The following is a 127,767-nucleotide window of genomic DNA, read 5'->3' as shown; positions in this document are numbered from 1 at the left end:
AGAGACAGATAAAACCAGAAGGTGCTAAGTGAGGTGCAATAAATTGGATCATCTATAAAATTTTAAATGTGTATACTCATTGAGTAATTCTATTTTTAGGAATTCATTCTGCCATTATAGTTGTACATATACAAGGATAGTCTTTGCAACACTGTTTGTAACAAAAGACTGAAAATACCCTCAAAGTCTATCATTAGGGGTTGGGTTAAATAAATGGTGGTTTAATTGTTAGGAAAAGAAGACAGCCACAAAGCACTCTGCAGGAAGATGGGCGAATGGACAGGCTGGTGCTGAGCAGTGTGTGCCAGTGGCCTTTTACGTTGCCTGGGATGCACACTGGGGCAGATGCTAAGATCAATATTGGGTTAAAACTGAGGCCAAAGCCAGATAGCACCATCTCAAAACAAAACATCTGGGATTCAGGAATTAATCTGAAATCTCACCCCAAAGAATGTAATTATTCTTATAATTTTGCTATTAAAATTATATTAATACTAATTAAATCAAATAATTAATATTACATAAATTTTAAATTTGACATTACAGTACAGGAAAAGTAATTGCTTGGCATAGTCAGCTGCAGTTTTGTGGTGCTAAGTAGATGCCCACTTCACGGAGAACAGTAGAGAAGCCAGACATTTTTTTGGATATCACATTTTCCTGGACTTTTTTCTTTTCTCCATTCCTTTTATGTTATTTATTATGTCTAAATTAAAGGTGATTTATCATGGAAATTATACATGATTTGGTAATTTTTTTCTGCCTACCTATGAAATGTTGAAGTAGAAAAACTGACATTCTTTTCTAGAAATCCATTTTCATAAGACGTGAATTCCCAAACAATTTATTCTTGAAAGACTCATAACCTAAATGAAATTAAATACCAAAATTAAACATAATGGTTAAAGGTTATTTTGTTTAACATAATGAATGATAGACACCAAGCCAATTGGCAAATATTAGAATTATGACTTAATCAAATCTCTATTATTCTGCTCTGTATTTTTTTTTTTTAATTTTTGGCTGTGCTGGGTCTTCCTTGGGGCGCATGGGCTCTTCGTTGCGGTGCGTGGGTTTCTCTAGCTGCAGTGGCTCTCAGGCTCAGTAGTTGCAGAGCTCAGGCTTAGCTGCCCTACAGCACGTGGGACCTTAGTTCCCCGACCAGGGCTCGAACCTGCGTTCCCTGCATTGGAAGGTGGCCTCTTAACCACTGGACCACCAGGGAAGTCCCTGCCCTGTATTATTTTAAATTAACTTTTTTTTTTTTTTTTTTTTTTTTGCGGTACGCGGGCCTCTCACTGTTGTGGCCTCTCCCGTTGCGGAGCACAGGCTCCGGACGCGCAGGCTCAGCGGCCATGGCTCACGGGCCCAGCCGCTCCACGGCATGTGGGATCTTCCCGGACCGGGGCACGAACCCGTGTCCCCTGCATCGGCAGGCGGACTCCCAACCACTGCGCCACCAGGGAAGCCCTTAAATTAACATTTATTAGTTCACAAAGACTGTAATGTTTTCCTAAAGTTATCTAGCTAACGTTCTCTCAGTATTCTTTTTAACTCTGAGTCTTGTTCCCTATTTATTTGCTATTTTAAAGGGTTTAATTGTGTTTGAACATAAAATTAGCAGCTTTCACAATCATTGTTTATTATTGGGGCATTTGACTCTTACAGTACTAAATATGCATATATATAGTTCAACTGACTAACTGTATTTTAACATATGAAGCATAAAGAGATTTTTCACTTCAAGATTCATCTAGACATTTATAGTGAGTGTTATCTACTAACAATAAATCTAAATAGCGTGCCCTGTGCATGTCACCAGAGTTGATGAGCTGATTGAAATACCGGTAACCTATGTAACCATGGCTGTAGCTCAGGTACAAGCTCGAGGGTGCTCTAAATGATGAAGTACACGTTCAGCTATTTCTGTTACCGAACGAAGTCTGTGTGCCTGATGCACAGTGAGGGCAAACAACACCAAAACGTTGGAGTCTGGAGCAGACAAAGGTTTCTGGCAGGGCCATGCAAGGAGATGGGTGACTCATGCCTTAAAAACCCAGAACTCCACCGAAGGCTTTCAGCAAAGCCCTTTTATAGGAAAGGTGAGGGAGGGGCGTGGTTAGTTGTTGCAAACTTCTTGGTGTCAGATCCTTTGTCCTTGAGGTCAGGTCACGATGTTCCTGTAAACCTCCACCAAAACAAATGTTATTCTCTGTTCCGACGAGAAAGGGCAAGGTCCCAAGGCTCAACCTTCACCCTCCGAGGTCCAGGTCCTGGCTAAGAAGACGGGGTCCCTGCGGGGGCCGGCTACCCTGCCCAGGAGCATTCATCCAGCACCCAGGCTGGGTCCTCCCACCAGTGCCCAGGCCCGGCCGAAGAGGCAGATCTCAGCTGGTGGCGCCCTCAGGGCCAGGTCCCCAGACCCTGCCCAGCCATCACCACGGAGGACACCGGGCGCCCAGGACCCAGCCGGCCCTCAGGCTTTTCATTTACACTGGAGAGAATCATTTGTGTAGGATCAGAAGGAGTACATGTTGTGGCGAATACCAATCAGGCGAATTCACAGCTCACAGTCGCCCTTCTTTGAGAGCAGCCCACCACAGAGACGGACCTGAAGAAACGACGGGTGACATCCTTGCAGCCTAACCCTGACCTCTGGCCGCCTCCTAGGGGTAGACAACCGGTCTCAGCGTATCAATTTTTGAAACTTGAACGGAAAGACTGAAGCTGGTTGAAGCTGTTACCTTAATGGCAGTGTCCATATACTCCAGTTGCTGAGGCCTCCATGGACTGCGACCCATGGAGACTGTCACCGCTATCAGGTTGCAGAGCTGGGTCCTGGGCCCGGCCAGTGGTCGGCCATGGCGAAGGCTCTGGTGCTCTGTGGGACACAGCCCTCAGCCTGTCCCTGGGCCCCCCAGCTCACCCACCGGCCCCGAGGCCAGGGGACCTAGAAGGCCCCAGGGAGAAGGCCGGGATCCGTCTCTCACCGCACTCTGCCAGGAGAGCCCTGCGAGGCTGACTGCCGGCAGAGCCTGACCTCTAACTACTGCGCTAAGGTCTCACCCTAATGGGCGTGCACTCCACCCGTTACAGTTGAACTTCCAAAAGCAGAGGCTGAAGGCCAATTCACAGATTTTGGGCTGAATAGCAAGGTCAAAGCCAAACTTCGGTGACACACAAATACACATCATATGCATGTGTATCCACTGTCCACCTCTATCCACCTCAATGAAGGGGAACTTGGGGCCCAGGAATCAAAAATGGGAGACTCTGAGGAAGACATTTCCCCAGGTTCCTGTGTGAGGACAGCGGGTTCAGGGTGCCTGGTGTCCCCTGAAGATGACCCAGCCCTGAGTAGCACAGCCGACTCTGAGACAAGTTAGAGGTGGCAGAGACAGGGCCAGAGTAACACTGGAGCACTTGGCTAGCACCAAAGAGGAAAAAGCACCACATACAAGAATTTTTCCCAAAGCTCTAGGAATCATAGAAGTTGGTAGAGACTCTGGGCCCAACCCTGTCATGACATAGGCCAGAAAACTGAAATCCAGAGAGGGAAGAGATTTGCTGAGGTCACACAGCTGGTGAGCAGTAAAGCTAGAGACTGAGCCATCCTCCCACACAATGAATAGGAAGAATGGCTACTGGAGGAAGATTGCTTGTCCAGCTGTCAAAGCAAGTTTGGTCAATATCCTCTCTCTCCAGACGATAGGCGCTAAATCAAACTAAAATTTAACTTTGAATATAGAGGCTTGAATTGTGCCGTGTGACTTTGGAACCAGGACTTGGAATCCAGCCTCTAGTCGGGGAAGCCCAGATCCTCACCCAGGTGTACTGCCTCCTGTCAAGGCCACCTGCCTGACCATGTGGGGAGATGATCTCTTTCATTGTTAATGGGTTCCTAGCCATCGATGCTTGAGGGTCATATTTGACCTGCTCAAGGACTGGGCTGTGAGACAAGGACCCTGTACTCTGGGTCCCAATAACTGTCCACCACATGGCCAGTGTCTGCCACCAGAGAGAGGAGCCCAGTTTTTGTTTCTTGTCCAAATCTCACCTGTCCTGACAGGTAGAGGGGACCCAGCTCTATTTCCTCCTCCCAGAGAAATGAACCTCTCAACACACACTCTGTTCTTTTTCTCCCTCTAAGGCACCCCTTCCTCTGGAGTGCATAAGGCTGTATGCTCCCCTAAGTCAAGTCCCAAACCAATAGATCCCCAGCCTGGATCCTGTCTTTGTTTAGAGTAACCGACACTATGCAGCATATGCAGAAGGAGAGAACTGTGTCCCCTAAAGCCTGCATCCCTGAGATTCATGGTGGTGACAGTGAGAAAACTCATTACTTCAGTTTCATTCAAGCAAAATCCGTATAGTTTCCTTTAAAAAAAAAAAACAAAAAACCAGTAGTTCTATGTGAAAAATTCAAATATCTATGTATCAAAACGGGCATAGGATCAATTAAGGAAATATTTAAATCTTTTTTTTTTACCAAAGGTTAATATCTTTTTACCAAAGGTTAATATCTTCTACAAAGCAACAGGGAAAAGATGACCACCTAAGAGAAAAGGTACAAAATATCCTTCTTAAAAATAAGAAATGCAAATGGCAAATGGCCAGTATGTAAATGGAGGGAAATGGTCACTCAGTAAATATTTTAAAAAGTTAAACAATTACGCTTTAAAAAATTATCAAGTTGATAACAAGCAGTTGGACTGCCTGGGTTGAACCGTCACTGACTAGCTGTGTGACTTTAGGCAAGTTATTTAAATTTATTAAACCTCAGTTTCCTCATCTGTAAAGTGGGCATGGCAATAGTACTTTCCTCTCAGGATTGTTGTGAGAACTGAATAAGATAAATGACCAGCACTTGGTATGGTGCTTGGAGGTGACAGCACTTATCAGAGTTAGCTACTAGCATTAGAAATAATGCAATGAGAATGTGCTGCTGGTGGCTGTGTACTCCCATCAGCAAGAGATTTGGCCACAGAGGTTAAGGGCAATCGCTTCTGGGAATTTATCCTAAGGACATAGAGATATGGATAAGAAGGTCCATAATAGTGTTCTTTGGTAAAGAAAAATTTGAAACAAATCATAGTGGTTTAAATAAATTATGATTAATTCATGTGAAGGACTGATACTTTTATGTAACAGATGGTGTGTGTGTGCATGCACACACATGCGGTGTGTGTTTTGCCATGACACACATGGGTTTCCACTCCACTGATGCCATTCCAGTCAAAAGTGGCTGGGCATGACCCGGGAATTCTTCATGACTGCTTGCTACAGACCTGACCAGTGCCTGACATATATGAGTGGCCCCTGTGAAGCAGGCACCCTGGGCCCTAGAACACTCTTGAACTTCATTGGCTCTACCAGGTTCAAGGGAATCCAAAACCCCAAGATCTAACACAGGCCCCTACAGGCTCTGGATTCATGGGGTGAACAGAAACTCAGTGAGGAATCCCCAAACTGCAGAAATACTCATTATGTCCCCTGAGCTCTCACTGACTGGGCTCCACCTTGGACTGAGGACACAGCTATTGCAGTTGAGCCAGTAAGCATAAGGGAGTCCAAGACACGAGGTCCAGGAGTGCTCCTTTCTTCCTCCTCCTCCCCTCCCCAAGATCCTCTACTTCCTCTTCCACCGGGATCTCACACTTTACAGCCTGACCTACAAATAGATTTTGCTGCAAATCCTGTAATTGATCCAGCCAATTAAGTCAGGAAATTCCTCTCTAAACTTAACATGTCCATCAGTCTCATCCAAAATGGTGGCACGGATGTGGTGGACTGAGGCTTTGAGGCTATTTTGATTTAATCCAGCCAAAACTACAGAGGGTTTCCCCCACCTCACAGATTTACTCATTTCTCAGTCAATTCTGGTTTTATTAAACTCAGCAATGTAAGCACCTCATAAAATAATCTTCATCAATACTCCCCTGCTGGACTCACACATTTCCACTGTGGAAGTGTTGCCGATTAGAGCTGCTAAGGCAATGGGCAGAAATCTCCTGTTGTATTGCCTTTGGTGTACTTGTGTCCCTACTTGTGAATCTGTGATTATCCCTCTTTTCCAACAAGGGTTTAGGGCAACGTGTGTATGTGGAGATTTACTCACAAATGGAAAGTTATCCTCTATTAAAGTCAAACTCTACTGGGGTCATCTCCCCCACCCTGAGAAGACCATCTATCACCCCAGTGCATTGCTCTAATTGACCAGACCGGGCCAAGAGGAGCCCACACACATATGCACGAAGACGGTTACATTTGGAGACTGGATATCATCTTTAATAATGCCACAGCCCAACATCCTTTTTGTTGCTGCGGCAGATTGTGATCGTGTGTGTACATGTGTGCGTTCCTGAACAGATGAGGGCCCAGCAGAGACTCCCACGCGGGTCTCAGCCAACAGCTCTGTTGAGCAGCAACTGGAAAGCCGTCTCCACTGGCCTCCCGCCTCCCTTCCTCCTGGGTCACTTTTCGTGCACTCTGATTGAAAGGCCGAGGAATGTGCCAGCCCAGATTAAAGGACTTCTCAGCACAGATCAGTCTCCAGCCCCCGCTCCTCACTGCCTCTGACCAGACGGATGTCGCTGGGTAAAGCACAGACTGCTAGGCAAAGGTGGACAACCTGCTCCAGCCTTGGTCCCCATGTCACACTGGGGCAGCACCACAATGACCCAGCCCTGGGCAGACAATCCAGAACTACTGGGGTCATTTGACTAGTTTCTTTCAGAGATAATCAGGACGTAGCCCAGGCCCTTCCTGGGGCCAGCCAAAGAGGGGCAGACTCAGCCCCTGATAGCTACACGGGCTGTCATTTCCAACCCAAACCTAAAAGCCTGCCCTCCTGCCATCTCCACTCTCCAATTCCCTCACACGCCTAGTAGGTCCACAGCCCAGACATGGCAGGGGAGATCAGCATGACGGTGGGTTCCAAGGAGGCCATGAGAGGCCCGGGCTGAGCTGGAACTGCAGCCGTGTGCCAGCCTGAAGCCAGCCCTCTCCCCCATGGTCACCGCCAGCCAGAGCTCTTTGAAGCCAGGTGGGACCCCACAAGGCAAGGCAGCAAGTTCTTGGCCTAGTGCAGAGGGAGAAAACCAAACTGGCTCCACCGTCCCACCTCCACCTGCTCTGTGCCTTAGGAAGGCAAGGAGCCCAAGTCCCCAGGACAGTGGTATCAGCTGTTGGGGAAGCACCGTTGTCCAGGTGAGGCCTCAGGCCGGAAGCTGTGTTTGTTCAGTGGACTCGGGTAGTAGGTGGTCGTGTACACATTGGTCTGCTGCAATGGGTAGAAGTTGGCTCTGTCATCGGGGATCAGGTTATTCTTATTCAGGGTCTGTGGGAGAAGGAAAGAACAAGAGAGGAAGGGGTGAAGGGAGAGACGGGGAAAGAGGACAGGCCAGAGCAAGGAAATCAGGAGCCAGTCAATGAGAGAACGTCTGGCTGCTGACACAGTGTTCTGCTCACCATGTCACTGTTCTCTCCTGAGTGCCCAGCCTAGTTATGTCCAGCGTAGGGCCAGGACCACTGCACCCTTCACCCTGCCCTCTGCTTCTCCGAGAGGACTCCCACCTTGAATTCCATGGGTGTGTACTTCTCATTCTTGGGGGCACCCCCGCCCTTGTAATGCAGGTGGTTGGGGGTGGCGGGATGGACGAGCGTGGACTCCTGGGACTGGTGCCGGCAGTGCTGGCAGTACAGGTACACCGCCAAGGTCAGCAGCCCAGAGCCCACGAAGCAGGAGATGCCTGTGGCCACCAGGTGGAGGAGACTGAACTCTGGGAGAGGGAAGAGACAAGAGGTAAGGAAAGGGCCACTGTGAAGACCCCCAACTGCCCCCCAATAGGAGGCTCTGAGACATAAAGGGAAGGGCTTTGAAGCCAGAGTCATCAGAAACAGGAAGGCTGTGTGGCCTGTCACCAGGGGCCTGTCTCACAGGACCACCTGTGGCTTGGGTCGGAGGAGGCAGCCAGTGGTGTGGAGTTGGGTGACTCTTCTTGAATACAGACTTGACCACCACTTCTTAGCTGAGGGGCATGGATGGAATTGCCCAGACTCTCCTACACGTGGTCTAAAGCAGTGCGGGACCTCAACAAGGTTTGTGGGTCTGGAGCGAGAAGTGGAGAGACTCCAGGTTTCAGAGTAGGTGGGTCTCCTCCTTGGGGTGGGGGGGGGTGCGTGGATCATCATGAGGTGGGGCAGGTTCCTTTTACCTCCACAGCCAGTGGCCTCATCCACACTGGAGGCAGGCAGGATCACTGCAGGAAGACAAGCAGAGTGGGTGTAAGAGGCAGGGAGCAGAGGACGTGAGTCCCTCCAGGGCGGTGTGTGTTGGTGTGTGTCTCGGAGGACCCCTGGGTCAGCGCCGACCTGTGGGACTGCACCTGGAGACCTTCATTTCCCTTGGTCTCCCCCCAGGCCCCACCTCTGAGAAAGGTAGGCCTTTCCGTCAAATGAGGACGTGCAAAGGCCCAAAGTGTGCGAACCTCCCACCCCGGCATTTCATCCTGCACCCCGCAGGATGCTTCAGAAGGGGAAGGAAGCTGGGGCTCAGGGCAGGAAGGGTTGGTGTGAAGGTGCTGGCTCCGAGACCTACCGGGCATCTCCCTGGAGGGGCAGGGGCGGCTCTGGCTGCTGTTTCCAGCACAAGTGCTGGGCCCGGGGACCAGCTCCTCGCAGTACCGGCCACGGCTTTGGACTCCATCCTCCGTGCATGCACTCCACTCAGACCATGGCGACCAGCCTTCTGTGTGTTGTGGGTTGGGATGAGGTTAACCACCCAGACCCCCTTAGTGGGGATGCGCAGGCTCCACATTGCTCCCCAGGCCCTGCCAGATGCACTCCGTACCTGGGCAGGCCTGTGTGGCACACAGCGCCTCCTCCGTGTGCAGCCCGAGACAGATGTCCTCGCCCGGAGAGGGGGCGGGGCTGCTGCAGGAACGGGTGCGTTGATAGTGGCCGCCACCGCAGGAGGCTGAGCATGGGGACCAAGAGGTCCAGCAGGACCAGGCACCCCGCACTGCAAGGCGATGGGGTGGGTGAAAAGGGGCTGCAGGTGCAGGCATGGCCGAAGACAGTCTTCTACCCCAACCCAGGCTAGGCCGCTCAGGGCCACACTGCCCTCAACATCCGCCCTGCCCCAGCCCTACGGTCCACTGTTAGGGAGTCCCCCTCCCCTCAGGGGTGGCAGGAGAAATGCAGGCTGCAGAGGGGACACCAAAAACCAACTTCGCCTCAAATCAAGCTCCTTGTCTAGCTAACCCATTAAAGGAGAGAAAACAGCGACACGGAGGGTGAGGAAATGCCCTGGTCCCTGCGAGTAGCTGCCGTGTCCATGTTCAGGGCAGAAAATTGCTCTGGGGGCCCTGTACAGAGTTGGCAGGGAGGAGAGGTCTCCAAGCAGGAGTTAGTTGTAGCCTGGGGAGGCCTGCGAGTCTCCCCGATGGGGGTTCCCTGGGCGAGGGGTTCCCTGGGCCAAGATTCCTTAGTGGAGGGTTACCTGGACAAGCTTGGGGGTTGCAGTCCTGGTACTCGGCAGCATCACCCACGCACGGCAGGCCCCCGTTGCGGGGCTCCGGGTTTGTGCATGTTCTCTTGCGGACGCGGAAGCCCAGCTCACAGTCTCGGGAGCAGGAGGTCCACGGGCCCCAGGCGGCCCAGCCCCCGCTCACCGTGTGCGGGGAGGTGCCCCCGCTGCGCAGGAGCTCCTCCACCAAGGCTGGGGGGATACAGGGGGGCTGGCCTCAGCCACAGAGGGCTCCCACGGCAGCCCAAAGGCCTCCCGCCTTCTTCCAAACCGCACATCCCCTCCCTGCCCCCTCCTCCCCCAGCTCTCACTCCCGGCCCCGCCCCATCGCTCTGGGCCTGGGAGGGAGGGTGGCGGGTGGGGAGACGCAGGGCTGTACCGTCCGTGTCGCAGGCTCCAGAGCCGTCGGCGGGGCAGGTTCGGGTCTCCGTCCTCCTCCGGCCAAACTGCAGCCCGTGGGGGTCGGCCAGCGGCGCGCGGCACGTGAAGCGGAAGCGCTGCTCCTGCCGCGCCCCGCCCTGGGTCACGTTCACCGGTAGCCAGGGCGTCCACGGCGTGTTGCGCCGCACTTCGGGGCAGCCTTCATGGTTGCAAGTCTTGAACTCCTTCGGGAGGAGGACTGGTGCTGTTGCACAGCCTCGCAGCCCCAGGCCTGTCCCGCGCTCCGCCCCCCCCCCCCCGCCCCTTCTCTGCACTCCCCTTGGCTCGAGGTCCAGGCATCCCGCGCCCGCCCCCGGCCCGGCCCTCACCACGCCGCAGCCCGGGCAGGAGTTGCCGTTCTCACAGGCCCGACGCCGCGATTGCACACCGCTCCCACAGTGGCTGCTGCACTTGCTCCAGGAGCCCCAGGATGCCCAGAAGATGGGCACCGGGCAAGGCGTGTTTTCGTTACAGAACCTGACGGGGAGAGGGGGAGGAGTCGTTACTCTAGGGAACGGGCACCCCTTTCCCTATGAGAGGTCACTGAGATTGCGAGACTGGGAAAACGAGGGTCCACTGGACCACCTGGAGAATCCAGGCCACCTTCTAGGGGGCCCGGGAAGTCGGCGACCTCGGGGCTGGCTTGTCGCAGAAACCAATAGCCACGCCCTAGCTCACCGCTCCTCCCGGCTCTTGCCCACGCAGATGCGGCCCCCGTGGCGTGGAGCAGGGTTGCTGCAACTTCGCTGGCGGACCTGGAATCCAATCCCACAGGAGGTGCTGCATAGGGCCCACGATGACCACGGTGTCCACGCCCCGTTCCTGGTGGGGCCGGAGGGGATAGAGACAAATGACCCTCTGAGCTCTAGCTTCTCAGATCTAATCACATCTGCACAGATGGATTTTGTATTGTTGTCAGGAAGTGCGATTGACAGGAGATAGTTCCTAACCAGGCCTTCTCAGGAATGACTTATTCATTCATTTGTTCACTCCTCAAACATGCATTGAGAGCCTTCTTCCATATATCAGGCTGTGCTTAGGGTTAGAGCACAAAGATATACCCACATGGCCTCTACTCGCAGGGGAAAAGGACATATTCTCTAGAGAAGGCCTTTGCCATCTGCAACCTTTGTTTCAGCCTTGTTGGTTGGCAGACCCTGGTATTCAAACCCATGCTCTCTCCCCTGTTCTACTACTGCACATGCTTTGCTCCAACCTCAAGACACCACCCACTCTTGTCTCCTTTGCCCCTAATTTTCAAATTTTGGCACTACCAATTACTGGCTGTTTAAGGCTGGGCAAATTACCGAAACCTTCAGTGCCTCATCATACTCTTATCTTTAAAGTAAGGATAATGACTGTATTCCTACCCCATGAGGTTGTGATGGTTAAGTTAATAAATGTAGTGTATATAAAATTATTTTAAGAGTGTCAAGAATTATGGGTTATTTATTTTAATCACTTTAGGGAGTCCTCAGGTAGTAGGCAATGTGCAAGCTCTCTCTCTCTCTCTTTCTCTCTCTCTCTAAATATATATATATAATATGATCTCATTTAACCCTCCCAACAACCTTCAGGGTGGGCACTGTAGCCCTCATTTAGAGAAGCTCAGAGTGGTTAGGTAGCTACCACCATCCCATGCTGTCCCTCCTGTTTGGGACTGCAAGGCTTGTTGAGGATATGATCTGGCTAGGGATAACTCCCATGCCTCTTTGTATGAAGAGCACCGCAAGGCAGAAAGTTCTCTCCCACTGGAGTGGAAACTCTCCCAGGGCTCATGTTTCCTGCCTCAGACATCAGCCACCTGTCCAGTGCCCTGCACAGCCCTGAAGTGTTTTCTGTCCCTTAGTGCAAACAGCTGGCTGGGGATGCCCCGTTCCCTCCATCCCCCCTCCCCCATTCCAAGGCCACCGCCAGCAAGTCCTGCGTCCTCACATACCTGGAGCAGTTGGCAACGTGGATGGCTGGCCCCAGGCAGTCACAGCCCCCACAGCGGGGTCGGGGGGAGTCACAGGCCCGGGCCCGACACAGGCAAGAACCTGAGTTGTCCCCATCTAAGTGCTCACACGGTTGCCATGGTGACCATGGGCCGAAGCCCCCATCCCGAGTCACATTTCGCACCTGAAGACACACACCAGGAGCAGGACCCTGTCACACAAGGCAGGGGCAGGGAAGGTACAAGGTCCCAGGGCTGTGGGGACACTGATGGAGAGTCAGGGCCTGAATTCGGGGGAAGAGATCCCTGGTGGGGGGTACAAAAGGGTTCTCACAGGACATGCTGTGATGTTCTGGGTCCAGAGGCTCATGTTGGAGCTGTCCTCAAGCGTGCTGCAACGTTGCTGCTTCCCGTCCCAGCCGCAGTACGGGTCCCGTGCCCCCAGGCATGCCCTGCCAGACAGAGGTCCAGAGACTCAAGCCCAAGAATACACCTGGACACTCTCCTCTGGGCACTTCTTTCATTCAGTTGTCCTCCACAATAATAACGAAGTTCACTGAGTACTTACTGTGTGCCAGGCATCATTTTAAGCACTTTAGAAGCATGAATTAACTCAATACAACAACTCAATGCAGAAGGTACTCTTATTATCTTCATGTTACATGGAGGAAACCCAGAGCCGACCATGGACTCACACTATGGTGCTCCAGAACCCACACACTTAGCCAAGAGATTACTGCCTTCCCTGAGTCTGGGTGCCCCACAGTCCTCATCTAGGGCCACAGGTGAAGATGTGGTGAACAGAAATCCAAAGAGGTAGTTCCTCCCTGCTAGACACTATGATTATAGTGATGGAAAGGCCCTTACAGATGATCTGGCCCAGTGGTTCTCAACCCTGGCTGCACGTTAGAATCACTAAAGGAGCTTTTTAAAACAAATTTCCTTCATTAAAAAAATATAGTAGTTATTTATTTATTTGGCTGCACCGGGTCTTAGTTGCGGTGTGAGAGATCTCTGTTGCGGAATGCGGGCTCTTAGTTGAGGCATGTGGGATCTAGTTCCCTGTCCAGGGATCGAACCCAGGCCCTCTGCATTGGGAGCGCAGTCTTAACCACTGGACCACCAGGGAAGTCCCTAAAGGATCTTTTTTAAAAATACTGATACATGGGCCCACCCCAGACAAGAATTTCTGGGTGGGTGGGCTGGGGATTTAAAAGCTTGAGGGGGGGGCTTCCCTGGTGGCACAGTGGCTGAGAGTCCGCCTGCCGATGCAGGGGACGCGGGTTCGTGCCCCGGTCCGGGAAGATCCCACATGCCGCAGAGCGGCTGGGCCCGTGAGCCATGGCCGCTGAGCCTGCGCGTCCGGAGCCTGTGCTCCGCAATGGGAGAGGCCACAACAGTGAGAGGCCCGCGTACCGCAAAAAACAAAAATGCTTGAGGGTGATTCTAATGGGAGCAAGACTGAGAATCGCTGGAATCCATAAAACAACCTTTTCATTGTACAACGGAAGAAACAGTCACAGAGAAGGGAACAGGCGTTTCCCCAGGATCACGCAAACTGTACGTGGCAGAGCTGAGGCGAGAACCTAGACCTCCCCACCACACTCTTCCCCTCATGCACCTGCTTCCCAGCTGGAGGCTGTGTCTTACTTCACACACTGAGTGAACGTGAACCCGTGCCTCAAAACACAGGTGCAGGGTCAGGGGACACCTGGGCATAGTCCAGGGTCACCTGGGCATCCACACGTTTGTGCTGCTCAGTGGCAGGGCCCAGAGTCCAATGCACTGGCATCATAAGAATGAGCTCAGGCTGGCATGAGCCAGGGGTCACATCCCAGGTCCCCATTATTCCTAGGCAGGTCTATCTCAAATGAGCCCGGAGAGGTAACGGTTCACACGCTGATGCATGTCCCAAAGCCCCCACTTCTCATAACCCAGGCTCCTCTCTTCCCTTTTCACTTCTGACTTAGTCATTGTATCCTCTACAGTTTTTAACAACAACAACAAGAGTTAAATCTCTACTGGTAAGACTCCAAGGAGGGGAAAAACAATATGGGAATTGTGGAATCGGGATGTGCTGTCCATTGCTAAGTAAACAGGATATCAGATTCTGGAGCCTGAAGGAAGTTCCCTCCAATACCCAGAGAGCCCACTGCCAACCTCAGGGGATTCGCTGGGTCCCTTCTGCCTCCTTTCGCCAATTTCCACCCTCTCTGGCCAGGTCTGGCTGCTCTACAGCAGTGGGCCTGCTGCAGAGGGTCTAGGAGAGCACTGAGAGTGAGAGTGAGGCAGTAATTGGAGGTTAGAAAGCAGAAGAAGTTTGGGGTTAAGGAGGTGCTGGATGACAAAGAGGGTGGGGGAGCCCATGCGATGACATGAGTCTGCAGAGGGATTTTCCTTTGGACAAAGGGGCTAAGGCTGCCCAGGGCTAAAGGGATACACAAAGGAGTCAAGGGGCTGCCCCTTTTGGTGTCTTCAGGATAGAATCTTTCTTTTCTCTTGAAACTTCAGGCAAAGTCACCTGTCAGGTGAGTTCTTTATTTTCAGTGAGTTCAATAGACCAAAGAGAAAAGAGCTTATACAGAGACCTTATAAGGAAGAGGGTGGGGCTTCCCTGGTGGCTCAGTGGTTGAGAGTCTGCCTGCCAATGCAGGGGACGTGGGTTCGAGCCCTGGTCTGGGAAGATCCCACATGCTGCGGAGCAACTAAGCCCGTGCGCTACAACTACTGAGCCTGCACTCTAGAGCCCGTGAGCCACAACTACTGAGCCCATGTGCCACAACTACTGAAGCCTGCATGTGTACAGCCCGTGCTCCGCAACAAGACAAGCCACCGCAATGAGAAGCCTGCGCACCGCAGTGAAGAGTAGCCCCCGCTCATGACCTCCGATAAAGGAGGTGATGCATGGGGTTTCAGTGAGTGACAGCCTCTCTGGACCCCAGTAAACATACCCTGGCCCACCTGGGAATCCAGAACACTCATCTGTTTCTCAAGACTATGTTTCCATTTTATTCTCTCAAGGACAATTTGTGTGAATTATACAACGTACGGGTGCTCGTATTTTCATTTGGGATCAATGGTTTGATTTAGCTGTGTTTCGCCAGCAAATACATCAAACTAGACATCATAGTACTGAATACAATACATGTGCAAAAGTAGTCTCAGCATCCTGTGGTTTTGAGGTTCTGCTTACTGGCTGACATTTGGGTCAAATTTGCTGCTAGCAGATTCAGCCAATCAGAACTCAGTAAAGCCCACTCCTGAGTGTATTTCCTTCAGTTCTCAGAAATGGGCATCAAACTCTAGAAGCATTGATATGGCACTTTATAAGCAACATAGATTAAATAGCTTAAAAAAAAACTAGCCATGACGAGTGATTAATAATAATAATAATACATACATATATACGATTCTATCCATCAAAAACAAATGTCTGCCAGTAGGGAGAATGGATGAGAGCAGATAATTTGAATTGATCTACACAAGATAAAAACAGAAGATTCTGGAGGAATGCAATTTGCCTCATGCTACTTCTTTCATCTAGGGCCTAACCAGTTCTAGAACAGTTGTTCCCAGTCTTGACAACAAATTAGAATCTCCTGGGGATCTTTTAAAAGGCTTAAGCAAATGAAACAAAAATCCCTCCTATTTCCAGGCCTTCTGGACTGGATTAAGCCCAGGCACCAGAGTCTTTGAAACACTCCTCAGGTGATTGCAATGAACAGCATTAGAACTGCTGTTCCAGGGCCACTTTTGTCAGGGTTCTCAAGCCAAGAGATGAAGTGCCTTGTCTTTCCAATCCATGACAGGATAAGAAAAGAGTGAAGAAAAACACAGAGTAGATGCTGGCCCCAGCCCCTCACTCAGGATCCCTTGCCCTCAGCCTCTCCTGCTCACAATTCTCCCAGAGAAGAAAGAGGAGACCAGATTCTCCATGGACACGCCTGCCCTGCCCTGCCCCATCCTGGCCGCCTGAGGGGACCTGCGAGACCCCCCTGGCACCAGCGCCTGAGCTCTTTTCTTCTCCACATTTGCTGCTTTTGGCCAAAGGCCACTCCAGAGCTTCGAGAGCAGAGAATATTCTTAAGAAAATTAAAGCTCCAAGCACAGGAGAGTGAAAGTGTCTCTGACTATAGGAGTGGGTGGCAGTTTAGAGTTCCTTTCATAAAAGCAGCCATCAGACCAATAATATATCATCATGTCTTTTTTACTGCAGTGTCTCAAGCAGCCATTACAAAAGGCAACAGGTTCATTTCATGGGCTCTAAAGCAGGACAGAGATGGATGGTGAAATGTGCAAGCAGGCGGATTCCAGCACTGCATAGCAAGGGTTTCACAATGGGAGCTGTCCAGGGTGGAGCTTGGGAGCAAGTGGCCATTACTTAAGATGGTAGTGGAACGGGGCCCAGAACCCCTGCCAGGGAGGGAGGTTGGGATAAGCTGGCAATAAGGGGCCCCTCCCTCCAGGGCAGCATGAAAGGCGTGCTGGAAGGAGGAAGGAGGCAGTTCTCCATGCATAAAACACCTGCTTTGTAGAGCCAGTCAGCCATTCACTCGCTCTGCTTGTCCTCCTGTGAGCACCAGTCTCTCTGGCCAGGCCAGGGTCCTGGTCGTGCCCCATGGGGCTGAGGTTTGCCTGAGTGAAAGGAGGGTGCTGGAGACAAGCCCCTGGATTCTGGACAGAGGAGGGGGCCTGAAGGGGCCTCTGCTTAACCACCCTCAGCTTCCTGCCAGCTTTGGAAGGAATGAGGATAGACGCAGGAAAGGTCTCTCATGGGACACAGTAAAACCCCGTGACAAACTGCCTCACAACAGCATACATTCTGATATAGTGTGATGGGCAGTTGGCTCCCAGACTCCCGGAGCGCACAGCTTGCTGGCAGCACGGGCTTACTCTGGTCATTTTAGAACTTTGCAGTAATGAGACCGCACATTTTAGATCCACCTATAGCTTTATGGCAGGGTTTCCACTGTACATATCAAGGCCTCTTATCCCAAACTCAGGAAACCAAAAGTATCAGATGCCGCGCTGACTTCTGTCTACCTTGCTGTTCCACCTGGCCACATTTCGCGAACTCCCTGTCCCGTCTGCAGCACCACGTGAATGGGGAAACGTCTGGCATTGTCCCTCCTCTCGTTCCACTGCAGACCCCATCACGTCATATCTGGCCTAGAGCCACAGCAGCTCACGCTGGCCAACCATCTGCCCCGAGACAATGCTGCTCGCCACTGTCTGATTGATCTTTGTAAGACACCTATTCACACTGCCCATCACACCACTCCCCCGTTCAAAGACCACTTCAGTGCCTCCAGTCACAGGATTCAAGTCAAAATCCTCCCTTGGCATTCTCAGCTGGCCTCAATCCACTTTCCAGTCCCATTCCCCACTCCTCTCCTGCACCAGCCTGCTCTCAGGCCAAGCAATCAATCAACTGCAGGATCAGTCATGTGTAGCAGGCCACTTTGTGGCTGGGGCTGGGCATGGTCCCCTGGTGGAGCATAAAAAATACTGGGACATTGGACTTGCCTTCAAGGATTTACAACCTCTTAAAGAACACGGTACATGTGAAAAGTTTAATAACGACACAGCAGTTAAAGAAGCACATAAGAGAGAAATGCCATGCTTCATTGCCAAGCAGTGCTGTCTGTATTCAGCATCACAAATCCCGAGACTCCAGAGAGCCCAGGAGACTGGAGGGCCCCTAAATGCATTTGCGGAGATAAAAAAGGAATAAGGACACTAGCTACCAATGATGACTCGCTGGACTAGGCACTTCGTGAGCATTATTCCCGATCCTTACAGCTCCTCTGCCAAAAGTAAATACCATCTGCTTCATCACATTTCCCCCTATTTTCCCCAGGAGAAAGCCACAGCTCAAAAGGTTAAGTAAGTAACTTGCTCAATATCATATAGCTGGCAGATGACGAAGCTGAGATGGGGTCCCAGGTACATCCAATTCCACCACGCAAGTCCCTCCCATTATACCCCATTGTCTCCCCACATGTCAGATTCAGGCCAAGGTCTCTCTCCCCAGCCAGACTTCTAGAACCCTGAGGGAAGTGAGAGTGTTCCAGACCTATTTCATCTGCCTCCCTCTTCTCACACCGACAGCCCCGTGAAGTGCTCTGAGCGTGGGAAGGCTTCGCAAATGTTCGGTGCTCTGCTGATGGAGCCCTGTGCTGGGGCTGAGGGAAGCTTGGGTATCTGCCCACTGTGCTCGCCTCCCCCCCACTCCCTGCTGTCACACCACGACCTTCTAGCCTCCTCCCTGGCCCTCCAGGCCTCTGCTCAGATCCCAGCACACTCCGCCGGGGCTGGAAAACAACCCTTGGCAGCCTGGACGCCATTTGTCTCCCAAATCTTGAGGACAGATGGGCATAGCCAGGAGGTCCCTGTGTTGCAAAGGCCACAGAAGCCCACATGGCTGTGGCTATGCCAGCTAAAGGCCATTTTTGAATTATCTCCAAAATGAACAGGTGCAGCTCAGGGTAGCCTCACGTGCTTAGGAGTCTGAGATACATGTGCATTTGGCTTTGGAATAGGCTTTTGTTTCCCCCTTAAACGTCAATGTCATTATTGCCAAATTTGTGAATCCACCTGAAGCTAAGGTATGGAGAACTGATTGCAGAAGCTGTTGGGAAGACAACGTCCCATCTCCACATGTTTCCTCACCTCCAACCCACCCATGCCAGGCCTTTCTGCCTCTTCTAAGTGGGGAAGTTACAGAAGCAAACTTGGGGCTGACTCAAAGTATCATCTCCTATCTGCCCTCACATCTGCATAGCAAGTGCTGTGATTTCAAAGATAAAGACCACTCTCTGAACTGAAGGGACTGAGAGTAAATCACGTGGTCTAGAGATGGCCACCAGGCCCTAACTGTGGGCTTGACAACAGGGATAACGACAGCCACCACCGTTTGCTCAACACATATATTCCCCAGGTGAGTGATAAGTGGTTTCGGCAGATTATCCCACTTATCCTTCACAAAAACCCTGCAGAGATTTTATGAGGAGGAAACCAAGGTTCAGAGAGGTTAAATGACTTGTCCAAAGGCACACAACTGGAGATTGCGCCAGGAATGCCATCCCAGGACGACCTGACTCCAAAGCTCCACCTCTTAAGCGCCAGCTCCCAGTGCGATCGGCAGGCATCTGCGTCTGGAAGCGCACCCGCCCGGCCGCCTTCCCGCGGCGCCCGCTTACCCCTGACTGCGGTAGGCGGCACATCTCTCCAGCGGCACCCGCAGCACGCCGTCACTCAAGCCCACGAAGAGTGCGCGGGAGCTGTGCAGGATGCGCAGGCTGCGCAGCGGCTCCCGGCGCCCGGGGGGAAGCACGTGCAGCTCCTCCAGGTAGCAGCCGCGGAGGCTGCGGCTCGTCGTGGACAGCGCCTTCAGGATGGTGCCGGACTCTGGAGGGGCCAGATCGGGGTGGCCTTAAAGGCCCCGGAACCTCGCGGCCCAGACCCTGCCGCTCAACCTCCTCCCACCCCGAGCGCCGGCCGGGCGGGGCGGCCTCACCCGTGCCGATGTAGAGCACGTGGTAGAGCGTATCCTTGGCCTGCACAAGGTCCACCACGAGGTGTGAGAAGCGCACGCTGTCCTGGGTGACACAGGGCTCGGGTGTCACCGGCTGCACGGCCTCGCTCATCAGGAACAGGCGCTGTGCGTCCTGCAGGCTTCGTTCCGTCAGGTTCTCGTTGGGGCCCACCTCGGGCAGGGTGCCGCACTGCGGCAGGGAACCGGGTCACGCATGGCCAGCCGCCGGGCTGCCGCGGTCCCGTATCCCTCCTTCCTCGCAACCCAGACTCTGATTCTCCAATCCCTTCTCCCCGCCCCCCAAAATCCCCCACTAAGTGCCCTGCACCCTCTTCCAGGAAGATGTCTCATCTTTGGGAACTAAGGGAAAATGAGGCAGGGAAGACAGGATGAGGGACCTACCAGGGATGGAGAAGAGGACAAGGAAGATGAAAGGGGGGCTGGATTATCTAGAAACGGATCATATGAGTGTGGATAACAAGTGTCCTGTTATTTCATGCTGTCGCTGTAGGTGCCCCTCCCCCATGTTGGGCCAAGCCCTGCCTTCCTTCTCCCATGTCCCTATCAGCTCAAGGTTCTTATGCCTTCTAAACCAAAGCTGGAAGGCAACTTCCATTTATTGAGCACCTACTACATTCTACAGACCACCTCAGGTGCATATCAACCCTCCAACGTATCTATGAGGTCGATGGTATTATCCCCATGTGCCAGACAAGGGTAAAGAGGCTCAAGGAGGTTGAGTGACTTGCCCAAGGTGACACAGAGAGGGCTAGATCTGGGTCAGGACTGTACTACTGAAAAGCCTGAGGTCTTACCCTGCTCCATTCTGCCTCCTGGTCAGGAAGTTGGATGGATATGCAAATCAACCATCTGCGTTTTCTCTGTCCCATGGCTACTTCCCCTTCTCCACACTGGGGATGCTCACACCACCCATGGCTGGGCTCTGACCAATCCTGGCACTCAGAGATCCTCCAGGCATTAGTACCCATACTGGGTAGACTGCAAGCAAACTCCAGCTAAAAATCCTTGAATTCTGGCCAGATAGCTTGTGATTGCTCTCCTGGTTCCCTACACTGAGTAGAGCCGATGTCCCCCCTCCCTGCCTCTCTGGAGGTGAGGGGTCATATTTAGAGATGGCTCAGAGCAGGCTCCCTTGTTCTGCATCCCACCCACTCTCCCTTTCTTGCTCCACAGTCTTGAGGTTACCACCCTCTTAGGGAACCATCGCAGATCCCACAGATGGGCATAGATCAGCAAGGACACATTTGGTGGTTGCACTAAGTAGTTGGGAATCAGCTTGCAGTTGGTAGTCTGGGGGAGGGTGGTATGTGAGGAGAGGGAAATGGGAGGAGAAGCTGTACCTGGAAATTGGGGATGGGGTTGGTGATGGGGAGCCAGGCAGCCCTGGGGTTCTCCTGGTAGCGAAACGGGCCATTGAAAGCCTGAGAGATGGCACTGAGGTTGAAGGCGCAGACAGCAGATGCGGCAATGCTGTTTCTGAAAGGCAAGAGATGGAGGCATGCTGCCTTCCCTGGAGGCCTTGGCACCTTCCCCTTAAATCCCATGGCCAGCTGTCAAATCACAGCATGGCACAGCTCCAAGGCTTACTAGGCACCTATGATGACTCTGGTTCCTTCCGCACCACAGGGGTATCACAGAAGGAGGAAACATGGTTTTCACACCGTGGAAAGCCTCCGGTAAAGAAAGACCCACTGATGAGAAGCACCGGTAGATCCTTCTGTGCTACCTCCTCATCCCCTTCGTTTATTCAGTGGGAGGGTCAAATAAAGTCAATGGTTTTCAAACATTTTAGTCCCTGGCTCACTGTAAGAAATATATTCTATATTACAGCTCAGTAGGACACACACATACATATTTGCAATGAATTTTCATGAAGCAATGTGTACCCTTACTAAATACATTATACTCTGATATTTTTATTCCGATCGATTCTGCTTTATTTATTTTATTTTAAAAAAAGAGGGCTTCTCTGGTGGCGCAGTGGTTGAGAGTCCGCCTGCCGATGCAGGGGACACGGGCTTGTGCCCCAGTCCGGGAGGATCCCACATGCCACGGAGTGGCTGGGCCCGTGAGCCATGGCCGCTGAGCCTGCGCGTCTGGAACCTGTGCTCCGCAACGGGAGGGGCCACAACAGTGAGAGGCCCGCGTACCGCAAAAAAAAAAAAAAAAAAAAAGAAAACGCAACAACAACTTCGTTGCCAAACCAGTAATCTATGCTGCAGCCCACCACCCGCAGCCAGATGACCTCTCAGATCCCTTTCAGTCATGGATTCAGACGTTTCTATGAGTCTGATGTGGGCAGTTTGGAGAGAGGATACCACTGCACCAAGTGTTTCCAGGGCTGTTCTCTGCACTCAGTCCCTCTCCCAAATGTGTGCATTTCGCTCCCCTCTGCCTGGTCGCAGTCCCCACTGTCTCCTCCAGGATGCTGCACTGTCCCTGCAGCCCGTCCAGTCTCCTCCGATCCATTATCCACACAGCAGCCGGAGTGAGTGTTACAAAATGCACATCTGAGCTAGTCCCTGTCCTCCTTCAAACCCTCCAATAACATCTCCTTACTCTTAGGATAAAGATCAAAACCCTTAAAGCAGTCTACAAGGCCCTTCCAGGCATAATCCTCCCATGCCCACCCCTCGGCTGACTCTCCCGTCTTCACCTGCCAGGTTCCTGCCACACGGGTCTCCTCTCAGTTCCTCCAACATTTTTTCCCACCCCAAGCTTTGCACATGTTGTTCTCTCGGGCTGCAACGCTCCTCTCCCCTAGCTACAGGATAATTCCCAGTCATCCTGTAGATGTCACTTTCTACAGGAAGCCTTCCCTGATCATCGACCCTCCACACTGATCACAGCTTCTCTGCACACTGCCCTCTGTAGGATTTATTACAGTTAAAACTGGCCCTTCTCGAGAATGTAAGGTCCTTATGGGCAGAGTCAGGGCTGCTCTTGCCCACTGGTGTGTCCCCCATCCCCCTGACCTCCACCATGACAAGAACCTGGGGCATGGTGAAGGTGCACAATATATAAACAATTTGCAGTCTACACTAATGCTATTTTCCCTTGATGCGTCTGCAGTGACTCCTGCCCTGTGCTCACGGCTGCCCACCTTCTGCTGCTGACAGCGGGCTGGTCACTAAGTCCCCGCTGTCAGCTCATGGCCTGTGTGGGCTGTGCTGCATGTCTGTCCCCTGGCTTGGATGGCTTCTCTGCTCCAGCTTCCCGGCTTTACTCTCCTCCCTGTCCATCCCCTTAGACTATCCTTCCTGTAGCTAACCTGGCCCTCATCCAGTGCCTGCTATCTGGGGCCCTAGGTAAGCAAACTCCACTCTATGCTTCATATGTTTCTGTCCTTACAAAGAACCCAGCACAGCATCCTGTACAACAAATGTGCTTCTTGGTCTCTGCCGCCCATTCAGCATTCTCTATAAAAAAATCACCTGAATGGGTCAGCCTTTAAACAGAAGAGGCTGTGGAAGGAGGGTCTCATGATCTCCATGAGGGTTACCCTTCCTCACACTTAGGAAACAAAAGGGGCTCTAATTCCCAGCCTGGGTTTTCCAGGGCAGTCGGGATTGCCAGAAGACTCTGATCGATTTAGCAGGATCATGGAGTCCTGAGGTTGGAAGGGTGAAGAGTCCCCTCTGAGCCTCCCCGACGGGAAGCTGCTGGACCCTCCTGAGGCTGCCATCCCCTCACTGAAGGCAGCCTATTTCGCTTTCATCACCAGCAAGTTCTTCCTTCCCGGAGCCAAAATCCAGCTCCTTTTACTTTCTTCATATCTGGCCTAGGCCTGCCCATCACAGCAACCCAGAACAAGGGCTCACCTCTCAGGAGGCAGCGAGTCACAAAATCCTCAGAGGACCCAGTGCAGAAGGCACAGCAATCCCCATTTTACAGAAAGAGAAACAAGGGCTCAGAGACGGACCTGCCCAAAGCCATCAGGCTTCGAAGCAGTTCAGAGTGCATTCCTGACATCCGGGGTGGGGGGAGGGCAGGGACTCACACATTAGTGGTGAAGACCCCGTAGATGAGGTCCTGCTCCGGCAGGTGGAAGGCACTCTGCAGCTCGTTGTAGTAGAAGGGGACCTCACCCGGGCGGGAGCAGTTGAGCCGGGCCTTCATGAACGTGGTCCAAGTGTCCTCCAGCAGGAACCGGCCCCCCATGTCATTCTTGCACACGCGGGCCACCCGAGAGTACACGGTGCGTCCACAGTCATGCTCCACCGCGTTCTCCCGCAGCAAGAAGTACGCGAACAGCCCGATATCATAGGCTGCTACAAAGTTTGGCTCTGGGGGCAGAAGAGGAGCAAGGGGTGGGTCAGGCCAGGAGGAAGGAAGGGGCAGAGTTGGGAGTACTCGACTACTTCCATTTCCTCCGATGGGCATCCTGACAACCCCCCACCAGCTTGGTGACCTGGGGGCTCTAACCCTGTTCCCACCTCCAACGCAAAGTGCAGTTATAATAATAGTTAACATGGATGACTGAGCGCTCACTGTGTACCAGACACTGTTATAAGTACTTTATATGGATTAACCCGTTTGGTCCTCTTAACAAGCTATGAGGTATATACTATGATCGTCCCCATATTACAGATGAGACCATTGTGGCACAGAGAGGTCAAGTACTTGCTCAAGGCCACACAGCTCGTTAGTGGAGAAGCAGGGATTCAACTCCAAGGGGCAAGAAACTCAAATCACCCTCCTCCGATCTCTTCTTTCCCATAACCTTTCCTCCTCATCAATTCCTAACTCTTTCTCTCCCTTCGTAGCCTGCCCTCTATCTGCTCTGGGTCCTCAGGACATCTGTGATTTCATCCACAGTCCCTCTCCAACATGCTGTGGTCCTTGGGTGACCATCTGCCCCACTTTGGTTGGGCAGGAAGGAAACTGATGGGGGTCAGGGTGGGTTGGCTGGCTTAGGACCAGGGGAGCCCCCCGGGGCTGGATCTCCTTACCATTGAGCCACTTGGAGTTATACTGGGCGGTACGAAGCGGTGGCCTGCTGCCCAGGCTGCGGTAGATGGCGGGGTCCCGACCTGAGAAGTCGATGACCGTGGCTGCGTAGAGCTCCCCCTGGGAGGAGATGACGGCTGTGGAGTTGTGGCGCGGGTCGTAGGGGCAGCGGGCCACACCGTTGATCTTCTCCACGGTCCGGCTGAGGTTCCCCACCTGGGGATAATGGGGAGATGATGTGCTTTTCCCCGAGACCCTGGGGCTGCCTGTTCTTTCCCCGCCAGAGTTTTGTTTCCTCCTGGGTCCCTGGTCTCTCTAGGCCTCTGCTTCCCTCCCCCTCCCCCTCACTGCCCACCCCACAGTCCCTCTGAGGGAGCAGCCATCATGGAGGGGAAGGTGTGCCAAGAGTCAGGGCAATTGCCATAACTGCCTCACCTCTAAGGTGAGGTTGAATTTTGATGAACAACGAATAATTTTTTAGTGTAAGGATGCCCCCAATCTTGCCTGGGACATACTGATACTAACATACTGTTTGTTTTTTACCTGAAATTCAAATCGAACTGGGCATCCTTTTCGTTTCGGTTTTTGTGTTGAACTGACAGCCCCATTCCCAGGCTGTGTGCCTGAGTGAGGGAACCTCTTGGTGTCCCCCTCTGTCTGCCGGACGCTGCACAGCCCTCACCTGTCTGCTGGAGCACACTGGCGAAAAGGCATTTGTCCCACACATGAACACTTTCCGGCCAGTGACAATCAGGACTCGCACGTAGTTCTGACACTCCTCCTGAAGCAACAAAGGGGAAGTAATAGAGGGACGAGCTCTCCAGCTGCAGAGCTGGGTGTCTTTCCGTCACGCCACTGCACCGCAAATATTCGAAAGCACTCTGCTCCAGATCCACCGCACTCTGAAGCTGAGGTTGCATCTGTGGATGTCTCCCCTCCCCCCACCTCCCTCCCGGGCCAGCTCCCTGCCTCACCACCCACTCAGATGCTCAGCCTGCATCCTCGCCTGCACCAGGAGCCCCTGGCTCCTCCAGGCTGGGCCTCTCATGCAGGTGGCCTCGTGCCCACATGGTGCCCCTCCATCCCTACAACCACAAGCCTCCCGCCGGCTCTAAGCCAGGCCCCTGGCTGCCAAGGCCACGTACCTCGGTCTTCCCTTTGCTTTGGCAGGAGCGGCGCGTGTCCTCGTTGGAGGCCCACTCTGTGGCCTGTGGGAGGAGCACACAGACATCACACGGCTGTGCCCCTCACAGCCAGAGCAGGCAGCAGCCGTGGCTGGAGAGGACAGAGAGCTGGGAAAGGGCCAGCCACGGCCTGCAGGGTAAGGTTCCTCTCACAACATCCACGTGGATCCGGCAGGGCTGCCGGACTCCTTACCCCTAGACAACCCCTCAGCCCAAAACCCTCTACACCTGCTCGGGTCGGGGAAGCCTGGAGTAAAAACCGCCTTAGCCCACATCGTCCCCACGCGGCTCTGGCCTGGGACCTCCCCACCCCTTCCTTCCCCAGGTTAGCCAAGGAACTTTGAGTGGCCAAGGACCTTCATTCCCACCCCAGGCCCTGAGTGGGAGATCGGAATTGTGCCTCCAGTATGTGCCAGATGTCCCTCGAATGAATGGGAGGCAGGGAGGGAGGAAAGGCTAGATCGGCCAATCTTAGATACAGGAGATCGATTTCACCTGCCCACTCCAACGCTGCAAAGTTCTGCGTGACTTGCCGCTGGTATGTGGTAGAGCAGAGATTGGAACCCACATCCCTGGTTCAAAGGCTACATGTTTTTTTCCTCTTCATCCCACTGTCTCAAGGACCTAGGACTTCCCCTTTCTTACTTGCTACCCTCGCCCCACCTCTGTACAGGCTGCTTCCTTGTTTCCCTGTAGTATCACTCATGCTCTATCGTGGGGTCATGTTTTGGGGACACAGCTTCCACTCAGGGACTCAAAGGACATTGCATGTTCTCCAGTGCCCAGGGCTTTAGGAGAGGGCTGTCCCCACCAGAAAACGCTGCTCCCCTTCATCTGTTCTGCCTATACTCTCTGAGAGCCCTCCCAGTCACCGAAGAGCAGCTGGAGGGAGAAGTGCTACCCTTCACGTCCAGGCAGTGTCCGCCCTGGAGTGTGGCTCATCATATACTTCTGGGTCACATGTATAAACATGAACTGCCCACCTGTCCTGGGAGAGGGAGCCCTGAGCAAGCAGCTCCTCGATCCAAATGGGCAAACAAAAAAAAAAGAAAAAGAAAAAGAAAGAAAAACAACCCACCTGCTTTTAATTTCTAACAAAGCTCCTTCTAGGCGTGCAGTCACTGCCTGCCGAGCTCCAGGACCCAGGATGTGGGAGGGGAAGAGGTGCTGGGAGCTGGAGCGGCTGGGCTGCTCTCTGCAGTCCAGGCTGCAGCTCACCCACAGCCCCAGGGCGCCTGCCTGGTGGGGCAGTGGGAGGGCTGACTTCTGCAGACCCTGGATTTGGGAGCTGGGTGGTGAGTTTGGTCATGCCTCCATCAGATCGATGACCAGGCTGGGCTCATCCTGCCATGCCAGGCCTGGAGCTCAGGTCTCTGCTCCCAGAACTTGGAGAAGGGCAAATGACCCTTGGCATCTGGCCACAGAGCCATGGGCTTCTGGCCAGGAACAATGGAGCCATTGTCATACTCAACACCACATCAGCTCCAAGACTGAGCCTGATGTGAGAAGAAAGAGGGATATGAACAAGCAAACTCAGGGCCTCTGGGGGCAGAAAAGGGCAATGACCCACATATACTGCCGATGTCCAGGCCTAAAGCTCTGGACAGTGGGTGGCTGCAGGGCGACTGTGTGGACAAAGGGCCCTTGGGGTCCCTGAGCACCGGGGCACTTTAAAGGGGTCAGCCTTATTTCTAAGGGGGTGGGAAACCCATTGTGAGGGTTGGGGCTCATGGGGGACAACTGTGTACAATCAAAAGGTGTAGACAAAGTCACATGGAGCTGAGCACCAGGACAGGCACTTGACACACCTCTCTCTTCATTTTACAGGTGAGGAAAATGAAGCTCAGAGAAGTTGAGCAATTTTCCCAAGGTCACAAAGCGAGTAAGCAACAAACCCAAGATGCAAACGCAGACAGCTGACATTAGAGCTAAGCTCTCTCTGTTACATCCTGCAGCCTCTCACAGTGAGTAGATTTCTCAAACCAAAAGTTAGAACATATGGCCTGAAAAGAATATGTATATTTATAATGACAACAGCACAGAACAGGCTTGAGTCATTTTATTTATTTTTATTTTAAAAAATATTTTTATCAAAATAATGATGCGCAGAGTTGAAAAAGTTAAATAGTATGAAAAAGTAATTTAAGAAGCCCCTAGCAACCGACTCTTCCCACACCCCAACCCCATTTCCCAAGGAAAATACTTTAGACTCCTTTAGCTATTTTTCTGTATGTGTTTTTTTAAAAATCCAATTTCTCAAAAATATGTGTCATGGGCTTCCCTGGTGGTGCAGTGGTTGAGAGTCCGCCTGCCGATGCAGGGGACATGGGTTCGTGCCCCGGTCCGGGAAGATCCCACATGCCGCGGAGCGGCTGGGCCCGTGAGCCATGGCCGCTGAGCCTGCGCGTCCGGAGCCTGTGCTCCGCAACAGGAGAGGCCACAACAGTGAGAGGCCCGCGTACCGCAAAATAAAAATATATATGTGTGTCAATCTCAGACTTCATCTTCTGACTTCCTGTTACGGAGGTGAAGATTTTTTTCCACTTACCCACCCCCATTTCTCCCCACCCCAAAGCACACATACATTTCCCCTCTCCCTGTCCTCCCATTATAATTATGTAATATTAATTATTTAATATTTTAATATAATTATTTAATACTTTAAAATCAACACTGGTATTTACTTTATTGTGAATGTGTGAAAATTGTTCACTGCTACCAACTAGAACCCCAGAGTTCACTGAATGTAAGACACCATCTATCGTAATAGGAACCATGAAGAAAGAAAACATACTGCCGAACTCCTTTATTACTTATATTTTTAAAGTAAGTTTATTGGAAGTGCTCTTATTTAGATATATATTTAATCAGATATTAATCTTGTGCACACAAAAAAGAAAAATGTAAGCAAAATTAATTAAACATTCTTAAACCTTCTCTGAATTCAGAGTTCATCTCTTCTGAATCACTTTTCTATTGTCATCAGTGCTCATTTTCTGTTGTTTTGTTTGTTTGCTTGTTTTAGACTATCGTTTTTTGAACCACCCAGGAAGCCAGTGATGCAGCAATTCTTCAAGAGTATTCCTCTCTGGTTTCCAGAATTTTCTTCCAATCATGGCCCCCATTCTGCAGGTTGGATGCTGGCACCTTCTTGATCTTACCAGCAGGTGTCCACAGAAGGTTTTCTGACCAACCAGGACTCCTAGTTCCTCCTCATATGATTCTAAAATGGTTTGTGGGCTGAGATATCAATGGGTGGCTGTTGCTGGGTGAGAACACCAGGAATAATGACCAAGTTCACACCTTCACAGGTAGAGACAACTCCATCAGGACTGTGGTCTGGCCAATGGTGACTGTAAGATGCCTTTGACAGAAAGACATGGCCTGACTTCAGACTCAGTAAAATGTGAAAACATATGCCTCTGAGAATCAATGAAATATACCTGTTCTGATGAGGTATCCTTTCTTGACCAACTTTTTGTTTTTCCTGGACTGAATAATTGTCTTGATTTTCTTCATTGGCTTGTTTTACAACATACCTATCACTGATTTTTCCCTAATGCCCAACAGTCCCTCTCAATATCATCTGCTAACTGTACACACAAATGGTTCAGATAACCTATTAATTCCCATTCTCTTCCTCCTGCCAGCCTCCAGCCTCCTGCCCCAGTGTGACCTGGTTGCTCTTGAGGTCTCCTGTTTGGCTGTTAACCTGGGACTTACCTCCACTCCTCTCCTGTTTGCTGAATCCTGTGTTTCCCCTTTCTTGAATTACTTGCTTATTTTGGTAGAACACATCTCCAGTATCTTCCTATGAAAAGGAACATGGTAGATCAATTTTTAAAAATTCTTGCATGTCTGATTCATTCTATCTTCATACTTGATTGATCATTTTGGTATAGAATTCTAAGTTGAAAATAATTTTCACTCAGAATTGTAAAGGCATTTATTCCTCCATTGTCTTCTAGATTCCAGTGTTGCTACTGAGAAGTCTGGTGTAATTCTTATTCCCAATCTTTTGTAGTGATCGTTTTCTTTTCCTTTTTCTCTTTAGAAAAAAAAGCTAAAAGCTTTTAGAATCACCTTTGATAACAGTATCCTGAAATTCACAGTGATGTGCCTTAGTGCAGGGTCTCTTTTGGGAACTCAGTCAGCCCTTTCAATGTGAAGACTCATCCTCTATTTTGGCAAATTTTCTTATGTTATTTCATCCATAATTTCTTCCTCATTTTTTTCTCTGTTCTCTTTTTTGTAACTCTTATTAATCCAATCCACTGTTGGCCCTTGTGCATTGATCCTCTAGTTTTCTGTTATTTCTCATTTTTTCTCTGTTTTTCATTTCTTTTTTTTTGTCGTTCTAATTTCTGAGAGATATTTCTTCAACTTTATCTTCTAATCCTTCCATTCAATTTTTATTTCCCCAATCACTTTTTAAATTTTCATTTTTAATTTAATGTTTTATAAACAAAATGTATTCTTATATCTCAGAAGATTCTAATTAGTTTTTAAAATTAATTTACAAAGTGTTTTCTTGTATGTCTTGCATTGTCCCTGTTTCTTACAGCTTCCTTCATTCTGTTTGCTTGTTTGTTTTGATCTTTCCCTTTCCCTGTAGAGGCTTTCCTCAAATGTCTGGTGATTTTTGGCTATTGATATTTTAAAATAAATCATTAACCATTTCCCACTGAAAGGAGCCAAGATTTCTTGGAGTAACGACTAATTCTAGGTCTGGGGCAGGAAATGTACAAGGTGAGCCTAGATATCTCCTCACACCAAATAGTAAGGAAGCAAAGACCACTAGGGTCATAGTGTCACAGGGCCAGGAGCCAATTTGAAGAGGCCCCCTACTGGCGAAAGATGGGATAGTCGTGAGAGATAAATGTAATAGGTTGCAACACCCACAATGTTTAAAGCCATGAGTCTGTAATAATAATAAAATTAAATTAACTGATCATCATTGACAGATACTTCCAAGCCAGTTCATTATTTGAAAACTGGTGAATAAAGACAGAGTATCAAATATTTATCCTGCCTTTTCTATATGACTGTATCATTGGCTAATCAAATAGGAGATGAGGAGAAGTTTCTCCTTGTAGAAGTAGTCTGGCTAATATACTGTAATACCTAAAGAATTAATGGATCTGGGAAACAATCATCAATGGCTGCTAACATTAAAAAAAAAAAACAGAGAAAATTGGATACTATGTACCACCTAAAAAAGTACACAATAACACCTCTGAAGTAATCTTGCCAGAATCTAAACTAAATAAAGTCTTTAAATCTAACAATCAATTCACAGATGATACAGGGAACAGAGGAATACATTAAATTGTACCATTTGGATTACAATCAGCAAAGTCAGGATTGTGGGAAACACTATAGAACAAATGACCAGTTTTCTTCAATAAATAAATTGCACAAAGAGAGAAAAAGAAATATTGTTCTAGCCCCGTACCCCATCAGTGCGATTTCACCTTTCCTGGAATCTCCAAATTTGGAGGCTCACCAGTTGGGTCTTTAAAGAAAGGGTCTTAAAGCAGGAGGCATAACCCTCCCAGACTTCAGACAATACTACAAAGCTACAGTAATCAAAACAACGTGGCATTGGCACAAAAACAGACAGATGGATAAGTGGAACAGAATAGAGAGCCCAGAAAAAACCCCACACCGTAGGGTCAATTAATCTTTGACAAAGGAGGCAAGAATATAAAATGGGAAAAAAGTCTCTTCAGGAAGTCGTGCTGGGGAAGTTGGACAGCTGCATGCAAATCAATGAAGTTAGAAGACACCCTTACACCATGCACAAAAATAAACCAAAACAGCTTAAAGACTTAAACATAAGATATGACACCATAAAACTCCTAGAAGAGAGCACAGGCAAAACATTCTCTGACATAAACTGTACCAATGTTTTCTTAGGTCAGTCTCCAAAGGCAATAGAAGTAAAAACAAAAATAAACAAATGGGACCTACTCAAACTTACAAGTTTTTGCACAGCAAAGGAAACCACAAACAAAATGAAAAGACAACCTACGAACTGGGAGAAAATATTTGCAAATGATGCGACCAACGAGGGCTTAACTTCCAAAATATGCAAACAGCTCATGCAACTCAACAACAAAAAAACCCAAACAACCCAATCGAAAAATGGGCAGAAGACCTAAATAGACATTTCTCCAAAGAAGACATACAGATGGCCAATAGGCACATCAAAAGATGCTCAGTATTGCTAATTATTAGAGAAATGCAAATCAAAACTACAACAAGGTACCAGGTCACACCTGTCAGAATGTCCATCATTAAAAAGTTTATAAATAACAAACGCTGGAGAGGGTGTGGAGAACTGGGAACACTCTTACACTGTTGGTGGGAATGTAAACTGGTGCAGCAGCTATGGAAAAAGTATGGAGGTTCCTCAAAAAAACTAAAACTAGAGTTGCCACATGATCCAGCAATTCCACTCCTGGGTGTATACCCAGACAAAAGTATAATTCAAGAAGATACATGCACCCCTATGTTCACAGCAGCACTGTTTACAATAGCCAAGACATGGAAACAACCTAAATGTCCATCAACAGATGAATGAATAAAGAAGATGTGGCATATATAGACAATGGAACGTTACTCAGCCATCAAAAAGAATGAAATAATGCCATTTGCAGCAACATGGATGAACCTAGAGATTAGCATAATGAACAAAGTAAGTCAGAAAGAGAAAGACAAATATGATATCACTTATATGTGGAATCTAAAATACGGCACAAATGAACATATCTACAATACAGAACGACTCACAGACATAGAGAATAGAGTTGTGGTTGCCAAGGCAGGGGAGGGGAGGGAAAGAATGGGAGTTTGGGATTAGCAGAGACAAATTATTATATACAGGATGGATAAACAACAAGGTCCTACTGTATAGCACAGGGGACTATATTCAATATCCTGTGACAAAACAAAATGGAAAGGACTATGAAAAAGTATATATATATATATATATATATATGTATAACTGAGTCACTTTGCTGCACAGAAGAAATTAGCACAACTTTGCAAATCAACTACACTTCAATAAAAATTTTTTTTAATGAAAAAAAATGGTCTTAATCTCCCTTTATTGGGGGAGGGGGAAATGGAGGAAGGGATTACTGTGTGGGATGGGACAGGAGATTTGGGTTCTGACCTCTCAATTTAGATAATTTCAACCATTTCCCCCTTTTAGCCTTGTACCTCATCCTCACATTCCACAATATCCAACACCCCAATTTCTGAGGCCTTCTGGGGAGTCATCATGCTTCTCTGGCATATCTCCCTCTGTAAACTGTTCTGCTCTACTAAATTGGTTATGATTTGCTCCATCCATTTTCCACCTTCCTAGAATACATTTAATCTCTTCTCTACTGACATCTCTTTTGTTCTCTCTGTCATTGCAGATCTGTACCTTTTAAAATTTCTCACTGTCCTTTTAGTGAATTTTGTGAAGGAGTGGAGATAAGATGTGTATGATCAATCGGCCATGCAGAACGCCTTAAACTAGGACTGTCCCAGAAATTCCAGGATGGCAAAATCTCTAGCAAAGAGAAACTGCATGGTTTTCTGGTATGGGGAGAGCAGTTGAGACAGCCAGGAATTGGATAATCTCCTTACAGACTCAGCAGCACCCCTGGACACCAGAGACGATGGCTGAACATTAAAACAGCTGAGCATTAAGTCCACCGCTCATCAGAGTTTAGATTTCAAAAAACTATGGAGCTGCCAGCTTAGTTTGGACAATGTGGAGACAACTAGAAAAGAGCTCAGGATCAGCCTCACCATCTGCCCAGGTGCAAACAAAGCCCCATGTGCATCCTGATGCATATGTGCAGAACAGTCCCCATGTCTGCACATGCAGGACACGTGGCAGCCCAAGATCATACATCCATTGCAATTAGGCCTCCAGCCATGTCATCCTCTGGAACTGCTGTGGCACAGGTGGCTCATGAGCTCCTGATTGACCAATCCAGGTAAGCTTATCACTCAGCATCCCCCTGACACTGTCGACCACTCGCCACCTTTTCTTTCCCACTCCAGTTTATTAAGTTACAGTGATAAATGACAATCACTGGTGAGCTGATTTGGTTTCCCCTCCCCTTCTGCAAGCACGGGTGTGCGCGTGCGCGGGCACACACACACACACACACACACACACACACACACACACACACACACAGGCACACACACACCCTGCCCCCTCTGCCGCTACCTGCATCTCTCCTCCCTTGCTGCTTAGAGACTTGGAAGGAAGCTGGGTTTTTCTATTTTCCTTAAGGCAGAGTAGTTTTCACAAATTATTTAACAGGGGTTAGGTACTTAGAAGTCCTTTTAATGGACATTGGTTTGCATAAACTGTTTACATTTAGATTTTTCTTTAAGGGATGTTAATTATTTAAACTATCAATAAAGCACTGAGGTTTACGTTTGGTTAAATCATACACTGGGGCCACGTGGGAGGATCAGTTGTCTGTAATGGAGATTTATAACTGCGTGTGTGCACCAGGCAGGACGGAGAGTAAAGGAAGCTGGGCTGGGGAGCAGGGAGGCCTTGACCCTGTCTCCTCTTTTCAGCAAAGGGGTGCAGCTCATTTTTAGCACTTAGTTGCTGTGAGCCAATTGTGATAGCAGATGCTGTGGACTGAAAGCTTATAAACAGGAACCCAAAGCCCCAGACAGGGCAATGGAGGAGTGCTCAATGAAGTCCAGCTTTCATGGTCAAAAGGCAGGGCTTTCTCATCAGAGTACAAACCAGGAGACCAGAGGCTGAGGTCGGCCTCCTGCCTGGTCGAGGGGATGCTGGACAGCCCGCTCTAACTTCTCTCTCGTTCCCTCCTCTTTGTGGCTAGGTGGTTCCCCCTATGGTGGGGAGGTGGGGATGTGAACATGAATTGTATTTATTTATCTCCTTAGCTCTGTTGCAAAGAATCCAATCGGAACTCCTGGAGTCAGGCCCTAAGAGACACCCTGGGAAGGTGGTAAAACCAATTCCTGGTGCAGCTGTGGCTGGTCTGCAGAAAAGCCTTCAGAAAAGCCCCAGAGGCCCAGCTCCTGCCTCAATCATGAGTGATAGGGCTGGCAGAAGGTACCTTCCCATGGCTGAGACCAGATCCACGCGGAGCAGAATGAACCAAACGCCAGGCCTCAGCTTCAAGCCGGAGGGTCCTAACATCTGGTAAGGGACGGGACCCAGGACCTGCAGGTCAACTGTCAAGGACAACTGGGGAAGCCGAACCAGTTGGGCAGCATCTACAAAAAAGGCCTTAACATCCTAGAGCAGTGGTTCCTATATCTGGCTGCACAAAGGAATCACCTGGGAGCCTTTAAAAATCCCAGTGCCCGGCTGTACCCTAGAACAGAACCTCTTGGGCATCAGTGCTTTGTGAAGCTCCTCTGGTGATTCTAGCGGGCAACCGAGGGAGAACCAGTGTCTAGAGTCAGGCTAGCTCCAGTCCCATCCTGATTTATGCTACCCAGCTCTGCAAGCCAGAAACCTAGGTGGTACCACTGTAGTCCAAGCCTTCGCTAAGCCCTCCAGGGCTGCCAGCTTCCCAACTCTAGGGGTCACCTTCACGCAGAAGACAATGTGCCTGGTGCTCTGTGGAGCCGCGTGATGCTATGATTCTGCCACCTGGAGATCATTTCCTTTCTTCTCTCCACCCCCACTCTGCTGCCTTAATTCAATAGTCCCCATCAATCACCGGGATTATTGCCGTTTCTCCTAACGAGCTCCTCTGCTAATGCATTCTCTGCATTGGGCTGGGTGATCTGAACACCAGATCTGTTCATGCCACTTCTCGGCTTATACCTCTTTGCCTTCAAAATAAAATATGGACCCCTCTGCTCAGCCATGAAGACCCTCTGTGATGTAGCCTCTCTCTCTTCCTGGGCCTCATCTCCTACCTTTATCCCACTCCCACCCCACGATCCTGCCACACTGGCCCCCTCAGTGCTCCATGCTATTTCACACCTTGTCTCCTCCTTAGCTGCCTGGCCAACCCCCATCCTTCAAACTGCTGCCCAAGGGCAGCTCTCTGGGAAGACTTTTCAGACCCTGCGGAGTCTGGGGGTTCCTCATGCCTCTGGGCACCTGGCACCTGGCATGCATCCCTTCTTACATGCTTCCCACAGCACTGCCGTTATTTCTGTGCATCTGTCTCTCTTTCCCCACTTTGGCCACTTTACTGTTCCAGAAGACTTTCATTTGCTGACCATGGGAACTTAATAAAAAGCCAACTTTCTCCTGAGCATAAGGCAGGACCTTTGGATCCACTTCCTCCCACCCACTTTGGACCATCTGTGCACTGGCTGCCCCCAGGCCCTGACCTGCAGGGTTTGGCATCTTGGCTTCATTTCCCATGGAAGTCACTTGGAAACTAGGCTCTGGCTGGGCTGCTTGTGACCACCCAAGCTGGCAGGACATGGGATGCTGCCTCTGGGAATTTACTCCACCTTGCTCCAGCCCAGGCCCCAGGAACATGTCCCATCCAGGAAAGGGAATCATTTATGAACTCTTATGTGCTTGCTCCTTCAGGCAAGGGACAGAGCCTGATTCACCTTGGGATCTCAAATGCCTAGTACCATGCCTGGGACAGGACCCAGCATATAGTAGGTATTCCATAAATGTTTGTTAATGTTTATTAATGTTTATTAAAAATGGATGAATGGAATTTCTTTTCAATTTCCCCTAGTTCTTCCTGGCTCCTCCTTTCGGATGGTCACACCTTTTCTGCTCCCTGTGGAGCACCTCCTCTGTGGCAACCAGCTGCAATGGCCCCTGGGGATCTAGACCCAGGTGCAGCTAGAAGAAACTAGACCAGAGTGTCACACTAGCTCACCAAGGAGGTCTCCCCTTCCCCAACTGCCCTTTGTAGTGAAACACGATACCAAATAGCCCAGGCCCTGACTAACTCCTTGTACCATTCTCTAATTAGGTTCTGTGTGTCACTCATCATCTTTTCCTGGCTGTGCTGTGAGCCCTAGCCGCCAGAGACTCTGCTCGTCTTATAGCCCCTCTTCCCCCAGCTCACTTTTTTTTTTTTTTTGCGGTACGCGGGCCTCTCACTGTTGTGGCCTCTCCCGTTGCGGAGCACAGGCTCCGGACGCGCAGGCTCAGCGGCCACGGCTCACGGGCCCAGCCGCTCCGCGGCATGTGGGATCTTCCTGGACCGGGGCACGAACCCGTGTCCCCTGCATCGGCAGGCGGACTCTCAACCACTGCGCCACCAGGGAAGCCCCCAGCTCACTTTTGATACACAGCAAGTGCTCAAGGAACACTTGATCGCTGGAGACCAGCAAGCGTCCCCTGGACGCAGGAACTGAGGCCCTCCCCTCATTGACAAAGAGATGGCCTTCCTTTCTCTAGAACGTCTAGCCTCTGCAGAGGTGATACGGCATCTGTTTCTCAATCTGGGATAGATGTTCTGGATCCAGGAGTCCCATCAAAGTGCCTCCCAAAGCACTCAGGGAATGACGCTGGGGGAGTCCTTCCTGGCAGCAGATAACAAATCAGTCGCAGCTCAGTGAAAACGCTGAGCTACAAGGGGATCACTCAGGCCAGGCTAAGAAAGGAACCAGGGCCACCCTTTCCCTCGAGGCCCAAACCCAGAGACCCTCCTGTGGATTTAGCAGCTGGACTTAGCATGACCAGCCGTTCCAGTTTGCCCAGTACTGTACTGGTTCTAGTGAAAGTCCTGCGTCCTGGGACCCCTCAGTCTAGGCAAACAGGCACCTAGCTCCTGTCCTCACAACGCAGGAGCCCCGCGTGTGCCCCCGTGTTTCTGTGGCCACGCCCCCACTTCCAAATATCTTCCCAGCCATTACCCCCACTGCCAGTGTGAGTCCACAGCCAGTGAAAAGAACACAGGGCTCCTGTTTTCAACCCTGGGGGTTGAATTCTGAATCTCACTCCTTGTGCTGCCCTGGCCCCAGCCCCCAAATACCAGGGAAATTACAGGGAAGGGAAGCAAATGTACCTGAAGGAGGGAGACATTGGCAAGGCTGAGTCTGAAGAGGTAGTTCCTGTGAAAACAGAAACAGAGATGGTAAGTCAGGCTGGTTCTGCAGGTAGGTCTCCAGGAACAGCTTCCTGGCTCCTGCCTCCTGGGGTGCCAGGACTGGGTGCCGACTGCAGACGGCTGACAGTGGGCCGACCCCAGGGAGAGCTTCACCTCCATTCGCTCATTTAATTTGCACTGCCACGCCGGGAGTAGAGAGAAAACTCCATTTTACAGAAGAGGAAACAGTTTGGGTAAATGGCCCAAATCATAGAGATAGTAAGTGCAGGATGTGGGATTGAAACCCAGACGCATCTGCTCCCAGAGCCCACGCTGTCTCTGTTCCCCGCCATCCCAGCAGGCCCAGGGCACAGCCTCCCACATCCCCTTCCCAACCATGGAACCTGTTTCTGTTCAACATAAAGCCTCATGGAGCTCTTGTGGGGACACAGGCAGGTCATCTTCCTCCTTCCCTCGGCCACCTCCCTGGCCCAGCCTGTCTCCTCTTGCCCAAACTGCCCCTCTGCCACTTCATGCTTCCTCTCCTCCACATCGCCACCTGCACGGGGCTGCCAGATTCATCCTCCTCAAACACTGCTTTCATCATATCAGCCTGCTGCTCGAAAACCTTAAATAAGGAAACTTATATCCACACAAAAACCTGCACACGGATGTTTATAACAGCTTTATTCATAATTGCCAGAACTTGGAAGCAACCAAAATGTCCTTCAGTAGTTGCGTGGGTAAACTGTGGTGCATCAAGACAATGGAATATTATTCAGTGTTAAAAAGAAATGAGCTATCAAGCCATGGAAAGACGTAGGGAAGCTTAAATACATATTACTAAGTGAAAAAAGCCAATTTGGAAAGGTTATATGCTGTATGATTTCATTATATGATATTCCGGGAAAAGGCAGAACTATGGAGACATTAAAACGATCAGCGGTTGCCAGGGGGTGGGGTGGCGGCGGGGATGAACAGGCAGAGCACAGGGGACTTTTAGGGCAGTGAAACTACTAGGTATGTTACCCTAATGATGAGTACATGATAGTATACATTTGTCCAGACCCACAGAATGTACACCACCAAGAGTGAACCTTAAGGTAAACGCTGGGCTTTGGGTGATGATGATGTGTCAGTGTAGGTTCATCAGTTGTAACAAATGCACCTGCGGTGGAGGCTACTGGTGGTGAGGGAAGCTGGGCCTGCGTGGGGCGGGGGTGTCTATGGGAACTCTCTGTACCTTCCTGTCAAGTTTGCTGCCAACCTAAAACTGCTCTAAAAAAAAAAAGTCTTAATTAAAAAAAAAAAAGTATAGCTTATACTCCATTTAAAGTTATTATAAAATATTGGCTTTATTTCCCTGTGCTGTACAGTTTATTCTTGTGGCTTATTTATTCTATAGATAATAGTTTCTCTTAATCCCCGACTCCTATCTCTCCCCCCTCCTTTCCTCTCCCCACTGGTAACCAGTAGTTTGTCCTCTATATCTGTGAGTCTGTTTCTGTTTTGCTATATGAATTCGTTTGTTTTATTTTTTAGATTCCACATATAAATGACAACATTTGGTGTTTGTCTTTCTCTGTCTTATTTCAAAGGCATCAGGAGTCTAAAAACTACATATGTAAAGCTGGTGGACTCTGAATCAGGTGGAAGGATGGCATTAATGTCAGCTTCCTGACTGCAGTGTTGTATTATGGTTATGCAAGATGTTACCACTGTGTGGGGGGGAATGGGGTGAAGGATATAAGGATGCGATCTCTGTATTATTTCTTACAACTGCACGTAAATCTACCATTATCTCAACATAAAAAGTAAAACAATGATTCTCTTTGCTTGGAAAATAAGGTCCACACTCTTGTATACTTGCATATGTAGAGATTACTTTTGAGAGGACATGCAAACTCACCACAGGGCACGCCTCCAGTGAGGGGTCCTGCTTGGTGTATAGTGGGCTGGCCCTGCTTTTCACTTTTGTACCTTCTGAATGTTATACCATAACACATATCACTGATGCAAAGTAATAAGTTAATTTCAAAATTAAAAAAATAAAATGCATTCAGCCCAGCTTCTTAATAGCCCTGTGATGTTGGCAGCATCACATAACCCAGACTTTACGGATGAGGAAACTGAGGCTCACAGGTCAAGATTACCCAGGACAAGAATGCAGCTCATCTGGTCCAGAGCTCCGTCCTCGACTTGCCTCCTTTTCACGTGGCAAATGAAGGGGCGGGGCCACTCAGGAAAGCCCAGAAATCAAGGATGGTCAGCTACACAGTGGAGCCTGGAGGCATCCAACCCAGTGACCATCCTCCCTCACCCCAGACCTGCTGAATCAGAACCCCTGGGGCGGAGAGCTTCTGAAAAACAGCAGTGCAGTTGGAGGTGGTAACGTGGGTTGGCAGAAAAAACTCTAGCCCTGAGGTTAGGGGACCTGGGTTCTCGTCCCCAGACTCTGTTGTCATCTTGTTTACGTGGTCTTGGGAAGGTCACCTTCCCCACTCCAGCCTCTGCTTCCTCATGTTGAAATCGAGGACAGTTGGATTAGGCCAGTGATTCTGAAACTCCAGTGTTCATCAGGCTTACCTGGAGCGCTTGTTAAAACACAGGTTGCTGGGCCCCACCTCCAGAGTTTCTGACTCATCAGGTCTGGGGTAGGGCCCAAGAATTCGATTTCTAACAAGTTTCCCAATGCTGCTGATGCTTCTGGTCCCACTGGAACAGACCATCTCTAAGCTCCCTTCCCTACCAGAGCTGAAGGTCTATGATTTTGAGGACTCTCTCCTCCTACTCTGCTCTGTAAAGTCTCTACAAGTCCTCCCTAGAGTGTATTACCCCTTGCATACCAGATCGGGGCAGTGGGGCTAACTGATATCAGGCAACAGGGAGGTGAGGTCCTTCATAAAAGAAGCACATGGCCCATGTCCCATGTCCCAGGTGCAGGCAGCCAGCCAGCCAGCAGGGGGCTCCTGGGCACCTTCTCTGCATGGGGAGGACACCAGCTAGGTAGGTCCTGGCAGGATGGCAGGGACAGGGGCTGGGAGGTTCCAGCAGGCATTCCTGCCCTTGATAACTGCCAGACCCTGAGGAATGTGTCTTGCTGAGATCTGGAGGTCACTTCCTTCCCACCTCCCCGCACCCACCCATCCACTGCTTCCTTTTCTGGGGGACTGACATTCAGACACAGAGAGGGCCTGGTAGGGCGGAATAGGAGCCCAGGGTGAGGGTCTGCCCACAGAGGGTCATGCCAAATGATATTCCCTCCACTCAATTCGCTTAGAATTGATCCCCCAGTCCTGGCCCCAACCCTCCTGTACCTCATTACCTGGCTCCCACGATGAGCTGGTTTCTGGAAGGATCCAGAGCGAGCTGGGAGAAATCTTGGGCTCCAGGGTAGGTGAAGTTAGAGACCCATGGCTTCAGATCTGGGGGAGGGAGAAGCAGCCATTCGGTTACTGTTGGCCCAGGGGCTCCCAGCTGCACCAGCATCGGACCCAAGAACGGAAGGGCTGCAGTGAGGCAGAGGCACCCCGGAGATCTGGGTTCTGCCTGCCCACCTCTGTGAGCAGCCGGCTGGGGGACAGGGAGTGCGGGTGGCGTCACTGCTCCTGCTTTGTTCCCTAGCTCAGAGAAGGGCTCCACCCACCCCCTAGCTGCACAAAGGGACACCTGTAATCATCCTTGACCCCCCGAGACCCTCACCAGCCACGCCAAACATACTGGCAAATCCTGTCCGTTCTCTGAAATCCATCCATCTCGCCCTCTGCACCCTACTCCCTAGCCAAGCCACCATCATCTCTTGCCTGGACTGGTGCCAACAGCATCCTAACTGGCATGGCTTCCACTCTTGCCCCTCCAGCCCATTTCCCACAAGACAACAACGTGATCTCTCTAAAATGCAAATCTGGTTATGTCACTCTCTAGCTTAGAACTCTTTAATAGCTCCCAGTTTCCTCCAGGAAAAGTCCCAACTCCTTTGGGTTCTGGTCCACTGTCCTCCCAAGTAGAATGAATGCCTGGCACATTAGTGATCTAGTGATCCACTGAAAGAATGAAGCTTCTGCTTATACATTCCCCCTTAAACCCTCCACTCCAGCCACACTCAACCAGAACACAGTGCACATCTCCAGGTCTATCCCACAAGAGCCTGCAAACCGTTGCAATTCTATTCTTCCTCAGTGGAACTGTTCCTGTTTGTCCCCGTCCCCACCCCACCTCCTCCAAGAAGCCTTCCTTGACTCCCCCACACAAGGTGACGGGCTCCCATAGACCTCTTCTTGACTGCCATCAAAGCTCCTATCTCACTGGGTGTCTAATCTGGTAGTTTGCCCTGAGGGACAAGGAAAATCTTGCTTCTGGGAGCTCTAGCCTCCTCCCAGCAGCTGGAAGTATTTGAATGAATGTATGAATAATCGTCAACTCCCTTTTGTACAAGAAGCCTCAGGTTTTCAGACAAGACTCCACAGAGGTGGAAGGAATGGAGGGTGGGTGGGCAGTGCCCATCTCTGTCTCCAAGAAGAATCTTCCCAGCCAAGGCCAAAGTCTTTCATGGGGACCAGGTGGGCAGAGGAGACCTCGAAGCCCTCTGGATGGATGGGGCAGTGGTCTGGAGAGGGTACACCTGGGGAACAGTGCCCAGCTGACTTTCCCTCCAAATGGAGAACCACTTCCCCCATCTTGGCTCACAGCCCCTTAATAGCTCTCCTTCAGCTCCTTCTTCATGGATGTGAGGGAACTGACCAGTAAAGAGAGAAAGCTGTGGGGCAGAGGAACTTTCACGCCGATAGGGTAAAGATGAGGGGAATGTGAGGAGGCCCTGAGATTTCTTCCTCACAGTGTATTAGTAACTGGCTCCCAGAAGGCCCAGAGTAGTGTGTGTGTGTGTGCGTGCGTGTGTGTGCGCATGCACGTGCGTGCGTGCGTGCGTGCGTGTGTGCGTGTGTAATCCAAGGGAAATAAATCAGTGCTCATTATCCCTCCACTACAGAGTAAAAGCAGCGCTTCATTTCTGCATGGCAGGCAAACACTTAATCGCTCCCTGGAGAACGGAAGGTTTTGTGAGTTGGATGTTTTCAGAAAACTGTGATATGGACGATTAAAAAAAAGAAGAAAGAAAAACTGCAGCAAAATGAAGCAAATCCTTTGTGTCTGCCTCTGCCCTCAGCAGGTGACTATAGGTTGGCAAGAACCATCACGAAGTTGCAATGGCATTTGGGTGATCCCAGTATAAGGAGTGGATGTGGAGTCGGGTAGGCCGGGTTTTTAGCTGACCTCAGGGCTGCTCTCAGAAATCCTGATAGGATATCATGCTACCTTAGAGACTAAGCCAAGGGTCCTCCTTCTCCGGGAAGCCTTTCTGGATTATAACCTCTCCATCCTGATCTTATTTTGTTCCATATTCTCTCCACCCTTCGTGTTCCATTCATACTGCATGTTTTTGTCACTCTGAATGTGCTCATCTGTTTTCCGGGTGGGGTGTGTGTGTGTGTGTGTGTGTGTGTGTGTGAGGGGTTGCCATCCCCAGCATACTGGGTGTTCTTCAATAGTAGCAACTGGCTTGCACTTTAATCCCCTTCTTCCATTCTGACAGGGGTATTCCAGATGTGGGCAGCTGAACAGGGGAAGACGTGGCATGACTGGTCTGCAGCAAACCAGGAGAAACTCCATCTGGAGATGGCTCAGCTCAGCCTTCATTCCAACCCTTTCTTGGGGAGAAGGGAGAGGAAGAGGAAACAGGGCAGGAGACAGGAAGACAGTGGGAGGTGCGGGTGGAGGAGGGGGGCGGTCCCTTCCAGTTTCTGTCCCTCTTCCTTACCCCGAAGTGACTGACAAGGGCAAGGGGGAAGGGGCAAGGGGGGAGATGCAGTGGGCACAGCGTGGTGATCCTGGGGGAGCTGTCTTTGGAAGGGAGCCAGCTTCCTCTTATTACACAGGCAAACAGGACCAGAGGGAAGGCTGTTGTTAAAACACCGAGCACGTTCTGAGCTCCATGTGCAGTGAACGCTTTGGACAGTGACTTTAAGAGAAAAATGACATTCTCCATGACGTGCCTGTGATTTTAATTATAGTCAATTCAATTACCCACTTTGTGGATTAACCACTGCCAGTGTGAACTCCATACTGGCTTCTCCCCGCCACCTCGACAGACCAAGCTGTGGCAAAAGGAATAACGTGCAGGCCGGAGAGAAACACAGGTGGATCCCCTTAAAAGAAACCCATAGGAGAAAATTTAACCTTACAAAACAGAAAACCGTCTGTCAGATTCTGCAATTGGCAGCTCCTCTGGGGTATTTAGGGGTTATTCACAGATCAGCCAGGTGTCAGGGGAGAGGGAAACTCACAGCTACAGGGTTAGAAGCCTACTCAACTGTCAGAAGTAAAATGTAACATCTGGAAGCTGGGGGCTGGTGCGGGGCTGGGTTATGGCAGCTTCTCTGGAACACAGCATCACCCAGAACATAGTCACCCAACGTGAATGGAGTCTCTAGTGTGTGCCCAGCAGAACTAAAGGATGCGGGGAGACAAGAGGACCAGCCCTCATCCAGGACTAACTGCACTGGGGGACCAAAGGGAGCGACATTTAAGGAACAACAGGGACATGAGTACTCAAAGGAAACTTCTTCACCTCTGAGGCCCCGCAGCGTCCAGCTCCGTGCCTGGAGTCAGGTATTGGGTCAGGGGCCCAAGAAAAATTTGGCCAATAGACAGGAAAACCCAAAGCCAACAGAAAGAGGCAACGGGTGAATTTTGGGGAGGCCAGGAGGCCTGAGGAGGAAAAACAGAGATGACGCCCGTCTCCAGGGCTGTCAGTCTAGGACGGACCATCTCTGCTCACCTGGGGCTCAGGGGATTTCTTAGTCACTCTGTGTCAACTGCCTATGTCACTCTGGGCCTCATTCCTTCCTTCTGAAAGGGGGCGGGGTGGGAAGTCAGTTTCATTCAAGTAATTTACAGCTGAAGATCAGAAATGGTGTCAAGGAAGCCAGGCTTTCAAGGAACACATCCTCCACCTCTCCACCCTCCTCCCATCACCAGCCAGTTTGTTCCAGTACAGATCAGCCTGGCTGGGTGACAGGGATTTCCCTGCTCTCCTTCCATTGTCCATGGCCCCAGGATCAGCCAGGCCAACCGTGCCCCAGCAAAGCCCCTGAGAAGAAAGGGCTCATTAGGAGCTGCCACAGGCGGCCCCCGCATGAGGACACACTCAGGATTCTGCTCCTTGGTCCCTCCCTGCAGTGACAGCCTCCAGAAGCCATCAGAAGTCGGAGGGTGTGCGTGCGTTTTGTAGGTTTAAGGACATTACTAATTTGCTCTAATCCACTTAAGCCTTCGAAGCCTCAGATCCCAGCTCAAACAAGACAGCACGGAGAAGACAGCTGGAAACCCTCCTCCCGGAGACAGGAGCCAGCCCACAGCTGGGAATCCCACACATCTGAAACGCCTCCAGCCTCCCCACCTCGCTGCCCCAACTCCTATCCATACTGCCTTCCCCACCCGCCGAATCCCATGCCCGCCTCGGTCTTATGGATTCATTTCTCCACTCTGGTTTCCATCTTGCCTCTCTCAGCTGGCTGTGTGGAATCACAGAGGATGGGCTGCCGCGAATCTGACGGTGGACGCACCTGGTCCCTTTGCGGCGGGGAATGGGAAGAGCCCGGGATGGAGTCAGGAGGCAGACATGGAGATCTGGCTCTGACAGGTCGCTCCAACCGTTTACACCTCAGCCCTCCCCATTTGTAAACAGAGGTGACAGCCCTTGCCCTGCCTCGCTGCCAGTGTTATTGTGAAGAGGAAATAGGATGGGTGTTTATCACTTAAGAACATGGGGACCCCTGAGACCACATCTGCAGATCCCAGTGTGAGCTCCATCATGGAGGTGACGGATCCTGAAGTGTCGATGTGGTCCTAACACCCCCAGTGACCACCAAACCGGCTAACAGCTTGAGGGAGAACGTGCAGGATGCGCCAGGATGTGTGTTTTGTTACGATTTTAGATGATCATCAAATGTATATACTAATTTTAGAAACTTATTGAGAACTTACGGACCCCTCAGAATATGTCCAGTGACTCACAAACTCCAGTCTGGGAAAGACTATGATAAGACACTCTCATGCCCTTCCTTGACAGAAGGAGTTATTTGTCATCAAGGCCCCTTTCCCTGGGGACTCCCAAGGCGCCAAAGACAGGCATCCCTGCAGCCATCTTAGAGCACCGGGAACATTTCCAGAGATCTCTAGGCACTTCCTAATGAGCGAGTCAGCTTCATTCTTTCCCAGGGTAGCCAAGAAATAGAGCTTGTGCTTCCAGAAGAGCTGGAAGCACAAGATGACCAACCAACCCTTGGCTACAGCACCCTGGGCATCTATAACCTCATTCTCCGGCAAAGGAATTCCAGAGAAAGACCACCTCCTCCCCCAGGGAAAAATGGATGAAGGGCCTGAACAAATTGTCTGGAGACTAAAATCAGAGCCCTCGAGCCCATGGCTGCCCATCCTTCTTACATCTATCCCCAGAGGAAGAGTCTCCCGTACCCTACAAGAAATGACTTCCAACAGCCAAAGAGACACTAAGTCCTTCAGGACACAGTCATTGCAAAAAAGGACCGAGAGGGAAGTGGCTCTCACCTGCAAAGGCCACGATGGGGTGTTCCCTCAGGGAGCACAGCTGCTGCTCACTGCTGGGTTCACTGGCGACATCCTGGGAGCTGGCGAGGTGCACCACCAGCAGTGTGAGGCTGGGCGGCAGCAGGGTGATAGCCAGGGGTCCCGGGAACACCATGGTGGGCCCCTCTGTACTCCCAGCTCCTGGAGGCAGGCTGGGGGGAGACCTGAAATGCAAACACTCACTCTCACCACACACTCCCTCGACAGCACCCACCTCTCCCGATCTCCTCCGTGCCTGTCGGTAGCCCCATGGGATCTGTTTGTTTGTCTGCTTAAATAAATTTAATTTTTTTTTACAATACTTAAGAGTTTGCTCTGCTCTAGTAATGTAAAATTATAGATCATACCTTGAAAGCTAATTTCCCTTGTAATGGTATTCTGGACAAAACTGACAAATTATAGAGCTTTTTCTATTATGATCCCAAATGGCTTAAAATTTATTTTAATGATAAAGGTGGTATCTTAGGGATTTTAATAAATGGAGTTAGGACAAGTGGGTAGTCATTTGTAAAAAGATAAATTTAGATCCATAACTCACACCAACTAGGAAAAATTCCACTGGATGAAAGGTTTAAATGTTAAGGATAAAACCAGAAAAATACTAGAAGAAAATGTGGGCAGAATTCTTCATAACCTTGGAGTGGAGAACCACAACTCCAAATCCAGAAGCTATTAAAGAAAAGATTGACAAATTTAACTACATAAAGCCCACAAACTTCTGCATGCTCCCTCTCTCCCCAAAACAAACATCAAGCAAAATCAAACGGCAAATGACAAGAAAGGGAAAAAGATTTGCAGTTCACGTCAGAGACAAGGGGCTAATATTCCTAATATACAAAGAATTCCTGAGAATTAAGAGGAGAAAGACCAACAGTCCAGTAGAAAAATGGCAAAGAGTATAAATACAAACAGGACTTAAAAATATGAACGACGCTATTCTCACTCATAATAAGAGCAACAGAAATGAAAACTTGGATTGAGATATCGTTGTTCACCTGTCAGTTTAGCACATATCCAAGTGAGATGACAGCTCTTGGTGAGGCAGTGGAAAAAGGGGCGCTCTCATATACTGCTGGTGGGTGGGCAAAACTGTACAACCCGATGGAGAAGGATTTGGCAACATCTGGCAAAACAACAGAGGCGTCTACCCTTTGACCTAATTCCTGGGAGTAAAGCGGTCGCCCGATCCACAAGCTGTGACCAGTCTGAGATAACATAAATGAATTTGGAGAGTGGTTTTTAAAACCTTTATCGTAATTTGACAGAGCAAATTTTTATTTATTTATTTTTTTTTGCGGTACGTGGGCCTCTCACTGTTGTGGCTTCTCCCGTTGCGGAGCACAGGCTCCGGACGCGCAAGGCTCAGCGGTCATGGCTCACGGGCCCAGCTGCTCCGCGGCATGTGGGATCTTCCCAGACCCGGGCACGAACCCGTGTCCCCTGCATCAGCAGGCGGACTCTCAACCACTGTGCCACCAGGGAAACCCGACAGAGCAATTTTTATGTCTATTGGATGTAATAACAAAATATGTGGACTCGTATTTTGCCTAGATTTTTTTTTTCAATTCACTCCTCAAGGAATTTGCTTCTATTGAATCTTACATAAGTATCCATCTGCGACAGATTGTAAATTGAAAGGGAAAACCTGCTCCTTCACCACAGTTAGTTAAGAAACAAAAATAGACTATAAGCGCACCTGCACACAGGCAAAGTGACTTATGCACAAGATTATTCCTTGTGGTATTTTTTGAAATAACAAAAGACAGGAAACAACCAAATATCCAGCAACTGGAGACTGCTTAAATAAGCCACGCTATGTCTTTGGAAGGGAATATGATGCAGCTCCAGAAAAGAATGGGGGTTTGCACCAGATCTTGCTATGGAGGAATCTCCAGGTATATTAAGTGAAAAAAGAAAGGTGCAAAACAGTGTAATAGCACCTTTTATGTAAAAAAAGAGAGTAGAGGACTTCCTTGGTGGCGCAGTGGTTAAGAATCCGCCTGCCAATGCAGGGGACATGGGTTCAAGCCCTGGTCCGGGAAGATCTCACATGTCGCAGAGCAACTAAGTCTGTAGGCCACAACTACTGAGCCTGTGCTCTAGAGCCCATGAGCCACAACTGCTGAGCCCGTGTGCCCAGAGCCCGTGCTCCGCAATAAGAGAAGCCCCCGCTCACCGCAACTAGAGAAAAACCCGTGCGCAGCAACGAAGACCCAACGCAGCCAAAAATAAAAATAAATAAGTAATAGATAAATTTCTTAAAAAAGAGGGTAGAAATAAGAATATATATTTATATTTGCTATATTAGCATTACGATACAATGGAAAAATAAACCAAAACTAATTCTTTAAAAAATGGTTACTTAAAAGTAGCAAAATGGTGATCCAGTCTTCTCAATATATACCTTTTTATTTTATTTTCATTTTTGAATATTAAATATGTTTAATACCTATTCAATAAAAATTTTAAAACCTTTTAAAAATTAGTGTTGGTTCCCTGAAACTTCTAATATGGAGCTGCCCAACAGTTCCTCTGGAGCCTGACCCAGACCCTCTGAATCAGTTCCCACCTCTTTCCTTCCCGGGGCCATCCAATGTGTCACCAAGCCCTGTTGATCCCACATCCCTCACATGTCCTTAACCCACTCAGTGACCTCTTTGATGTCACTTTCATTATTTGTGAAGTGAAAGGTTGAACTAGATCAGGGATTCCCCTTTGGAATAGGAGCAAATCAGAATCACTTCCACTGGGGGCGGAGTCCTGGGGCCAGCAGGTAAGTGATCCCAAAGGTGATTGTGATGAGCCTCCCCAAGCCCTAGAGGCCCCTGGGTTTCCTTCATGCTCTTTTTGCTCCTAACCCCTCCTCTCTCTTCCCTCCCTACTGCCACTACTTACTCAAGGTCTGGAAAGCTACAGCAGGATGATTTTCTTCTCAAGTTTCCTCACTTGTGTGTGCAATGGTATTAAAACCTATTACTGCATTGCTGCAAGGCTTCCAGAAGTACCCCAGTGACTACACCGTCCATGCACCCTTACCCTACCGCATCTTGCACCCCACGGGTCATTAGTCCCCAGAGTACCTCTTTCATTCCTTCATTCTCAGGTTCAATTCTGTCCCTCCCCAGGAGAGCCTGGCCATCTCTCTGAGCAGAGACCCTCTGGGAGGGAGGTTTGGCTCAAACTTATTCCCTGAAGCGATGTTTCACACACTTGCTCACTAGAACTTATTCCTCAGCGCTAAGCTGGGTCCTCCCTGCTGCAAAGGGCTTGGCACTGCTGTCCTGTCCTGGGTGCCCATCATCTCCTTTCCTTGACTCTGATTCCTGGCCTTGGGGGAGTGTGGAATCAATATGCAAGGCCAACCCTCTGGAGCCAGTCAACCTGAGTTTAAATCCCAGCCTTCTTCTTACCAGTTGTGCGACTCTAGGAAAAAATACTTAACCTCTCCCTGCCTTAGTTTCCTCGAATTGGGAGTGAGCATAACAATATCAACTTCCTCAGCAGTTGTAAAAGTTAAGGGAGTTACAGGTGGCTATATCTGCGGGTTCTGCCTCTAACCAACCATGTATCGAAAATATTTGGGGGAAAAAAATTCCAGAAAGTTCCAAAAAGCAAAACTTGAACTTGCCATGCTCCCAGCAACTATTTACATAGCATTTGCATTGCATTAGGTATTATAAGTAATCTAGAGATGATTTAAAGTATATGAGAGGATGTGCATAGGTTATATGCAGATACTACACCATTTTATATAAGGTAGTTTTGGTATGGGGGCGCTGTTTCTGGAACCAATCCCCCATGGATACTGGAGTGTATTACCTTTTTTTGTTTTTTTTAAACATCTTTATTGGAGTATAATTGCTTTACAATGGTGTGTTAGTTTCTGCTGTATAACAAAGTGAATCAGCTATACACATACATATATCCCCACATCTCCTCCCTCTTGCGTCTCCCTCCCTACCTTTTAAAGGCCTAGAACAGTGCCCGGCAGAGAGTGAGCATCAATTAGAGCTATTCTGGTGCCCTGAAGGAAGAGAAGGGGAGGGGGGAAACACGGGACTGGGGAAATCCCCTTGCGCCCTTGCGGTGGATGCCTTTTATTCTTTCCTCCACTCTCCCTCCCCCTCCCTGTTCTGTGTCTGGACTGCATCGGGGGCCTCCTTCCCTCTGGTCAATGGGGGAAACTGGCAGAAGATGGGGAGGGGGAGGGAGGGAGGGAGGGAGGAAGGAGGCAGCAGAGTGGGCCGCTGCATCCCTCCACAGAAGGTCAGAGCTCATTCCTGCAGCTTCTCGGCCTCCAGGTTTCCACAATCGCTCCCCACTTCCTCCCTTCAGGGTGGGGGTGTACTGCCCCCTGGTTATCAGCCCGAGGGTATTGCACAGTGAGCCTTCCCATATGGTTCCCCAAACCCTTCCCACACCTCTGTCAACAGTTCCTTTATTAAACTGGCCTCACATTTCCCAGTTTGCGTGTGCCATCTGTTTCCTATGGGGACCCTGACTGATATTAACACCTAATTGTCAATGTTCAATGCATATGCAAGCATACTCTTTTTAGACCTTAGCTGGGGCTTTTCTTCCTTTGGCCTCTCAGGACATGGAAGGCGGTAAGGCAGCTGCCCTCCCCCCATTATTCCCAACCCTCCCCCTGCCCTACGCTTCTTTCCCAGGCCTCCCTGCCACTCCCAGAGTCCCCAGGTCTGGCCCTCTGCGTGGCCAGATTCTGAGTCCCCCCCCCAGGCCTGAATTAGGAGCACATCCTAGGCCCCTTCCTCTCCCCCAGACCCCAGGCCTAAAAATACCTAATTTCCGCAGCAGAAGTTCTGCTCACATTACGGTTTTCATGTAAATATGTCCTCCAAGTCCCTCCTGAATCAATAATTGCTAGATTAATATCACTCTGTCCACCTGGCCCCAGCACAGCACATCTGCTGCTTGAGGAGAAGGGAAGGGTACACGGCACAGGAATGAGGGCGGGAAGGACTGAGGGCAGAACCTGGATTCCCATCTCCGCTGCTCAGGCGAGGGAGGAGAAAAGAGGGAGAGAGAGCCCGAGCAGTCGATGGACATGGAAGCGGCTCGCAGACCACAGTCACCCAGCGACAGGCAGACTCTGATCAGGGAGCAGACAGGAAGAGTCTTTGTTCCGGTGAGGGTTCTGATTCTGATGCGGGGTGGCGGACGTGTTGACTTCGCAATGCCACAGGGGCCGTGCCCAGCCTATTTGACCACCACCTTCAAGGACCTCCTCTGCCCTTGGCAAAGAAGCCGGGAGATCCTAAGAGGGGTACAGAGGAGGGACAGAAGGAACCGGGTGGCAAGGGATGGGGCGGGAGCATGGGGTGCAGATGGCCAGGGCTCCGTGAACCAGGGCCTGGAGATGCCAGCAGAGCAGGGGCTGCCATAGTGAAAAAAGGAGGCAGTTAACCTCTACATCACTGAGAGGGTTACAGGGTCTGCCCTCTTGAACCCTTTCTAGATCCTTGGGGTGGGGCCTGACTTCCCAACTCCCGAGAATTCCCCATCTTTGGAAATGATCTACGCCCCCATCCACACGTTAAAGGGGTGGACCCTCAGCAGCCTTACACACCTTATCCCGGCCCCCCCACCATAGCTGCCTGCACCCAGGGAAGTCACGTGGTCAAAACAGACCAATCAGATGCTCTCCCTGGCCATTTGGGTGTATGCTTCCCACCCCCAACCCCAGGGTCAAGTCAGTCTTTTCAGAGGAACCTGGAACACTAATGGCCCCATGGGGGCGCTGTCTTCCACCTGTCCTGTGGGCTGAGGAGAGGAGCAGAAGTCAGAGACCAGTGGCAGGAGAGAGCAGTCTCCCTGGGACGCTGCCAGCCTTCTAGTTCCCAGTTCTAGCCCTTTCCTGAGGTCTGACTACCTTCTACTTCCGTGAGCCACCCGCTCCCAGATCCTTGTAATCAAAGTCCCTGTTTTTGCCTAAGCTTGTTGGAGTTGTGTCAGACCAGGAGTCGCCTACACACTATTGCCTCTTGGGTGTCCATTCTTGCCCTCCTTCCTAAAGGCGCCTGTGCATCACTGGGGGTGAGGTGGGGGCAGCTTGCCCTGCTCAGGGCCTGTCCTGGCCTTCAGACCAGTGGCCAGTGGGATGCGCAAGGAAGTCGCTTGGGGCCTGCGGGGACGTATCTGAGAAGGCTCCTTCCCCGCCTGGCCTGAAGATAGGACAGCCTTGCATCTTTAGGTGACCTCTAGCCACGTGATAAGGATCGTGGTGCAGAAAGACAGGTGGAACCTGGGCTGTTGATGACAGAATCAGCTCTGCTCTGCCTACCGCCAGGAGTCTTTCTCATGTTTGACCATCACACTTCTGTGTCTGTTCCTTGTTTGTAAAATGGGGAGAATAATAATACCTCCCTCACAGAGTTGCTGCAAACATTGAATGAGTTATTTTGTCTAGTAGGCTTAGATCAGCACGTGCCACAAAGCAGATGCTGTATAAGGGTTGGCTATTATTATTATTATTGCATAATTCACTCCTAATTTAAGCCCTTTTCTTCAGGCCTCAGATATCATTAGCCAAGCACGATTCCTATTCCACAGTTTGGTTTCTCATACCTACAACCAACACGCCTAAGACAAACAGAAATGTCTATTTCTATTGTTTTTCTAGTCTGACATGAAAATAATCACAGCATTTCTCCACTAGCAGTGCATAGCGGAGGTCATCCCACCTTCTTGAGGCTAGTAGAGTACCACGGCAAGTCTGGAGCTTGGCAGGCTGCAGGACCTGAGTGCAAATCTTAGTTCTGTCGCCTGTAAAATACGGCTAATATGTCCTTGCCTTGGATAGAATGATTGTCACGCTCCCAGAACTAAGTCTAGCACAGAGTAGGTCTTTTATGAAATCCATTTGTATGAAAGTTTCATGTACATAAAACATTCAACTAGTCACTTAAATGTCTTCCCAGGTTCACCCATGCATTTGTTAATACAATACTTTACGGAGCATTTGCTGAATACCTACTATGTGCAGGTTCCTATATAGATAAAGGATGTGAGGGAGGTGGAACGTCACAGGATAAAAGTTTGGCCCCTACCTTCAAGGAGCTTACGGTTCACTAGAGGAGCAGAGACAGTTGCCCATGGCACGAGAAGTCACTAGGCAGAGCCAGTGACCTGGACCTGGGGTCTGGATGGTAAGGGGTCACTGGAAGCCTGTACTTCACCCTGTCTCCAAGCGCTTGGCACTGGCACTGGGGCGGGGTGCTCTAGGAGAGGGGGAGGGAGAGCAGCACAAGCCGACTGTTGCTATTTTCGGAAACCCTCAGTGACAAGGAAAGCATTTTCCCAAAGCCTTGGCCAGAGCTTCTGTTGCCTTCTCTCCCGCTGCTGCCCCAATTCCCTGTGGTCCTCAATATGGGGTCACTGTAATGGTGCCTGGAGCCGTGTGAATGTGTGTGTATGTGTGTGTGCGTGTGTGAGAGAGAGAGAATGCACACCCACGCGGACCGCCCCTTGAGACTCCTCGCCTTCTATGGGACTTGTCGAGGGCTCATTTTCCCAGCTCAGATAGTGGGAGGAGGATTAGCTGCAACTGTGGGAGGGGATGAAATTGCTGACAGAGAGTGAAGCAGAGAGAGAAAGAAGGGCAGAGGGCCAGGTCTGGGGCTGTTGGAAGGCCCACAGTCCTAGAGGGACCTTTGCTCCTGTCTGGCTCTCTGGGGCGAAGGAGGAGGGAGACAGGGGTGGAGAGAGAGAGAGAGAGAGAGAGAGAGAGAGAGAGAGAGAGAGAGAGAGAGAGAGAGAGTGTGTGTGTGTGTGTGTGTGTGTGTGTGTGTGTGATGTATAACCGGGCCCTCCCTGCTTGCCAGAGCCCACTGCCCACACCTGCCTCTGGCAGGAGACGCTGAAAGGCCGCACTGAGGACCATCGGGTCATCCGCCATTCCATTCAGTTTAAGGATGAACGAGGGGGTGTCCCAGTTCTCCTGCAGGTTATGGTCCCACAAGAGATTGAAGCATGAGGAGAGGATGAGCAGGAAGCAGATTCCAAGGTGCCCTGGGAAAGGGAAGTGAGAGGATGCCAGTGGGATGGAGGTCTATATCCTCATGTAGAAGGCAGAACTCAAATAGGGCCTTGAGGGAAGAAGAGGAGCTCGCCCAGCCGTCGGGGCAAAGCGCATTCCAGACTGTCGGAATGGTAAGTGCACAGGCAGAGACTTGGCCCTTGTCCATCCTCGCATAATCTAGCGAGGCTGGGGAAATGGGCAGCAGGAGATGAGTCTGCAAAGGAAGACCAAGGCAAAATCATGGAGACTTTAGCATGAACCTGAAGCATCAGGAGGTTTTCTTCTGCTGAAAAGGAGGACATGTCGATGGTTTGGGGCAGGGGAAGGATGTGGCTGGATCTGTGCTTTGGAAAGTTAGGGGGCAGCGGGCAGCGGGTGGGATGGGTTAGAGCAGGCCACCTGTCTGCAGGACAACTCTGAGAAGTGGAATTAGGTGCACTCAGAGCACAGGTGGATCTCAGCCCCCACTGGCACCCAGTGGAGAATACAACAGCCCAACTGCAGTGGGTGGCCCTGCATAGAAGCCGGGAGGGTCTGGACGACCAGGTAGGAGGGACATGGGTCACAGAGCTGAACCAAGGCAGCAGTGGAGACCACTCAAATTACTGCTGCAAGGGGGTTGTCTCCAGAGCAGCCAGGGCTCTCTTTTCATTTGACTGATAAAAAAAAGGTATAATGAGAAAGGAAAAGACAACCTATGACCTCGAATAAACGTGGCTGCTGCCTGTTGAGGTTGTGCCAGGCACTGTGCTAAGCTCTTTCCCTGCAAGATCTCACAGCAGTTTGGCAAGAAAGCTGAGAGGTGCCAAGAGATCACCATTCTCAGCTGCTGAGAGGAAACAGAGGTGAGCAAAACTGAGGAGCATGCCCAAGCTCCCAGCACCAGGTGATAACAGAGTGGGGATTTGAATCCGGGACTGTGTGCTGCAGAAGCCCACTTCTCGGCCACTCCACACACCGCCCTCCCACGAGGAGGACTGGCCCCAGCCCTCCTGGCACCTGCCGAGCCCTGGCTGCGTACACTCTCTAAGCAGCCTTTGGAGTTTCATTTGGTTTCCTGAGTCGGCTTCCAGACCAGGGAGAGCGCTTTCCGGCGATTAAGCCGACTTCCGGCCGCAAATCAGTCTCCTGTGAGTTTGGCTGTGGAGGCCAGTTTTTCCAGGTCCTGAGCGGCTCTGGAGAAAGACATTCCAGAGGTTGGACGGTCAGGGCAGGGTCCAGAGCCCCACACCCAGGGCACTGACAGTTGCTTGGCAGCCCTGGGCTCCAGCCTAGACTGGACAGCCAGGGGCCAGGGTGGGTGGGAGAGAGTGAGATGCTCCTTTCCGTCCCCACCTCAGCTCAGCCCTCGAGCCCTTGGGGACCCTCAGGGAAGGGGGCTCAGCTGGTTCTCCTTCCCGGGCCCCTCCCTCCTTGCTTCGATTCAAAGTCTCCACTTGGCTGCCTGCCTGGGAAAGGAGAAAAAGAGAAGGAAAAGAAAAGAAGAGGAAATAGGGGGAACCAAGAGCAGGAAAGAATGCAATCTGCCTGCGGTCTGGTGGGGAGGGAAAGGTGTGGGGAGGGGGGCGCTCCTCCCTCCCCCTCCCCCTCCCCCTGCCCAGGACCAGGAATGCCATCTTCCCACCCACCCATCACTCACCACTTGGGGGGCAAAGCTTAGCCAAGCTCAGCACAAAGATAAAATTGAGACGCAGATTCCTTCCCATTGCTCTGAATAGAGCAGATTGGATACGGATTTCTCTCTTTTCTTCCCATCTAGACCATCTGGTCGACGGGGCCCCAGAGAAGGTTGGGACCAGGTGGGGGAGGGGCAGAGGCTCGGAAAGACTTCCCAGCACTTTCCAGCTCTGGAACCTGAGGGTGAGGGTATGGGATGCCACCCCCACCCCTACCCCCTTTCCCAGGGGCAAGTTCATTCCCTGTCTTTGCACTCTGCTGTCCGGGCTGGGCCGGGCTAGGCTGGCGTCTCCTCTCCTTGGTCTATTCCTAGCAAACTCCAAGTCATGCATCTGTCCCATCAGTGTTTGGCATGCTTCCTGCAGTCCCACCTGCATCCCCCTAACTGCAAGTAAACCTATGGGGAAGATAAAAGGAAAAGTGTGATCACAGAAAGTTTAATAGGAAGGGCTCTTAAAGATCATTTGGTTCAACCCTGTATTTTATAGATGAGGAAAGTGAAGCTTGAGATTGGGCAGGGAGCTGGTGGGAAAACCAAGACTAAATAATAACAACAAAGACCATGTTATTATGTATCAGGCAGTGCTCTATGCTCTTTATATTATGCCATTTAATCCACACAATAATCCTATGGAGCAGGTACTATTCTCATCCCCATTTCATGGGGAAACTGAGGCGCAGACCAGCTAAGTAACTCACATAAGGTCAAACAGGTAGAAGTCAGACCCAAACCCAGGCAGCCGAGCTCCAGAGCCTGCCCCTTGCACAGTCTCAGTGTACCACACAGGAAAATGGCATTATTGGACAAAGCCTTGTGAGCAGAGTCCAGGCCTGGAGGGCTTCTTGCCGGAGCTCAGGCTGCTCCGGCAAGCATCTGCAGATGGGGAAAGCTTAAAAGTGCAGTCCACAGCCATTCTGCATTTATCATCAGTCTGGACTTGCTCCTATGAACAGAGTATGTCAACACGAGGTCAGGACTGAAAACAAGAATAGAGAGGGAATATTTACATCACTTTGCCCAACAAGCAAGTGTGAACCTCGTGAGGGCAACTCTGTAGGGGACGGCATGTGGGTGGAGGAGGGCGGACCAGACACAGGAGGAGAGAACCTGCCATTCAGGGACACGCCACGGATTGGAACCAGGACCCTGCCTCACGGTTGCAGCGCAGCTTAAATGAAATAAGGTGAGCAGCATATTTGGTTCATACCTTGTCGGACAAATACTGTGAACGGTGGTGGCGGTGCTCACCCTAAGGTGGTATGTCCATGAGTAGGAATTTTTTTCTGTTTTCCAAACATTCTGTAATATTTAATTGTTTTGGCAAGGAGAAGGAAACAAAGGAGACTTGCCTACTTTAATTGCTGGAATTAAATGCTAAGTATGTTGCCAAACGCAAATCAAGCTTATCTATTCATTAGAGCAGCCTCCTTTTTCTCCTCCCCGTGGGCAAGCTCCCCATGGAAATATTTTGCTATCAGATAGGCAGTTTCTGTATAAAATGACAACTGCATTTGAAAACATTCCTACAGCTCAAAAACAGCCCACGAATCCAGCTAAAGGCCTGGGCTTCCTTGGGGTTTCAATGACAGATCCGCTTGCTCAAAAGAAACCTTTCTGGGGAGGGTCCATTTCTATTCACTCACCAGAGCATGGTTCTCAACACCTGGAGAGGCAGTTCTAGAACCCAAAGAACCCCTACAGGAAAGTGTGGTGCTGATGGTCACCCACAGCGTGAGTGTTCCTAATCCCACTGACTTTAAAATGGTTAAAATAGGTTGGTGGGACTGTAAAACGGTGCAGCTGCCATGGAAAACAGCATGGCAGTGCCTCAAGAAAAATATAAATAGAATTACCATGTGATCCAGCGATTTCACTTCTGGGTACAGGCATACGTCATCGTATTGCGCTTTGCTTTGTTGTGCCTATCGCAGATACTGTTTTGGTTTTGCTTGTTTGTTTGTTTGAACAAATTGAAGGTTTGTGGCAACCCTACCTTGAACGAAGCTATCCGTGCCATTTTCCAACAGCATTTGCTCACTTCATTTCCTCTGCTCTCTGTCACATTTTGGTAATTCTTGCAATATTTCAAACTTTTGCATTATTATTATATTTGTTATGGTGACCTGTGATCAGTGCCCTCTGAGGTTACTATTGTCATTGTTTTGGCTTTTTTTTTTTTTTTTTTTTTTTTTCCGCTTGTGCGGCTTGTGGGCTGTTAGTTTCACACCAGGGACTGAACCCAGGCCCCGGCAGTGAAAGCGCTGAGTCCTAACCACTGGATCACCAGGGAACTTCCTGTTTTGGCTTTTTCTTTTTTTCTTTTTTTTTTTTTTTTGTGGTACGCGGGCCTCTCACTGTTGTGGCCCCTCCCGTTGTGGAGCACAGGCTCCAGACGCACAGGCTCAGCGGCCATGGCTCACGGGCCCAGCCACTCGCGGCATGTGGGATCCTCCCGGACCGGGGCCCGAACCTGTGTCCCCTGCATCAGCAGGCGGACTCTCAACCACTGCGCCACCAGGGAAGCCCTGTTTTGGCATTTTTTAGCAATAAAGTATTTTAAATCAAGGTATGTACCATTTTGTAGACATAATGCTGTTGCACACAATAGACTACAGTATAGTGTAAACGTAACTCTCATACCCACTGTGAAACCAAAAAATTCGTGTGACTTGCTTTATCGCAATATTCACTTAATTCCTGTGACCTGGAACTGAACCCACAACATCTCCAAGCTATGCCTGTATATACCCCCAAAAATTGAAAGCAGGGACTCGAAAAGATATTTGTACACCCACGTTCATAACAGCATTACTCTCAACAGCCAAAAGGGGAAGCAACCCAAGTGTCTATCAAAAGATGAATGAATAAACAAAATGTGGTATAAACATACAATGGAATATTATTCAGCCTTACAAAGGAAGAAACCTTTATACACGCTACAACATGACAAACCTGGAAGACATTATGGTGAATGACATAAGCCAGACACAAAAGGACAAATATTGTATGATTCTACTCACATGAAGGGTAGACAGATTCACAGAGACAGAAAGTAGAATGATGGTTGCCAGGGGGCTGGGGAGAGAGGAGAGTGGAGAGCTGCTGTTTACTGGGTACAGGGTTTCAGTTTGCAGGATGAAAAGAGTTCTGCAGATAGGTGACGGTTGAACAACAATGTAAATGTTCATACTACTACTGAACTGTACACAAAAATGGTTAAGATGGTAAGTTTTATGTTGTGTGTATGCTACCACAATTTTTTAAAAAAGAGCTCCTAAGATCCACGGGATTGAGGACCAGGAGATCCCAGGGGGTGTGTGGCTGACCCCCCAGCCCCACCCCAGAGGATCGGGTCTTCTCCCACTCTCCCTGCAGTGTGGCGTCCACTGCCAGACCCTCACTCCCCCGCAGGGCGTGCTTGCCACGGATCAGTGAGTGAAGTGAGCCCCCTACTGTCCATCGCACCTTGGCTACCTGGCTGGGGCATCACGCAGCCCAGTCCTAGGTGTGGGCAACAGGAGTTAGATGCAGACCCAGGACTAGCTGAAACCACAGGGGGCAATTCTGGGTGAGTCCCTGGATATCCAGTGAACAAGGCAAAAGAGACAGGTTAGGTGTGAGGCCTGACGTCCAGGCGAACCGTGCACTGGCCGCTGTCTTCATTTCCTGTTCCTGCTGTAACCAATTACCATGGACCTGGTGGCTTCAAAGAACACACATTTATTCTCTTCCAGTCTGTAGGTTAGAAGTCTGCCATGGGTCTCACTGGACTGAAATCACAGTGTAGGCAGAGCTGCATTCCTTTCTGGAGGCTCTAGGGGAGGATCCATTTCCTTGCTTTTTCCAGCTTCTAGAGGCCGCCCACATTCCATCTTCAGAGCCAGCGAAACTGCCTCTCTCTAACCCTTCTTTGGTAGTTACACGGCCCTCTATCACAGCTGGGAAAGCTTCTCTACTTTTAAGGACCCTTGTGATCACAATGGGACAACCTGGATACTCCAGGATGCTCTCCCATCTCAAGGTCCTTAACTGAATCACAGCTGCAAAGCCCTTTTGCTACATAAGGTAACATTCACAGGTTCCAGGGATAAGGACAGGGATGTCTTGGGTGGGCCATTATTCTGCCTCCTACACCCACCGTACGTACTCCCACCCAGTCATTCAAACGCAGCAAAGATTTCTGGCATCTGGAGACTCATCTGTGCCTGAATTTCTAAAGAAGGAAGAGAAGTAGCAGGTAAAAGGTCACCATTAAGTCACCGCCACAGTCTTGGGGAGGAAGAAAGAGGCTACTGCTGAGGGGACGGCCAGGGAGCTCAGAGGCTGAGGGGGTGGGGAGAGAGGACCAGAGATGGGAGATGACGGCGCAGGGAAGGGGAGCAGTGTGTCCCCTGGGAAAGAAGGAGGTCACAAAATGCAGAGGGAACACCGCGGGGAAAGACCTTACAGGTGAACTGCACCCCAGACAAAGAAATTCATGAACACTGGCACAAAAGTTTTACCAAAGGGTGATTATTATTCACTTCCCAAAAGGATTTTCTAAAGCATTCTTCAAGTAATGAGTTCCACTGTGTTCTTAAAATAGGATTTACACCCAATTTTTCAGTAACACATAAAGGGATGCTTGTAAATCTATGGAAATGAAGTGAAACCAGTAACATCTGCTGCCTTCTGTGCTGGTGGCGTCTGAGGGAGCAGGAAGGAACTGCCGGTGGGAGGGACAGGCTCAGACTCCAGCCTCCACTTAATCCTCAGGCAACCTTCCCTCATTTCACACATGCACGACCCAAGGGTAGAGGTGAGGGAAGGAAAGCCACAGGTCAGGCTCTCTGACTCCAGAGCCTGGTTCCTTCTGCCTTTCCTTAGAGGGATTTTTTTGGAGCAGTGGAGCTGTGTGTCTGTGTCAGCAGCAGAAGCTACATCCTTCCTACGTGCACACAACCTGCTTCCCCATTTCTGGGATGATACTGAAATTTCCAGTTAGGGAAAAAGCCTTTCATTCTAGAGTTATTAGACAGAAGGCTCCAAATGGCCTGAAAGGGGTGAAACTGCCATGATGTAAATGGCTGATTTCCTGTCTCTTTAGGGAGTCAGCAAACACGCCACACCAGCAGGAACAAGGGCTTTGGCCATAGAGCCTGCTGGAAACACTCCTTGGGCTGCACAGCAGATAATATAGATGACAGTGCCATAAAAATCTTGGACCCTGGGCTTCCCTGGTGGCGCGGTGGTTGAGAGTCCGCCTGCCGATGCAGGGGACACGGGTTCGTGCTCCGGTCCAGGAAGATCCCACATGCCACAGAGCGGCTGGGCCCGTGAGCCATGGCCGCTGAGCCTGTGTGTCCGGAGCCTGTGCTCCGCAACAGGAGAGGCCACAACAGTGAGAGGCCCGTGTACTGCAAAAAAAAAAAAAAATCTTGGACCCTGTACCTACTTTTCTGTCATGACACTGTCCAGGTTCCCTGAAACCTCTCACTTGGCCGTAACTCTCATTTCTAGTTCTTTCTCCCAGATCTGTGATTCTCCAAGGCTCTCCTCTCAATCCCCTCTTCTCTCACTCTGACTGCTCTGGGAGGTCCCTGCTCCTTCCTCTCCAGGGTTTCCACTTCCACCCCAGCTCCATCACCTCCACCTCGCCAGCCCTACTCTTCTGGACTCCAGACCACAAGGCCATCTCCACCTCAGTGGCACCCAGACATTTCTACTGCAGCCTGCCCGAAATGAAACTGTCACCTTTCTCCCTTAACCTGCTCCTCCCACATCCCCCATTTCTGTCAATGGGACCTCCCCCAGCCCCACCCCCTACTCCTCAGGTATCCTGACTCACATCTCAGCATTCCCAGATCCCCTCTCCCTCATCTCCCATGTCCAACCCATTGTCAAGTCCTAGCACTTGTACTTCAACACTGGATCCCAAACCCAGGGATGGCGGGCAACACATGAGCTAAGTGCACGGGGCGGGGTGGGGGTTGTGGGGGGAGGGACAGGGGCAGGGGAGGTGGGACAGGACATCCCCATCTGGACAGGACAGCTGGGACTCAGCTCTCCTCTTCTCCAGACTGTTGCCTTCCCAGGACAGGGGCCCAGATCCACCCATTTGTAAAGAAAGTCTGTGCTTCTGGATTTCTGTGAAATTCCTTTATTTTTAAGTGCAAGCAATTACTTGCATTTTCGGAAATCCCGATGTGTGCCAAACAAAATTTGTCTGTCTGTGACCTCAGGGCTCTTTCCCCTTCAGTCTCTCTCCCGCTCTTCCTTCTCTCCGTCCCCAGTGCCAGTATGCCAACATGTCCTCACTACCTCCCGGCCAAGGGGACCACCTCCTCAAGGTCTCCCTGGGCCATTTTCTTCCATCTTCCCTCTGCTGATCTCAGGCCCCATTGAACCAATGTTGGGCTTTTCAGCCTTAGGGTCAGGCCCTCCAGAGGCGGGGAGAATGGTGAGGGTGAAAGAGACAGAGAAGAGGAGGCTGATGCCACTCAGGGTGACAGAGCCATTAATTAACAAAGTTAAACATCTGGTGTTTAATTAACACCTTCCCTCCTCTTTCATCCTCCCTCCCGTCTTCCTTTTCCAGGGACTCCCTGGTGGGTGAAACTGAAGCAGAAACCGGGAGGGCAGACTTGGGAAATGGGATGGGTGGTCCTGGCTGGAGGCAGGGCAGGGAAGGGGAGGGGAGTGATGGTCCCCATGCGCTGAAGGGGAAGAGGACAGGCTGGGAAGAAGCAGCTTTGTGCTTCATCAGGAGTCACTCCGATTCATCCAGAAGTCTCTTTTTTTCTTTATTTTCTTAAATTTATTTATCTATTTTTGGCTGCTTTGGGTCTTTGTTGCTGCGTGTGGGCTTTCTCTAGTTGCATTGAGCGGCGGCTACTCTTCGTTGCAGTGCGTGGGCTTCTCATTGCGGTGGCTTCTCCTGTTGCGGAGCGCAGGCTCTATCTAGGCGCGTGGGCTTCAGTAGTGGTGGCATGCGGGCTCTAGAGCGCAGGCTCAGTAGTTGTGGTGCACGGGCTTAGTTGCTCCGCAGCATGTGGGATCTTCCTGGACCAGGGCTAGAACCCGTGTCCCCTGCATTAGCAGGTGGATTCTTAACCACTGTGCCACCAGGGAAGCCCCATCCAGAAATTTCTTGAGCAGAAGCTCAGTGCCTAGGATTGCACAAGGAAGTCCACAGCTCTCCTGCTGCAACACTGCTGGTTGCCTCCCTGATATTCATTCCCCCATCGCCCTCGGTAACGAACCCCATGTTGCACAGAGTGGCAACGTTCCCAGTGCCAGGTGAGATGCTTCCCAACCTCTCCTGCAGTTAGGGGGGGCCATGTGCATAGTTCTGGCCAATGAGAACTAAGCAGGCAACTACAGATTCTGGAAAAGTGCTGCTTTCTTTACAAGAGACTAGACTCAGCTGTCTCTAACCCCTTCCTTCCTGCCATGCAGGAAAATGCGATGTCCTGAGCTATAGCAGCCATTTCAATACTATGAGAGACAGACCAGGAGGACAAAAGGCTCCCCTGATGCTGCTGAGCCAGTGAGCGAAGACCAGCAGCTGCTGCCACCTCCAAACCTCTTGTTAAGTGATTAAATAAGTCCTTATGTCTAAAGTTATTTTAAGCAGTGTTTTCTGTTTCTTGCAGCCAAAAACATTCCTAAGTGATACACTCCCTCCTGCAGAACCTCTGCTTTCCGGAGAATTAGAGTTGAGTGAAGTCAAGAGCAGACACTGGTGCTCAGAGCATTTGCCAGCCTGAACTGCCCAGGACCTGGGATGAGGGACTGGACAATTGACAGCAGTGTGGGCCATGTCTGCGTTAGACTGTGAGCTCCGAGGGGAGCCCTCTCATCACCGCCTCCCCAGAGCCAAGCACAGAGCTTGCCATGCAGTGGGAGCTCAGCTGACATGTGTTTGTGAATGAATACATAAATGGATGGATGTGCCACTTCCTGGCACAGGTGTCCCAGTGACAACCAGCTGGCAGGAAGGGACTGTCTAGCAGCTAGCTTGAATCTAACTGATTCAAGACCCATCCTTCTCCGAAAGCCAGCCTGGAATCCCTCTCCCCTTCAGAAGCTCCCCCATACCCTGTTCCTACTATGCCCACCTACCGTCTTATTTGGCGATAGATCAAACCTCCCCATTTGTTACATATTTGGCTCCTAGATTAGACTGAAAGCCTCTTAGGCAGACGCCGCAACCCTTTTAAAGCCCCCACAAAATACCAGTGTCTTGAACACAGAAGATTGTTGATAAATATTTTCATTTGAGGTTGATGCTTTGGAAGGGTGCTAAGACGTTGATGATTTAAAGAGTTGTTCAGAAAAGAGTTCCCCTAAAAGGAATAGTTCCCTGATATCTGTAGTACACCTGAAATTTTACTATTAGAAATGGATGACTTTGACTAGCTAAGTCACCATAAAGTAAAACACTTAACCACCTTAGCAGCAGTTTGTATAATGGGAATAATAATAACAAAACGGGTTCTTAGTGCCCTCATGAGAATCCAATTAACATGAAAATTCATTTTAAGAATTCTTATTAAAATAAGCATTTAATAGTCAAGGAAGAATTACCCCAGCAATTAATCACTTTTATTAAAATAAATTTATTTATTTTATTTATTTATTTTTGGCCGTGTTGGGGCTTCGTTGCTGCACGCAGGCTTTCTCTAGTTGCGGCGAGCGGGGGCTACTCTTTGTTGCGGTGCGTGGGCTTCTCATTGCGGTGGCTTCTCTTTGTTGCAGAGAACAGGCTCTAGGTACTCGGGCTTCAGTAGTTGTGGCACATGGGCTCAGTAGTTGTGGCGCATGAGCTTAGTTGCTCTGCTGCATGTGGGATCTTCCTGGAGCAGGGCTCGAACCCGTGTCCCCTGCATTGGCAGGCGGATTCTTAACCGCTGCGCCACCAGGGAAGTCCCTATGAGGAATTTCTTGAGTTTAATTAATGTGATGTTTCATGGAGAGAAAGAGGAGAGGACAAATGTGGGAGTGGAAGAGCTCTGTAGCAGGTGCTGTTGGTGCCCTGCCAGACCCCCATTTCTGGTCCAGCGTACCCATTCCCCAACTCCTAGCAAACTCCTCCAGAGGCCAGCGCTTAGCCTAGGACAGTCTCCTCACGGAGACAAGCCTGGGAGACTAGTGGGCAATCACTGGCTGATGTAGGAGTATAAAAGCCCAGCCCCGTCTCCGTGTAGCAACTTCTGTGGTGCAACTCTCACTTCAGGGCTCCCAGTCGGATCAGGCAGTCTTCCTCAATAGCGCATTTTCCCCTGGCTTTGTCCTCTGCTCTGTCCTGCTTCCCTCACGCCCTCTCAGATGCTTCACAAACACACTCCTAGCCAACCACTTACATGAGAATCTCACTCAGGCTCTGCTTCTAGGGAACCTGCCCGAAGACAAGCCCTTAGGAGGCCTTCGCACAGCAAGGCCGACAAGGAGGTAGGGGAAGAAGTGAACCAGGGTCAGGACCAAACTGCACATTTGTTTGGCCCAGGGCTCTGCCCCTTCACCATGTATGCAAAGCACAGTATGGGCCGGGCCAGCCCTCAACCCCCTCCAGGGCTGGAGCCTTGAGCAGAGCTGCCATCTGCACCTTCATTGCCCCATGCTCTCCTGATCTCCAAGGCCCCACGACGTTTTCCTGGAAAGCTGTAAATCCAAAAATCAACTGGTCTCCACATCACCAGATATCAGGATGGGTCCCCAGGCACGTTTAGCCGCATAGACTCACACAGGATTAGCATAGAAAGGGCCTTGGGAGACAATGTAACTCCCCTTCATACTTTAATCTGGATTATACGTCTGCATCCGTGTTCTCCCCTCTCATTATAATTGTGATAATTATGGTCTGCTTTATTTATCCTGCTCTAAACCGTTTACACAGCTGGACAGATTTAGAAATGCACGGATGCTAATCCCCCTCCCTTGGCCCTTTTCTCAGGGCTTATCTCCCCAGAAGCAATGAACCTGAGTTAGAAGGGATGGTGGTCCTGGGGGTGACTTGCAGTGCAGTGGGGTGGGTGTTGAAAGGGCCCAGGTGCTCTGCCTCTTAGCTTGGAGCCGGGGAAGGTGGCTGTCTGCATCCCAACCTCCCCTCCAACACAACTGGAAATACCAAGTTTTGTAAGAGAGGGCAGAGGGAAATCAGGTAAATTTGGAGCTTCCTGAGGTTAGTAATGCCTCGTGAGGACCTCTGAGGTCATCCTGTCCGTTCCCCCAGGCTCCAGGTAGGACAGCTCCTGCCCACGGCGGGGCAGCTGGATTTGGGGATGGGAGGGGTCACTTCACATCAACCGCATCTCTTACTGACCGCATCAGTGTCTGGCACTCATCAGTGTCAGGACATTGTCTTTTCTGCACCAGGAACCAATGCTTATCAAGGGCCCTAATAAATGCCAAGGGCCTCAAGAATTGGTGGAGGACACTTTCTGTCTCTTTGGGGACAGATAATTCCATGGTCTTCTGCTCACTGGTTAATACTTACATCTGAATCCATTTTCCTCACCAATGACCCGCAACCTGCCAAATCCCAGATACCAGATCTTCTGGTGATAATACCTGATTTCTGCTCTCTAATAATTATAATTATATCTAAGCTGTATTGTTTTCTTTATTCTATGACAGTGTGCTAATTGTTTTACAAATGTTATCTTATTTGATCCTCACCATATGCCTATAAAATAGGCTTTATTAAATAGACCTTTCACCAAAGAAGATATACAGATTGCCAACAGACACATGAAAGAATGCTCAACATCATTAATCATTAGAGAAATGCAAATCAAAACTACAGTGAGATACCATCTCACATCGGTCAGAATGGCCATCATCAAAAAATCTACAAACAGTAAATGCTGGAGAGGGTGTGGAGAAAAGGGAACCCTCTTGCACTGTTGGTGGGAATGTAAATTGATACAGCCACTATGGAGAACAGTATGGAGGTTCCTTAAAAAACTAAAAATAGAACTACCATACGACCTAGCAATCTCACTACTGGGCATATACCCTGAGAAAACCATAATTCAAAGTCATGTACCAAAATGTTCATTGCAGCTCTATTTACAATAGCCAGGACGTGGAAGCAACCGAAGTGTCCATCAACAGATGAATGGATAAAGAAGATGTGGCACATACATACAATGGAATATTACTCAGCCATAAAAAGGAACGAAACTGAGTTATTTGTAGTGAGGTGGATGGACCTAGAGTCTGTCATACAGCGTGAAGTCAGAAAGAGAAAAACAAATACTGTATGCTAACACATATATATGGAATCTAAAAAAAAAAAGTCATGAAGAACCTAGGGGCAAGACAGGAATAAAGATGCAGACCTACTAGAGAATGGACTTGAGGACACGGGGAGGGGGAAGGGTAAGCTGGGACAAAGTGGGAGAGTGGCATGTACATATATACGCTACCAAACGTAAAATAGATAGCTAATGGGAAGCAGCCACATAGCACAGGGAGATCAGCTTGGTGCTTTGTGACCACCTAGAGGGGTGGTAGGGAGGGTGGGAGGGAGGGAGATGCAAGAGGGAAGAGATATGAGAACATATGTATATGTATAACTGATTCACTTTGTTATAAAGCAGAAACTAACACACCATTGTAAAGCAATTATACTCCAGTAAAGATGTTAAAAAAAAAAAAAGAAGAAGAAGACTTTATTGTCTTTTGACAGGTGAGAAAGCTGAGAGGTTGGGTTGCTTGCCCAGGGTCACAGGATCTGGCCTCAGGTCCATTCAAGGCTAAAGCCCATGTGCTTAGCCAGCCTGCTTCCCATCTCCTTACAGGGCTACTGGAGAGTCAATTCCCTCAGGAAGGAAGGAGGGGGGCTTGGTGCTCTGTCCAGCTGTGGAGGTGCAGAGCTGGGAAGCTTGCCGGGCCTTCTCCTCACCTCTGTCCCCAAGGCTGCACCCAGCTCAGCTCCTCTCCCACTGCCCAGAGCTTCTTCCCTACATCCCATCCCGTGCTGGGTTCTGGATCCATTTTCTTTAGCTCTCCTGGCTGGGAATGCCTGCTGCTGTCAGGGCAATTGATCATTATTTTCTGTTCCAACACCTCTGCAGTGAGAGCTCCCATCTTGCTCCACCCCCAGACATCACAGCCCCTGGGTCCTCGCAGCCCTCCCGGAGTCCACCCGTATTTACACTTGTGGGGTAAGCAAAGGCCTCCGTGGCCTCCTGAGCTGCTTACTGCTGCAGGACCTGGTGCCACTGGCCCCTTCCGCTCCTCCACGTTAGCCATCCCTTTCCAGTCACTGCTCATCAGCCGGCCAACTGCGGAGGTGGCAGAGAGCAGCGAGGCAGATAATCCAAGGTAGCAGGGAATGTAAAAAATCATCTCTCTTTGGCTGTGGAGGGTATTTTTGGACCTACAGTTAAATGTGGGTGTGTGTGATGTGCTGGGAATTCACAACACTTCAAACCAAATCCTGAAGTGAAATCAGCAGAACCTGACTGCTGGGTTTAGGAATTAGAAAATCATCTACCCTGTTCCTATTTCCTGCTGGGCTGGGTAGCTCAGTGTCTCAGCTGACGTTCAGGATCAGCTGAAGCGGAGCTGCTGACTCTCTGGAAGACAGACCCACACCGTCCCCTGACCTGGAGCCGAGCTGCAAACTTGGATGCCGCTAGGGGCTGGGCAGCCACGTGAGTGAGGCCAGCTTGGGTAACACGGGAGGGCGTGGCCAAGTGAGGACTGGACCCCTCAGAAGGGCACGGCCACTCCTCAGGGCAGCTGCTGCTCGTCTCCAGCTGATGACAGGAGCCCAACAAAACACATCTGTGAAAGCATTTGGCCCACTGACAACCGGTTTGCAATCTCTAGCCCCATGGTCTCACACTTTAGCATGCATCAGAATCTCCTGGGGGGGCTTGTTAAAGTCGATTGCTGGGACTCGTGCCCCGAGTTTCTGATTTGGTAGTTCTGAGGCGGAGCCCAAGAATTTGCATTTCTAACAAGTTCCTGGGTGATGCGAGTCCAGGACCACACCGTGGGAATAACTGTTCTAGCCTAGTAGTTATATAACAGGGGAATCTTACCCTTCCTTACCTTTAATATTTAATATCCCTCCTGTGTGAACTCAACAGGTAACCATGTCCTTAAGAAGCTGAAAGTCAGATGTACACTGAGGAAGGATGGGCACATGTTTATGAAATGTCAACTATGCCTCAGAAGCGTTCTTCAACGATACCTTATTGAATCACTGCAGCATTCCTGCAAGGGAAGTGTTACTGCCCCACTTCCCTGCTGAGGATCTAAGGCATAGAGATGTTCATGACTTGCCCAAGGCACACAGCTAGTAAGTGACAGTTCTGGGACTAAGCCTAACTCCAGTGCCCATGCTTTTGCCAAGCCATCCAACTCCACAGAGAAACAAGTCCCCTCTTCAGAACACGCCTTCTTTCTGGGGGTGGAGCAGAATAGCCTCCTCTTTGGGGGTCCTCTAAGTCTGTCCACTGGGGCAACTCTCACAGGAAGGGTTGGAACAAGAGGCAGAAGACACTATAGGCATCCTCTGCCTCCTTCTAAAGGGAAGGATCAACAAAGACCTGCCCAGTGGCTATGATTCCCAGAAGACAGGATGGGCCAACTCTGGGGCAGCAGTGGCCCTAGGAATGCCGTGCCTGAGGAAGCCACTCTTCAACAAAGCACCTTAGTCCTTGGCAATACAGCAGAGCAAGATGGGGCAAGTGTCTGGTTAATGTCTGTAAACTCCTAAGGAAAGGACCTTTATCTGTTTTGCTCAGCCTATATCCCTAGCTTCTAACACATCACCTGATGTGTAGTTGACACTGAATTATTTGTTGAATGGGAGAATGACTGAATGGTGGAACAAAGGGTAGGGAATCTTTGCTCTTAGCCAAAGGGACTTTGGATAATGTGCCCACTCATGGCTGAAAGTCTAGACACTCATAAAGCAGCCAGCCTTGAAAAAGAAGATGTGGCAGGTGACAATTCTGCTCCAAGTAATGGACTGGAAATGTTTTCCAAATCCAGTGTGGGCTGAGAAGCAAAGACATTAAGAGGTCCGCCAAGAGCTGACAAGAATAATGTCATGTTCACCTTTGGATCCCCAGCCCCTATGCGTGTTAAATGAATGAGTGAGAGTCTCCCATGCTGAATGCCCCAATGGGGACAGTTCACACAGTGCTGCAAGAGGGTGGCATGCCTCTGCGGAGGAAGCTTCCCCGAGGCTTTCGGGAAGGCAAATAGGGTGGGGCGAGAAGGGCGTGGACTTGAGTGGAAAGGCCTGGCTCTCCCTGAACTAGTCAACAGTCACCGCCAGCGCCAGCGGGAGCAGTGCCTGGCACTGTGCTCTTAATCACCAGGCCATTGCCTCCCTTCTCTTTAAAAGAGGGATAACAATAACAATGACAAACACAACAATAGCACCAATAACAACTACTTCATAGACTTGTGGTAAAGATGAAAAACTTGTTGACCGTATGAATTCACTGAGGGTCAGGCCAGGTCTGGGTCACTTCCCAATCTGCATAGGTTTGAGAAGAGTCCCTCCCCCCTCCAGGCAGAAAGTTCTTCTACTATCTAACTTGCCTTCCTCTTACAGCAACTTCAACCATCTTACTCTGCTGTCCATGGTGACAGGGGCTAGGATGGCAGTTGGTGGGACCTTTCTACAATACTGGTTCTCCAGCACTCCCAGAAAACCAGCAGTAGCAGCCTGGCCGGAGTCATGCATTAATATCGTGTGTGCGCTGACTTAACGTATGATTTGTGCAAATCAATGCAACTCTAAACTACATGGTAACATATGGGTTCGTTGCCCAGTGTGCAGCATGCCAGCCCTTTTCCATGCCATCCAGCACACTCCTGATCAATCCCCTCATTGTGTGCACAAAACTCAGCCTGGGCCAGTCATCCCCAGAACTGGAATCAAAGAAAAGTTGTTCTTGGACTATACACTATTTGGCATTATCTGTGCTATGGTTTGACTTTATTCAGCTCTTCGTTTAATCCACTAGTTCCAGATGATCCCATTGATGCTCTTGGGCAAATAGGTCCAGCACTGGGGAGAGAGGAGTCAGTGAGAGTGGTTGGGATGCTGGGCTGGGTGCAGTTGAGATGTCTCAGCAGAAAGGAGAGTGTTAGGGATCACGCATATTCCCTTCCCTGGATGGGCTCTTGCCGTTCCTCACAACCAGGACCCCATCAGATCCCCTGTAGATTCTGCAGGCAGGTTGCCATTGCTTCCATTTAACAGATGAGAATTTGGAGGCCCTGAGAGGGGCCACAGATCCAAAGGTTCAGAGTGGGAAGTTGACCCAGATCTGCCCTCCCCACTGCATCCAGCTCCTGGACGCAGCAGCCTTTCCCCCAAGTCAAGCACTGATGCCTCACACTGGCTTCGAGCAACTTGGGGCTGGGAGCCTGAAATTAAGAGAGCCCCTACCGACCGATGACAGGTAATTCAGAGTGTCTACATACATTGTTTCAGAAATCTGGGAGCTAGAAGGGACTGAATCCCAAGGTCCCCAGAAAAACCACTCTTAACACCCTCTTTGGGGAGTGAGTGGCATTGTGACTAGGGCAGGAACAAGAAGCGATGGCTACTCACTCCAGTCTGGGTCCCTGGCCTCCCTGACTCCAGCCTGTGTTCAGGTTACATTTTGTCCTTCTCTCCCCTCCCACCCCCGGCTTCCCAGTCAGGGATGCCAAGCGGGCCTGGGCCTCCAGACCCCTGAGAGAGCCAGCCAATGAGCTTCCAAGTCCAGGGTGCATGAGCTGGTCCCGCTCAGCTTCTGAGATGCAGCCAGCTGAGGACAGGACCCCAAACCTCTGTGCTGCAAGTGTGTCTCCTCCCCTACCCCAAAGTGAGGAGGGAAGAGAAGGCCGGCTATAGAAGGTGCTGGAGTCTGCCCCTTTCTCCTTGTAGAGAGGAAGAATGAAAAGGAGTTGGGAGTGGTGGAGGGAGAAGGAGGGAGGGGTGAACAAGGACAGGGACTAGAAGAGAACAAGGAAAACTGAACAGTTCATCTGCTAAGGAGCTTTTTTTCCTTTTGGTTTATGTTATTGCTCTTATTATGGTGTTTGGGCAACAAATAAAACAGTGAAGGGATAAGAGGCTAGAGTCTGTGTCGGAGTCCTGTGATGCTGCAGACTTGGTGGGCTGCAGATTCCCAGGGTGGGCAGACAGCTTGGAGTCCAGTGTGGGGATGGAGGCAAGGAGGCAGGGAGTGATCCCAGGATTCCTCAGGTCCCCTCTAGGGTGTCCTACTGGTAGCCTGAGAGTTTTCATCAACAGGCTCAGTGTCTGGTGATCTGGGTCCTGCCAGCTCAGATTCCTGAACTTCCAAAACATAATTGTGTCCCACCTCCTCTGGATAAGGTCAGGGGCTATCTGGGAGACAACTGTCATTCCCCAAGCACACTACATCAGCGCCCAGATCCACCCGGCAGCAAACGTTGGCTGAGGGAAGCCGGGAGAAAGGGCTCGGGCACACCATCCCCCTCCTGTTCGCCACACATGCCTCGTGCTGCAGCCCACGGAGGGAGAAGGCCCACAGGCGGTTGAGTGATGGGGCGGGTCAGCTGCCACAGAGACCAGGGTCCCGCAGCCCCACTGTCCAGCTCCAGCAAGAAGCCTTTCTGGGAACTGCCCCCCACCGCGCCTTGCCAGCCAAGCCCCATCTCTCCTGCACAGACCCCTGAAAGATGGGTCTGAATAAAGACAAGGCCTGAGGCTGCATCCCCACCACTGCCCCAAACACACCCTCAACCTGCAAGTGTGCATGCGCTGACCTGTGCACACGCACACCCGCTCAGAGGCCTGAGGTTCAGCTTCATTCCCATGCGGCTTCTCCTGCAGGTGCAATAACGGAGCCTCACTACTGCCTCAGCCCTTGGCACCTACGAAGCAGGTGACTGGTCCTTCTAGTTTGGGGGTGGGGGTGTAGGGCATGTGCTCGGGGACCTTTTAGGTGCACAGGCCGTGGGGCCTGGTGAGGGGCAGAACAGAGCTTTCGCCTTGGGCCAGCGGATGAGAGGAGAGGAGGGGGTTCTTTAAGAGAAGTACAGTGAGCTCTTTCTGACCCAGTATGAAAGCAGCCCTTCTTAGAGACAGAAAGATGGTCAAGCTCTGACAAAGCCCTTCTGGTGCTTAATGAATGTCTCTCTTTAAACCTGGTCATTGGTGCCAAAGCCCCTTAAGCTCCACATTCATGGAGCCCAGTTATAATAAGAATAACAGCTCACAGGCTTACTATTTGCAGGCATTTTTCTATAAGGACTTTATTACTCACTCTGCAGGTCTTGCCCCTCCCAAACCCCCATCTCCCTTTCCATCATGGAACTGCCTGGGCATAGACTGGCCATGGTCGGGGCCAGTTGGAGGAGCATCTGAAATGCAGGAATTTGGGGGAGGTGCCTGGAAGTATCCTCTGCTCAGGCCCAAGGACAGCAGGGACATAGAAGGGACCAGGAAGCAATGCCATTTTTCTCCTGGAAGCTTCAGTCAAGTGGCTGCAGGTGTGGTCTGCAGGCAGCTGTAGCAGCAGAGCACTGGTCGGGGAGGGACAGAGCGTGGGTGCTGGGAGGGGGCAGGGGTAGGGGGTGTGGAGGGAGGCACAGCTGAGGCCCTGCCTGCCAGGAAAGCAGCCTCTGCCGGCCGGTGGGGAAGGAAAGTGGTGAATGCTCCCTTGTCCAGCCGCTCCTCTCCTGGCTCAGACCTCAGCCCAGCAGGGGAAGCGCCGGGAACACCGATGCCTACCCGAAGAGGTGGGGACCAAAGCAGGGACCTGCTGGCCTCCTCCTCCAGGCCACCCTCCCTCCCTTTGTGTGCGCACTCACACAAAACGCACAGCCCTGCGTTCACGTCCCAACCTGGGCATCCCTTAACCTCTCCAGTCAGTTTCCTCATCTGTAAGACCACGCAGGGCAGTGTGAAGATTAAAAAGATAATGTTTGCAAAAGCACACGGCACCGGCTGGCACCTAGAAAGCACTCGATAAGTGTCTGCCATTACTTTATCATCATTATTAGTGCTGTGATTATGTGCACCCTCAACATTGCTCACTCCAGATGCTCACAATAGCCTCCCAAGTACGCTCCCTGTATCTTTCATCTCTCCTCTCCAATCCAGCCCACACAGAGCTGCCGGAACAACAGTGAACAGCGATGATTTGGTCCCATTATTCTGCTGCTAATAAGCCTCCACCAGCTCCCCACTGCCTACATGATCAAAACCAAATGCTCTTTCCATCTGGCACGAACTACCCTTCCTGGCTCCTCTCTGGCCATTTCCTCTCCATCCCCACCTCCTCAGCTCATCCCCAAACGAGCTATCCCTCATGCACTTGCCCACCCCTGCGCCTGTGCTTCTACGATTCCCTCCACACAGAACGCCTTCTCCTCCAATGAAAACCTCCCATCCTTCAAGGCTCACACAAATACACACTCTCCCACGAAGCCTATTCTGACCCTGGCACAGCTAACGAACGGCTTCCTCTGCTGACAGACGTGGCACATGGTTTATACTACTCTCAGCACTTACCCACCCTGTGTTTGGCTGTGTGTGCGAGGGAAGTGCTTCTAAAAGTGTGGTCCCTGGAGCAGCAACATCTGCACCCCCTGGAAACTTGTCAGAAATGCAAATTCTCATGTCCCAGCCTAGACCTACTGGATTAGAAAGTCTGGGGAGGAGGCCCAGTAACCCAGACTCTGATGAACTCTCAGTTGGGGAACCATTGGTGTAGGGTACCCATACCCTACAGGTGGTGGCTGGTACACAGAGAGAGGTGATGGGTTAGATCAGATCACCTGGGTAGCTTTGAAAAGATACTGCTGCCTGCAGAGATCCTGATTTAATTGGTCTGGGGTGGGACCTATGTATCCATGGTTTTTGCCTCCCAAACTTTTATAAGTATTTTCAAATATATAAAGCAGTTAAAAGATTGTACAGTGAACACCTGTATACCCACCACCTAGATTCCATCACTAACATTTTGCTGTATTTGCTTTCTCACATACCTATCCATCATCCCTCTATCCATGCATTCATCCATTCTATTTTTTGATACATTTCAAAGTTGGAGACATCCTACACATCATCCAAATACATGTAAGTGATTCAAAAGCCCTCCAGGTGTTTCCACTGTGCAGCCAGGGCTGCTCTGACCTCGGCTGGCAACCTCTGCCAGCCTCCTAGCCTCAGCTGCCACTGTGAGATGAAGATGATGATGGGTCATGATGATGCCTGCTCTGCCTCCCCATCTTTGCAGGATAGAAAGAGATCACACCTGAGAAAGCCCTTTGCAAAGGGCTTTGTAATTAACAGGAAACAACTGCTGACTCCAGGCTGGAAAGAGCTGTCATGGGTTGTCAAATAAAATACAGGATGTCCAGTGAAATTTGAATTGCAGATAAATGACAAAGAACTTCTTTTAGTATAAGTATGTCCCAAATATTGCCTGAGATATACTTATGCTAACATATGTTTCATTGCTTACCTGAATTTTAAATTTCACTGGCATCCTGTATTTTTTTTTTTCTTTTTTTTTTTTTTGCGGTACGCGGGCCTCTCACTGCTGTGGCCTCTCCCGCTGTGGAGCACAGGCTCTCGACGCACCGACTCAGCAGCCATGGCTCACGGGCCCAGCCACTCCGCAGCAGGTGGGATCTTCCCGGACCGGGGCACGAACCCGTGTCCCCTGCATCGGCAGGCGGACTCGCAACCACTGCGCCACCAGGGAAGCCCAGGGAATCCTCTATTTTTACTCACTAAGTCTGGCAACAGGAGCTAAACCCTGTCCTGTGGAGGGTAGCAGGGTTGGGACCCTCCACCCAGAGCAGAGTCAGGTCTAGGCAATGGCACCTACTGCTCTGCCCAGTCAGCCTCTCTGGGCCTTGGAGCATGTGACTGCAGAGCCAGGGCTGGTGGGCAGGGCCAGGCAGGGGTCTGCTCTAAGCTGTCATCTGCCCACATGTGACTGTGGTAGCCAGAGCCTTGCATACAGCAAACCAGTGTATTAGCCAGGATTCTCTAGACAAACAGAAGTAGTAGGATCTATACCGTTGGCTATCTGTATCTATATGTATAAAGAGGGAGGAAGAGAGAGAGGTTGATTGATTGATTTTAAGGAATTGGCTTATGTGATTATAGAGGCTGGCAGGTCCAAAATCTGCAGGGTGGGCTGGCAGGCTAAAGGCTCAGGGAAAAGCAGATGCTGCAGTTCAAATCTGAAGGCCATCTCCTGGCAGAAGTCCCTCTTGCTCGAGGGGAGGCCAGTCTTTGTTCTATTCAGGCCTTCAACTGATTGGAGCCCATTCACGTGATAGAGGGCAATCTGCTTTATTCAAAGTCCACCAAATTAACAGTTTTAAATTAAAACTGGATGTTTCATCCAAAAACATCCTCACAGAAAAATCCAGAATAATGTCTGACCAAATATCTGGGCACTGTGGCCCAGTCAAGTTGACACAAAATTAACCATCATAGTCAGCAAGTCTCAAACATTAGGGCACAAAAGTATCACTTGGGGGAAACTCATTAAAATGCAGATCCCCAGGCTCCACCCAGAGATTCTGATGCATTAGGTCTGCCACAGCGCCCAGGAGGCAGCATTTTAACCATCATTCCAGATGGTTCCAATCCAAAAGCTCCATGGGCCCACCTTGGGAAGAACTGCAGTTGGACTCAATAAATATATGCCAACTACAGGAATGCTGAAGGCGATAGTGTGGGTGGGAAGGCGTCCAAGCCCGGGCTGGGCCACCCCTGCAAGACTGTCCTGGGGGCTCTGGTGCGGGTGCAGTGATGGCAGATGAGGAGTCCGTCAGCTAGTGCTGTCCCTGAAGGGAATCCACAGCAGTGTCTGCAGACAGACACGGCAGACGTAGGGCAACACTTGTGCCTATACCAGCCCTGGCGCTAACCCAAAAGGCAAACCCCTGAACCTCTCCTGAGCCCACTCGGACCCTGAAGTGCCCCTCTCTCTCCCATGTGAGTGGAGCTGGTGGACGTGCTCAGCCTCTCACAAGCCGATGAGGTCATGGCTCAGGAATCTGTGTGCAGTCGGTTGCCCCTGAAAAGAACCGCTCACTCAGCTGGGGAAAGGAGCAGCTGAATGTTCACAGGCCCGCGGGGGAGGCAAGGCACGGGCTGCGGGGGACCCACAGCATCCCAGACACCAGCGAGTTAGCACCCTTCCTTTCCTGCAGAAAGAGGAAAATCGATCCAGGACAGAAGCTTATATGACATAGCTTGTTTGTTAATGGACTCCCATAGACCATGGGTCAAAGTTATGTCCTTGAAAACCTTAAGAGCTAAATGGTACCAGCCTGGGAGCGGAGGGAGTTAGGCAGAAAGAGAAACTCAGTGGTTGATTAGGCTTATTTCCCAGCCCTGGCATCTCCCCGTAACATAGGGTTAGCAGGATGGAGGCCTCCGCCAGGTGGCCCAGAGTGAAGCTCTGCAGGGGTAGATTGGAAGGATGGGGCTTCCTGCTGGAGGACTTATTAATCCTCAGTACTGTGCACGTGCCTGATGCAGAGAATGTATGTGTTCCATAAATGCACGTTTAACTCAACTGGGCACAGGGCAGGAGAGGAGGCTGATGGCTATTCCTTCTTCCAGACCCTTGCCCCCTGACACTGTGTCCTGCAGCTCTGGGCTGCTCTGTTTCAGCCACATCAGTGATCACAAGGCTACCGTGCTCCCTTCACTCCTGTCATCCTGACCAGGTCCTGCTGACCTTCTTCAGCCAGCCCTGCAATTGACTGCACAGTGGCTGGCTGGGGGTTCAGAGGGAGATGTGGGATACAAAGAACATCTTGAAAAGAAAGGCTGAAGGACGGGGACTCTGCAGCCTGGGAAAAGAACAAGAATATCAGCGGGATGGGGGAGGCGGGGCGTGGGGTGGGGACTGGTGTCAAAATGCTCAAGACTCTGAAGGGCAGTCACCTAGAGGGGATGACCAGAGATGCCCATCACTCTACAGACAAAGCAAGCAGAGAGCGTGAGACAAATCAGAGCCGAAGCCAAGGGCAGGCCCGGGTCCTCCATCTCTTTTCTCCATCGGGCTGCCTCCAGGAGAGAACAGAAGCCCGCCCACAGCCCAGCATCCCCTGAACACCCATTGTGGCTTGTCATCCACGAACATTTCCACACTCTCCCTGAGTCTACTCCTATATTTAGCTTATGCCACCTCTGGGGGTTATGAGTTCCATATAAGTTTACTACCTGCTGTGTAAATAGCACTTACTTTCATTTGTGCTAAAGCTGCCTTTTGCCAGCTTCAAGGGCTGCCTGCCACCTCGTTCATATTTCAGGGACTTTGGAGAGCAAGTCCATATGTCACTTCAGCCACAGCCTTAATAGGCAGAGGAGATTCACAATCGGGATGGCCTCCACCTCACGCTTCCTTCCTGCTGGAGTCCTGGTAGACTTTCAATCTCACCTCAGACAGACGATCCCTTAAGAAGGAACACGGACCACATGCCCCATTTTGCCCAGGTCAGAACCAAATGCCAGGCTGTTTCCAACACCCTCAACCGTAACCGTGGCCGTTTGGCTGGTCTTTCTGTCCAAACCAGCGCACGGGGACAGAGCCGTTAGGGGAGGGTTTCCAACAGCTCCTGAGATCTGCTGGGCTGTGTCACAGTATTGGTAACTCCCAACTTGTGGACATGACTTTATGTATTTTCCCTGAATGTGCGGCCTTACACACAGGGGTAAAGCGAAAGTGACCCTTTGTTGGGCCCTACGCACCAGCTGACCTGACACTGCATCAGTTGGAAGTTTTTGATGTCATCTACCTTTTTTAGTGGATTCTGCCATCAGCTCTTCCACCCCAACCCCCAAGCAAAAAAGTATCATTTCCTTTCTGTTTTGTTCTTAAGCCAGCCTCTGACTCACGACACAAACCCCTGCGGTCCCAGGACGAGTTACTGAGGCACGGATCCAAGGGGCCCTGGAAGGTCTCCCTGTCCTGGGCGGGGACGCTGGCAGGGCAGCGGTGAGTGCACGCTCACCTTCCCTGTGAGCTCCGAGGCCAGGACAAGGCGAGCCTTCTGGCTAACAAGGCTCCTCCTGGAGGAGGGGCAGTGGCTCAGATTACTATAATTTTTAAATTGTGGTGAAATGTACATAACATGAATTTACTATTTAAACCATTTTTAAGTGTACAGTGGCATTAAGTACATTCACACTGCTACCATCACCACCAGCCATCACCAGAACTTTCATCTTCTCCAACTGAAACTCTATACACGTTCCACACTAACTCCCCGTTCCCCCTCCCCCCGGCCCCTGGTGACTACTATTCTACTTTCCAGCTCTACGAATCTGGCTACGCTGGGCACCTCGTATGAGTGGAATCACTCATTTATTTGTCCTTTTGTGACTGGCATATTTCACTTAGCATAATGTCCTCAAGGTTCATCCACGCTGTAGCATGTGTCACCAAATTATTTTTTAAGGCATGCCACCAGGTAGCATTTTGGGGGCCTGGTGAATTATGAATGGACACAGTTACAGGAACGGCCCCATCAATGTGGGCACGTGCACACACTTGGCTCCTGCAAGTTCAGGCGTGTAAATGCCCACGTGCTTGCACACTCCCCTCCACATGACCTCCGCGAAGCTCAGAGGGCCGCCCTCCCACCCTTTAGGAGCAGATCTCAGACTTCCTTGTGCAGTAGAGACACCTGAAGACCTGGTCACACTGTGGAGACTCCCATTGGGCAGGGCACAGCAGGCGATGCTGGGCCAGGGGATGGGGCACCTCACAGGGCTGCTGCTGCTGATGCCAGCCCGAGCTCCTGTGCAGCCAGCCTGCCCTGGACCACTTCTTGTGGAAACCAACAGGGGAAGGCTCTGTGGGGAAATTGGGTCATCATGACCCCGAGGGTACACCTGGCCTGTGGAAGTCAACTCTAATCCCTACCCCCTGCCCATCCTTCTCCCCCTGACTGACCCCTGGACAGTATACGCCAAGGGCAAGACAGTGTGCTGGGGGTCTGCTTGGAGGAGAGGCGGCCAAGCAAGGAGTTCTGGGGAACGAAGACAAGAACTCCAAGGCTGTCACACAGGCAGAGCCTGACATCGGCCACTGGGTTTCTGAGCAGAGGCAGAGAGCACTTCTGGAGCAGGGAAGTCTCCTCAGAGGAGGTGGCACTTGGTCTCAACAGAATTCTGACAGTAGATACAGAAGACGCAGGAAAGAGAGGTGTGACTTTGCAAGTCAGCCAAGATGCAGTGTGACATGCAGGGATGGAGGGACTCTGAGTCAGGATTCTGGGTACGATGCCAAGTGCTTTGCATTTAGCCATGTGACTGGCAAGTCACCAGGCCCTGCAGGCTGTTGTTCCTCATGTCAGGAGCAGGGCTGGAGTGATGGGAGAGGTGGTTGGGACCATGCTATGGAAGGCCTTGAATGCATTTAATTCAGGGAGAAGCTGGGAGCCATTCATGGCTCTATAGAGACTCGTACTCCCTTTAGCCACAGGCTTGTGGGGGCCAGGGGTCTCTCTTGACCTGTGCCTCTCCCGTGAGTCTGGCCTGGTTAGCCTGACACCTCCAAGCTCCTCCTCATTTCACACTTTGGGAATTCCCTCCAATGAGTATATAACCCCCAGAAGAGTGTTTCCTCTGGCTCCTGGAGGGACTTATAGCACCCTCCCGGCACCGATTCACAAAATCAGGAACTGTGAATTCTAAATAATTTATAAACATATTAAATAAGACCAGTTCTAGCTTTGATCCCTGGGGAGCTCACTGTTACTACTTCCCTCTTTTAACATCAGCCTGAGCCAGACATCATTAGGAAGGGAAATCTCCGTCTCTCTCTTTTAAAAAATCATGTAGCTTAAATGGTTCGGGATTATTTGTGGCTTTGAATCATTCCTGCCACTGCTCCTTCCCATTACGGGGATAATTAAGAATTGACTATGGTCGGCAAAAAGCATTCGACAGCCAACTTTTTATTTGGTTTTTCAAGTGCCCCAGCCCTCCCTGCCCCCCCCCCCAGTCTTCCCTTTCTCGTCCCTGCAGCCTTGTAGCCCAGGTCCCCAGGGGCTCCCCCCATGCAGGTCTGCTGCCTGTAAACACACTGGGGGCCCCATGGAAACCACACACTGAATGGAGGGAAAGCAGGGACACCATTCACTTTCCTCTTATTCCACTGCCCCATTTCCTCCAGGCACCTTGCCTGGTGTCCCTTGGGCCCGGGGCCAGAGTGTGTTTGTTCGGCTGCCCTGGTCACCCGGGAATGGGGTGGGCTCACAGCCCAGGCCTGTCCCCCAGCTGGTCATTCTTTCTTTCGAGAGTCACTCTCTCTGACCGGCTCAGGCAGGATTAGAGGCTTCAGGAAGAAAAGTGTGCCTCTGATGGCAGAAGGAGGGGTCCCCGACACTGGGTGACCTCCAAGGCTGGCCAGTCAGGGCGCTGTAGGATGAGGGGTCACCTGTCTCCATCCCCCCAACCACAGAGGCCCCTCAATCTCCTGCTGATCAGAGAAGGCCAGGGGCATCCCGCCAGCCTAATTCTTTGAAGGCAGCGCTAGGACTGGGGTCATCTTCATTTCCCTGCCTCCAATCAGAACTGCGTCTAAGTAGAGAATCCTAGAAATGCTTTCTGCAGCCTGACTTAAATCTCTTCTGCTGCAGGTTCCATGAATCATAGTTTGTTCTGGGTTCAGAAAGCTGAGGCCCCACCTCTTTTGTATAATAAATCACCATGGAGGGACTTCCCTGGTGGCGCAGTGGTTAAGAATCCACCTGCCAATGCAGGGGACACGGGTTCGAGCCGTGGTCCGGGAAGATCCCACAGGCTGCGGAGCAACAAAGCCCGTGCGCCACAACTACTGAGCCTGCGCTCTAGAGCCCGCAAGCCACAACTACTGAGCCCGTGTGCCACAACTACTGAAGCCCGCATGCCTAGAGCCCGTGCTCTGCAACAAGAGAAGCCACCACAATGAGAAGCCTACGCACCGCAACGAAGAGTGGCCCCCACTCCGCGCAACTAGAAAAAGCCCGCGCGCAGCAATGAAGAACCAACACGGCCAAAAAATAAATAAAGTTATAAAATCAATCAATCATGGAAACAAATGCACACCATAAAGGTGCACAGGAAGTCAAGCTACCTTTCGGGGGGGATTGAGATTAGCACACAAAGAAGCTTCTAGAGCAGCTGCCAAAGTCCTCTTTCCCGACCTGGGTGGTGGTATAAGGCACGAACCTTAATATAACCCATGACTAAAACAGCTATTTTGTGGTTTTCTATATTCGTTTTATAATATCTCAATTAAAATTAGAAGGAAAAACTACATCATCAGAGTGTCAAAACCTGTCAGCTGTGACATCATTCAGGGTCCCCTCCCCTGAGCCCTTCTTTGGGGTGAACAACCCCACCTCCTTCAACATCTCCTTCAAGGTTCAGGATGCCTGTACCAGATGGTTAGTCAAATCCTGTGACATTTGTCTCAAGGGAACCTTTCAGGCCAGGTGCTGCTGGGCCACTTAAAAGGGCAGAGGGCTGGGACTGCCTTGAGCTTCCGGAATAGGCTGCGCAACTGTTTTCTGCTGGCTTACTAATAAAGTCTATACAGAGAGAGAATTTGGCCTGAGACTGCCTTTCATGGTAACCTGTAGTCAGGTGGGAGGAGGCCCATAGCCCTTACCTACCCCTGATGGTTGCAGGTACTGACGTTTACCAAAAAGAACCTAAGAATCTGGCAGGACCTGGTTGGCCAGGGTCAGATCATCTCAGCCCGGCACCAAGTAACTGCACAATAAATGTTAGCTTCTGTGATGCCCTCCATTACCACTGCTGTGAAGGGGAGACAGGGGTGGTAGGGAACATAGCGTATGAAGGGAACAGAGGAAGGAAGAGAGAGAGACAAGGGCGGGTCACCCTCTGGTTTGGCCTTTAGTGAGACATTCATTCATCAGCCTCATAACTGGTCCTGCTGTGAAGAGGGATATAAATTAACAGCTGGCAAGGCTGATAGAAGCCACCCTTACCATCCTACAGTGTTTTGCTATAGAGGGGTTGCCCATAATTCTCCAATAATTTCCCCCCCTCTTCTCATTGGCTGCCTCCTCATGGGGCCCCCATAGGTTCTTTCAACACAGGGCCACCCCCAGGTATCGAAAGCTGCAGAGATGGGCCCAAAGCCTCAGAGTGGGCCCTCCCCTTGGGTCTGCTTCCCAACCGCCCCACACCCACAGTTAGTGAGATGCCGGACAAAGTGCTTGGACATCCCCTGACAACTCCCATTATGGCCAGGGGACGGATTCATCATTAGGAGGGTGTCTGGGTTTGCCATTAAAGTCCTCTTTCTTTGTCACTTATCAGTTGGGGACTGCCAATCTGCCCATGTCTCTTTATGTCCATCTGTAGTCTTCAGTTTGGACCCACGTCTGTATCGCTTTGTTCTCTCTCTCTCTCTGACGCTCTTGGGCTCCCCTGATCCAACCAAAAGCCATGGTGGAATTCTGGGCACATCATCAATGTTTTTCTTTGAGAATAATGACAAGGGAAGCTACATAGGAGAAAAGAGAAGGTAGATTTTATTCTAGATTTGTTCAGTACAGGAGATTCCCCAGGGACAAGACTGAAAACGTGAAGGCCCTAAAAACACATATAAGGGAAAAGAATAATTTTCTCCTCTGTTTGGTCCCAAGGACTTCTTTGAAATATATTATTTCAAATATATCTCTATATTCTGAAACTTTTTCAGAATGAATAACGTGTTTAGGATGGGGTGTTTGTACGTTCCCAAACCGTTTCTAAAAATTATGCAATAAGATTTTATGTTAAAGTGACATCAATCTTTTTGTCTGCATATACTGATGCATCTTGTTTGACATTCCTTTCTAAATGACCTACAGAAAAATCAATCGTTCCTAGGAATCCAAGTACATTTCCACTTATAAGTGCAGAGGAAAGTAAAATAAATTACTTCAGTCAAGTATGGGAAAAATTTTGTCCTCAGCAACTCAAGTTGTTAAAGTATTGGGTCCAGGATTCGGAGGCAGATGTGTGGAGGGGTGAGAGCGTCACAGCGTTTAACAGAGCTACTAAAACACACACAAAACATGGCCCAGAGGCTCAATGCTGCAGACAGCAGGCATCTTTGGGGTTTGGGTCTAGAGGATGCTGGGGGGGGGTCTCCCAAGCAAATCCCCCCCCCCCGCCATGATGGCCATGCCATTGTATGGCTCCAATCTGTTCCCTAAGTCTCCTCCTGCATATGAAAGAAACAGACCATATTTGGGAAAACAGGGTGCAAATCAAGAGACAAATTAACATGTGAAAAAGGAGAGAAGCTTGTCTCAATCTAGGCAAATCTTCAGTTTTTAGGTCTCTGGAAAGATGATAAAAATGAAGTGTTAGAAGAATCAAAAATGACTCAAGGTGATGGCTCAGAGAATGGGGCTGATTAGATAAAGTTCTTCAGAGCAAATTGTGTTCAATGAGATTTAAAGATTTCCCTCTCCTTTCTTTCCACGATTCCTTTTCTGAAAATAAGTGCTTTTCTGTTTCTCGCCAACACCAAGTCCAGAAAACATAATACTGTCCTTTGTCTTACTCTAAGTGTATTGTAGACGGATTCTTCTGTCAAGGTTCTGCCTACTTCTTAAAAACTGTCTGAAGAGAAGAGACGCTAGACTTCTGAAAGAGCAGGCGCTCTTATAAGGGGAAACTTGGAATTATTAGCAGAATACACTGTAACATACAATTTGATATACTCAAAAAGCTAATTTCATTTTTTTTAAATCAATTACTCACAACTATTTTGATGTTTCGAAACAAAGGGACATCAGGTCTTGTGAAAATCACCAAAAAGAAAAAAGTGTTATACCTACGTTCATTTTCTTTCTAGTATTTGAAAAATCAATCTCTTTTCCCCATACCTCTAAATTTCTGAGAATGTTTAAATCCAAGATAAGACACTCCTGGTGCTCTGCAGAAGGCAGGAGGGGTAGGATGGGGCAGGCTTCAGACACATGTGCATGTATGGGTCCAGCTGTGCGTCTGTGTGTGTTGGCCCTCCCCCTCCATCCTGCAGTGCAAATGGTGGGTAGAAGGGAAACAAGGAACACACACACACACACACACACACACACGCACACACACACACACACACACACACGAAGGGGCATCCACTCAACCAAGAAAAAACCTCTCAGCTGAGGTTAACCTCATAACCCTGCATTTACTCCACCCTCTGCAAAAGAGATTTGAAATTCTTTCCCAAACTTTGCTGTGCTCTCCATGAGAATGGGGATGTTCCTGCATAAAACATGAGTTTGGGAGGGCACGGAGCAAGCAGGCTTGGGAGAGCCTTGGGGAGTTGGGGGGAGTGGGCAAGGAGAACAGAGCAGTGGGGGAAGGGAAGGCAGGCTGTTTTCTCAGGCTGCATTTCTTGCAGGCTCCTTGGAGACCAGAGAAAGGCCGGGAAAGGTCTCAGCTGGGGCCGGGCCACTCACAGAACCAGTGGAAAGCGGGATGCTGAACCTGACCTGATGGAGCTGGAGCGGAGATTTGAGGACCTCCAGGAAACTGATGCAACCATCTGCACCAAGGAAGGAGAGAGGGTTTGGGTGAGGGGAAAGGTCTAGAGGGGAGAAAAGCAGGAGAAAGGAGGAAGGGAGGTCCTCGTTGCTTAATAAAGCTTTCTTAATAAGGGAGAACGCCCTTATTAAGCACTGAGGATCGTGGCACTGTACCCGCTCTAGACCGCTGGTTCACGGAGGGCAGGGACAAAGGTTCCGTTTCTTTTGGTGTCATCACACAATCCAATCCAGCGCTGGGCCTTTGCCATGCTGTTTTGTGAATGACTGCAGGTGGCCAGACAGGATTCTTAGTCTGTTATCAGCACCCCAGCGAGCAGGATTTAGGGGTCTGCAAGAGGTCTTCTCACTGGCAAACCAGTTATTAGTATTGCTTGAATTAACTCAGCGATGGGCTAAATGCCAGCAGCGGGAGCGAGATGTTAGGGCATTCTGCTCCTCTGGGGGGAGAGGCGTTGTTAAAGTCTCTGGGCAGTGCTCTCTCCAGAGGCTCTGAAAAGGCAGGCCCGTGTACGCTGCTGAGGGAGCACGTGGGGAGGCTCAGAGCAGGCATTCTGTGAGGCGGCTCGTTCTCAGGTCCGCGGTGATACCCTGTACAGGTCAGTAGATTGCCGGCCCACCTCTGCGGGCTCCTCCCTACGGGGACTGGGGTGGAAGCCACCTTGAGTCCCTTTCTGGAAAAAGCCAGGTATACATAGTGCATTTGTTTTTATTTTGTATTGTTTTTGTAATTTTGAGATGATGCCTTCAAGATAACTCGGCTGTGCTCCAGAATGTGGCTACTACATCTTTGCAAGTCACTAGTTAGTGCAAGGTAGGTAAGGATGAGATCAGCCATAAAGCTGCAGTTGGAAGGGGGCCTCCCTGAGATATTCTAGAGCTGTGGTCCTCAAACCTGAGCTGCAACGGCATCACCCAGATGATATGGTAAACACAGATTGCCAGGTCCCAACCCCGGAGTTTTTGATTTTGTGGTCTGGGGGGAGGTCTGAGGACCTGCATTTCTAACAGGTTCTCAGGTGATGCTACTGCTGCTGGTCCGAGGACCACACTGTGCTTCCCCTGTTCTAGAACACCCCCTCCTTTTATACAGGTGGAACAGGCATCGGGGCTTTAATCGTAGAGCCAAGTACAGTCGTCCTTCAGATCGTATATAAATCAAACACACCTCTCTCCATCCCCCATCTGTCCAGGTAGGGTCTACAGAAACACCAGCCACCTGGGTCCCACTGGAGCGTCCAAATCGGCAACTGGGAGGAAGGGATCAGTCCCACAGAAGGACAGGCAGACTGCAGAGGAGGAGGAGAGGTAGGGAGCAAATGGACTGTGGAAACAACCCAGAGCGGAGACTCGGGGCACTGGGGAGCCTCCTGCCAGCCCTGGGGGACAGAGATTAATGAGACCCTCCAGGACCTGGCAGTCTGGGAGCAGCCCTGCTGCTTCCAGCTGTGACTGGACCCCCCACATCTCAGTCATCTCCTGAAAGCTTTGGGGTGAAGCCTGGAAAGCTCTGCTGGGAGAACAGCCAGAAAGCCAATTAATGTGGACCTGGACCGGGCTCCCACAGCTGTATGAGGGCCACCGCGTCTCAATCAGCCTCCCCTAGACTGGAGCTCCTCGAAGTCGGAGGGGGTGTCAGCTAGCACAGGGCTCGCAAGAACTCAGTAAAAGTTGCATAAAGAACTGAATGCAGCCCTCCTGCTCCTGCAAAAGGGGGCTCTGCCTTCAGTATACTCCTCGCCGGGAGCAACATCTGCTTACACTTTCAGCATGAGTCTCCCAGGCTGGGAATGGCCTGTTACTAATTGGCACAGTATGGGCAGGGGTCCCCTTCTCCAAATGCCCTCTCTACCTCTCTCTCCTTGCCCCACTAGGCAAAAAATCTTTTCTGACCAGCACATGTTCTGACAAACTCAATACCCCTACTTGGGGGCCTGGGCTGGGGACCCCCAGCCCTATCAGAAGTTCTCTTGCCCACCCATCCAGTTCCCAGGCTCAGAGCCCCCCGTTTCCCGGCAGCCACACAGGCTGCTGGCGGGCCAGAGAGAGCTGTGAGTTGGCGTTGCTGCCTGATGCTGCCCAGGTTCAGGTGGTGGGGAGAAAGGCCCCTGGTGCAGAGCTGCACTTGGCTTCTCCCTGTAAGCTGACCTTCAACTGGCCCAACAAGGCCCCTCACGGGCTTCCTGGTCTGTGCCTGGTCTCACGTACACAGATTTGCACCCTTTGTGGGAACACACGAGGGCTTCCGGCCCACTGAGTGACCTCTCTGTCCCTGTTCCACGCTAGGTGAGTCTCATGTCAGTCCCGGAATTTATATAAACCCAGGCCTGGCTCTGTGGGCCCTGTGCTTCTATATGACCAGCCAGCCCAGAACAGAATAGACATATAGTAGATGGGGACCCAGCTCTGTCCAGGGACCATGAAACTGCAAACCTCAGAGCATTATCACAACACTCTAGGTTCAAAAGCTGCAGATCACAGAGCTGTTTATTGCCCCAAAGCTGCCCGGATCATGAGATTTCTCTCCCCTTCTCGAATGCCCTTCCAGTTTTTCAGAGAAAACTGGCTCCTTGAGGGAGACGGAACCAGGAAAAGTGGGGAAGGTCAAAGGCTCCCAAAGATTTGCTGGGGGAAGCAGATTCTATGTAGTTAGATGAGACCATGGAGACTCAGGGCCTAAAGACAATATGCTGGGGCTTCCTTGGGGCGACTCTAGGTCCTGGAAGCACTGTGCAGCCACCTCCCCATCCCTGCTCTTTACAGGCCGTTCATTTGGGATTGTAAATTGACTCGCCGGCATCAAGCATCATTAGGAGATAAAAATTGCTGCAGATGGATCCCAGAAGGCATTTCAAAGCCCAGCAGGCTGATTAGGCGATGATCTGCTGCTTTGTGCCACCTGAAGCACCTCTCCGCTCTCTTCCACAAATCAGAATTTGCCCATAATTCCTCTGCAACATGAGGCTTCCTGTAAGTCCCTCCTCTGTGCTGGGGGGGCAGCGGAGCCTGACTTCTAGCTCTGAAGACAAGTTTCTGCCGAGTAGAGGGGAGGCATGGCCCTGCCTACTCAAGGAGAAAGGAAGGGCACTCCTTAGCCAACTTCTTCACCTGCCCCCCAGACTCACTGTCAGACAAAGGGATCCGAGGCTCTTTCTCTGTCTCCTCACTCTGGCTCCCATCTACACATATCAGGTCCTGAAACATCTCTCCGTGAAGCTCTCCTGGATTGGTGACAAGAGGTTGCTTCTCCTCTTGTTTGCTCTTCCTCGTTGCATTGGCCCAAAAGTTCATTTGGTTAGTGAGTACATTGTTCAATAAAATTCTTGGTGAAAATGAAAAAATATCATTTATTTTTACTTAAAACCGAACGAACGTTTTGGCCAGCCCAATATTTTTGCCTAAAAGGATGAGACTTAATCCAAGCAAGGTACAGAAGCCTCCTGATTGGCTTATTTCTTTACTGGCGCATAGCAGGATGTCTGTCTCACTCTGCATGCTCCCCAAGGCCGGGCTCATCTCATTCACTTGGTGTGGGATCCAGGGAGCTGCAAGTAAGTGCACGTGCATCACACACACCTCGGGTGCTGAACCCGCCCTGGCCTTCGGGGCAAACGTCAGGAGGGAAGAGCAGCGCCCTGCGGTGGGATGTTCCTTCCCAGACCTCATCCCCCACAGGTGGAGGCCTAATCCAGCACCCGTGAGCTTCACCACCACACGTGAACCGGGAAGATCTGGAAGCTGGTGGAGGCTGGAGAGGACTAGACCTGATCCTCAGCCTAAATTGGATGGGAACATGAGTGACAGCACAGAACCCAGAGCTCAGGTGTCTGCACTCCCAGGCCGAGGATGGGTGCACTTCAGTTGGCCATGCTGAGATCCAGTCCCATGAGGCCAAAGGAGAGACGGCAGCAGCAGCAGCATTAATGGGAACTAACATTCTCAACCGAAGTAATTTTGCCCCCATCTAAAGATTTTGTTTGTTTTTTGCAGTACGCAGGCCTCTCACTGTCGTGGCCTCTCCCGTGGCCGAGCACAGGCTCCGGACGCGCAGGCTCAGCGGCCATGGCTCACGGGCCCAGCCGCTCCGCGGCATGTGGGATCTTCCCGGACCGGGGCACGAACCCGTGTCCCCTGCATCGGCAGGCGGACTCTCAACCACTGCGCCACCAGGGAAGCCCTAAAGATATTTTTGGTTTTCACAAATGAAGGTGCTACTGGTAGGTAGAGGCCAGGGATCCTGGTAAACATCCTACAAGGTACAGGACAGCCCCCCCAATAATTATCCAGCACCAAATGTCAGTGGTACTGCTGTGGAGAAACCCTGCCCTAAACCCTGCTGCTCCCCAGCCCCCCACGCCATGATTTCAGAATAATAAGATCAGAATCTCAAACGAGTCAAAATCACGGTCCTCCATTCCTGCCTTGGACTTTGGCAAGCTCCAAAGGATCAGGATATATTGGAAAAGTGGGGTGCACAGTTGTCCCCTACACGAACCTCTGGAAAGTTGGAGATATTCCCCAAAGAGAACTCAGAAGTCATCATGTTCAAACATACTCATTGTATGAAACTCATGGAGATATAAGCAAAGACTGTACAATCACAAGGGAGCAGAAAACATGATCACAGACACGTTTGGGATGCTACAAAGATGGGCATCCCTGTGAGTCAAAGGGAGAGTTAAGGGCCCCGACGGGAATACAGGAAGCATGACTTCGACCCGGCGTGCAGTAGCCTCACAGCCCTTCTTACTTCCACAGGAGCCCAAACTGAAAACATAGCCCTAACTGCTGAGGAGGACGGCTTAGACGGGGACACAGGGGACAAAGCTATGAGAGTGTCCCTGCGTCCCACGGACTGCGTCTCCCCAGCCTCATCGTGTTTCATTTTGCACATTCGAGGTGGGGACCTGCCACTGTTCCAGTGCCCTTTCCTGGCAGTGCTGGCAGTAACCTGGCCCTCAGGAGCCCAGCAGCCCATGGGTCCAAGTAGAAGGACTGAAGGGCCCTTTTCAGTGGCTCCAGGATGGTGATGTCAGAGTGGGAGGAGGTGACGAGCCATATGGCGGGGAAAGAGAACCAGTAGGGCTTTGGCAGCAAGAGTGCAGGTTGGCCCGAAAGCCGGAAACACCTGTGAGTAGCGGGCATGTTGGGGCCGCCATCCCTCCACATGCTCTAAGGCACGTCTCCCAACCAGGAGAGGGGAGCCATGAGAGAAGTTGCTCCTTCCAGGGTGCCCTCACTCCTGAGAAAAACACCTGCAGTCTCAGTTCCCTGATGCCCCACCTCCTCCTCCAGGCTGGCCCTGCTCCCAAGATCTTCCACCCCACGCAGCAGGCATGGGGTGGGGCAAATTAATGTCTAGTCTCTGAAAATAATGCCAAAGAGCTGGTCCACTCTGGCTCACGTGGGCACGGCCAGTGAACATGCAAAGGGACATCTGTCCAAGTACTCACCACTAGCAGCTCCGCCGCAGACTCCCGGAGCCCCAGACGTGGTATGGGGAAATCAGACAGTGGCAGGAGAAGCAATCCTGGGGAAGCCAGCACCGGCAGCCCAGCAGTCCGGCAGAGCCCAGGGGAGCAGCGGGCTCTCCCACACCTCACCCCCAGCGCCAGCCTGAGGACCCAGCCCCTGCCTGGGATCAGGACTAAGGCCACAGGCACACCCGGCTCCCAGGTCTCAGAAAGGGGCTGGGGGCTTCCTTGGGCTGATGAGTCCCCACTAGTGTTTCTCAGTCCAGGGGACCAGGACTGCTGTTACTGCGTTCAGAGAGAAAGCACTTCCCTGTAAAATCAACCCAGGCTGCTGCGTTCAGGTCAGCAAGAAAACATCTCTGTCCTGCCCGGTGGCGGCCGCGGCTTGATCCGGCTGCAGGGAAAGCAGGACACGGCACAGCTGCCCACCCGAACGGCTCTGACCGTCTCTCGCACTGCCAAGCCTCACTCCCAGCACCAGACAAAAGCACTGGAAACAGCTCGTAGCCCCAGCTGTGACACACCAATCAGCAGCGCCCAGGCTGTCCTCCGGCCAAGCCCCAGTCACCCCACTGAAGGCTGGCTTCCTCTCCCCAGTTTCCTCAAAGGCACCTGAGGATGCTTTAGGATGCTATATCTTCATGGAATGGATTGCCCATTCCAGAAATACTCCAACTTTGGCTGGACCAGAGAGCAGTGGTGTAATGCTGAAGCCTGGCTTAGGGAGACAGAGAGACCTTCCAGAGTTTGTGTGTGGGGGTGAGCAAGAGGGGGAATGGAAGAGGATTGTGTGTGTGTCAGAGTGTGCGAGGCTGTGTGTGCGTGCATGCATGTGAGTGAGAGAGGAGCATGAGAGGTCTGGAGAGAGAGAGAGAGAGAGAGAGAGAGAGAGAGAGACTGTGTGTGTGTGTGTGTGTGTGTGTGTGTGTGTGCAGGAGGTGGGTATGTGCATCTTCCCAGGGTGTCTGTCCCTCTCTCTCCTCCTGGGTTTTGAGACGGAAGGGGTGGGGGGATGGGTGGTGAGAGACTCAGATTCCAGAACAGGCGGGAGGCACCATCCCTTCCTCCCACCCTGAGGGTGATAATGCCACCCCGCGCTCCTGCCGCCTCCACAGCTGCTGCTGTCAGCAGTCGGCTTCCTCTGCCGAACACTGTCGGGTAACAACTTTGGAAGCAGCAGCATTTCACAAGAGTCGGCGGCACGATCCCTCCTTTTTCCAGTCCAGGTCCTTTCCTGTCCCCATCTGGGTCACTGTCCTCCCTGCCATGCTGTCCCAAGGCACATTCTCCAGAAGGTGGACAGCCCAGAAGCCTCCCCTACCTGCTCCCCTCTGAGCCACCTTCCTGGAAGTCCTAGCTATGGGAGGAGAAAGAGGAAGACAGGAACCAGGGTGAAGGATCTGGTAGAGGGATGAGTGTTTTGGAGAAAGGTCACCACCAGGCTCCGCCACCCCAGACCAAAAAGTCATCAGCTTGACCACACAAGGTGACCACCTGGGCAGCTCAGTGTTGTGGGTAACACCCAGGCTCAGGGTGTAGGCAGAACCAAGACTTTAAAACGCATTAATTGTGTGATCTTGAGCAAACTGCTAAACCTCTGAGATTGTGTCCTCAAATGAAAACTGGGAATATTAATGTCTACTTCATAGGATGGCTGTGGGGGTCAAATGAGGAATGAGCAGAGAAAGCAGAACACAAAACAGGGAGAGCCAGGCTGGAGAACAGGACCCCAGCAGGGGCTGCAGGAATCATAGGGGAGAACAGGGCACAGAGCCTCGGGGGTGGACGGAGCTCAGAACCCCAGAATGTCAGTCTGAAATGGAATTCAGGCACCACTGCAGAGTGGCTGGATCAGTACCAACATTCAGGAGCCAAACTGAGGCCTAAAGAGAAGAGAGCCGAGTTTCTCCAGAGACCAAGAGGGAAGTAAGGTCATGGCCACACTCCACCAGAAAATCCTACACAATCACCAATGCCCATGGAGATGATGGGGGGATGCGGTAGAGGGCACAGCCCAAGGATCTGGGCCTGGAGTCAGCCCTGGGGCAGGAGAGGCTTAATCACAGTTTGCCCTGAAACGGGCTTGCCTGGGCTGCACACAGTTTACATCCTGAAGCCCCCTCTGGCAGAGGAAAAGCTAAGAGGGCGTGGCACCCAAGCTTAAGAGGTAGGCCTGGCTCTGCTGGACAGCAAGGGGGAAGGGGGAGCACTGGCGGGGTAGAGAAGACGTGATGGTCATGAATGCTCAGGCCAGAACCTCAAAAGAGGCAGCCCAGTACCATGGAGAGATCCTGGCTGCGGGCGCAAGGAGGCTTGCGTTCTAATCCCCATTCTGCCAACAACTGGCTGGGCTGCTGGGCCTCTGGGTCTTCCTCTTTGAGGAAGAGCATATTTGTGGTCTTCAAACTTTTTTTTTCAGCAGCAGCAGAACCCATTTTTCATATGAAATCTCTCCAGAACGTCTACAACTAGATCGGATAGAAGCAGAAGTGCACTGGTGGGCAGGGAACTGGACCCTGGAGCTCAGCCTCTCTCAGCAGCTCTCACGGGAGCTGTGAAGTGCTCCCCAGAGCACAGCATGAAACTATAGTACTAGCTGTCTCTGAGGGCCTTTCACCTCCCTAACGTCAAGGCTTTTTATCCTCAGGGGAAGTTAAATAGACACCAGCTTGGATGGGCACCAGCTGGAGGGCAGAGCACAAGAGGGTCCCAGGGGAGGGAACAAGCTCCTTCCCCCCATTCAGAGCACCTGTTGGGTCTGCAGGCCCTGCAGCAGAGGCTGCGGCTACAGATGGCAGAAGGGAGGCCAGCCGGGGCCCAGGCTCCAGGGTGACAAATGTACCACACAGCAAGGCCAGATGGATACCCCTGCCTTTGGCACTGTGGCTCTTCGAGGAAACACTGGGCTGCTTTTCATGACGTGGATCGTTGCAGGCTCCCTCTCTCCCCAGCTCAGCCAAACCATAAATCTAGCCTGCCAGGGGCACCGGCTGCCCTGACCCCGGCCCTGTGCATCCTCCGTCTTGGCCTTGCCTCATGCCAAGCTGGAGATCCAGGCACGAGCAGCAGAAGGAGGGGCCGTACGTGGAGCTGGGCCCATGTGGGTTGAGGGTCCTGTCTTGGCTTGGTTTTCTAGAATGTTCTCCATCCAGATTTTTCTTTTTCCCTCTGAATCCTTTCCTCCTGTCCAGGATTCTGCCAGGGGCTTTGCCCACGCAGCCCCACCACCACCTCACTCCAGCTCCTCAGCCCTTCAAGAGTTTTAAGTCTGACAGAAATTGGGAAGCTCTGTGAGAACTTGAAGTCTGAGACTGCCTTCTCCCTGCCCCCAGCCTCCTGAAAGGAGAGGGACAGTCCGCCTGCACCAGCCCCCATGCACTGTTCTCACCAAGGCAAAGGCCCCTCAGCTAGAGATGCAGACACAGCCGGCCACGGGCAGCCCCCGGATTCTATCTCCCATCTCCCAGAGGGAATGCAAGCAGCCTCACGGTGGGAGGGTTTTATTTCTTCTTTGGTCCATCTTCAGTCATTCATTTCCCACTGCCACCCACTGTCCTCTATCCACTCTGTCCTCTGTCCTCTACCCACATCCCCAGGAGAGGGAAGGCTCAGAAAAGGAGCTCCCTGGCTCCCCACCCCCAGGCTTCTCTGCTGCCTTCCCTGCTTCTTATCCATGCTTTTCTTATGAATTCAGCACATTACTCTGTGGCCCTTTATGGCTTGTAACCCGCTTGTTTACCCTCCACAACCGTGGGGTGGGGGGCTGTCCCCAGCTCCCTTTTTCAGGGGTGGAGGCCGAGGCTCAGAGGGTCTGACTTGCTGGCGGTGGGTGGAGACTAGACCTCCAAGCTCCGTTTCTCACTTTATCATGGCTCTCTCCTCCTCGCTTCTCTTCCGCTCTCTCAATTTTCTCTCTTCTCCATCTCTACCCTCCTCTCTTCTCCCCTTTCTTTCCGGCATCTCTTCTCAACCACTCCTTTGCCCCCCAAAAAGATCTCCTCCAGACCTACCTGAGGTCGGAGCAGAGGGGGCCTCAAGACCACCTTGCCCCATCACCTGGTTTACAGGTGAGGCGACTGAGGCCACATTATTTGGCTGGGTCCCCAGGCCTCTCCCCTATCCCCATCGGGGCACAGGGGCAGCTGTGGGAGGCCAAGAGAGGTAATGGATTTCTGAAGTCATCCTGATTTGATTACTTGGAGCATTTCTAGGGCAGAACCCAGACAAATGCTCGCTGGCGCACTCCCTCCCTTCCTCCGCAGCAAAGATGCTGCATCTCTGAATAAGGCTTGTGCCCTATTTCACTTAGAAGGAAAGGTCAAGGTCGTGTGTCTCTGCAGCCAGTTACCAGCAGGCAGAGTCTCTGAGAAGTTCATCTGCTCCCGGTTTTCACTCCCAGGCCGGGAGGCCCTGTTTCTCTCCTTGCTGGGTCTCATTGTCACCTGGGGACAGAGATCCCCCAGGCTCTATGGATCAGTCTTTCTCGTCCTCACACTCCCGCTTTAGGGCATCCCCCCCTTAGATGCAACCCTAAGCGGTCAGCACACACTGTCTGGGCGCCGCCGTGCTGGGCACAGTGACAAGCTTGGCTGTGCCCAGCTGTCAGAAGCAGGGCCATGGTCTGTCAGGAAGGCTGCTCACAGGAGCCCTCCTGGGGCCCTCGATCCCTGACCGCACAGCTGCCTGATCTCTCTCTCTCCCAGGGCCCGGCCCCACAAAGCCATGCGCCACGGTGGAGTGTTCTGAACTGACAGTCCTGTTTCACCTCAGGGTCACTCAGAGCAGCCAGCAGAGGGGGCCTGCGAGGCAGGAGGGGCTAGCCGGGGAAAGCGGAAAGGACATGGGCTTTGGAATCAAAAGGCAGGGGCTGAGTCCTGATCTATCGTTCCTTGACCTCACCTCAAGCGAGTCATTCCTCTGAGCCTCCATTTCTCATCTGTTAAATGGGGGAGAGAAAAGTTCCGGGCTTATCTATTTCACCAGGTATGAGAGGATTAAACAAGAGCGTGCAGGTGAACGTGCTCTGGAAATGGATGTTAAGTCAGGAGTACGATTCCCCATGTCTGTAGAGCTGCCGATATTCCACTCCATCCACAGGGCACCAAGCCTACCCTGTAAGGTGACTCATTTTGTTTCAGGACAGTGCCGCCCAGCTTCCTCTATGTGTAGCTTTGTTCTTGACTCCTGGCCTCCTCGAGTCCCCAGGTAGGAGCCTGTGGGTGTATGCTCCCTCTTCCCAGGGGCTCCAGTAGGTGAAAACACACTCCAACTCTCATCCGCTCAACTCACTACAAGAAGTGGAGAGATTTACTCCCGAGGCCTTCATTATCACTTAATTGTGTTCCCACTGAAAACTCATTAATTAGCCATTCTAAAGCTGTCAGCACATTTAAATAGGTTCACAGTCTTAGAGATGTTTCGGGCTGGAAGAGAACTTTGGCAAGTCCAACCTGTTTAACCCTCTCATGTTAGAAGTAAGGAGAGTGAGGTCCAGAGAGGTTAACTGACTCAACCAAGGTCACACAGCAGGCTAGTAATGAAATTGAGGCTAGAAATCCACGTCACTGAGTTCCAGCCCAGAGACCCTCCTTCCCACTACAGCTCTTTCTGAAAAGAAAGCAATGTCACCCTTCACCCTTCACCTTTCATCATCACCTTCACATTTCATCATCAAGGAGCAATTCTAGATTGAGGTATGACCCCAGTTGGAAGAAAATATAAATGTGGAATTTCAAGTAGACTTAAAAAAATAATGCTATATGTACCTGAGCCAGATGATAATCAGCTGTAACATGGGCACTGTGCCTCCTGGGGGTGAGGACAGCAATGACCCTCCCCTTCCTGGGGAGGAGCAGACATATGAACTGGACCAGGAGAGCTAGAGGCTGGCTCTGTGGAGACCAGCAGCATCAGGTTAATGCAGGTTCCTGGCCCCCACCTGGACATCCTGGCCCAGAATCTCTGGAGTGGGACCCAAGAATCTGCATTTTGAGTACCACAGGCTAAAAGAGCTTCTAAAAAAGAAACGACAACAAACACATACAACTATGGAAACTTGGAGAGGAAAGGAGAAAGTGTGGTCGAAGTAGACTGCTGATAAAAGGAGCAGGGGAGCAGCCCTCCAGAAGGTCCTGACGGAGCAAGGGCAGGAGCTGGGCTGAGAGCAGCGTGAAGGAAGCGCAGGCACCCAGGGAGGCTCAGGCCGGGGAACCTGAGTGCCTACCCTGGGGCCAAGGTTCTCAGGCACGTGGCCACCAGCCCAGTGGTCATGAGGTAAGTACTTTCCAGGACGACGGTTTCAACCTGAGGCCCAGGCAGGAACGGCGAGTGGCTCCACAGCCCTCAGTGCGCAGCGGGCACTGTCCCGAGTCCTCATGTATGTTAACAAATCCAATGCTCTTTAAACTCTGTGAAGTGGGGGCACTGTTACTACCGCATGCCACAATGAGGAAACAGGCTAGGAAACTGGTCCCAGGGCCAGTAAGTAGCAGAGCAGGGACTTGGACCTTCTCCGACTCCCCCATGCTGCCTCCTGCCTCAGGAAAAGATCAGAAGCTTGCCGTGTGGTCTGAGGTGCACAAAATTTCCCGACGGGGGTTTTATGGCATGTTTTGAGGGATGCACTTTCTCTGTGCACTGCATCCCTGGCCTCTGCCACCAAATGACAATACGGTTCCCAAGTCACCTGTGTGTGTGGCAGTGGGTCTGACCCAGGAGCACCACCTGGGTGGGAGTCAAGGATGGTGTGGGAAGATGCCCTGAATCTCACAGGCTTGCTCTGCAAGGGACTGCGCTGAGAAAGGAGCTGGCTGGACCACAGGAGGGAGTGCCTGGGAGAAACAGGGTGGATTTTTGTATCCAAGACCCCCTCAAAGCTTAGGCAACTGGGCTGCTGCAGGAGGGGTGAGGAAGGGTGATGTTGAAGCAAGAAGGGAAGGAGTGAGAAGAAGCCATGAACTCAGACACCCAAGGCGTGAAAGGGAAAGCCCAGGTGAGTCTGAGTGTGGGATTCACCTCTCTGCCTTCAGCTGCCCTCATATCTCTGCATTCTCTCGCACGGTGGCAAAGACTGGCCATGGCTCTCAGAATTTCGGAGGGTGGGTTTTTCTGCAGAGGGCTGGGTAGCAGTAGGAGTATCGTGGAGAAACAAAAGAAATGAGTCTGAGAACCAAGCCACAGACTTTGGAGAAGAAACAAGAAAGTATCTGCCCTCCTCCCCATCACCATTTCTCTAAACCCTGGATGGTGACAGCAGAAAACTCACAAAGAGCTGCAGCCGTCCTGAATGGGCTGGGAGAGCCCTCTGTCCCGTTTCGTAGGGCCCCCCCACCCCACCTCCTCATCAGACGTGGCATCAGGGCGGTGTGGGGAACCTTCAACCCTTTCTCTCATAGTGTTCAATATACCACTGCAGCCAACTCTTCTTTTCCCACCTCTCTCTCCTGCAAAATTCCCAAGGACCAAAAATCCAGCATGTATTTGTAATGTACTGAGGAATGTGTTCACACAATATAAGTTAAGTTCCCACCCACTCACCCCCTTAGGAGCCCAGGCCTGACACTCCTGCTTTCAGCCTCACGGTGAGTGGCCAGGAAAGGTACTTAAGAGGCAGGAGTGAGCACAGATAATCATACAGCAGAACGCTAAGAGGTGAGGACATTCCTCAGGTATTTATTGGGTAACACACTCCTTTGAAAAGTCTGAAAGTCTACCCCATGAGGTAAATTCTAGGTGTTGTGCATCGTACAAGAACAATGTAAAACATACTCCTTGCCCTCCAGGAAACGAGATATACACACAATGTCATTTTCAAAACAACATCAAAGTCAGTGTTCCACACAATAATTTCTATTGATGTTTGGAAGTGAAGGAGAGACCAGCTCAGTAACAGAAGGCAGAGGAGAGGGAACGGGCTGTGCATCCCAGCGTGTCAGGTGTCGTTAGCGAGGCGCCGGTGGGAGAAATCCAAGTGCAGAAAACGAAACCACAAAAATGGGTTAGGTCCATGGGGCAATGGGGAGTGAGAAGGGAAGGGCAATTAGAGAGCATCATTCTGGGGCTCTGCGCTGGGTTCAGGCAGAGGGCATCACAGACGGGGGCATCTGGTGGAGCTAACTTCTTAACTGTTCTATGAAACCAGTGCTTTGTGTACTGAAGGAGTCCTTCACATTTTTGATATGCGTGTTTTTTTAATATTTATGAGGGGAATGCATTCTCTCGGAAGCAGACCTCCCAAACGCCTGTATGTGGATAACCATCGCGAGGCAGGTCCCAGGCAAGGAACACCCAAGTTTCACACTCCATTTTTAGCTGCAAAACTGGCAAGGCCAGGCGGACAGAGGCCAATTCCTGCTGCTCCTCCACTGGAAGCTCGAGCTGTGAATCCTGAAGAGCTTTAACCTGATGGCAAATCACAAACCTTGGGGCAGCAGTGGGAGGTAAAGGCAGTCCCATCCCGAGACCCGACCCCCAGGCTCCGATCGTTACGTTCCTTACGGCTCTCAGTGACCATCAGAACACCCGTTTAGACGTCTTACAAGAGAGGTTCCTTTCTGAGCACTTATTTCAAAAGAAAGTGCTTCGGATGCCATCTCAGAATTGAATTCGTTAAGAATTATAACCTTCAGCTTCGTGTAAGTTCACTGACCTTCGGCTTTCTTATCTGTAACATGATGATGATCCCGGCCCTACTTATTTCCTGAGGTTAGGATGAGGTGACGTTTTGTAAACTGGGGGAAAGCACCCCTAAAAAATGACTCGTGTTGAGAGCGCGTGGTAAGTCTTTAACAGCCCAAGAAACCTGATAGGCACGTATCCTTGCCAACAGGAAGGAGAAAGCACCTGCCGACGCGCACAGACTGCTGAGCTTTAGTCATTTTAACCATTTTTTGAATGTCCAGGGAGGCACTGTGGAAAGTACTGGGGACACAAAGGTAAATGAGAAGCAGTCACCATCCACCTGGAAAGTCTCAGGAAGAAATAAGGCCCCACGTCAAAATCACAACCGAACTTCTTAGAAGCCGAAAGGGTAACAGAGTACGAGTACCAAAACCCTCAGGCTTCACCCAGAACCCACTCACTGCGGTTCCCTATGTTCGATATTTATCCCCTGGTATGCGTTTAGTTCCAAGTATCCCAGAACCCAACTCAATTCAAAGGGGCTTCAACCCAAGATAATATAATAATTCGTGAGAGGAAGTTCAGGGGTTCAAAGAAACCATCCAGTTCACGGTTCCTTCCATCTCTCCACTCTGCCAGCCTCTGTAATTCTACATCCCTCTGCCATCCCCAGTGAGAAAGTTCTGGAAGTTATAATTCAGCTTCCGAGCAATCAGCTGTGTGTCTTCTCATTTACACCCACGAGGAGAATGGCTTCTTGTGGGGCTCTGCTGCTAGAGAGGAAGAACTTTCCCAGAAATCAGCTGAGAACCTCTCTTCAACTCCCATTAGTCAAAATTTGGTCGTTTCCATTTATGACTCAACCACTAACAAGGGAAGACAGCGTCCCCTTAAACCCATCAGGCCACTTCCTTGGGCTGAGGTCAAACCCAAATTTCATTGCTGCTACTCAGGGAGGGTTAACCACGAATTAACTACAAGGTGCCCTACTTGGTTATAAGGACTTTAGTTTTCATTTTCTGTTTTTCCAAGCCTATATAATGAATGCAAATTAAAAGTGAAATTTGCTTTAGGCAGGTACATTTTGTCTAGCAAAACAGGATATCAGTCAGCAAGAAGCACAGCTGGAAAAACTCAAAAGCGGGCACAAAAACACAAAACCTCAGGGTGCCATTTGGTATAAGCAAATTGTTCCATAAGCCCCACTGAACTATAGCCTAGTACATTAATTAAGGCTCCTAACATACCCCTGGGACATCAAGAAAAGGTTACATTTGTGCTTGCGTGACTCTGTTTAAAAAGGCAGAGATGCACATAATACGTTTTATAGAGGATCGCAAACCCGGTGGCTGACCATTTTTAAGTGTTGTTGCTTAAAGGGACAAATCTTACACTAGCTAGAAAACTCTGAAATTTGGAATGACCCATCCCAGCTTCTCTGAAGAGCAGAGATTGACCGTGTAGACTGCAAATATGACACACCGCATGCAGCGAGGTGTCACGGCTGGCCTCCCCCCCACCCCCAGGCTCCTACACGCTGATGGAAATTGATCGCTCCTCATCTCGGGACTGGGTGGCTTATTGCCACAAATACTGTAGCAGGTATTTCTGTTAGGCTGGTGCTCTCCTAGAACAAATATTCAGATTCCCAGCCCCACCTAGACCCAGCAAATCAGAATCTCACAGGCGTGGCCCAGATTCTTTCCAGAACGTTCCCACAGAACATCTGATGATCAGTCAGACCAAACCTCTCACTCCTTCTCTGAGAATCCAGCCATGTCCCGCAAGAAAAGCCCTCCGGATGCGAGAGCCAAGCCTCTTGGACCTTTCAGAGGGTGTGTCTTGTACACTTGCCTGCCTTCAGGAAGCCCAGCAGGGAACACCAGAAACAGCGGAAGCTCTGGGCGCTCACCCCTGCCGGGGACAAGCACCATCCTGCCGCCACCTCCCCAGCAACAAAGCACAGGTCACGTGCCGCCCAGCAAGACCACAACCAATCCGCCTCTCAGACCCAGCTGCTCGCTACTCAACCTCTTCCTGCCCAGAGCCTTCTACCTCTACCCCTACCCCAGACGACAGCATCAGGGTCTGGGCGGGGCGGGCAATAATGGCTTGACAGACACAGTCCCTCCCCAGCCAGGAAGGACTTTCTCTGTCGCCTATTAAACGACACCACTGCCAGCTTCTACTTCACACGTTCTTTTTTTTTTTTTTTTTTTTTTTTTTTGCGGTACGTGGGCCTCTCACTGTTGTGGCCTCACCTCCGCGGCATGTGGGATCTTCCCGGACCGGGGCACGAACCCGCATCCCCTGCATCGGCAGGCGGACTCTCAACCACTGAGCCACCAGGAAAGCCCCACACGTTCTTTTTGTGATTGACTCCCCATTCCATCCTGTCTCTGTCCTAGATGTTCATGTTATGTCTGGCCCCAGACTGTCTCACTGCAACTGGCTGAAGGTGGAGGATGGGAGGTAGAATAGAGACTCAGGACTCCTTGGTCAGTGGAATTGACGCTCCTCACCTTCTTCCGGACAAGGGAGAGAGCAGTGTCCTGAAACACTCCAGCCAGGGAGACCTTGGTCCCGGGAGCCTGCCCTGCCCTGCAGAGGTCACCACCTCCTGTAAGCTGGCCTTAGCTTCTTTGACACTCTGTCTCCACCTCCTCAACTCCTGTGACCCTCAGTTACCAGCCCCTGTGTGGCCAGAGGTGATGGGCTTGACCATTTCCCAAAAGGGCTCTTCCGGTCCTGGCTCCACCCAGCACCGTCTGTGTGACCTTGGAGATGGCGGGCAACCTCTCTGAGCCTCAGCTCCCTCTTCTGGGATGGAAAAGGCTTGTCTAGGCTCAGTCTCCCCAGTTCTTGTGAGGCTTTGAACATACAACAAAATGTGAATGTGCCCCGTCAGTCAGAACGCACTGTTCACTCGTGAAGGATCCACTTCATGGATCCACAGTTCACGGTCCACTGGGCTCGGAGCACCTCCAGCTGGGAAAAGTGTCCCATTCATCTTTGTGTCCCCAGTGTCTGGTGCTGGCAAATGTCTCCTGAGGAATGGCAGGGGGTGCTGCTACACAAACTGAATGAGGAGGGGGAAACAAAGGAGGACGGGAAAATGAAGAAAGTCAGGGAGAGAAGAAATGCCCCCCTTTCCTGCCACCCTCCGGTCTCCAGGGACTAACGATGCCCTTCCACCCCTGATTAGACGGGTCACTCTTAACCATTACTCTGGCTCCAAATAGAAAAGGATGTCATTAAAGCTTTTCTGCGCCTAAATTAAATAAAATATTGAACACATCCAACCTTTAAACTGAACCGAAAATCCCTTTTTGTCAACAACCCTCTAAGGTGCTTGCTTGTCCTGGCTGGTGCCACACTGAACGCTGAGACTGGGAGATTTGGGAGCTTGGAGTAGGGCCTTGGAGGGCAAGGCCTTCCTCTAACTCCTCGTTGCTTTGGTTTCCTGGACGAACAGGCACGTCGGAGGCTGAGAGAGCCAGGATGGCAACTGAGTATTTTTAATTGAAGCAAGGACTTTTTCTTCCACATTGAGCAGCCCTCCTGGGAACCCACGGAACAATCCTACCCTCCCACCCATCAGCTCTGTTCCATGCACAAAACCCTACCACCACCCCCGTTCTCAGACAGAAACACAGCCTCTCAGAAGATGAAAAGGGACCTGCTTTTCCCCACACACGAGCCCTGCCACTACAGTCCCAGCTGCATTTTCAGGTATTCCTCCCTTTGCATCCCAAGCCTAAACTGTTATAGAATAATTGGGATGAGATATAAAGGAGAACTCCCCACCCAGAAAAGCATGAGGAATCAGAGGGTGGTAATTTTTAGACATAAAAGAACACTCCCATGATGTTACTCTTGCCTTCTGAGCACGGGGGCAAGTTGGCAAGCCAGCATACCCTCTTGGGCACATACATCCCCACCACACACACACACACACACACACACAGGTCTTGCTCTCGCCCCTTCCTTCCTTCCCACTCAGTGTTAGGGCTGGAGCAGGGCTTTGCTCCCAGGAGCAGAGGGCAGACAGGTACGCTGGGGATGGTCCCACATGCACAGACTCTGACCCTCCCCTTACTCTCCAGGGGCACCAGCCTTGGGCACCTTCACCCTCACTCCAGAGCTCCGTGATATCTGCTAAGCACTTCTCAACTTAAAACCTTGATTCTTCCCCTTATAACAAGACACCACGTCAAGTATCGATCTAATTTCACAAATGTCTAGTCTGTGCCAGGCAGTGGACTAAACTAAGGAAAGATAAAGAAAATGTACAGGCTACTGTCAAAGTGTAGTTTTCAAAATGCTCTCATTACATAACTTAATTCATTAATGAGGGATGGTAAACCTAGCTCCAAAAAGATTTTGAAGAACAGGGGTTTATATAATCAGTAAGAGAGGCATGCAGAAATGAGTTTGTGAAGTAGAAACAAAACTGGCTAATGTCCTACAGGGCAAGAAACCATAACTTTTGCAGTTATCTGCTCTACTGGACAGAAATCATTTGCATCTCTTCTACTGGTTAAAGATCTGTGTTATCAGTCTATATGTTAACATCTAACCTCATAAAATCTGGCCCCTAATCAATAATAAATTGAAAGTCAAGCAAAAGTACATCCCCCCTAGAGAGTTAAATAACCTTTGGGGGGACCTGTTAGGCTGCAGTAGGAGGTCACCAGGACATGTGGTCATCCTTTTGCCTTGTTTCCAAGCTTTGGGTGCTTTTTCTTATCATCATGATCCTCGCCCTCAAGGGGCTTCCAACACCTGGTGAGGCAATACTGCCCCACACAATAGAGTTAAACAGTCCCAGAAGAATTACTGTTCGTTTGCTTAGGCTTGACAATAGCACTGTGTTTATATACAATGTAAATACATCTTAATCAGTTGAGATGCACACTGAAGTATCTACAGATAAAATTGCGTGATGTCTGGGATTTATTTAAAAATATGCCAGGATAAACAAAAGTTGGGGGGAGAATAGATGAAACGAGACAGGCAAAATATTGATGACTGTTGAAGCGAAGTAAGGGATACGTGGGAATTCGGGTATTGTTCTCTATATTTGGGGATATATTCAAATTGCTGTTCTGCTAATAGTAAAACAACAACCTACCACATGTTTATCAACTTCTCACACATTATAAGATCTACTCTGTTCATTGTTTTTCCTCTGTCTCCCCTGCTTAGAAAATAAACTCCATAGGGGCAGGTCTTGTCAGTTCTTCCCCCTCCCAAGCACTGGAAGAGCATTCTGCCCCTGTAGGCACACAGTAGGTATCTGTTAAAGCAGCGGTCCCCAACCTTTTGGGCACCAGAGGACCGGTATCGTGGAAGACAATTTTTCCACGGATGGGGCGTGGGGCAGAGGTGGGGGATGCTTCAGGCGGTGATACGAGCGCTGGGGAGCCGCAGATGAAGCTTTGCTCGATGGCCCACCGCTCGCCTCCTGCTGTGAGGCCCAGATCCTAACAGGCCACGGACTGGTACCGGTCCGTGGCCCAGGGGTTGGGGACCCCTGTGTTAAAGGATTGTTTGAGGTCCTCCACCGCTCAGGGCCCAGGAGAAAGGGCCGCGTGCATCAGGCGGACTCATCCTGGCCCTGATGCGGGGGTGGGATCAGAATGGGAGGGGACAGGGTTGAGGGAGAGCAGAGCAGAGCACGAGGAGGAGGGGGAGGAGGCGGGCAGGATGGAAGCCAGGGAAGGGCAGAGTGTGAGAAATGTGGAGGATCCTAGGGGCCGAGCACTGAGAACTGGCCACTGGACTGAGTCGCCAGAAGCCCGCAGAGAAAGCCACTCGGGAAAAGTGACGGCGGCAGAGTGTAAGAGACTACGGTGGGAACTGGGCAGGGAGGTTACACAGAGGCCCCAGGCAGAGACCACACATTCGAAAACCCAGCAAACGAGAGAAAAAGCAGAGAGTGGCCAACCTGGTTGCGGGGTTTTGGAGAAGGGCCAAACTGGGCCTGTTTAGAGACTGGGGGAGAGAGGCGTGGCCATTGCAGCGGCAGGTGGGATGTAGACCCACTGGGCGGGGGTCTCCCTGGGCCCTGGGTTCAGGAGCCGTGGTACGGGTTGAGACCCTCCAGCTGGAGTGGGTGGCCTGCCACGGCCCAGCAATTTGGGTGGGGACAGCCTGTGGGGAAGCTCTCTGGCCCCAACCGCAGGTGTGACTTTGATGTGGCTCAAACCTCAGGGCAGAGGACACCCGAGCTTCCCACAGCTGCCCACTGCATCAGTGCCACCCAGTTTTCAAGGAGGCTGCAGGATATGCGGGCCGGTGGCCGGGCAATCACTCTATGGACAGAGTGGCTGGCAGGCAATCAAGGTGCAGCATTTCAGCCCCAGATGAAACGGAGTTTTCACCTGGACGCCTATCAATGCACCCACACTCCGTTCTCCACTCTCTGGGAGGTGCTCCCAGTGTGCGGAGCAGGCTTACAGACTTCTCCGACTTTCTTTCCCGTTTCCTCACTTCCCCAAGGTGAAGAACACACAGCAGAGATGTCTGTAAGAGCAGGACTGCGGGCTAAGGGAAGGGCCCATGTTATCTCTGCAGGTTCCAATTATCCAAGCTTCTTCTGCAGGACAAGGGTCCTGTGAACAGATGAGGTATGAACACAGAGCCTGACATTTGTTCCCTCAACCCTTATACATCACAACCTCCCACCCCTGTATCTACAGATTTACCACCTCTGTTCACACTTATAATCATATGTGAGAGAGAGAGAGAAAATAAGAGAGAATGCAGGGGCTTCCCTGGTGGCACAGTGGTTGAGAGTCCGCCTGCCGATGCAGGGGACGTGGGTTCGTGCCCCGGTCCGGGAAGATCCCACATGCCGCAGAGCGGCTGGGCCCGTGAGCCATGGCCTCTGAGCCTGCGCATCCGGAGCCTGTGCTCCGCAACGGGAGAGGCCACAACAGTGAGAGGCCCGCATACCACAAAAAAAAAAAAAAAAAAAGAGAGAAAATGCAGCCCCACAAAGACTCTGCCCATGTCCCCTGCTCCATTTCCAGCCACTGAGACTCACCAGTGACCTTGAACCCCTGCAGGGGGTCAGGACCCTGCTCCTCGCCACCCACTGGGAATAGAAAATCCAGGACCCATTTTTGAGAACATGCAGCATCCATGCTTTGAAAGAGAAATCACAGGAGGGGAAACCAGGGTGTTTTCCGACTTTAGTTCCCTTATTAACAACTGAACACACACGGACTGAGGCCTGGGTGTCAGGCACTGGGCTGGGCAAAGGACACAAGACTAACTGGGCTCTCTCCCTGCCCTGGGAGTGGAGCTCACAGCAGGGAGGCATCATGGGACTGAAGCGACACAGGCAGCACCAAGTGCTGAAAGTCAAGGCAGAGAGGTGCCCCTGGGCTCTCTCCCTGCTGTCCCCGAGAGTCACCTTGGGAGCCCTAAAATCCAGGGATTCCCAGGCCCCACCTGGACAGATGGAACCACTCTTTGATGGTGGGGTCTGGGCTTCAGGAGTTTGAAAAGTATCGCCAGGTGATTCTAATGTGCTGCCAGGGAGGAGAACCGTTAAACCATACATCCCCTTTCAAAATGGGCACAACGAAGGGAAATAGGGGTCAGGGCCCCAGGGGAGTGCTACCAGCTCCAATCTGTGCCCTCCCACAAAAGCATGGCACAGCAGGTATTCGGGCAGTAATAGCCTCCCCCAGTGGCCACCCTGGCCAGTGCCAGGACAACCCAGAGTGAGAAGGGAATGGCTTGGGCTCCTTTCCCGGTAACCTTGACCTCAAGGCTGGAGAGGACCAAGAAGTTTTGCTGACCCGGAGCCCTGGAGCACCATGTCCCTCTCTTTCTGAAACTCCTTCTGAGTTCTATTCTTGCCTTTTAAAAAACACCCCAGTATGCCGGAGGAATGGGAAGGGACAGCACCCCCGCTGAGTGCCCCAAATGTCCAGGGAAGGGAGAGACCACAGCCGCTGATGGTGGGCACTCTGGGTGGGCAACTTCAAGTCCAGCCCCAAACAGGTCTGGAGAGGAAAGTCAGAGCTCACCCTGGAGGAAAAAGGGAAGTGCCCAAGGTGTCTAGCTCTGCTCGATGTGAGGAGAGAGCACTCAGCAAGTCCAGAATTCCAGGGCTCAAGGCCAGGGTATGGTGGCCAGAGTCTCCCAGGACACCCACACTGATAGCAGGTGCTGTGTGGTGTGACGGGACAGAGCACAGACTTTGGAACTGGACACAAGGGTTTGCAACTGCCTCTTAGTAGATGTGTGGCCTTGGACATGTTCTTTTTGGATAATTTCTTCATCTATAAAATGGGTATAACAGTACCAAATTCCAAATTTTTATTGGTGTAAGAATTAAATATGGTAACGTACAAAAAGCAAGTAGAACAGCGTCTGGCATGGAGTTCAGTAAAAAGAAGTCACAGTTGCTGGGAGAAGAAAATAAGGATGTGAGTGTTCTTGAACAACAGTGAAGCACTCCATTAAAAAATGGGTTTTGTCAGTATCATCATCATCATTTAGCCCAGAGCAGGTGAAGATGAATCACTGAGACTATAAAGAGTTGGTGAGCGGCCCAGAGTCTTCCTAGGGAATGGCCCCTGCAGGCATGGCAGGCAGAGCTGTGGCCAATGCTGGGAGCTCCTAGACTACGGGACTAACCAGCATCTTGCCTCCCCCAGGGTCTGTTACCTCCCTGAAGGCAAGAGCTGTGCGTCACACACCCTTATCCAAGGGGTCGAGTCTGTGAACTCGAAGAAGGTCCCTGTGTTCCACTACGGTGAGAGCTGTTAGAGCCCAGAGGACCGAGCGGGCAACGCCGCAGACCAGCTCGATCTTGGGCACCGCCGCCAGCCTCTGCTCTCTTTCCCACACCAGCTTTTCCCCGTTGCACATGGACACACACGTGGGGTGGATCGTAACACAGAGATGCTGCCATTTCCTCACCTCTCAGCACCCCCACCTGATCAAGGCCAGGTATCCCTGGTTTCTCACCTCTCACTTGGAAGTGTAACTATTATCACCAGATAATGAGAATACTAGAGGCCTGTCTCTTCAAAATCCTGAGAATGACTGTGACCTCCCCACACCCAGAGGAGTCCATTGTTACTCAATGAGAAGGACCAGCTCGGCCATGAAGCCGAATTCACAGTGTGGCACGGCCGAAACTCCAGAACCGCGGCAGCTCCCGCTGCCTCTGCACTAAATGCCATCCCAGGTCCTTCTAAGCCCTGTGAGTCTCCAGTTCACTGCAAACATCTCCACTCACAACGTAAACAAGGCTTTGAATTGAGGACCAGGAAGAATTCTGGCGCAGTCCTATCAGAGCAAGCCCAACAGGAGAAACCTTGGTCTCTCTGATGCCTCGAAGGATGGACCACCCACACATGCAGGCCACCCTGCAGTCTAAAGTCCAGCCTCCCTCCCGTCGACCTTCACAGCTTCATGAAGGGTGCCAGGTTGTGTCAGACGCATGAAACAGGTCTCCTCAACACAGATAAAATCTGAGACCTGCGGTGAGTAGAGCTTGATTTCTATCAGAGCTTCTGAGATGCGAGCCTCTCCAAATCCCCTCGCCAGCCTCACTACTCCAAACCTCTAAGACAAATATGGGGTGTGACTTGGGCTGAACATCTGGGCTGTGCAGCCCAGACAGTCTGGGGCTGTCACTGAGGAGACTCCCTCGAAGATGGGGGGCAGGGGCACCATTCACATGGACAGCCAGTCCTGGGAGCCTACCCTCAAGTGTACAGGCCCAAGGGCCATTGTTGAAAGCACAGAAGTGGGGTGAGGGGGTGGTTAGTAAGCCCCTTGACTGAGCTGCTGAGCCCCTTCCTCCTGCAAGCCCTCACCTGTCAGGGCTGCAAGGGAACTGAGAGAGCCAGTGAGATAGAGTGTGACCTGAGGCCAGTTACTTAACTACCAGAGCCTCAGTTTCCCCAGCCATAACATGAGGGAACAAGTCTTGGGCTGGTCCTCTGCGGATCAGGGAACATGTGTTTAGAGAGCAGAGTGTCAGGCACACTGAGCATCCAAGATGTGGTTGCCCCAGTCCAGCCTCCTTGCCACACATGAGGAAGCACAGTGCTGTCTGGGTCCAACATGGGGGACTGTGGGACATCTGGGGCTCACCCTGGGCATTGATTTACCCAGATGCCCTGTGCACATGGGAAGATAGGAGATGAAGTCTGGAGTTTGGGCAAGAAGAGTGAGACTCTGCATTCACACTGGCATGGGAGGTGGGGCCTCCGTAGCATGGCAGACTCTGCCTCAGGCCTCTGTGGAATGAACCCTTCCCCACCACCAATACACACATGCACACACCGCCTGTGACCGAAAGTTCCATCCTGGAGTCTCAGAAAGTACCCAGGACACAGGCTTCTGACAGAAGTGCAGGCCAGGGAGCAGTCACTAGAGGGCTCAGGAAGACATCCAGGCTGCTGCCCCACGGAGGTCACAGGAGAGGGCCAGCCTGGGAAGGAAGGGAGGGAGGGAAGGAGGGAGGGAGGGACAGAGAGAGAGAGAGAGAGAGAGAGAGAGAGAGAGAGAGAGAGAGAGAGAGAAGCACTGGGGAGGACGGGAGAGAGACCACAGCCGTGCTATGGAAGGGTAGGACGGCTTCCCATAAAAGCCTCACCATCACCTCCGCAGGACACAGAATGACCCAGAGAAACCCAGAGCCCTGGGCCTCCCAGCAGTGACGGCACTTATGGACAACGTTCTAGCAGAAAAACACTGCATACCCCAAATGCTTGAACCCCCTCGTTTCCAACCTCCCCTCTACCACCAAACGCAGCTCCCTGGTTCTGTCTGGTACTTCCGATCCACAGGAGCCGGTAGGCAGGTTCCAAGCTACTGGGAGAAGGCCATGATCAGGTGGGTTCACTGTGGCCTGGTTACCTCACCTCTGTGAGTTGTGGGGTGTTAGGTAAGCTTCTTAACCTCTCTGAGGTCTTTTCCTCATGTGTAAATTGTGGGCTAACCTCTCCCTTATAGGCCGCCAGGAGTACTGAAACGAGAGAGCGGTTCATGGTGGGGCGTCACACATGGTAGCTGTATTTGAGCACACAAAGAAGATCCCCCCCAGAATTAATCCCTGGGGCTGGAGGCATTTATCCACCCCTAGGGCTACCTGTGCTTTCTCCCCTGTGTGCCTTTCCGCCCCCCTCTCCTTTTCCCTCTATCAGAGCCCCTGCATGAGGCCACAGCACCAGTCTGCCAGCAGAAGGCTTAATTCAGTCACGAAGGTTTCCCCAGATAGGTGACCAGGGCAGGAAAGAGCAGGGGACAGTCACAGGCATGCCCGTCCCCCCAGTTCCTAACCCACCCAGGTCCCAGACCTGGGCGGAGCCTCCCTGGCCCTGCCCTCTCAAGGAGAGGAGTTTCTGAAGCGGAAAGCGCTTCAGACATTTAGCCCAGTAGGACAATCTCAGAGCAATCCTCTCTCCCAGCAGGACCAGGCTGTGAAGTGTAATTAAAGCCATGGGTTACTGAGGAGGGGCAGCCATCTTGCCAGGAGGAGCACCCCACCGCCGCTCATCCTGCATCTGGAGCCGTGGGTCTCAGTGGTCCAGGACACAGCAGCCGCACCACCTCCCTGCATCCTCTTCCTCCTCCATCCCTCCACCCTAGCCCTGAAGATCTCCAGCTAAGCCATGCCACAGTCGCCTTCAATCAGCTGTTGTAATTTCTCCTGCAGTTCATATTTGAGAAGCTTTCCCTGTATCAAACGTAAATCCTTCCTTCTACAGATTGATGGTGGGAATGGGGAGAACGGACGTGGATGTGAGTTAGAACCTCATGGAAGGTGCCCTGAGAAGTGTCCTTAGAGAAGGGCAGAGGCTTGAGCCCCACGCCCTCAATCGTGAGGAGGAGATGCTGTGAGGATCCTGCAGGATGGAACCGGGGATGGGGTCATCATGATGGATGAAGGGAAAGGGGGAATAGAAAAGCATGTGCATCAGACGGAGGAGAGTACGACGAGCTGGGAGACAGCAGCCTGCCTGGGTTGGAAGCCTGGGGATTGGTTTACTAGTTACCTAACATCGCCGCGTCTCAGTCACCCCATCTGTAAACGGGGGTGATAAAGTCATACCTACTCTTAGGGCTTTCATGAGTTAAGATACATACCAGAGCATTCTATTTTATTTTATTTTATTTATTTATTTTTTCATACCAGAGCATTTTAAATGGCCTGGCACAACATAAGCTCTCAGTAAACTCTAGGAAATCCTCACGACCCTCCATCCTCTCTGCAAATTGCTCAGTCCTGGGGCTTCTTCCTCCCCCATTTCTCTCAGGCTCACTCCTTCTTCTCCATTCCAATGGCCTCACTGCATCCTGGCCCCCATCCCCACATGCAGGGCCCAGGCTGTGACCCCACCTCCCTCCCACCCTCCACATCAGGTTCCAGCTGGCCAGTCCGCTCTGCAAAAGGACCGGTTTGTTTGGTACTCTCAGGCCCCAGATACTATACCAGGTGACCTGCTTTAGTAAAAGGAACTCATTTAATTCAATCCCCACGACAGCACTCTGAAGCAGGTATGATAGCCATTTCACAGATGAGGAAGCTGAGCCTCAGAGAGGAGAAATACTTTGCCCAGAGTCACCCTACGAGTGAATGGGAGAGCCGGCACCTAGCACCCCTCCCCTGCCCCCAGCCAGTCAGCCCCTTGGTCACACACCTCACTTTCGCCCATGCACTTACCCCCACGGAGTCACAGAGCAACAGAGAGAAGAGAAGGAGAGACTTTAGGAATGAGAGCAATGTGGGGAAGAGGAGCTGGAAGGGGGAAGAACGCTGCAAGGGAACTAACGTGGTGTCCAGATTGGGGGGCTTCTCCGGCAGGCCCTGCACTTCTGTCTTCAGCTCATGTCTTCTCCGTCTTCACCATCAGGCTGTGGGGTTCCATGGAAGGGTGCCTCGGGCACAGGAGGCTCCCCAGCCTGAGGCTGGCGAAAGGCCTGTGAGAGCTCCAGCTGCTCCGAATGAGTTCAGGCCACTTGGCCCAGCCTCGCATCCCGGGGAACGTGCAAATGAGGCTCGGAGCAGCTGTGGCTCTCGCGCGACCTGGCAGGCACTAGAGGGGTTCACTTCCAGAAAGGGGTCTGCGGTGGCTCTTGCAAACCACAGAGAGGGAGAGTCCAGGTGCCGCCTGAGAAAATTCCTGCAGAGATGATAAAGGCAGGGTGGTGGAACTGGGGAAAGGCAGCTGAGACCACGGGCAGACAATGTGTGTTCAGTAAAGAAGTCCTGTCAGGCAGAGCTCAGCTCCTCCGCTGACAGGGCCACCAAGCTGGTAGATGAGGGAAACGGGGTTCACCTGTGTAGCTGATCTTGAAAACATGTGACAAGCTCTCTGTGAAATTGTTGCAAGCAAGCAGAAGGTGGCAGAACTAGTGGGACATGTAGCTGGTTGCACGATCGTAAGTACACAAGGGTACTTACCAATGGTTCAAGACCTCTTGGAGGGAAGGGTCCAGGTGCGTGCTGTAGGGCTCTGACCTATCCCACCCCATTCCACATCTCAAGTCCTTGGATCAATATACAAAAAGCACTTGAAGCTGGGAGCAACAGCAGATACACTGGATGTCAGAATTCAAAACATCTTAATCAGCTGGAGCGGCGGACTGAATTCAGACAACATAAAATAAATGAGGGGGAAATGTAGAGTTCCAAACATAAGAGCAAAAAAGCTACAGCGCTGTCATGGGTTGAACCATGCCCCCCTCCCGCCCAGAAAACCTTGTATGTTCAACCCCCAGGACCTCATGTTACCTTATTTGGAAACAGGGTTGTTGCAGACGTAATTAGTTAAGATGCAGTCATATTGGAGTAGCGTGGGCCCTTAATCCAGTATGACTGGTGTCCTTACAAAAGGGGAAATTTTGAGACGGACAGGCACACAGGGACAAGGCCATGTGAAGGTGAAGACAGAGATTAGAATGATGCTTCTGTAAACCAAGGAACACCAAAGACTGCCGGGAAACCACCAGAAGCTAGGAGAGGGGTGTGGAACAGATTCTCCCTCACAGCCCTCAGAAGGAACCGATACTCCCAACACCTTGACCTCGGACTTCCAGTCTCCAGGACTATGAGACAATTCACTTCTGTTGCTTAAGCCACCCAGTTTTAGTACTTTTAAGCCACCCAGTTTTAGTACTTTTAAGCCACCCAGTTTTAGTACTTTGTTATGGCAGCCGTTGCTAATGAATGCAAGTGCAAAGACAAAATTGGGAGATGGGGCTGAGTCGCAGACTGTGGTATAGAAACCTGGAGGTACTGACTGACTGTTAAGTTTAACAAAAGTCAGCAGGGCCACGTGGCTTCTAAAAACAGCCAGGGCAGATATGAGGCTGCGTTAATGGAAGGTATGGTATCTCGACCCATGAGGGTGTGCTGGCCGGGCCTCACTCAGAGGACCAGACTTGGCTCTGGTGACCTCAACTTAAGACAAGTCAGAGGATGTTCAGAGTCCCATGCCCAGAGATGAAGAGACAAGTCAGAGAAGGACTAATGGAAGTATGGGAGAGGTAGAAGGCAACTGGTCTCCAGTGTTTGAAAAGCTGTGCAATGGGAGTGACTGGGTTTGCCTGGAATAGCCACATGTGGAAGAGATGGAGCCCATGGGGAGAGACACAGACTACAGAGAAATAGAAGAACTTTCTATCAGACGTGTTGACCAAAAAATCAACTAGGCCACCCTGTGGGGAGATGAGCTTTGTCTTTGAGGAACTGAAGACTCTACCAGCTGGTCACCGGAAAGGGACCTGTAGAGGTGACCCCAGAATCTCCCAGCTCCAAGAAGGGCCCACTCACATTCCCTGCCTGTCTGCCACCAGCAACTCAGGCTTCTTAACTACTTAAAGTTAGAGGCCGCCATGAGATGTTTTGGCCCCAAGACCTTTCATTGATGGCTTTAGTAGATAAAGTTGCATGCTGAAGGCAGAGAGTCTAGACTAACAGACCTCGTGAGATCAAGTTTGGCAACACCCGGGTCCACTGGAAGGATGCACCCACACGTGCTCTCAAGCATAGGGGTCTTGGATAGGGGTGGGAAGGAGAGTGGCCCTGGCTCTCCATTGTCCAGGAGGGAGGGAACTGGCAGCCCAAGAGTTAACTGACCCCTCACGTGAGGGAGACCCATGCTGGTGGGCGCTGTGAGGGGATACAGAGGAGCCTTCTCTCTGAGGGGCTCGAGGTAAGCTCACTGGGAAGATGGACTTTTGGAGGAAAGGCAGCGGATGCTGATGAGACCCCTCCGAAGATGACCTGGCACTAACAGCCAGCATCTACATGAGCTATGCCACTTCCTTTAAGCCTTTTTTTTTTTTTTTTTTTTTGTGGTACGCGGGCCTCTCACTGTTGTAGCCTCTCCCGTTGCGGAGCACAGACTCCGGACGCACAGGCTCAGCGGCCATGGCTCACGGGCCCAGCCGCTCCGCGGCATGTGGGATCTTCCCAGATCGGGGCACGAACCCGTGTCCCCTGCATCGGCAGGCGGACTCTCAACCACTGCCACCAGGGAAGCCCTCCTTTAATCCTTTTTTAAACTAGCCCTCCCTCGTTTTCCAGCACAAAAAGGAGGCTCAGAGAGGGAAAGGAACTTATGTAAAACTCACAACACAAAACCAGTCAAGCTGGGTTTGAACCCTAGTCTGTCTCATCCCCAAGCCCACACTCCTTCCAAGGTTCCACACTGCTTCCCCAGCTGAGGACTGCAGGCTGTAGTGCCACAAGCCTCCAGCGACAGAAAGAACCACCCAGGGTGGTCTAAAGCAGTGTCCCAAACTTCAGCACGCATCAGAACGGCCTGGAGGGCTTGCTAAAGGGCAGGCTGTTGGGCCCTACCGGGGAGCTGCCGCATTAGTAGGTTGGCCCCAGAACAGCTGCATCCCTAACAGGGTCCAGGTGCTGTGGATGCTGCTGGTCAGGGACTTCACATTGGGAACCACTGCTCTGCAGTATTCAGGAAAGGAAGTGGGTACCCTCCAGCCGCAGAGCCGCAGGGAGACAGAGGTATGCTGCCAGTCGATCCTCCGTCTCTGGGCCAGGAGTTCCCCAACGGCGTTCCAGGCAGGACTGCCAGTTGGTTGCCGCTTCGCTAGAACCCATCTGGTTGGGAAGATGCAGGCTGTGAACAAATCCAGCTTCCTGTACTTTCCACTCTGGAGTCTTCTGGTTCTTCCAGGCGGATGAACTGTGTTCTCTTCTACGGGAAGTCCTATTATTCTGCAGTCAGCCACCATGACCCCCAGGATTTTCACCCGCTCTAAACTGACGGGCTCCCTTCACTAAGCCTTTTGTGGCTGGGTTTCCCAATCCCCTCCTGACCCTGCATGCCCTCGACTGATCACGCCTGAGTTGGCCAGGGTCCTCTCTAAAATCCATGTGCAGAAATGAGGACATAATGACCAGAGAGAACCCAATTTGGACCCTGCCCGTCTCTTAGTGCCCATTAAGATGGTACTGTTCTGAGCAATCCCATCACCCCGTCGGCTCCCATGAAGCCTGCGTACAATTAAACCCCTCAGATGTTTTTCTCAGGATCTGCAGCCTAATCAAGTCGGCCCCCACCCCCCCATCATGAACTTGAGTAATTAATTTCTGCTATCTAAATGCAACTTCCCATCTGCCCCTGTTAAATTTCATCCTGTTGGTTTAAACCCAGCATTCCAGTCTGTCAAGATCATTTTGAATATCCTGTCTTTTATAGGAGATGCCCATCACAGCCTTGTCATCAACAAATCTGATAAGCTCGCTTACTCCAGTTTCACCCAAGTCATGGATAAAAACGTGAAGCTTCCTTCTGCAGAATCTCACCTGTCACAAACCATCATCCCTTTTGGAATCCCTAATCATGCGATCATACTTCCCAAAATCGGATTTCTTACAGACTAGGGAAGGTCTGTGGGCACGTCGTTTCTTTCCTTGGCCGTCATTAACGCCAGACTGATGTGGTGTCTGTCATCTAAGCCCTGTCACGTCACCACCTAGTTCTTGGTCATGGTCCGAATCAAATCAGAAGGACAGTTTGGGCTGCTATTTCTCTACCTTTGGGGCAATGACAAGGTTACAGAGGCAAGAATGCTAAAGTGAATCCAATCCTCCACTTTAAGCAGTACTTGACATCCAACAGAAGTCAGGCTGCCTCTCCCCCTATCATAACGATAGCATGCCTGCCTCCCTGACAGCTTTATAAGCCATACTGCGAAAGTAGCACCCAAATTCTTCCAAATGGGTGGGGAAGCTATAATAGGGGTATGTTATAACTTGGACCTTCTCAGCTGTAAGACACGCTGGGATATTGGCAACCGGTCGGTGAGGAGACAAGAAATGTTTTCTGGAGTGCGGTACTTGGAGAGAGGCGTGAGGACAGAATCAAGGAGGTCAAAAGGAAAAGGGAGACTTGATGAATAGCAACCCCACTCTTCTGCGATTTGTATGTGAGAACTGCCCTTCTCCTTCTGGAGAAAGTCACAGTATACGTACATGGGATGCTGATGGAGCATTTGTGAACAGCTTGTTGACACCATAAGCCAAGAACGGAGAAAAGTATATGGAGCAGTTAAGTCTGTAGGGTCTGAAGTCAGACAGTCTAGGTTTAAATCCTAGTTCTACTACTTATTAGCTGTGTGACCTTGGGCAAATTGTTTTCTCTCCCAAGTTTTTTGTTTCCTCTGGTGGAAAGTGGAGACAAAAATAATATGTGCACATAAGGCACATGAGGATTAACAGAGATAAAGCATAAGTTGAGCTGACTGGTACATAATAATAGCTCAGTAATAACAGCCATTATGGAACAGTAGCTTGAAGGCAGTGCTGAGCGCTGAGAGTTCCGGGGCTGGAGGTGTGAAGAAGAAAATGCTAAGAAGGTTTAAGAAGAAACTAAAGATGCTGTCGGTTAGGGGCAGGAGAGACTTGGAGCTCACCTGAATGGTGAGGCAGCAATCTGTGGAACTGACCTGGAGGTGGAGCCCAGGCACAAGGCTAGGTCAAGGATGCTGACCTTCAGCTCAGATAAGGGTGAAGAAGCCAGGCTGATGCCTCAGAAAAGTTCAGTAAAAATAGTTTGTTTTTCCAGCTGTGAATATGAATGTTTTTTTATTGCTCTAGGAAGTCAGTTAAAAGTTGTCTAAATGGTCCATGTTAAAAAGAAGCATAAATATTCCACTTCTAGAAATCTGCTCTGAGGAAATAATCATCAATAGGCACAAAGATTTATAGACAAGGATGTTCACTGCAGCATTGTTTATAACAGTGAAAAGTGGTTTACAATCTAGATGTCCAGCCCACACAGGATTCGTTAAATAAATTATAGCACATCCATGAGATGAAATACCGGGCAGCCAGTGAAAAGCCCATTTGAGAAGAATACTTAAGACATGGGGAAATTATCACAATACGTGATTAAATGAAAAGGGTTGGCTACAAAACAACACAGTACAATCACAATTTTGTTACATATCTAGAAGGAAATACCCCAAAATGCTGAATGCATTACTTTTATAAATGCTTTTTAAGGAAAAAATGATCACAAAGGAGTTACACTAGAAGGAAGCTCCCACAATCAGCTTATAATAAAAAGTCATTAAATTCAGAACACAGGAACACAAACAGTAGCTATGATCTGAATGCCAGGAGCTCTAGCTGGTACCTGGCTGTTGTGAAGGGCTGAGGGCAAGGAGGATCTGCATGCCATTGGCGTGTGGCCAGGTAGAACCTAGGAAAGATTTAGGTCAGTGGCTCTCAACCATGGTTGCATTTTAGGAGCTAAAAAAAAATAAAAAAATCAATGCCCAGGCTCCAATCTCAGGGATTCTGACTTAATAACGGGCTGGTCGTCTATATTTTTTCAAGGTGTTCCAGGTGGTTCTGAAGGAGCCAGTGAATTAGAGTTGAGTGGGACCAAGCTACTGTTACCTGTATACAGAGTTCACTTGAGCCTTGCTCTCTAGACTGAGCCCAGCATGTGAAGAGAGACCCACTATGGAAGCTAGAGAGATGCTAAAAGGGAGCAGACAGCCCCAAGGCACCTGGTCTATGCAGGAAAATGACCCTCAGCCTTGGGGACATTCACAGAAGTGTTCCTTTGAGCTGACCTGTTTGGGACCTTTTACCACAAGGACACTGCTCCTGGCTCAGACCCTTGATGGGGCCCAGGTTACTAGCTGACTCCATAAAATCAAGAGCAGGTGGCTCTACAAAAGGGAGAGGGAAGAAAACCAAGACGCTGGGAAATCTACAGGGATCTGACTCTGCAGAAGCCGGAGCTAGTGGTATTTTCCTCTCTCCTGCTTTTGGGCAGAAACACACCCCAGCCAACAGAGCAAGGTGTGACCCTTCATGGCAGTCTGCTTTGGGTGGATGAGGCCTCTCAGGAGGGCTCCTAGTTTCCCTCAGGTGCCTTGAGGAAAGAGGAGCAGAGGGAAGAGGCTGCTAGGAACAAAAGTTTGTATTAAATGATAAGATCTCCCCAGCTTCTCACTACAGGTATAAAGTTACTCAAGCCACCAAAAGAAGGGAAATAAGAGTCCTGAGTCAGGTGCTTTACCCACTGGATCCACCTATCCCTGAATAATTAAGGGCCAACTGAGGCTCTTTTGTACTCCTTAGAGCAGGGCTCCTTGGGGGGCCTTCAGGACAATGACTAGAGCAGTAAGGAGGGAGTTTTGGCTCAGGTGGACCAGTGGGGATGGCAAGTAGGGATGGATCTAAATTGCTACCCTACCCGACATTTCCCTGAAGTTGCTTCCCTAGAGGCAGCCTCCTGTCAATTCCGGCAGAACAGTGCCGCAGGTAAATCAAAATACTGGGTGATCAAACTGTAACATAGCTTTGCAATGCACTGTATCTGTGTTTATATGTGAATGTCTATGAGTATATTTACATACACACATATACCTGATACATAGCGGGTTTACCTTCCTAATGATGTTTGGCTCAGGTGGAGGCTAAAAGGACAATGCACTTTCTGAAGATACTGGCAATCAGGTGGGTTTCCAACAGTGGGGCTGGCTGTAACTAGAAACTGGCCTGAGACTAAATATTCCCCACAAATAATTAACAAAAAAAGAAATGAACCACTCCTGGAAAATCAAGAAGTGACGGTAATCTCCATTCAAGATGGAGAAGCCTCCCTTGTTTCTAACCCAGCTTCCTCCTTGGGGAATTTAAACCTATCTCCTCTAATTTGATCCTCAGGGGATAGCAGAACAGATGGTCACCAGCCATCCTCCAGTACCAGCCCTTCCTATCACAGAACAGGCCAGAGACATTCTTGGTTCAAATGCAAAGACATTCTGATGATATGGACAAGGCTTCAAATTCAAACGAGTTCCAGGTGCAAGTCTGATGAAGTCATCCTTATTTTTTATTTTTATTTTTTTTGCGTTATGCGGGCCTCTCACTGTTGTGGCCTCTCCCATTGCGGAGCACAGGCTCCAGACGCGCAGGCTCAGCGGCCATGGCTCACGGGCCCAGCCGCTCCGCAGCATGTGGGATCCTCCCGGACCAGGGCACGAACCCGTGTCCCCTGCATCGGCAGGCGCCACCTGGGAACCTGCGCCACCAGGGAAGCCCTAAGTCATCCTTATTAATCGCAGATCAAAGAGGGAAGTGTCACGGTGGGACTCAGCACACAGCATTGCCTTTAAAGCTCAGGGAAAGCCTAACGGAATCCTTGTTCTCCTGTTTCAAGTCAGAGTGGAGGAGGATGCGAAGCCCAACTGTTGGGAAGTGTGCTCAAGGTCAAACTCTCCCATGCCCAGTCACCATCCCTCCCAAGTTCCTCATCCTGCTTTCCCCACTGTTCCCAGCTGCAAATTGGATAGGAAGCCATCTTTTTTTCCTTTTCCCACTCTGGAGGTACCAAGTGTAGTCACTGCTCATTGGTGAGTCCCTGACTAATGTCAGGATTAAAGAGTGCATTCTGCAAGGTTTGGTTTTCATCTCTCATGCTCACTAAAGCAGAGGGAGGGAAGCAGACATGGCAGAACCACAGAATGTTTGGCACCCCCCTTCCCTTTCAGAACTCTGCTCCCAGCTGGTACTTTCTAGCATTTAAGCAGGTTATAGGGGAGTTTTTTTCAGAAAGAAAATCTTGGAGGAGATTTCTCCATCTGAGATAGAAAGTGACATACACAAAGATCCCCTTCCAGACTACCCATCAGAGAGCCATCTCCTCAGCTAAGGCAGATGTCATCAAACCAAAAGTCAGAGACAGGGAGGTCCACAAAAATACAGCAGTATGCCAGTGAAATCCACGTGTTGCCCGCATAAGCTCTAAAAGAAGAGCTCAGTTCAGTCAATTCAATGAAACTCCATTAGTCAAGACACTTGCTTTGGCTTCTAGTCATACATTTAAGACAAGTTAGTTAAGCTTTGTCATAAATTTAAGACCAACTTAGTGATGGCTAAACTCAAATGCAAAGATCTGAATGTGAAGAAAACTCATTCATTATTTCCAACACACACACAAACACACACAGAGTCACCAGGTGATGAAGACAGGCCAGTGATCAAGGTGACTGGATGAGGCAAAGGATGATCCCAAGACTCACTGGGGTTCAGACACTGATGTATAAATAACCAAATACTCCCTCCCAATAGTTCTCTTCCTCAGATCTTCAGGTACCTGGCTTTGCCTCTGTCCACACCACAGGTACAATGTAGGTGTTCAGCCCCACTTGATGAGTGAGGAATCTGAGGCATGGAGAGGGGACTTGGTGCTGAGGGAAGAGCTAAGGTGGTGGAATCCTAGCCGTCTCAGCCCTCCCCCAAACCCTAGACCCCAAGTCCTTTGGACAACTCCATATTAGCTGTCAGGTCACCTGAACAAACCCACATGGGAAAAAAAATCCACAATAAATTCTATCACGGCAGTAGAGGCAATGCTAGTAATTGTGTTTTCCTAGTCACGCTGATTCACCTCCATCCTGGAGATCAGAGACATGTCTTATCTACTGTTGCATCCATAGCTTTTAGTACCTGGCACATAATAGGTGCTTGATAAATAGTGAACATGTGAGTTTAGTCCCACTGTTGGTCTTATTTACCTTGTGTCCACTCAGTAATAGAGCCAACACTTGAGGACCATGGGGAACATCTAGCTGCTGGGGGTGTGGGTGGTGGGGCATTGAAACTATATATATGAGTCCTTTAAGGCTATGTAACAAGGAGACATGCACTTCTAACCAGGGATCTTGTCCTTTGCCTTCTGTGTCCATTCTACCACCTCAATCCTCAATGAAAGTAGTGAATTTGTTGACTCTATGGTATTGACCTGAATTGATATCTTCTGGGCTTTCCCTGTGGGATAGAGGAGGGTGGCCAAGATTAAGAACTGGAGTATCATGATCAATGTTCAAAAGAATTGGACCCGAGAGCATCTTCTTCCCAAGTGTACACACTCCATCCACCAATCTACAGCCTTGCCAGGCTGATCCTCTCTAAATGTCTGCTAGCCCTCTGCCCCCTTGCTGGGGCTCCCCTTCCCCTTTTCAGACCCACACTCAGGGATCAGGGCTTTCTGGATATCCCTTGGGATTCCTGAACATCCTATGTGAGCTTCCAGTTTTTTCTCATCCAATCCCTGCATAAGGCTTTACTACATCAGGGGAAGCAAAAAGTCATGGTTGGATTTTTTTTTCTTTTTTTGTAAAGAATAAAACTGGTTTATACCCACTGGGCTGGGTGGGGAGGGGGCAGGAGACCTGAGTTCCAGTCCTGCCTCTGAGTCTGGTACCTTGTATCAATGTAAAGTGCTAGATTTGTATAAGATAAGATGGCCCCCTGACCTCAAGGAACTCATCATCTCACAGTAGAATCCTAGTGGGCCCTGAGTCAGGGTGAGTAGGGGGCCAGCAGGTGACAGGTAGGACCAGGCTGTGGGATGTTCCAATCAATCCCCAAAGTACAGGATAACATGCACACATAGAGATTAGATCACTTAAAACCGTAATTTCTAGATCTGTAGTCTATAGAGTGATCAAGTGGCAAACTCCCTCTCTCTCTCTCTGATATTTTATCCCCCTTCCTCCTCGGTTGGTAATCTAGATTTGGGGAAGGGTACCGGCGGGTTTTTCCAAGCTGCTTCTTAATCTGCCCCCCTTTTCCTAGTTGTGAGGTCCAGTTCTCAGGCTCAAGTTCCCCTCTTCCCCTTCCTCAAGGTCATCTATCCTGGTTCAGAAAAGGTGAGAGCCCACTTTTGAAGGTCAGGAAGAACTGGGGCGGGGGGGCAGTGCGGTAAATGAGAAGGAATGGAAGAGAACAGGCTAAAGGATGAGGGAAAGTAGAGGCGGGGAGGACAGAGAGGCGGGCCAGAAGGGCCTGGAGGGAGACGCCGCTGCCGCTGACGAAGGAGCCGAATGAGGCCGAAGTGGTGGGGATGGGAGGGGGAGTGGAGGTGCCTGAGAAATGTGGAAGGAGATTGGACTCAGAGAAGGTAGGATCGTGGTAGGGTCTAGACACAGGCGAGCTTCCAACCTCCCAATCCCAGTTCCGCTCAGTCAAGGGGCCGGGAAAGAGCGTATCCCGAGGGCGGGCAGCCCTTCCCCGCTCCGGCTGCTCTCATCACCACCGCGGAATACCTGGAGAGGATCGCAGGGGTGGGGGCAGAGTAGGGCAGTTACCTTTCCTCCTCCCAACTCGGGGCCCACTGCAGCCCGGCGCGGCGGGGCAGGCGGAATAACCCGAGGACTGGGCACCGAGGGAAGGGGAGGAGGCAAGGAGGGCGCTTCAGGTGGCTCCTCCTGGTTGTTTAAACTTTGCGCTCGAGAAGGGGCCGGCTCTGTCCTCCCTCCGCCGCCCGCCCGCGGCTCCGCTCGTCCGGGTGTCCTCAGCCTCGCCTTCATCCTCTGCGGGTCCTACGCCCACTTCCTTCTCGGCTCCCGCCCGGCTCGGATCCCCATCCCCTCTCCTGTCTCCATCTCTCCCTGTGCCGGAGCGCCCCCCGCTCCCTCCCTCCTCACTGGATCTCCCGCAAGACGTGAGCGGAAAGTGAATGGGCAGCCCAACCACAAAGACAAATTACCATGAGAAAAATAAATCAGGAAAGCGCCGTTCGCATCCCGCGTTCCCGCCGCCGCGCCCCTCTCCGCCCGCCGAGGCGGGAGCGCCGGGCTCCGGGACGGCTGCATCTGGGGCCTGGCGGGGCAGAGTTTGGGCTCCGCAGGGCCCCGCCAGGGCAGGGGGTCTGAGAAGAATCCGGTGGGGACCCCCGCAGGCGGCGGCGGAGCAGGGACGTCCCCGAGCGCGAGATTTCACACTCCGGGCGGGCCACGCGTTCCCACGCGCCTCGCCGCCTGCGCTCTGCCTCCACCGGGTTTACTCGTCCGCCCTCTCGGAGCCTCCATCTCGGCGCCACCCTCGGCGCCTCAGCCCGGCTCTCTCCTAGCCTTTCAACCGTCCGTCCCCTCCTCCAGGCCCGGCCCTAGGTCCCCTTCGCGGCGTGCAGCCCAGACGCACCGACAGCGGCCGGGCCAGGGCCCCGTGCAGCCCGGACCCGGAGCCGGCTGACGGCGGGAACGCGGCAGCACGAAGGGAGCCCAAGCTGAGGTGGCAGAGGGCGGCGTGGAAGCCCGGGGACTCCCTCCTCTCTGCCCGCAGCCTCCGCCACCTGGTTCCAACTTGCCAGCGGCCCCGGGCCCCTACCCCTCTACCCACCCGAGTTGCTGAAGTTTGCAACTTGCAGCCCAGCCCGCGCAGGGGAAGCGTCCTGTGCTCCCGGGACTCACCTCCGGGCTGCGGGCGCAGGTGCCCGGTTCCAAGCGGCTCCCGGCTCCCGGCTCCCGGCGGCAGGGAGCGGCGAAGGCGACCCAGGAGGGCTGGCGGCCGGTCTGGGAATGGGGCGGCCGCGCAAGAACGGCCCCCGGCCCTCACTCGCCGCTCCAGTGCAGACGCGACCCGGGCCCGCGCCCGCCACCCTCGGGTTCCGCCAACAGCCGCCGGACGCGCCGCCGACCCGCCCAGCTCAGCGGAGCTGGGCTCAGGCGGCAGCCCTCGCGCTCCAACTAGCTCCCGACCAGGCGCGCGGCTGAGAGCGGGGAGGAGAAGATGAGGGGGCCGAAGGAGGGAGGGAGAAGAGGTGGGGGAGGAGTTGGGAGCGAGCGGAGAGAGGGAAGGGAGCGGGAGAGAAAAGGAGGAGGGTGCTGGAGAGGACCTGCCGCGGCTGGCGCGCCACCCGCCAACTCGTGGCGCGCGGAGGAGCGCGAGGGGGCGCCCTGCACCTCCGCGTCCCCGGGCTTGGTCCGAATCCCGCCCTTGGCTTGCCGAGTGTGTTTACACGGAGGGTGGACAGAAGTCCCGCCCCGCAGCCGCCGTTCGAGCGGCGAGACCCAGGTCCCTCGAGCACTTGCTGCCTTTTTGCCACGTCCTGCCTTACCGTCCTCGGCAAGCCCCGTCTCGAACCCGGCTTTCTGCCGGGGCGTCAGCGCACCAGAATCCTGCCCACCCAACCGCTGGGGCCCGAAGAAATTCTCCCTTCCCCTCGGCTCCCCAGTGCCCCAGCCCTATCAGCTAGGGACGATCTTCCTGCCCGTGGATTTGAAGGGGGAAAGAATTGCGTACAAAACAAGGGAAATCCGATATAAATTGCAGTCGAAGGGAATGAGATGAGGCTGCTGGGCTGGACTGGAAAACCAGAATCGGCCGGATAAGGGTTAACTTTACAAGCTGCGCGACCTTGGGTGAACCTCTCCAAGCCTCAGTTAATTCAGCCGTAAACTAGGGTTGGTGATAACCTACCCTACTGAGCGATTGGAGTAGGGGCTACAGTGAATAACATTAGGAACGTTGGGAGGGCATCCAATAGATTAGTGAGCGGGGCAGCCGGTGGAGGGCTCTCAGCTGAGGAGGGAAGGTTTAGCGCGACCACACCGAACAAGGCTGAATTGTTTACAAGTTTAAGTGTCTAATGTTTCTGATGGCTAGAAAACCTGAGGGAAAGACAGCGGGGACAAGCTGCTTCAAATCCTATCTGCCCGGCTGCAAGAGGGATGGGAAGAGAGCCCTCTGCTGAACAAAGAATGGTATTTTAAAATTTTTTTAAAAGGTGACCTAAGAAAAGAAAACTAAAGAATGAAGGATACAGACAAAGGACCTGAAATATTAAACCAGGAGAAGTATGATTATAAGAGACAGCTAAAGAGAACTGTGAAATAAAAATAGGTAAGTTGGAAGAAGGAAAACATTAAACGACTTTCTAGACTATGCCAGAAATTGAAGAATTAGAGTGAATCATTTTATGCAACAAAATTCTGGTTAAAGGAAATCCTAGATAAAACAGAGGAATGGAGATGGTAAGAAACCTAGAGAAGCACCCTCCTACACACACACACACACACACACACACACACACACACACACACACCTCTGAACCAAGGTGAGAAGTAGTTTGGCCAGAATGATGGGAAAGGAAAAAAAGAATCCAAGAAAGGAGTTTATGAGATGCTGTAAAAAGGGAAACAGTGCACAATCTCAGAAATAATGCTTTTCTAGGGCAACAGGAATGCTGAGATTCATAATGTGCAGAATGGAGAGGAACTTGCAAAGGGAAGACACTCTGAACAAGAGGAGAGAGTTGCAGACAAGAGAGAAAAAGGAAGGAAACGGGTATGTCGGGCATATAAGTCTGGTAGACCATCCATTTAATAAGGGGGTAGAAATCAAGTTGGAAGAGGTAGTGCAGGGCATCGAGTCCAAACCTATCATTTTACAGATGAGGACAATGAGATCCAGAGGGGAAGCATTTGTCCCAGAGTTGCAGGCTGGGGTGGGAGCAGGTCTCCCGATCCCCAGTCTGGTACCCTTCCGCTGCTGTGAGTGTTGCCTGACCCCCCCTCCTCCCCTCCCTCCCCCATTCCCATTCCCTACAGAACCGTGGGGACTGTTTTGTTATTGCAAAAATAAAATGTGTATGAAATATAGACACCTTTTAATTAATACAAAAATCTGAAAATATTCTATATATATAGCAGGGAAAAGGTATGAGCGGGAGAGTTTCCCATTTGTTTGGTTGGGACAGTAGACAAAGTGCCTTCTGAGTGGTTGTTGGCAGCAGCTCTCTCTTGAAAGGCTATAAAAATCTTTTCCATCCTTCACCATGTTCTCTCACCCTCCCTCTCTTTTTCCACTATGTTTTGATTGTCTTTTCCTTCTTCTCTTTCCACCATCACTTCATGCCCCTTCCTGGCTCTCCCCCTCAGCATTATGAATGAGTGTGGGAGAGAGTTCAGTGCCGGAAGAGAAGAGGGGAGACCCCAGTCTGGGGACACAGCCCAGGAACGCTTCCTTTTCAGGGGAAGCAGTAGCCAAGAAGGCGAGACACCCAAAGAGACACAGACAGAGGAGCAGACATGCTTGGGATGCTAGGCTAATTAAACCTAATTGCATCCTACAGTATTCTATTGACTAACAGTGATTACTCAAGAGCTCTCAATACAAGAGAGCTTCAGAAGTCCAAACCTCAGGAAGGGACAGTTATTTTACTAGCCTGGCTTATCACCTGCTTCAGGCGTCCCCAGAGTTTGGCAAACCCTGAATCGCTTACTAGGAACAAAACCTGGAGCGTTGACCCCATCACCACAGTGTCACCACCACCTTCTGTAACTTTCATTAAACCCCTGCAATAACCTGTACAATAATTACTTCTATTAGGAGCAATTCTTCACCTACCAGAACAGTGTTAATTAAGCAGAATGTAAATAAGTAATTAATACAGAATTATCCAAAACAAACATGCTAAAGAACAGCAAACATAGAGGGTGGGAAGAAGTTCTTGGAATTTACTCTTGATCTAGAAATTCCAAACTTACCTTCAGCTAAGGTACCAAGAGATTAAGAAGGCCAAATTCTCATGCTCAAAGGTGACAAACCTGGGAGCCCACCTGAGGGCACTTTCTGGGAGATCTATCTGCCTCTGAAAAACAAGAGTGCAGCCTCTCCCAGGAGTTTATGTAGGGGTGTGTGTGTGTGTGTGTGTGTGTGTGTGTGTGTGTATACCCACCTGTGCATAGCCCAGGCACAAACACAAATCCGGCCTTGCAGCAAAAGGCCAACAAGCCACAGCCACTCATATATCAACAGGAGAGAGAGAATTGGAAAAAAGAAGGCAGCAATCACTTATAATGTCCAAATCGTTTTCTATTTGGTCCCAGAATCACC

At 51.1% G+C, this 127,767-nt stretch overlaps 1 protein-coding gene across 4 annotated transcripts; it reads right to left on the bottom strand.

Annotated features, from left to right (window-relative positions):
• Positions 1-6,272: 6,272 nt before the first annotated feature.
• On the bottom strand, positions 6,273-124,522 carry SEMA5B (semaphorin 5B). Of its 4 annotated transcripts, none has more exons than XM_060150475.1 (22): positions 124,341-124,522; positions 46,226-46,428; positions 40,926-41,025; positions 37,580-37,625; positions 25,539-25,601; positions 25,076-25,174; positions 24,396-24,609; positions 23,444-23,729; positions 20,784-20,919; positions 19,405-19,612; positions 19,088-19,295; positions 12,220-12,337; positions 11,889-12,070; positions 10,628-10,771; positions 10,279-10,426; positions 9,909-10,134; positions 9,503-9,721; positions 8,852-9,022; positions 8,600-8,749; positions 8,217-8,261; positions 7,576-7,781; positions 6,273-7,339 (listed from the first exon to the last, which is right to left on the bottom strand). In XM_060150475.1, exons 2-22 carry the CDS (start codon positions 46,377-46,379, stop codon positions 7,181-7,183), a joined length of 3,282 nt encoding a protein of 1,093 aa, XP_060006458.1. In that variant the 5' UTR covers positions 46,380-46,428; positions 124,341-124,522; the 3' UTR covers positions 6,273-7,180. The 4 variants fall into 4 exon arrangements, with proteins under 4 accessions (XP_060006458.1, XP_060006455.1, XP_060006456.1 ...); XM_060150472.1 differs by having other exon boundaries at positions 8,600-8,746; positions 124,341-124,427; XM_060150473.1 differs by having other exon boundaries at positions 9,909-10,426.
• Between the last annotated feature and the right edge of the window lie 3,245 nt (positions 124,523-127,767).

The sequence above is a fragment of the Lagenorhynchus albirostris genome, chromosome 5, assembly GCF_949774975.1.
Source record: "Lagenorhynchus albirostris chromosome 5, mLagAlb1.1, whole genome shotgun sequence".
NCBI lineage: Eukaryota > Metazoa > Chordata > Mammalia > Artiodactyla > Delphinidae > Lagenorhynchus > Lagenorhynchus albirostris.
This window is presented reverse-complemented; position numbering and strand designations above follow the sequence as displayed.

What these genes read in the sequence shown, in the direction of transcription:
- SEMA5B (XM_060150473.1), bottom strand. Translation starts at nt 46,379, where the DNA reads ATGGTGTTCCCGGGACCCCTGGCTATCACCCTGCTGCCGCCCAGCCTC. An exon ending in TAACTCCAAGTGGCTCAATG is followed by an intron (nt 23,730 to 24,395) that starts GTAAGGAGATCC and finishes TTCTGCCCCCAG; the next exon opens with AGCCAAACTTTGTAGCAGCC. An exon ending in CCCCTCCAGGGAGATGCCCG is followed by an intron (nt 8,262 to 8,599) that starts GTAGGTCTCGGA and finishes GTCTTCCTGCAG; the next exon opens with TGATCCTGCCTGCCTCCAGT.